The 101,035-nt window shown below is 37.4% G+C and overlaps 1 protein-coding gene across 2 annotated transcripts; it reads right to left on the reverse strand.

Annotated features, from left to right (window-relative positions):
* Positions 1 to 41,704: 41,704 nt before the first annotated feature.
* NSUN3 (NOP2/Sun RNA methyltransferase 3) lies at positions 41,705 to 96,301 on the reverse strand. Of its 2 annotated transcripts, XM_059164408.1 has the most exons (7): positions 96,130 to 96,301; positions 95,219 to 95,328; positions 83,613 to 83,956; positions 73,328 to 73,482; positions 72,472 to 72,593; positions 67,198 to 67,346; positions 41,949 to 42,082 (listed from the first exon to the last, which is right to left on the reverse strand). In XM_059164408.1, exons 1-6 carry the CDS (start codon positions 96,139 to 96,141, stop codon positions 67,214 to 67,216), a joined length of 876 nt encoding a protein of 291 aa, XP_059020391.1. In that variant the 5' UTR covers positions 96,142 to 96,301; the 3' UTR covers positions 41,949 to 42,082; positions 67,198 to 67,213. The 2 variants fall into 2 exon arrangements, with proteins under 2 accessions (XP_059020390.1, XP_059020391.1); XM_059164407.1 differs by lacking the exon at positions 67,198 to 67,346 and having other exon boundaries at positions 41,705 to 42,082; positions 96,130 to 96,297.
* Between the last annotated feature and the right edge of the window lie 4,734 nt (positions 96,302 to 101,035).

Here is a 101,035-nt window from a genome sequence, read left to right on the forward strand (position 1 = left end):
AAGCAAAATTCAGTCTGTATCAGCACAACAAAAAGGAGAGAAGTAGCTGTAGCGGTTGTACCCAACAGTGTCTTGTCATAATCAGAGCAAATATTGCTAAGTACAATACCCTGAAGAATGCTGCAGACCAGGGTTGAAACCAGGGCACCTGGGGCACAAAATTTAAGGAAGAATTGACCCTATACACTTGCAGGGTTCTGAGATTAAACATCTTCTTAAATTTTTTGTCCTACAAACATTGCCGGCTTTACCCTAGTCTTGGCCCTGCCTGTGGACAAGGTATAATAAGTTCAACAAATGCATTTATTTAATTTTAAGCTGTGATAGGAAACCTATTTTGCCAATAAAATCTCAACTGATTCTTGAAATTCTATGACTAGCAGTTCATTCCTTTGTGCAAAGCCTTACCTTCTCTCCATGATATATTCTTCTACATTCAAATACCCCTAAAGAGTTTAGTATACAATTACACTCTTGCCTTGTAACAGAAGAAGTACATTTTAGAATCAAACTGGTGTGTTATTTCCACATGACATCTGTGTTACTTTTCGGGTGCCTGAGGCAACTTCTCTGGGATCTCAGTGTGAGAGAGAATGTAACACTGAAGAATGGTGGCCAAAGGTTGGGACAAAATGTTGAACCTCAGCAGAGTGCCTTCAGAGCACAGTGATGGCTCCGTAAACTTTGGGGGAGAGCATGCGGGAAAGGAATGCAGTAGGAGGGCAAAGGGAATGGTCTGGTGAGCAGTTTGCTTTTGCTGCAGAACAAGGTATCACACAGCACAGAGGCTTAAAACGACAAACATTTATTATTGCTCTGGAACCCACGCATCAGCTGGGATATTCTGTAGATTTGGGAGATTAACTGGTATCTCTTCGGCTCACTTGTGTTGTTTGGAAAGAAGCTGCGTGGTCTGGAATAGTATCACTGTCAAGAGCCATGTGCCTTCTATCATTGGGCCAGCAAGCCCTGACTTTCTCATGTAGAGTTCTCTAGGTTTCAAGAATAAAGCAGCAAACACCAAAGTGCAAGTGCTTTTCAAGACCCTGCTTATGTCATTTGGCTCATGCCCCATTGGCCAAAGCAAACTGCACTGTCAGGTTAAGAAGTCTGTGGGAACTGTGGGGGATGGAAGTTAATACTATAGAGAGACAGGGTGTGAGTGTGTGTGTGTGTATGTTTGTATGTGTTTGCATGTGCATTTATGGCCACTTTTGGTATGCAATATAGGAAGGGCTCTTGTTTGGGAGCATACGCAAGGTATTTACTAAAGGATTCCAGAAATGGTTGGGAGGCTTGCCACAGTAGATGAACTAGAGGAAAATCTATTATGTAAAGAGTGTGTCATTCAGAGTAGTTGTTTCAAATAGAAACAGAAAAAAGCTGCCATGATGGGAAATACTGGCAGTATCCAGCCAAGTACTACCTAGGGGAGGAGGCTGCCAAGTGGACCTTCTTGTTTCCATGACTGTCCACTGAGGGGATGAAAGAATCAGTTTGCTTAAATCAAAACCACCTTTGCTCTACACTCCTCCGTTCATAAGGCAAACTCCCTTTGCTTTAACTTCTTACACATTTGGCCTCTAGAGGGAATAATACAGTAAAGACAATATGATGATCTGGTCTGCTTCATATTTATATTTCTTATGGAAAATCAATAAGTTAGAGTTCTTATTTATATATCTCACTATTTTATGAGATTTTATTTTATTTTATTTTATTTTTTAAGATTTTATTTATTTATTTGACACAGAGAGAGAGAGATCACAAGTAGGCAGAGAGGCAGTCAGAGGGGGAGGGGGAAGCAGGCTCCCCGCTGAGCAGAAAGCCCAATGCGGGGCTTGATCCCAGGACCCTGAGACAATGACCTGAGCCGAAGGCAGAGGATTATCCCACTGAGCCACCCAGGGGTCCCACATTTTATGAGATTTTAACAGGACCTAAGCCTTCATTTCAAAATAAATCACAAATCTTTTTAGATCATATTGGGACACAAAATACTGCTTGCAAAATAGCATTTATGTTATCACTACTTTCACTAGATCTTGTTATTTGAATTAATAAACAAGCAGAAATTACTACAGCACAATTTGTTTATAATTTTATAACTGTATTTTAACATAATTTGTTTCATTATCTGGCAAGTATCTTTTATTTTATGCCTTTAAAAAATTATTCTGAGATGAACCATTGGGCTCCATAATATTACAAAAGAAAAAGGGGCTTTAAAAGATTAATTACTCAGAAGTACTCACCTACTCTAAGAAAATCTAAAGCACTGACAAGTGTTATTGGACTTGCAAAGTCAAGAAGCAGATCCTAAACCAAGCCAAATCACCAACTCTAGGACACTCTCTGTTCTGTACTATTACATATATGTTCTGCCATACCTAAGAGTGAAATAGAAATGCTGAGGATGACCATTAAGGTGAGGATGTTGGACTGGGCAATCATTAAAAGCCACTTCAATCTAAAATTCTAGAATTTTATAACTCTATGACCTACCTTAAGCCCTGGATACAGTCCCTTCATAATTAAATGCAAAAACCCATATTCAGTCTTTCACAGTAAGCCTGTCAATTACCACCCACAGGGGCACTGTTTTCATCCTGCATGTGTGTTAAGAATATCTTCTCCATTTTAACTGATTGAAAAAATCAAAAGAAGCATCATATTTTGCGACACTTTATATTATATGAAGCTCAGATCGAATGCCAATCAATGATGCCATGTCTATTCATTTACATACTGTATATGGCTCCTTTTGTGCTACACCAGCGGAGTGAGGAGATGCACCAGAGACCTTGTAGCTTGCAGAGCCTCAAATATTTACTATTTGGCCCTTCCCTAAAAAGACTGTAAACCCCTATTCTGGAGGAAGAAAATCGAGTATCTGATCTTCCCCTTCTTCATTCCCTTTAACGTTTCATCCTTTCACTAAATGTTCCTCCCCAGATTAACCAGACCTCCAATAACTTGCTCTCTCCCCTACCTCTACTACTGTGTGCAGAGTAGAGGTAGGGAAGAGAGTTAGTGTGTGTTCCACTTCACAAGTAGCATGCCAGGCAAATCATGCATAGAATTCACATTTTAGATGAGTTAATTATTTAAGTGCTCAATCTTTTAGTCCGTCTATCAGCCAGCATTACAATGAGGAAATGAATAAACATGAGGGCCCTTCATACTCCTCCCCCCCATTCATTAAAAACATTTCAGAGACTCATTAGTCAGGAGCTTATGCAGCCTTTCTAGTAGGCTGATAAGATGCCACACATTACTCTCCAAACTACATGAGTATCACCTAAATGGAGGGAGTGAGATTCCTATCAGCTCAGTAGAAATTAACTGTGACTCAGCCTCTCACTGCCTTTCTATAGCTCTTCAGGAAAATCTAATTCCAACTCTGTGATTTATTTAAATTGCTGGAAAAAAATGGTTAAGCGAATAAAGCACTTAGATGCATAAAATGATGTGTCACTTGCATCCCATGGAGAGCTTTCTGTTCTAGCATTGCGAAATGAAAGAGTCAGAAAAAAATGGGCAGCCGTTAAAAGGATTTTAAATCAGAACCCTGCACGCCCCAACTCTCTCATGATTCCTAAAAGCCTGTTGTGTACTTTCTCCCTTTAATGGCGTTAAGATGGCAAAAGTACTCTCCTACTTGGAATTCACATAGCCACTCTCACACCACCACCTGGCCGGGCCTCTTGAGCACCTTGCATGGAAAGGCACAGAGTTTGCACGTCTTGGTCTCATCTGTTAGTTCTTACTCTGTCCTCACCATGTGTACACTGTAGCCTTATGGTGAGCAGCGACCTTAAGAAAAGCCCCTCGGGTCCTGCAGCTTTTGGTGGCATTTTATGATAATTGGTTTTTATGGCCTCATGCAGTTTTTCTGGTTGTTGCACTTATTTGGGGGCTTATTAAAAAGAGCACTGTATTTCAACAGCCCGGGTGGCTCAGGAGTTAAGCGTCTGTCTTTGGCTCAGGTCATGAGCGCAGGATTCTGGGATGGAGCCCCGCATCGGCTCCCTGCTCGGGGAGCCTGCTTCTCCCTCTCTCTCTGCTGCTTCCCCTGCCTGTGCTCTCTCTCTGTGTCAGATCTTGAAGTTTGGAAGGAAGGGAGGGAGGGAGGGAAAGAGAAGGAGAGCACTGTATTTCAATAAAGGAGACCTCACTCGAGAGGGGTAATGAGAAAGGGGTTTGTGCTTCCCTTTTTTTACAAAACGCCAAGGTCTGGTGAATTAAATAAAATAAGTGCCTTTTGAATGCTTGTAGTTTTCGCACTTACTCTTAATGCCACAAATCCCTGGTGTTCGGCCCATGTGCCGGATGCCAGCGTGGCATCTGTTAGTGAAGGCAGAACAGATTAATTTGTAGACTCCTGATAGTGGCTTCGAGTTCCAAGGATTGAAAATGTATGCCGGGTGGAGAGGAATGTTCGTTTGGGTAGAGAGGGGGCTAGGACAGCGTATCGGGGCCAATGTGAACAGAAAAGCATAATGGAGCCCTGTGCTGCCACTTAAAGTCTGCCCACCTCCTACAGAATGGCAGCACTTGGCAGGGAAACACTTCCACTGGAAGACAATGAGCTCTCTCATTAAAAAGTAATAATTTGTAAAGTAAAATTTCAAAGCATAATTAATGAGCTTGTGAAAAGTGCCAAGCAAACAGTAGCTTAAATGTCAGCATTGAGAGTTACACAAGTTCAATATGGCAAAGGATATTTGCTGGCAAGGTTTGAAGGCTTACTTAAAACCTCAAATTATCTTTTTCTTTTGTAAAAGTATTTTGCTACATTCTTTAAAACCTATTGTTAATTATATTCCCCTTGGATTTACACTCCAGTACATTATAATTAAAGCTTTTTTAAAAAATACATAGATCGTCATGTAAAAGCTATAAAAGTGGTCTGCTGTGAAAGCCAATCGCTGTGTGTCTTAGAGCAGAATGATGTAATTTTCCAATTCAGAACTTTGAACACATGGTCACTCAGTGGGATAGAATATTTAAAATCAGGATTATTCCAGAAAATTCAGAATGTTTGGCTACCATAATAAAAAGTTAAATATATAATATTGCAAATGACTTTATTCTTAGACACCATAGTACTCCATGGTAGCTACTGTGTTTGTTTGCTTAATATGCAAGGATCTCTTCCTCCTTTTATGTTGACAAATACAACCCAGCCCCCCAGCCGTGGCAAATAGAATAACCAAGGATTGGTTATGGGAACATTACCCTTCTGGCCTCCATTCACAATGGATTCACAATACCATTCTGGTCTCCATGGTTCATTCACTGGTCATTAAGTGACTAACCAAGGCCCAGAAGGGTCTTTTCTTCCTGGGATTGCAATACAGACTGGAGGAAAAAGGTTGGCTCTCCCATCTTAGAAGACACTTAGTTGGTATCCTACAGGCCTGAAGGTGCCAGCAAAGAAAAGCTGGAAAGCCAATAGGAGGGACTGAGACTAAAACAGAGAGAGAGAAACAGCTGAGTAGTAGAGAGAAAGAGAGCCTGGAAACATCACTTAAGTGCTGGTTCTGGTCTTACCTGGTGCCATTTTTTTCTTTTCTACCAGTTGGTGAATCAACTAATCAACTGCTTAGGCTAGTCTGAGTCAGGTTTCTGTCCTTATAACTTAAAGAGATCTGACAATCTGATAATAGGTAAAATAATCTCTCATAAAAAGTGCAAGGTCTAGCTATGATAGGGAAGTTAGTGAAACTGTATTTAATCAATTCCATAGCAACTGTATACCAGGGAATGATATAATTTGCCCTCTCCTAGTTAAAATAAAGAGGATCTTGAGCAGAAAGAAAGAAAATATTAATGATAGCTATTTTCAGAATAGAAGTGCCATAGGATAATGTGAAGATGTATAGAACACCTGAGACAGTCTACAGGATTCATATCAGATAAGGAGCTTGAAATGCTAAAACAGACAGTGACTGGCATAATAACTTTGTTGGATTTGCAGATCTTGGGGCCTTCTGTAACTTTTCACTGTTTGCTATTGCAGTGCTCCATTGATATTTCTCCCCATTGAGTAAAAGAAAAATTCTCTAAAAGTTCTCTGTCAGCATAGGATATGTGAAACCTGAGGATATATCCACAAAAGCAAAGCTGTATCTGGGGCTGGGCAATGAAAACTTAAAGAAAAAAATAAAAACTTTTAAAGTAATAATTTTAAGGTTGTACAATCTTCAAGTTTGCTATATATACATGTTGACAGTACACGTACTTCCTCAGCAGCATAGACCATAACTGAGCCTAGTTAGCAAGACAAATTAGTCAAAAAGAGGAAGCTGCCAGATGGTGCACATTGTTAATAACGCCCATCTGTGAATTATGAAGCTGATTTGCGGGTGCATTTGGTGCTTCTTTTCTTGGACAGCAAAGTTGCTCGTAACAGCTTTGTAGAGGTGCCTGGGTGCTCTCATGGCTTCACAGGTAACTTTAATTTATTCCCAGACTGGGATTTTGAGGAAAAGTTGCTACTTCTAGCCCAAAAGGACCAAAGGAGCAACTTGTGTCATCAATAATTGCAGGTTAACAGTGAACCCTCTTTCAAAAATCAGGAAATTAGTAAAATGAAAAATCCTTTAGCGTATTCATCTATAACCCAGATGATACAGATATGCAAAGTAACTCAAAGAAACCCATCCCCTAGAAAAAGAAGTTTAGGTTCAGCCAGGCACCAGAGAAAGAAAAGGCACGGGTCTCTCAGTCTGAACAGAGCCTAACTTTGACAATGTGCCAAAAGAGAGCCTTCCACACTTGAGCAGATTTCCACGAGTATTAGTCTCATCAGAAAGGCTGTGGGGAAATGGCATATGGAGGTTATAGGCAACAGATTTTGAATCTCCAGGTGGATACATAGACGTTTCAGGCTATCTTATCCTGATGTCATTAGACAGCTTGATTCTTCTGATACCTCTTACTCTGATTCTACCTTCACCATGCAAACTTCAGACTCCAAAGCTGGTCAGTCTCTACTGCAGAACTTTTTAACTATTTAAACCTCAAGTATCACTATGCATGTGATAATAAATTCAAATCTAATCAACAAAGTGGTTGATTATTATTGTTTTCCACATACTAAGTCAAATGTTATGAATTTGTTAATGAATCGCCTGTTTTTTTTTATCTATAAAACAATACTTCAATAGCTTGGCTACATGAAGAAAATGAATTAGTAATACAGACTTCAAAGGTTTTTGTCCACATGCCACTAAATTTATTTTACTAGCTAATCAACTGGTATTCCAGTGTCTACTTCAGAATAATCAGCTTTTTGGTTAAGACAACAATGTGAAACTGCCCCAGAATCCTGCAAAGTTAGAAATGAAAGGGACTAGATACCAAATAGTCCAATTCTCCGATTTTACAAATGAGTTATACTGAAGCCCAAACTGGCGAAGCAACTTGTTTGAAGGTGCAGAGCTTAGTAGAGTCAGAAGCAGGACTATTGTCTAGCTTCCAGTACAGTCATCTTTCTATCAAACTGTGTTGAATATACAATGTATAAGAAACGCAGATACTGGGGTGCCTAGGTGGCTCAGTGGGTTAAGCCTCTGCCTTTGGCTCAGGTCAGGGTCTTGGGGTCCTGGGATCGAGCCCCACATTGGGCTCTCTGCTCAGCGGGAGCTTGCTTCCCTCTCTCTCTCCATCTACCTCTCTGCCTACTTGTGATCTCTCTCTCTCTGTCAAATAAATAAATAAAATCCTTAAAAAAGAAAAAAAAAAAGAAACACAGATACGGGGGGGAAAACTGAACTAAAATACGGGAGACCAACGTCTTGTTTCAGCTCTTCCTTCAAGCTTTAACTCTTTATGCTTTTATGCCTATTAGCATTATAGGCACTGTTAAAGACACAATACTATTAAAACATATGTGATATGTTAGTCATAACTTAAATGTCTTTATTATAGAAAATTTGAAAAATGCACAGATGTATGCAAAATAAAGAATATTATCTATAATTCCACCCACAATCAGAAAAATCAATATCAACATCTGGCATATATTTTCCAGAACTTTTTCTAGGCATATATATGTTTTATGCTCTCCCCCACATGCAAACAGTGCCCAGCAAAGAAGAGGCAGAATCAGGTGGATTAAGGAAGCAGAGCAAAACTGTGGTCTGCTCTTGCCGACAATGTGATGTTAGCTAATTAATTGGAAACTTTTTCTTTCCTGAGGTCAAAATAGTCCTACTTCATAACAGACTTATAAAGATTTAATAATATTAATATTTGGAAATGCTTTGAATAGCACCTGGAATAAAATAAGTGCTATATAGGTACTTAATAAATATTTATGGAATTAATGAGTATATACATGTGTGCATAATTAAAACGGTAATAACTGAATATACAGCTTATACTCAGCTTGTTTCACTGAATATTGTTAGCATTACCTATGTTAATAAAATAAATCCTATTTCATCAGATTTTTACTTTCTACTGCAACATTCCCATTAGTTTACATGCTGCTATTTCCTCCAGATATCTGTATAGCTACCACCATTGCTAAGTCTTTGGTCATACTGCCTTCTCACTGAAACCTACTCTGGTCATTCTGCAGGCACCAAGCCCAACACCCACTACTTTCTCTACTATGTGATGCCTTATTGCACTTGTTCTCCTCTATCAGTATATAAATAATATTATACAAATATTTATTTATTGTATTTATATTTACTTTTACCTGCTGGACCATAAACTCCTTGAGAGCAGGAATCTATTTTGCTCACTGATATATCCCAAGCACCTAAAAACTACATGTAACAGAGCAGAGTTCAGTAAATATTTGCTAAATTGAAAGGGTCCTCCACTTTTTTTTCTTTTTTACTATTATAATGCTGTGAACATTTCTATATATAAAATTTTCTCACAACATCCATTTATATCTTTCTTACTCTAGAAGTGAAATTATTAGATCAAATGACAAGAGTATCTTTAAAGTTCCTACTATTTATTGCCATATAGTTTTCTAGCTCTCTCCTAGGGAAGATAAATTTACCAAGGTAGTGTGTGTGTGTGTGTGTGTGTGTGTGTGTGTGTGAGAGAGAGAGAGAAAGTGTGTGTGTGTGTGTGTGTATGTGGTGGGGGAAATAATAGCAACCAGACCTCCTCCATTCTTCTTCCAGACCCCCTCCCCAAGCAGTGAGGATTTGCTAATCTGATTGATCTAAATCCTGGACTTTGGGCAAAACATAGTAATACACAACTCTATATTAAAAGATGATGCATTTCCGTACTTTTCTAGCAAGTACTTTTCTCTCAAGTACTTTTCTACATTTGCACACCTTCAATAATCACAAGTACATACCTCCAGAAGCAGCCACTTATCTCCTTAATTCTTTTGATTCAGCCTATTTTCTTCAATGAATAGGTTCTGGTCCATAATTTGAAAACTTAACTAAAAATTTGAACCTTGTGGACATACCTCAACATATTAAAGGCCATATATTAAAAACCCACAACTAATGTCATCTTAAATGGGGAAAAACTGAGCGCTTTCCTCTACAGTCAGGAATAATGTCCACTCCTACCATTGTCATTTAACATAGTCCTAGAAGTCCCAGCCACAGCAATCAGATGACAAAAAGAAATAAAAGGCAAATTGGCAAGAGAAAAGTAAACCTTTCATTATTTGCAGATGGCATGATCTTATATATAGAAAACCCAAAAGATTCCACCAAAAATCTGCCAGAAGTGATAAATTCAGTAAAGTCACAGGATACAAAATCAATGTACAGAAATACGATGCATTTCTACATACCAATAATGAAGCAGCAGAAAGTGAAACTAAGGAATCAATACCATTTATAATTGCACCAAAAACAATAACATACCTAGGAATAAATCTAACCAAAAAGGGGAAAGATCTGTACTCCAAAAGTTGTAAAATATGGTTAAAAGAAACTAAAAATGACTCAGAAATGGAGAGATATTCCATGTTCATGGGTTGAAAGAACAAATGTTGTTATAGGTCTGTCCTACCAAAAGCAGTCTACACACTTAAGAGTAGTCCCTCTTAAAATACCAACAGCATTTTTCACACAGTTAGAACAAACAATCCTAAAATTTTTATGGAACCACAAAAGACTGTGAAGAGCCAAAGCAACCTTGAAAAAGAAAACCAAACCTGGAAGCACCACAACTCCAGACTTCAAGTTACATTACAAAGCTGTAGTGATCAGAACAGTATGGTATTGGCGCAAAAATAGGCACATAGATCAGTGGAACCCAGAAATGAACCTATAACAACGTGGTCAATTAATCTTCAATGAAGCAGGAAAGAATGAATATCCAATGGGTAAAAGACAGTCTCTTCAACAAATGGTATTGGTAAAACTGGACAACCACATACAAAGGAATGAAATTGGCCCACGTTCTTATACCAGACACAAAAGTAAATTCAAAGTGGATGAAAGACTTAAATGTGAGCTAGGAAACCATGAAAATCCTAGAAGAGAACACAGGTGGTAACTTCTTTGACATCAGCCATACCAACTTCTTACTAGATACATCTCCTGAGGCAAGGGAAACAAAACAAAATATGAACTATTGGGACTTCATCAAAATAAAATCTTTGGACAGTGAAAGAAACAATAAGCAAAACTCAAAGAAAACCTTCAGAATGGAAGAAGATATCTGCAAATAACATAGGTGATAAAGGGTTAGTATCCAAAATATATAAAGAACTTATGGCGGGAGGAGTCAAGATGGTGGAGAAGTAGCAGGCTGAGACTACTTCAGCTAGCAGGAGATAGCTTATCTAAAGATTGCAAACACCTGCAAATCCATCAGCAGATAGAAGAGAAGAAGAACAGCAATTCTAGAAATAGAAAAACAACCACTTTCTGAAAGGTAGTACTGGCAGAGAATTGAATCCAAAGTGACAGGAAGATAGACCCCGGGGGGAGGGGCTGACTCCTGGCAAGCGGCGGAGCAACGGAGCACAAAATCGGGACTTTTAAAAGTCTGTTCCGCTGAGGGACATCGCTCCAGAGGCTAAACCGGGGCGAAGTCCACACGGGATCAGCGTGGCCTCAGGTCCCGCAGGGTCACAGAAGGATCGGGGGAGTCTGAGTCTGGCAGAGCTTGCGGGTATTGGAACGGGAAAGCCGGCTACAGAGACAGAGCCGACAGTAAGCTCGCAGCTCAGGGTTACCTTGAACTGGTCTCAGGCTCGGTAAGCTTGGAGCGTGGCCGGAGGTCAGGCAGACGGGAGTTACTGGGCGCTGTTCTCTGAGGGTGCACTGAGGAGTGGGGCCCCGGGCTCTCGGCTCATCTGGGCCAGAGACCAGGAGGCCGCCATTTGTATTCCCGTCCTCTGGAACACTACGGAAAGCGCTCAGGGAACAAAAGCTTCTGAAGGCAAACACGAGCGAGCGGATTACTCAGCCCGGCCCCTGGTAAGCGTGGTGCAAATCCCCCTGGGGCAAAGACACTTGAGAACCACTACACCAGGCCCCTCTCCCATAAGATTAACAAGAAATCCAGCCAAGACCAACTTCACCTACCAAGGAGTGCAGTTTCAATACCAAGGAGAGCAGCAGAATTCCAGAGGAGGAGAAAGCAAAGCACGGAACTCATGGCTTTCTAACTGTGATTTTTTAGTCTTGCAGTTTAAGTAATTTTTTTCTTTTTCATTTTTTCTTTCTCTTCTTTTGCTAAAATTTTTTTAACTTTTACCCTTTTCCTTTTTAACCTTTTTTTAACTAGTTTAGCTAATATATATATATTTTCTTTTTTTTACATTTCTTTATTCGTTTTCTTCTTTTAATTCTTTTCTTTTTTTTTCCTTTCTTTCTTTTTGAACCTCTTTTTTACCCTTTCTCTCCCCCCCCCCAACGATTTGGGATCTCTTCTGATATGGTTAAAGCATGTTTTCCTGGGGTTGTTGCCACACTTTTAGTATTTTACTTGCTCCTTTATATATATACTCTTATCTGGACAAAATGACAAGGCGGAAAAATTCACCACAAAAAATAGAACAAGAGGGAGTACCAAAGGCTAGGGACCTAATCAATACAGACATTGGTAATATGTCAGATCTAGAGTTCAGAATGACAATTCTCAAGGTTCTAGCCGGGCTCGAAAAAGGCATGGAAGATATTAGAGAAACACTCTCGGGAGATATAAAAGCCCTTTCTGGAGAAATAAAAGAACTAAAATCTAACCAAGTTGAAATAAAAAAAAACTATTAATGAGGTGCAATCAAAAATGAAGGCTCTCACTGCTAGGATAAATGAGGAATAAGGAAGAATTAGTGATATAGAAGACCAAATGACAGAGAATAAAGAAGCTGAGCAAAAGAGGGACAAACAGCTACTGGACCACAAGGGGGGAATTTGAGAGATAAGTGACACCATAAGACAAAACAGCATAAGAATAATTGGGATTCCAGAAGAAGAAGAAAGAGAGAGGGGAGCAGAAGGTATACTGGAGAGAATTATTGGGGAGAATTTCCCCAATATGGCAAAGGGAATGAGCATCAAAATTCAGGAGGTTCAGAGAATGCCCCGCAAAATCAATAAGAATAGCCCCATACCCCGTCACCTAATAGTAAAATTTACAAGTCTTAGTGACAAAGAGAAAATCCTGAAAGAAGCCCGGGAAAAGAAGTCTGTAACATACAATGGTGAAAATATTAGATTGGCAGCTGACTTATCCACAGAGACCTGGCAGGTCAGAAAGAGCTGGCATGATATTTTCAGAGCACTAAATGAGAACAACATGCAGCCAAGAATACTATATCCAGCTAGGCTATCATTGAAAATAGAAGAAGAGATTAAAAGCTTACAGGACAAACAAAAACTGAAAGAATTTGCAAACACCAAACCAGCCCTACAGGTAATATTGAAAGGGGTCCTCTAAGCAAAGAGAGAGCCTACAAGTGGTAGATCAGAAAGGAACAGAGACCATATACAGTAACAGTCACCTTACAGGCAATACAATGGCACTAAATTCATATCTCTCAATAGTTACCCTGAATGTCAATGGGCTAAATGCACCTGTCAAAAGACACAGGGTATCAGAATGGATAAAAAAAACAAAACCCATCTATATGTTGCCTCCAAGAAACTCATTTTAAGCCCGAAGACACCTCCAGATTTAAAGTGAGGGGGTGGAAAAGAATTTACCATGCTAATGGACATCAGAAGAAAGCTGGAGTGGCAATCCTTATATCAGATCAATTAGATTTTAAGCCAAAGACTATAATAAGAGATGAGGAAGGACACTATATCATACTCAAAGGGTCTGTCCAACAAGAAGATTTAACAATTTTAAATATCTATGCCCCCAACGTGGGAGCAGCCAACTATATAAACCAATTAATAACAAAATCAAAGAAACACATCAACAGTAATACAATAATAGTAGGGGACTTTAACACTCCCCTCACTGAAATGGACAGATCATCCAAGCAAAAGATCAGCAAGGAAATAAAGGCCTTAAACGACACACTGGACCACATGGACATCACAGATATATTCAGAACATTTCATCCCAAAGGAACAGAATATACATTCTTCTCTAGTGCACATGGAACATTCTCCAGAATAGATCACATCCTCAGTCCTAAATCAGGACTCAGCCGGTATCAAAAGATTGGGATCATTCCCTGCATATTTTCAGACCACAATATTCTGAAGCTAGAACTCAACCACAAGAGGAAGTTTGGAAAGAACCCAAATACATGGAGACTAAACAACATCCTTCTAAAGAATGAATGGGTCAACTGGGAAATTAAAGAAGAATTGAAAATAAAATGGAAACAAATGATAATGAAAACACAATGGTTCAAAATCTGTGGGACACAACAAAGGCAGTCCTGAGAGGAAAATATATAGTGGTACAAGCCTTTCTCAAGAAACAAGAACGGGGGACGCCTGGGTGGCTCAGTTGGTTAAGCAGCTGCCTTCGGCTCAGGTCATGATCCCAACGTCCTGGGATCGAGTCCCACATCGGGCTCCTTGCTCGGCGGGGAGCCTGCTTCTCCCTCTGCCTCTGCCTGCCACTCTGTCTGCCTGTGCTTGCTCTCTCCACCTCTCTCTCTCTGATAAATAAATAAAATCTTTAAAAAAAAAAAAAAAAAAAAGAAACAAGAACGGTCTCAGATACACAACCTAACCCTACACCTAAAGGAGCTGGAGAAAGAACAAGAAAGAAACCCTAAGCCCAGCAGGAGAAGAGAAATCATAAAGATCAGAGCAGAAATCAATGAAATAGAAACCAAAAAAACAATAGAACAAATCAACGAAACTAGGAGATGGTTCTTTGAAAGAATTAATAAAATTGATAACCCCCTGGCCAGACTTATCAAAAAGAAAAGAGAAAGGACCCAAATAAAAAAATCATGAATGAAAGAGGAGAGATCACAACTAACACCAAAGAAATACAAACTATTATAAGAACATACTATAAGCAACTCTACGCCAACAAATTTGACAAACTGGAAGAAATGGATGCATTCCTAGAAACATATAAACTACCACAACTGAACCAGGAAGAAATAGAAAGCCTGAACAGACCCATAACCAGTAAGGAGATTGAAACAGTCATTAAAAATCTCCAAACAAACAAAAGCCCAGGGCCAGATGGCTTCCCGGGGGAATTCTACCAAACATTTAAAGAAGAACTAATTCCTATTCTCCTGAAACTTTTCTAAAAAATAGAAATGGAAGGAAAACTTCCAAACTCATTTTATGAGGCCAACATCACCTTGATCCCAAAACCAGACAAGCATCCCATCAAAAAAGAGAGCTATAGACCAATATCCTTGATGAACACAGATGCGAAAATTCTCACCAAAATACTAGCCAATAGGATTCAACAGTACATTAAAAGGATTATTCACCACGACCAAGTGGGATTTATTCCAGGGCTGCAAGGTTGGTTCAACATCCGCAAATCAGTCAATGTGATACAACACATCAATAAAAGAAAGAACAAGAACCATATGATACTCTCAATAGATGCTGAAAAAGCATTTGACAAAGTACAGCATCCCTTCCTGATCAAAACTCTTCAAAGTGTAGGGATAGTGGGCACATACCTCAATATCATCAAAGCTATCTATGAAAAACCCACTGCAAATATCATTCTCAATGGAGAAAAACTGAAGCTTTTCCACTAAGGTCAGGAACACGGCAGGGATGTCCATTATCACCATTGCTATTCAACATAGTACTAGAAGTCCTAGCCTCAGCAATCAGACAACAAAAGGAAATTAAAGGCATCCAAATCAGCAAAGAAGAAGTCAAATTATGACTCTTCACAGATGATGTGATACTATATGTGGAAAACCCAAAAGACTCCACTCCAAAACTGCTAGAACTTGTACAGGAATTCAGTAAAGTGTCAGGATATAAAATCAATGCACAGAAATCAGTTGCATTTATCTACACCAAAAACAAGACAGAAGAAAGAGAAATTAAGGAGTCAATCCCATTTACAATTGCACCCAAAACCATAATATACCTAGGAATTAACCTAACCAAAGAGGCACAGAATCTATCCTCAGAAAACTATAAAGTACTCATGAAAGAAATTGAGGAAGACACAAAGAAATGGAAAAATGTTCCATGCTCCTGGATTGGAAGAATAAATATTGTGAAAATGTCTATGCTACCTAAAGCAATCTACACATTTAATGCAATTTCTATCAAAGTACCACCCATTTTTTTCAAAGAAATGGGACAAATAATTCTAAAATTTATATGGAACCAGAAAATACCTCGAATAGCCAAAGGGATATTGAAAAAGAAAACCAAAGTTGGTGGCATAAGATTCTGGACTTCAAGCTCTATTACAAAGCTGTCATCATCAAGACAGCATGGTACTGGCACAAAAACAGACACATAGATCAATGGAACAGAATAGAAAGCCCAGAAATAGACCCTCAACTCTATGGTCAACTAATCTTCGACAAAGCAGGAAAGAATGTCCAATGGAAAAAAGACAGCCTCTTCAATAAATGGTGTTGGGAAAATTGGACAGCCACATGCAGAAAAATGAAATTGGACCATTTCCTTACACCACACACAAAAATAGACTCTAAATGGATGAAGGACCTCAATGTGAGAAAGGAATCCATCAAAATCCTTGAGGAGAACACAGGCAGCAACCTCTTCGACCTCAGCCGCAGCAACATCTTCCTAGGAACATCGCCAAAGGTAAGGGAAGCAAGGGCAAAAATGAACTATTGGGATTTCATCAAGATCAAAAGCGTTTGCACAGCAAAGGAAACAGTTAACAAAATAAAAAGACAACTGACAGAATGGGAGAAGATATTTGCAAATGATATATCAGATAAAGGACTAGTGTCCAAAATCTATAAAGAACTTAGCAAACTCAACACCCAAAGAACAAATAATCCAATCAAGAAATGGGCAGAGGACATGAACAGACATTTCTGCAAAGAAGACATCCAGATGGCCAACAGACACATGAAAAAGTGCTCCATATCACTGGGCATCAGGGAAATACAAATCAAAACCACAATGAGATATCACCTCACACCAGTCAGAATGGCTAAAATCAACAAGTCAGGAAATGACAGATGCTGGTGAGGATGTGGAGAAAGGGTAACCCTCCTACACTGTTGGTGGGAATGCAAGTTGGTGCAACCACTCTGGAAAACAGCTTGGAGGTTCCTCAAAATGTTGAAAATAGAACTGCCCTATGACCCAGGAATTGCACTACTGGGTATTTACCCTAAAGATACAAACGTCGTGATCCGAAGGGGCACGTGCACCCGAATGTTTATAGCAGCAATGTTCACAATAGCCAAACTATGGGAAGAACCTAGATGTCCATCAACAGATGAATGGATAAAGAAGAAGTGGTATATATACACAATGGAATACTATGCAGCCATCAAAAGAAATGAAATCTTGCCATTTGCGTCAGCATGGATGGAACTAGAGTGTATCATGCTTAGTGAAATAAGTCAAGCATAGAAAGACAACTATTATATGATCTCCCTGATATGAGGAAGTGGTGATGCAACATGGGGGCTTAAGTGGGTAGGAGAAGAATCAATGAAACAAGATGGGATTGGGAGGGAGACAAACCATAAGTGACTCTTAATCTCACAAAACAATCTGAGGGTTGCTGGGGGGAGGGGCGGTGGGAGAAGGGGGGTGGGGTTATGGACATTGGTGAGGGTATGTGCTTTGGTGAGTGCTGTGAAGTGTGTAAACCTGGCGATTCACAGACATGTACCCCTGGGGATAAAAATATATGTTATTAAAAAATAAAAAAATTAAAAAAAAAAGAACTTATAAAACTCAACAGCCTCCAAACTGTATAATAGAATTAAAAAATAAACAGAAGGTACAAATAGACATTTTTCCAAAGAAGGTATACAGATGGCCAATGGACACATGAAAAGATGCTCAACATTATGGATCATCAGGGAAATATGATTCAAAACTACAGAGAGATATCACCTCACACCTGTCAGAATGGCTAAAATTAAGAACAAAGGAAACAACAGTTGCTGGTGAGGATGTGGAAAAAGGGGACCTGTCTTGCATGGTTGGTGGGAATGCAGACTGGTACAGCCACTTGGAAAATGATATTGAAGGTCCTAAAAAAGTTAAAAATAGAACTACCCTCTGATCCAGCAATTGCACAACTAGCTATTTACCCAAAGAATAGAAAAATACCAATTCAAAGCAATATAGGCATCCCGATATTTATAGCATCATTATGGAAAGATCCCAGGTATCCACTCACTGATGAGTGGGTAAAGAAGATGTGTTACACACACACATACATACACACAGGAACATTAGCCATTTAAAAAAAAAAAAAAAGATTCTTGCTATTTGCAACAACATGGACGGAGCTAGAGAGTATTATGCTAAGCGAAATAAGTTAGAGAAAGACAAATACCATGTGATTTCACTCATACGTGGAATTTAAGAAATGAAACAAATAAGCAAAAGGAAAAAGAGAGAGAGTGTGGCAAACCAAGAAACAGACTCTTAACTATAAGGAACAAACGATGGTTACCAGAAGGGAGGTGAGGCGGATGGGTTAACTAGGAGATGGGGAGTAAGGCGAGCACTTGTGATGCGCACCGGCTACTGCACGGAAAGGCTTGAATGACTAAATTCTAACCTGAGGCTAATATTACACTGTATGTTAAGTGACATTTAAATAAAAAACTTAAAAAATATTAAAATAAATGAAACTATGAACCTTGAATCCACAGAGCTCATTAAATATTTGAATATGCCTCTCCGAAGACATAGATTTGAGAGCGCCAAATCCTAACCACTAGACCACCAGAGGTAGATTTGAAATAGACTAACATTTAAAATTTTCCTCTCTGAATATAGCTTCACTTGTTTGTATTCCTTTAACAATTTGATATTCAAAATAGAATACAATATCCCGACGTCTGAGCAGAATATAGTTACCACCTTCCTCATTCTAAATTGCGTTCTTCAATTAATGCCCATTAGCTTTATTGGCTGCCACAACACCCCTTGGGTTCATTAAGTTTTCTGCTGAATCCATCTCCCATTTGGCTATTTGTATGGATACTCAATCTCCTCTTTTCTATACTTACGTCCTTGTATTTCTGGAGTTAGATTCAGGGCCTTACATAGTGTTGGTGCCCATAGACAATAGTTTACCACATACCCATATCAACCATTTGTTCATTTCTAGATAGTTTCCCTAACTCCATTGTAATTTCATGTTTATAAGAAGTACTGTTCAAAAAGAAAATGAGAGATGGTATATTTGATGTGGGGTATATGCCATACACAATCAGCAAGGGATTTTTCAGCATTTTCTGCAGCAAAATTCTAAGCCAATTTTAAAGGATGCTGACTGTGGAAAACTGACACAGGAAATAAGTCAGCAAAAGAATTTAAAACACAAAGGACAATGGGAGAACTGAGCACAAAAATGGCAATATGAGGTGGTTTATATATTTGGGGAAATTAGACTGTCATCTTTAAGCACTCATCAGTTAGATTTTAAACTTGCACCTGTTTCACAGACATAAGCTTTGTGTCTTAATTTCATGTAAACATTTTAAACAATCAGAATATATAATTCACATTACTTTGCTGGGGTTCCACTGGGAGAATTACTTTAACTACATTTAACTCTATTTCAGACTGGTAGAGAGGAAATGTAATACAATAAGAGGAGTGGATGTGAATAAAGTTCAGGCCAGGGATTTCTTATATTCCTGTATATTTCTTATGTTCTCCCCTCCACCGTTGGGCATAGCCATTTTTAAGATGAAATACTAGAGCAGTGAACCCAGGAAAACAAGGGAAACTACTAATCACTTACTTTTTATACCTTTCTTTGAAGGCCAGACTTGGTGGATAATTTGTGAAATGACAGATTATTTACCACATTTCAAAACCATGCTTTTTGTGTATCTCTCCTTTCTCTCAATGTCATTATCCCTCAATCCCTAGTACCCTACTTCCTTCTCTTGTGTTTAATCCCATTGGGAATTGGCTAGCTGACTAGCTAGTTAATTAAGAACTTAGCATGAGGTACAGACTGTGACTATACAGAACCCATGCATGTATCTTAGAAGAATCGGGGAAGCTTTGAATAATTCCTGAAATTCAAAGTATCTAGGGACTCTAACCTTGTGCCTTAAAAGGAACGTTATTACTGAAAGTGGTCTGTGGTACCAAGTTCCCCATGTATTAAGTTCAGACACTGCCAGCAATAGCCTTATAGTCGAAAGATACTACTCAGAATAGAACACTGAACACTGGTTAAAATAAAGTCTGTTTTCAAATTCTAGCTCATCTACTCACTAGACGGGGGATGTAACCTCTCTGGGCCTCCATTTGCCCATCTGTGTAATGAGGATATAACTACAGGCTCAGAGGATCAGTATAAGAATGAAATCATATACTTGCTTGTATATGGAAGGCATTCAAGAAGTGCAGTTATGATTATATTAGCTATCTACTGCTGTGTAACAAACTACTTCAATGCTTAGTCGCTTAAAATAACAACAACAACAAAAACCCTTTTCATCTCATAGTTCTTATGGGTCAGGAGTTTGGGAGCAGCTTAACTGGATGGTTGTGGCTCAGGGTGTCTCATGAAAGTATAGACAAAATGTTGGCCAGAGCTGTAGTCCTGGCTAGGGATGGAGGATGCACTTCTAAGATGGTGTATTCACAGGGCTATCGGCAGACGGAGTCACTCCCTTAACATGTGATCTTCTCCAGAGAATTGCTTCAATGTCTTCATACCATGACACCAGGCCTCCCTCAAAGCAAATGATCCAAGAGAGAAAGGCTGAAGCTGCAGTGTTTTTTTAAGGCCTATGCTTGGACATTGCACATAATCATCTCCATAATATCTTATTGGTTGCACAGGTCATCCCTATTCAACATTGAAGAGTGCAAAAGATTGTGAATTCCAGGAGGCAAGGATCATAAGAGCCATCTTAGAGAGTAGCTCATGATGATGATGATGATGGTGGTGGTGGTGGTGGTGGTGGTGACACAGCCTCCAGGAATTCAAGAGCTCACAGAGGAAAATTTCATGTAATCAGACTTATGATTATTACTTAGTGAAGATAGACTAGATGATTTATAATTTTTAGTTTTGATACCCAAATAGCTTTATTACTAAAATAGCATGCCACTCTGGGGAGAGAAATCGGGAGAAGTGAATATATATTTCAAAAAGAATTTCTAAAAGCTAGTGGTCCTTGTGTCAATTTCCACTTGCTTGAGGTAAAGACCACTCTCTGGAGCATTAATAGACAAAGAGGGAAAGACAGAGCAGATAGCTATAGAAATCACAGTTCTAGGAACAAAAGGAACGGCCTAGATAAAACCACGAAATAGAGAGATGGCTCTCATTCCACAGGATTCTTTGGAGACTTCTGACAGTGGTCTAGTGGATGAGTGCCTGCCCAAGTTTTGAGCATGAACTTGTTCTTGCTGTATGATACTGGACAAGTGTACATGACATACAAAATTCATGCCAATGGCTTAAAAGTAAAAGAAGCCAATGTTAGTTTGCCAAAGAAATACAATTTCAACCTCAGCTTGCTCTTTATTTAAACATTATGTATTCCTACACATAAATCATAAGCCCACGAACCACAACCTCATAATTTGACACAAGTCTTTTCACTTGAGAGTCATTACTCATATTCTCATCTTTGCAAGAGAATGGTGACATTTTTGCTTAAAAAAGAACTCATTTTAATTTTAATTTCTACCCACCATGCATTTTAAATCAGGTGGCAGGAGCTGTGGAATGTTTGCCTCTGTCTCTGTCAGGCCCATGGAAGCCCGTTCAGGGAAAGGAAAAGGGAAGAAGGGAAACCGACCTTCAAGCTCACGAGAGTCCGAGGGTGCACAGGGTAGGCAGAGAGGCCTCCCTAATCAATATGAGTTGTTGACAGATGTCACATCACTGCTGTCCTCTCCCCTTTGCCAACTTTTAGCTCTTATCATATTCAAGAATTAAATTCTCACTTTGAAGAGGGAAAAAAAGAATGGAGACAATGTTTATACCCCATACTCTTAGCTGTGGTTTGCCAAGCTGATTTCTGAATATGTAAATACTTTGCACATGGATATGCAAAGACGGTCTTCTTGGTCTCGTTAAAGATAGGAATTAAGCCACAATGATTTCAGGGTAGGCTAGCAGAGAAGCCAGGGAGGTATACTCTACTTACATAGCTGCTTAAGCTAATTTATCTAGAAATTCTGACAAAGTAACTAAGTACTTTATGATCATTGCTTTATTTTTTATTTTATTTTATTTATTTATTTGACAGTGAGAGATCACAAGTAGGCAGAGAGGCGGGCAGAGAGAGAGGAAGGGAAGCAGGCTACCTGCTGAGCAGAGAGCCCGATGTGGGGCTTGATCCCAGGACCCTGAGATCATGACCTGAACCGAAGGCAGAGGCTTAACCCACTGAGCCACCCAGGCGCCCCTGATCACTGCTTTAAAATACAGGATGACCTAGTTGGGGGGATAGGGGTGGGGACCAAATAAAAGGCTTTAAGGATAAAAGTCAAGTTCCACTGTTGACAAGGCTTTTGTTCCACAGTAACTCACTAGTGAGGCAGCCTGCAAGCGTAATGCATAGGTCCTTGGGAGAAGCATGGGCATTTCCTTAGTGATAAGGGGCTCATCATGACACACTTGGGAGTCAGGCCTCTGAGGAATTTTAATGTCAGTGTCCACAAATTTGTAATATTAAATGTTACAAGCTGAAAACACATCACAAAGAAGAAAAAAAATATTCTTATAGTCCATGTGAAAGATATGATTAGTACTTGGCACATTTTTCAGAATAAGGCATATTTGTGCACCAAGTTTGGAAAAATGGTAAGTACGGGTAAGCCAGTTTTGATAGAGATCTTCCAAATAAGGCTGGTCTTTCCAGTATATCCATTTGCTCTCTTCCAGGCTGCATTTCAAAAGAAGCAAGAAGCCCAAATGGAGACTGGGTAGCAAAGAAATGTATAACCAAAATGTTAGAGGACCAGGATCAATGCATTCCAACCACACCCATGACCTCCTCAATTCCCCAGTTTTTATTCAGGGTTACTGACACTCAGAGAAGTAAATCTGTTAGCAATAATTCTGAGGGACAATTCAGATTTAATGCTTTGACTGGCACTACTCTTGTATTTACAGATGTGCCGAGGGCTATTTCTACTGGAACTGAGTCAGAAAAAACAGAGACAAGCTAGGTCAGGAGATTGAACCAAGTATGTTTTCTGAAGACAGTTTCCAGATGAGGTTTGCTCATTGAACATTTGCTCATTCCTTCCTTCGCTCATTTCTTTGCCCATTCATTCATTCAAGTTTATTGAGTATAAGCTGTGTTCCAGACATTGTTCTGGGATGCCACAGATAAAAGATAACTATGATAAAGTCCCTGCCTTTAAGAAGCTCACCAGCCTGTGGTGCTCCTCTCAAAGCTGTTGGGATTCTGCAAGTTATAAAGATTAAGTCAAAGAAAAATGAAACTATTGAAAGAGTTTATGGACAGAGTGACTGATCTTCTGTCATGTGTACTGATACAAAGGAATGGCTCTTTGGGCTCAATGAAAGTTAAAATATATGAATGTGTAAGATTTTCAATTTCCTATAAAATACCAATTGTGTGAGAGCCAAATTAGTGTGAAGAAAAATGCTTTGTAATAAAAACCACCACATGTATATACATATATAGATATACACGAACACACACAGGCAAGATATATGTAGCCTGTATATAGTCTTTTTAATCCTTGAACTAGTCATTGGAGGAGTATCTTGCTTCTGTACTAAAGGGGACTGTGGGACATCTACAAGCATCACTCAGACAGTACCTTTAGCTGAGTCTTTTGCTTGGACACCTAAAGCATAGCAGAAGTAGCACTAAATGGGGCTCTCAGTACTCATGTTCTAGTCTTAGCTCTGCCACTAACTCATCATTATCAGAACCTTAACTACTTTGGGCGTATCAGCATCCTTAATTGCAAAGCAAGAGGGATCAGAATACATGATCCGATTTAGCTCTGAAGTTCTGTGATTCTTTCAATTTTCTGTTCCTGGACTATGCAAGAACAGGTATAATTGAGAATAAAAAAGAAGTAATAAGATCCAGCGAGGCTATTGCCATTCCCCACTTAAATCCTTGAGACTTCTGTGCTCACCTCCCAGCTTGCAGTTCAACAGACACACTCACCAGCTTCGAACCTTCAAAATTGCCAAATCCAATCTGTTGTTACTGACCTTTCCCCTGACCTCTCTGTCACACGTGACTCTAGGGATCAACTGCTCCTTCCTAAAATTAGTTATTTACTCCTCAACTCTGGAGCTATCCTGCTTCTTTTCCATTTCAAACTCTTCCTACTGACTCAGCTTCCATCCTGACTAAGCATCTGTATTGTGATGGCATAGCCAGGGCTTTTCCTTACATGCATGGTGTGCATTCCCCAGGTTTCCATAATCCCTCATTGGCTTTTTCCTCCCTCCTCAAAGTCTTTCTGGAAGCCCCCATCCTATTTAGGGCTTAAAAATCACTTCTATATTGCTCTCACATATTTGTCTGAAATTCCAATCTTTTACCTCCAATTGCCTGAAAAACAGTTTCACTTGGTTGGGAAAAATCACCTCAAACCCTTAAACAGAATTATTTGTCCCCTCAAAGTAGCTCTCTTTTTCTTTTCCCATCAGCAGTAGCACAGGTTCACTATCCTGTATCTAACACCCTTGAGCTAGACAAAACTTGAAATTAGATATTTTCAAATATTTGAAGAGTAACATGTTACATATACATTTTTTTTAAACATTCCCAGGAGTATCGTTAATATTTAGGGAGTAAGAGATACCATTATTTACATAGTAAATAAAGATACAAATAACTTCTCAGTCAGTTCAGGTAAAGTTTTGCTATCAAAGGACTTCAGGTCAGGTTACTAAACATATTATCAAAAAGTTTTTAAAAAATCTTAGAGCTTTTTAAATTGGGGATTGTGAATCAAAGACTATTAATGATAATAATATTATAATAATAATTATTTATAGGAAACCAACAATCATTTCAGCAATATATTAGATATTTTAGGTATTTAACAATAATAATAGAGATGTCCAGTTTATTTTCCTCATTATACATATAGGAAAACTATAATATCATTTTTTAAAATTATCCAGACGAGAAATCCATAGTCATCTTCGGTTCCTCTATCTCTTCCATTCCACCCATATTAAATTATTAATTCTTCCTTCCTATTTATCCCTCCCTTTGAAAGCTCATTACTACATTATGACCTAATTCAGATCCTATGACTGCACAGGCCATGTCTCAACTCCTTAGTATAATACAGACCAGAACAATATTCTATTTCCCTCAATTCAACTCTCTTCTTAAAATAATATATTTATTAGGTACTCATTCATTCTTTCTACAAATGTTTATTCAATATTTACTCTGTGCAACATTCCTCTTCTGAAAAAGGTTCAGTGGGCTGCCATTGCCTATTTAATTAAGTCAAAATTCTTTGGAGTCCCACGTGAAGCTCCAAAGAACTACATTTTCAACTTTATCTCTTCCTATTCATTTAGTTGTGCTCTGGACTCCAGCCAGACTGCCAGTCCATTAATATCTTTCTTGTATGTGCATCTGCATTTCTGTTCATGCCACTCCACCTTCCCGAAATGTCCTCTTTCACTTTCCCCATCTGGTGACATCCTTCCCATCTCTATAGGTTTAGCTGTGGTCCCCCACTTCCCTTAGCTATCCTCAACACCTCCAGCTCATAATTATGGCCCTGTCATTTAACAATCACAATTCATTGGCTTAAAATTATATACTGCCTTCTACTGTGACTTAGTTCTTCATATTTGTGTCTTCCTTTGCAACAAGATTGAAAATTTGTTGACATAAAGGTAACTCCTTATTTCTTTGTACTCCCTAAAACATTGAATATAATTCATACAACTGAAACTTATAACAAATGTTCTGTTTAAACCACTTGATAAGGAGGGATATGAAAGAGAACCTATACCTTCCTAACTCAACACCCTTTCAATAGTTTTTGTCTCATCTGTTATCTCAAGGGGTCTGAGATGATAATAACAATAAGAAAAAGACAGTAGAGATTTTTCTTTATAGAAACAGGGTATTAAGTACAAATAGTATATAATCAAAGTTATCTTTAAAAAAATTTCTTAGGAAAGTGCTATATAGGAGATCTACTAGGTGTCAATAAATCTAACACAGCCAGTTTATCTTCCAATCTTAAAAAAAAAAATGTTGTTGGGGCACCTGGGTGGCTCAGTGGGTTAAAGCCTCTGCCTTCGGCTCAGGTCATGATCCCAGGGTCCTGGGATCGAGCCCTGCATTGGGTTCTCTGCTCAGCAGGGAGCCTGCTTTCTCCCTCCCTCTCTGTCTGCTTCTCTGCCTACTTGTGATCTCTGTCAAATAAATAAATAAAATCTTAAAAAAAAAATGTTGTGTCTTCCATTTACCCCAATTAAATAGTTAAGGGCCATGCTATATAATTAATTTATATACATAAATATATAATCATATTCAGAATGACAAAATGCGTATAGTAACAGAAGCCAGAAGTGAGGGAACATCAACCACAAGTTTCTCATACTTAATACAGTCCACACACTCACTGAATGTGGAATGGTGAAATGAAATGTGATTCTCTCTCTGTCTCTCTCTCTTTCTCTCTCTGTAGTGACTTGTTTCCTAAAACTTAAATGCCCATTCAGAGGGACTCTGAAATTACATCTCATGTTATGCAGAATGTGAAGATGGTCTCTAAGATTCCCACCATCCTATGACCCTCACCCTGTACAATACCCTCCTCCAGCATGTGAGTCATACTTATGGATATCATGAAATACCACTCCCAAGTCTGAGTTACTGATCAGTAGACTATGAGTTCATCAAAAGGTGGGGCTGATCTAATCACCAGAGTAGAGTACTCAAAGGGACTGAGAGCCTTTTCTGAAGGACGAAATTAAGAGGATTAAGAAATTCATAGAGTGAGAAGGCCTAGGGAGAGGGCCTTGTGACGAGGACCTGCCAGTGGCTTCTAGTTGCTGAGAGTGGTTCTAGCCAACAGAATCAAAATTGGACCAACAAATTGAGAGAGCTTGGAAACAGATCTCTCAATCATTTCTTGATAAGGGTACACTTGCCTTATGTCTTGGTTTTATCCCTTTGAAACCATAAACAGAGGGCCAAATTATACTGTCCTGGACTGCTGACCCATGAAAACAGTAAAACAATAAATTTTAAACTGGTAAGTTTGTGTTAATTTGTGACACAGCAAAAGAAAACCTAATACTATCTATCAGACTCCATGCTTAAATGTGATCTTTTAATTATCTTTACCACAGATTGAAGGGATCTGAAGTTTAAAGAGACTATACAATCTGCCCACATTTGAATAACTAGGAAGCAACAGAGAAAAGATTTTGTATCCAGATTTACCAAATGCCCATGTTCTTAACCACCACTGATAGGAAAACCAGGCATTCTAAGTTGGCTTTACTGCCTCAACTAACATTGTGAATATCAAATTCTCTCTGTGCTTTCATCAAACTCTGTGTGGCTATTTACTCCTTACTGAGAACTTCCTTACTTTACTGACATTGAGAAGAACCAGTTAGATTAATTTATTTCATTAAACATTTATGAAATATCTACTGTAGCAAAGCACTGAATGAAGTTCAAAGACTGGTAAGACAGACCCTGACCCTCAAGTTTCTTGCATACTAGTGGGAAGACAAACTCATGCATACATATCATAAAGGAATAAGTAAGGAAGGAGGGAGAACTACCTAGCCTTGAGATTCCAAGAGAAAACATTCATCTACAAATTCACCTGATAAAGGGATAGTTATAGGATAAGATGCAGAGACACATTTATATGCTCACCTTAGATAAGATTTTATATTTATGGGAGGTTACTGGTTCTGTAAGATGGGAAATAAATAATAAATAACTAATTGTATGTTTGCTTTGAAACTTTAGATGATATCACTAATAACTTCGTTTATTATCTATCCACTTTCTACAAGCTAAGCAATGTCCAAAGTACTAGCAAGTATTATCTCATTCAGCTCTCACAAAAAACCTATAAAATAGAAATTATTATTGTTATTCTAATTTTTCTGATGAGGAAACTAAGATACAAAGAGGTTAACACATTCTACAACATGACGATTTTATCTGAAAAGAAGAAAAGCCATGTAGAAAAGGAGGTAGGTGAAGGGAGACAGATATTTGCTGCAACTGATCACAGAATTTAGCTATGTTTCCCAGTACCCAAGGCAAAATGGGAAAATCTGGAAAAACCAGATTTATACTGTCTTCTTAATCTGAAAACATTCACTAAAATCTAAGAAAAATTCATAATTAGGGCCCCTACATGGGGGAGATTTTGAATACCATAGTATATACTATGTCTTATATAGGAAGTTTTAAAAGTGTCTGAAATTAACTTTTAAACCAACAGTAAAATAGAATATTGAAGTTCTGTGATGGCATGTAGAAATGAATTAATATAGTACTTTTACATAGCTTTTTATTTGACATAGTAGGAATGGCTGGCTAGCAGGTTTTTTGAACCACAGATCACAAATGAAATCAACCAAGTGGGTCACAGGCAGTTTTTTAAAAAAAAAATTATACAGACATATGGGGTGCCTGGGTGGGTTAGTCGGTTGAGCATCCAACTCTTGATTTTGGCTCAGGTCACAGTCTCAGGGTCCTGAGATCAAGCCCCATGCTGGGCTCCTCGATCTGTGGGGAATTTGCTGGAGATTCTCTCTCTCCCTCTGTCCTGCCCTTTGCTCCCTCTCTCTTTCTCAAATAAATAAATATGAATAAAATAAAAATTATACAGAAATATCTATATCTATATATGTATAGATGATATAGATATAGATAGCTATAAATATAGATATAGATGATAGATATGGGAGGCGGATACATCTCAAGTTCAAAAATACGTACAAGCATATCTGGGAGATATGTGTTTGGGTCCAGATCACTGAAATAAAAAAGAATAGCACAATAATGAGTCAGATGAATTTTTTGGTTTCTCAGTGCATATAAAAGTTATGTTTATACTCTACCATAGTCAATTAAGTGTGCAACAGTATTATATTTTTTAAAAATGTAATATGTGATATATATTATATAATATATATAATACACACATACACACAGTGAAATATTTTTAGATATTAAAAAAAGAATGAACTCTTGCCCTCTGTGAAGATATGGATGGGACAAAACAAAATAAGTCAGAGAAAGACAAATACCTATGATTTCACTCATATGTGGAATTTAAGAAACAAACGAACAAAGGGAAAAAAGAGAGAGAGAGAGGCTAACCAAGAAACATACTCTTAATTATAGAGAACAAACTGATGGTTGTCAGAAGGAGGTGGGTGGAGGAATGGGGTAAAAAGAGTACACTTATCACAATGAACACTGAGTAAAGTATAAAATTGCTGAATCACTACATTATACACCTGAAACTAATATAGTGCTGCATGTTCACTATAATAGAATTAAAATAAAAAATAGTATACAAATGTGCATACCTTACAAAGTATTTTATTGCTAAACAATGCCAACTATCACCTGAGCTTTCAGCAAGTTGCTATTCTTGATCACAGATGACTATAACAAATATAATAATGAAAAACTGAAACATTAAGAGAATTCTGAAAATGTGACAGAGAAACATGAAGTGAGCAAATGCTGTTGGAAAAATGATGCCAATAGACAGTCGATGCAGGCTTGTAACAACCTTCAATTTGTTAAAAAAAAAAAAAACAACAACCCAGTATTTGTGAAATATAATAAAGTGCAAGAAAATTGTGGTATGTTTATGGGTTTATATGTATGTGTTATCTTATAAATATGACTCATTTTTTTTTTCCAAAAGCTTGAATGACACTCCTTAGTTTATACTATTCGTCTTGACTATCAGTTATCTCAGCCAGGATCTTGTCAAAGCTTCATAAAAAACTGTATCAGATTGAAGTCTTTAGAAAGTGTTTGGAGTGTAGCATTTTGTCTAAAAGGAGATCCTCATTGAATATCCTTCTCAATGCAGAAGAACTGAGAGCTTTCTGCTAAGGTCAGGAACACGGCAGGGATGTCCATTATCACCACTGCTATACAACATAGTACTAGAAGTCCTAGCCTCAGCAGTCAGACACCAAAAAGAAATTAAAGGCATCCGAATTGGCAAAGAAGAAGTCAAACTCCCTTTGTGTAGATAATACAATACTTTATGTGGAAAACCCAAAAGGCTCCACTCCAAAATTGCTGGAACTCATACAGGAATTCAGTAAAGTGTCAGGATATAAAGCCAATGCACAGAAATCAGTTGCATTTCTATACACCAGCAACAAAACAGAAGAAAGAGAAATTAAGGAGTCGATCCCATTTACAATTACACCCAAAACCATAAGATACCTAGGAATAAACCTAACCAAAGAGGCAAAGAATCTGTACTCAGAAAACTATAAAGTATTCATGAAAGAAATTGAGGAAGACACAAAGAAATGGAAAAACGTTCCATGCTCATGGATTGGAAGCACAAATATTATGAAAATGTCTATGCTATCTAAAACAATCTACACATTTAATGCAATCCCTATCAAAATACCATCGACTTTTTTCAAAGAAGTGGAACAAATAATCCTTAAATTTATATGGAACCAGAAAAGACCCTGAATAGCCAGAGGAACATTGAAAAAGAAAACCAAAGTTGGCAGCATCACAATTACAGACTTCAAGCTCCATTACAAAGCTGTAATCATCAAGACAGTATGGTACAGACACAAAAACAGACACACAGATCAATGGGACAGAATAGAAAGCTCAGAAATGGACCCTCAACTCTATGGTCAACTAATCTTCAACAATGCAAAAAAGAATGGAAAAAAGAAAGGAAAAAAGTCTCTTCAACAAATGGCGTTGGGAAAATTGAACAGCCACATGCAGAGAAATGAAACTGGACCATTTCCTTACACCACACACAAAAAGAGACTCAAAGTGGATGAAAGACCTCAACATGAGACAGGAATCCATCAAAATCCTTGAGGAGAACACAGGTAGCAACCCCTTAGACCTCAGGCACAGCTACTTCTTCTTATAAACATCACCAAATGCAAGGGAAGCAAGGGCAAAAATGAACTATTGGGACTTCAACAAGATCAAAAGCTTTTGCACAACAAAGGAAACAGTCAACAAAACCAAAAGACAACTGACAGAATGGGAGAAGATATTTGTAAATGACATATCAGATAAAGGGCTAGTATCCAAAATCTATAAAGAACTTATCAAACTCAACACCCAAAGAACAAACAACCCAATCAAGAAATGGGCAGAAGATATGAGCAGACATTTCTGAAAAAAAATCCAAATGTCCAACAGACACTTGAAAAAGTACTTGACATCACTTAGCATCAGGGAACTACAAATCAAAACCACAGTGAGATACCACCTCACACCAGTCAGAATGGCTAAAATTAACAAGTTGGGAAATAACAGGTGTTGGCAAGGATGTGGAGAAAGGGGAAGCCTCCTACACTGTTGGTGGGAACGCAAGCCAGTGCAGCCACTCTGGAAAACAGTATGCAGGTTCCTCAAAAAGTTGAAAATAGAACTACCCTACAACCCAGCAATCATACTACTGGGTATTTGCCCTAAAATACCCAGTATACAGTACAATACAAATGTAGTGATCCAAAGGGGCACGTGCACCTGAATGTTTATAGCAGCAATGTCCATAATAGCCAACCTATGGAAATAGCCCAGATGTTCATCAACAGATGAATGGATAAAGAAAATGTGGTATATGTGTACAATGGAATATTATGGCCATCAAAAAATGAAATCTTTCCATTTGCAATGATGTGGATGGAACTAGAAGTTATTATGCTAAACAAAATAAGTCAATAAGAGAAAGAAAATTATATGACCTCACTGATACGAGGAATTTGAAAAACAAGACAGAGGATCATAGGGGAAGGGAGGGAAAAATGAAACAAGACAAAACCAGAGAGGAAGACAAACCATAAGAGACTCTTAATCTCAGGAAACAAACTGAGGGTTGCTGGAGGTAGGTGGGGAAGGATGACATGGCTGTGTTATGGACTTTGGGGAGGGTATGTGCTCTGGCGAGTGCTGTGAATTGTGTAAGACTGATAATTCACAGACCTGTACCCTGAAACAAATAATACATTATATGTTTATTTAAAAATAAATAAATAAATAAATAAATAAAAGGAGATCCTCAAACTTTAGATTTTAGGCAAAGAAGTGGAAGTCATTGTTTAATTAAAAAGGTTCTTATTTGTGCTGAGATGGAAGAAATCTCATTTCTTGCAGAGATGGGGGACTGCAGAAAAGTGTACTGGAGGATGAAAAGTTTTTCTCATGAAGCCCGAGATATATTTGATCTTTTCAAATGCATGAGCGTCCCCCTCATCCTGCCCCATGCACGTGTAAGTGGCCCAAAGGCATCCATGATAGTTCTGGTTTCATCAGGTGTCCTGCTAAAATTCTTAATAGCTTATTCTTCCACTCTCAAAAATGTCCTCGATGGATGACAAGTTACGTGACCACCCTTTCCATAAGGAAGGACAAATGTCCCTGACTTGGAAATGTTTGTAGAGATGAACTGTGTACCAGAGATATTCTATCCTTTTACTCAAATTATGATTTCTACATGCTTCTCTTTCTCTATAAACCCTCTGAGACATACTCCTTGTCAGAGGACATTCCATGTTTTCCTATTCAGAAGTGTAATAAAAACCAGAAAAGTATTTCTCAGACCAATTCACTGAAGCTATTCTGAATTTTTAAAATAAATAAATAAATAAAAATAAAAATAAAAATAAAAATTTCAGGGGCACCTGGGTGGCTCAGTCAGTCAAGGCTCTGATTCTTGATTTCAGCTCCTGTTATGATCTAGGGTCATGAGACAGAGCCCTGTGTAGGATTCTGTACTCAGTGGAGAGTCTGCTGGAGAGTCTTTAAAAATATAGATCTCCTCTCCCACAAAGAGGACACATGAATATTTGGTGAGCAAGTAGCAAGTAGCCACCTGGGACTCCTGGGTGGCTCTGGTCTGCCGGCTAAGCATCTGTCTTTGACTCAGTTCACGATCTCAGGGTCCTGGGATTGGCCCACATGCATTGGGCTCCCTGCTCAGTGGAGAAGCCGTTTCTTCCTCTCCTTCTCTCTCACTATCTTTGTCTCTCTCTCTCTCTCACAAATAAACAAATAATCTTAAAAAAAAAAAAAAAGTAGCCACCTTCAAGTCTAAAAAATAGTCCTCAGAAAGAAATTTACGTTGGGGGCACCTGGGTGGCTCAGTTGGTTAAGGGTCTGCCTTCGGCTCAGGTCATAATCCCAGGGTCCTGGGATTGAGTTCCGTGTTGGGCTCCCTGCTTCTCCCTTTGCCTCTTTCTCTCTCTCTCTGTCATGAATAAACAAAATCTAAAAAAATAAATAAAGAAAGAAAAAGAAAGAAAGAAACCTATTTTGGGGCACCTGGCTGGCTCAGGCAGTACTGTGAGCAACTCTTGATCTTGGGGTTCTGAGTTTGAGTTCTACTTTGGGTTTAGAGATTACTTAAACATAAAAGCTTAAAAAAAATAGAGCATAGGCGTACTCTGCATTATCTGAATGGTCACAATAAGACTGTAGTGCTTAAGGTATAATATCTGTGGTGTAACTTAAGAATCCTAAAGGTGTTATTAATATATAAATTCTGTATTCATGAAAAGTTGGAGACAAAACGGCATCATAGAACACACAAAAATGAGAGTTTTATTTAGTACAACTAGAGAAAATTGGTGGAAGAACTGAGAAATTAATTGATGCATGATAGCCAAGATAGGCTGAACTCCAAAGTCCTACACCTTAACAGTTAATACCACACTCAGATCTCAAGTGGCAATACAATTTCAACAGAACAGTGTCATCTGTGATGTTAATGCCATTTGTTTCAACGCTATTTTTCAATTTTTTAAATCTTTATAGGGTTTGTAGATTTTAGAGTTGTGTAAAACGATATGTATAAAGAACTTTATACACTTCCTTTTTTAAAGATTTTATTTTTTATGAGAGAGAGCACAAGTGGGGAGAGGGGCAGAGGGATATGGAGAAGCAGACACCACCGCCACCCCTCTCCCTGCCTGGGGCTGAGCAGGGAGCCCAGTGTGGGGCTTGATCCCAGGACGCTGGGATCTTGACCTGAGCTGAAGGCAGACACTTAACCCATTGAGCCACCCAGACGCCCCTATATACTGTACTATTTTAAAATAAATAAGTTAACACTGGAGCCTCAGAAAATATTTTTGCTCTTAAAAAAGAGGTTCTCATATTTCAAAAGTTTGAAGATATATTAGAGTGGAAAATATGCTTTGGTTTTCAATGGAAAAGAAATAGAAACAAACAGGCTTTCTGGCATCTTAGCTTAACAGAAATGCCAATTTAGCAAAATGAATATAACTGCCAAAAATATGAATTAACATGGGCAGTTGTCCTCTTCAGCCAGGCTCCCCCGCTGGCGGCTCCCTTGTCAACACTCTGCCTACTCAGGTCTCACTCTTCTATTTATCAACTCCTCTTAGATTATACTGGTTCACTACCATCTATTTTCTCTCTTGACTTTAGTACACAATATTAGCCTTTTACCTCAATCTCAGTTTCAGGTCGGAGAACTTTATAACTAGACCAAATATAATAACAAGTATGTAAATACTTAGAACAATGCCTGCAATATTGTAATGGCTCAAAACACATTCACTTCCCTTAGAGATAATCTATTTTACTCTAAAAATCAGGCAACCAAGATTGACAAAGTAAGAGACCTATATAATGTCCCAGATAAAGTTAAAGGCAGAAGGAGCTCCAAATCATATTTAAAAAATAATAATAATAAATAAATAATAAAAAACACAACACTCTGGAGTAACTGGTAAGTTTATAGAGAATAAGATTTTTCTATAGTTTCTGCAAGTGCCACTTTAATAATCTATTTTTTGACTGTCCTTGATGTGCTGAAGTACAATTTCTTTTTCTATTTTAAGACACTCTCATCTGCTGTTCTGCCCTTGGATATTCCTTGTAGGTTTGAAGTATACTCTAGAAGACAATTATGGATTTATCCATTGGCATTCCAACCTTATTATTGAGCCTATTTCATTTTAAAATTTTCCCATACTGTATGCATGCCTAAGCATGCTCATAATATAGTGGATTCTCTATTTAATTTACATCTCTCAGTCCAATGCACAAGCTTTTAAAAATGATCTATTATTTCAATTCACTATGGAAAAACCAAGTATTGCAGCCTAAAATATGCCTTTATTGTTTTCAGATAAGAGCATACGAACAAGAAACTATATTCTTAAAAATCTAGATCACTTTGAAAAAAAAAAATCACGTTCTCTAGTACAATTCTAGCTAATTATAGAGTGGGGACACTGGCAAGTTATTTAAAGGATATCCCAAACAATAAGCTGGGACACTTCATATACATTGTGGTATTGGGATTCCTCAACATGAATATTCAAATTTTGGTAAAGTTAACCAGGATGTAATTGTGTGTGTGTGTGTATGTCTCTGTGTGTGTGTGTGTGTGTGTGTGTGTGTGTGAAAGAGAGTGAGAATGAGAGAGAGAGAGAGACAGATCTCAAAACAAAAGGACCTAGCATGAAATACTAAGGGCTCAGATTTTATCCTGTAGGCAATAGGGAGCCACTGAAGAATTTTTTTTTTAAAAGATTTTTATTTGAGAGAAAGAGGAAAAGAGAGAGAGAGCATGAGCAGGAGGGGCAGAGGGAGAGAGAGAATCTCAAGCAGACTCCATGCTGAGCACAGAGCCCAACTTAGGGTTCAATCTCACAACTCTGAGATCAGGACCTGAGCTGAAACCAGAGCTGGAAGCTTAACTGACTGTACCATCCAGGCACACCCTCTTCCTTTTTTTAAAGACCACCGAAGAATTTTAAGCAGGGTAATGGAATAGGCTTTTATTGTGGGAACAGTACTTCAGCAGCAATGTAGTGTGTGAATTGTGAAGTGTGAGGCAGGAGGTAGTAAGATGAATTGGGGAGAAAATTCAGCAGTACAGGTAGCCTTAACTAAGGCAACACCAATGGTATTAAAAGAAAACAATAAAAAAAGGTTAAGACTTGGTTATTATCTAGAGGTGAGAGTGAAAAACAGAAAAGAGAAATTTTGAATGTGGCTTCCAGCTGTCCAGCTTTTTAAGGCCAGATGGACGGTGTTGCTTCTAAATAAAATGAAGAGGAGTATGCATGAGGAAAGATGGAAGACATTCACTCTGATGGCCATAATTTTCTCAAGAAACTAAGAGACAGGAGCATCTTCTGACAGAAAAGAGGAGGGTGTTTATATAGGACAGTTGTAGAAAATTGTGGAGGTTTGGAAAAGTCACTAATGGGAATGGAGAAAAAAGCTGGCCAAAGAATGGCCAAAGTGATTGAGCAGTGTAAAAGTCTTACAGGAGGCAGGGGAACATAAATCTGCTGTGAAATCAACCTGCACAGATGTATGAATGTGTAGTGACATCAGTCCGCACTCCTATTTGGTTTTCTTTTTTTCCAAACAATGCTCAGCCATCCAGGTATGACAGAGGTAGATGCAGGAACTAGTAGGCTGATTTAAATGTTAGATGCCATAGAATCCAAAAGTATGAGGAGATAATATCAGTGTCAGAAAAAAAGTTTTAAGGCGTTCACCACAGGATTGAGGACAGATAAGGAAGAGACCGCAAGAGGAGTGGACAGCCTCCGAGGAAAGAAGGTTTAAAAACTACAGGTGTCAAGATCGGACTGCAGTGTTAATGAGTAAGAGACCTGAAAGGATAGAAGATACTGAGATTAACTTTTCCTAAGTAGAGAAATTCTAGATCTGTGCTATCTGATATGGTAGCCAAAAGCGACTGGTGGCTATTTATAGTTAAATTAATTAAAATATAAATTATGTTCCTCTGTTACACTAGCCACATTTAAAGTGCTAAGTAGCCAAACATGGCTAGCATATTCTTCATATTGCACATGGCAGATAAAACACTGCCATCATGTAGAAAGCTCGTGCTTCTAGCTAACACCAAGTTCTAGGAAATGTCCAAGAATGTGGGATACTGTATACAGTGAAGACAAAAGCCATTGAGAGAGTCAGTAAAAGAATTAGAAGGGTAGGATATTGGATGGGCTTTCCAGAAAAGTGTTGAATCCAGCCTTTGTCAGGAGTTCCAATGGAGAAAATATGAGCTAGACACTGAAGTCCTCAGTGAATGCAGAGGGTGTGACCAGATAGACGAACACATAAACTGATGTGCTTCCTGGCAGTGTATCCTGCAGCCCTTTAGGCCTACTGGAGTGTCCTTTACTTGCAAACATGTTTGACTGACTCAATCTGGACCTTACCCCAGAGTGATATTCCAGATCCTACTTAAACCTCTTCCGAACCATTCTCCTGGTTCACAATCACCTCTTGTGAAACTCCATCAACTTGCTTCACCCAACTCGATACTGTGGGGTATGAAGGGAATCTGGTTAACTCTGTATGGCCAGGTTAACAAGGCAGTTGAAAATAACATGGGCACAGCTATAGCGTCATACAGAATATTTAACAGAGATTATCTGTGCTAGAATATATGACAAAAGCAAACATTTCTTTTAATAAAACATGGGTAGTTTATATAGTCTGCTCTGTTTATTAAACACATTTATTATAATTAAGGACTTAAGCTGAGGTATTTTTATAATCAAGTCAAGAAGGATATCTACCTGTGGAAATGTGGTATGACTAGTTGGCTATTCATGGCTATGTCATATGGAACAATTTCCAGTAGCATTAGAGCTTATTGCCACCATCATGTCCCCTTTTCCTTTTTCTTAAGAGTTGCAGTTATGGGGCACTTGGTGGCTCAGTTAGCTGAGTGTCTGCTTTCATCTCAGGTCATGATCTCACGGTCCTGGGATGGAGTCCTACATTGGGCTCCCTACTTTGCGAAGAGCATGCTTTTCCCTTTTCTTCTGCCTGCTGCCGCCCCCTCCCCCCCGGCTTGTGTGATCTCTTATGCTATCAAGTAGATGAATATTTAAAAAAAAAAAAGACTACTGTTTTTAAAAAAAGAGTTGCAGTTATGAACTACAAGCTCACACTATAACTTAGTAATTAAAAGCTGGAATATTCAGTCCCCTTTTCTATCACCAGTGCTAAGCCCTCTTAACTCTGTCCATTCTTATTAATACCTTCAATTGTACTCCTATATGTTTTTAAGAACTAGGAAGAAGCTGGGTCCTTCTTCTTATTTTCCAATAAGCTATGTTTTTAATCTCTGTTGATTCTGCTAGGTTATGCAGTTATTTGTGTGTAATAGGCTCTTCCATAGCAACATGCAGCAGAAAATCCCTTTGACAAGCCACAGCAAGCTTAATTGAGTCATGACGTATGCCATCAAATAGCTTCCAGTGAGGAAAAAAGTCCTTTTTCTAAGGTAGCATATGCTTTTACCCAGTTTCAACATGACTACATGATCTCACATGACTAAGGAAATAAATTACTTTCTTCATTTGTGAAAAGTTATAGAAAGGTATGGAGTTAATATTTGATTGAGCTAATTAAATTTTAAAGAAGTATATGCTTTGCCCAGCTTTCTTCCTCCTTAGATTTAGTGAAACCTATTTTTTAAAAATCTGAGCATTGAATTATAGGTCAATTTTTAAAATTTGTTTTTGTTTTCATTCTATTATTTAATCATTCCCTAATGAGAATCCCAAATCAATTCTTGTTAAATTTTTATCTTATTTTAAATGTCACACAATAAGTAATATTAATAGAAACTATTCTGTTAAGGTAGTATTTCTGATTCTCTCTCGTGACTTTGCAGCATGAAGCCATTCCAAATACTGACATGACTTTTAATGTTTTCAGGACAGATGCCGTTAGGGCTTTCAGCACAAGTAGTAGGTTATCAGCAGACATTAGTTAATTTGTGAACCTTCATTTGAATATCCTTCAGATACCCATGGGATCTGGATGATATTGTAACCCAATGTCAGCCTGAAAAGTAACATCAGTAATGGGTACCATCCTTACTCCCCAGTGCAGCAATAAGGCAAGGAAAGGGAGATTGTAAACCATTGATTTGAACCATATAAATGGGTTGTGCTATCTGTTATATTTGTCCCCAAAGTCAAATTTACCTAACACATAATACAAGTAGTTCCATTCAACTGCATCAAAGGACTTCTTTGCATCTAATAAAACTGTTGCTATTGGTTCCAATTTTCTCTTTGTATTCCAAACAAGTTGCATCAGCCTATGCAGATCATCTGATGCTTATCTTCCAGGTATAAGGCCTTCTTGGATGAGGGCCCATTACATTTGTGATTACTTTACTTAGTCATGTAGCAAGTGTTCTGGTACCTATTATTTTATACCTACTCACATTGTATAAAAGGATATTTTTCACAACACTGCTAAGGGAGTAACATGCAATCTTGGATATGAGGCTATACGGATACATATAATAGGATAAAGGACTATAGGCCACCTTGATTTCAAACCACAGATAATATCAAATGCTTTAAAAATTCAGTATAAACCATTTAAATGCATTACATTTATTCATAGTCTATTTCTGAAACCAGTGGCTATTCAGCGCGCTGAAGGGAGAGAGAAGTTAATGTGTTGGTAAGCAACCTAAATTTTTATAAAGCTATTTTGAAAGTAACTCAATGCCACAGAAAGTAATATCAATTACTCTTTGCTTTTCAATTGACATTGCAAGGCTGCTCCAAATTTCTATTCTTCAGTTCAAAATCTGCAAAGAACAGGAAGGCACAGAGCACCTCCATGGGAGATTTCTGGGTATTGCACAAGAAATAGTTTAGAACACACTCTGAAATCCTGCAGTCCCCCCCCCCCCAAGTGTTGATTAGCCCTTTGATGCTCTGTGACTAAAGAATTGCATACAAGTGAAAACCTGAGGGATGGAGAATAAGGACCAGCTGTAATCTTGGGGGTTCCTATAATCTCCATTTTGTGAGACAGCACAGTCTACGGAGAAGGTCCTGGACTGACTCCAGTTAGTTTTAATCTCAGCTCCACCCTTTACTTCCCAGTGTAGCCCTGGCAAGCTACAAACAGCACTGAGCTAGGGTTTTCTCATTCACAAAAGGCAGTTATAATACTCAAGTTGTTTTAAAGATCAAGAAAGACAACATATATATAAAGAAATTAACCAAATACTTAAGGCTCCATAAATGCCAGCTGTTTCATTATAATTAATGTCAACAATAAAGTAAGCTATATATGTATCTATATTTGCACTTTTCCGTAATCATAGGAAGGTCAAATCCAATGGCACATTGAGTATTCAGATTAGACTTCATGGCAGCACGTTGGAAAAATAATGACATTCAACAAAGTGCACTGTGAAAATTTACTTTGTGATTAACCTACACAGAATAAATGCACTTTTTAACTACAGTATCTGAAGACAAGGTTTTATTTATTTTTATTTTTTTTAGAGATTCTATTTATTTATTTGAAAGAGAGAGGGAGAGAGAGAGAGAGATAGTGAGAAGACAGCATGAGCAGGGAAAAGAGGGAGAAGCAAGCATCCACTAAGCAGAGAGCCTGACATGGGACTTGATCCCAGGACCCTGGGATCATGACCTGAGCTGGAAGCAGATAACTTAACCCACTGAGCCACCCAGGTGTCCCATGAAGGCAAGGTTTTTCAACTGAATAAATAAGCCAACAAATACAAACTTAAAGTAAATTAAAAAATACATTTTCCAGAATCTTTAATTTTCTGTCTTAATCCAAAATATTTCATTGAGTCCAAGAGATCCAGCTTTTTCTTTCCCAACTATAAGAAACTGGCTATATATGCTTGGGGGGGGGGTGTAAAAAAAAACAGTCCAGGAGATAAGAGTCTCTAGTTTAAATATGCAGAATATAGTAAACAAATTCAAAAGGATTCAGCTTCAGCAGAATTTTCTATTTCTTTAGTTTTTTTTTTAAGTTAATTTTCAAATAGATAACTATTTTTTGAAGTGTGCTGCATAATTTTTCTTAATAGTTGGTAAAGTACCTTTGGACTCTAAGTGAAGCAATTTCTAGAGGAAAAAACATGATCCAAACCTGAAGCTAAAACCCTAAGTACATAAACAAAAATGTACACAATATTCCAGGATATATGTAAACAGGGAGAGCCATACAGTAAATGGTATTGGGTTTTGGTAATAGTATAATCCACTCTCATTAGGCATCTCCCTCTTGTGCATTAATACGTGACATCATACTCTCATATAACATTTCATAACGGAGTGAAATAAAAAGCCCCTCCAGATTGCAACTGTAAGATAATCAGATTCTGTAGTGCTCATTATGACTGCAATTATGTAACAAAACTCTCCAAATATAGTTCAGTTATTGCAGTTATTAATCATTCTGGTTTTGTTTCAAGTACTTGCTTTATAGCCTGCTGGATAGACTCCATTATTCTACAAGCTGAATGTCGAAAGTCAAACTTGTGCATGTGAATCTGCTGTTCTAACAGCCTTTCAACATAATTTACCCTTTCAATTTGTATTTGTGAATACAAAAAAAAGTGGAGAAATAAAGCTGGTGTCAATAGAGTCACTGACCTTTGCAGTAAACAGAAGATAGTCCTTAGTGGAAAACAATGTGGCAAATAAGAAACCTATTTTCTAGAACTCAAAATAGTGCCGCTTAAGAAGTTAGTCTCAGAATATTAATCAGTTCTTACAGAAAAATGTGGGGGGTGGATTCTGAAAGAATCCGTATATTTGATAAGGAGAAAAATTATAACAGGGACAGCCAAATGTGCATTTTTAAAGGTTCAAAACACCAACATCATGGATACAATGTATCCCTAAACATAGTATGCATAAAACCACATATTCTGATTAATTTAACTACAAAATGCCAACTAAAGGCAGATTTATTATTCAGAACAAACACCATCTGCAACACCTGAAAACAGTGCTATAGATACACTTCTAGGAAAAAAAATACAACTGGAAAATCCTCAAGCCTAGATTCTGAGATGCCAAGTATTAAGTAAACAGGATTCCAAACAGACCCAGGGAAAATGACTCCACATTTATTTAAATGTTAACACCTCAAGAACCCAGAAATATAAATATAATAATACACTGTCATGACTTACAAAATGCATATCACCAATTTCATGTAGTCCATGATTTCTTCAATTTGGCTACATACATTGGGCCCCAGGCTTTACCCTTGTCTGGAATCACTAAGAGTCCACAGTCCTGGCCAGTGGGAACAAATGTGAAGTCTTGGGAGCAAGTCCTTGCCATTTCCTTAATGTCCACAGGCATGATGTTCGTGTAGGAGTTTAAAATTTCACTGATGACATCTTGATTTTCTGCCTTGGAAAGTGTGCATGTAGAGTACACAAGCAACCCTCCAGGGCGTAAGGCCTTAATTGCAGACCTGTGTGTAATCAGAAAAATGGAGAAGTTTGGTTAGATGTAGGAAAAGGAAAATATGAGGTCAGAGGGCAAGGAAGCTTATACTTGAAAATAACTTTACTGTGACTTAGGCTGCAATAACTGTGGGTGTTTTCTAGCCTTACAACTATTTCTTTCTAATGTGACTTGAAACAATCAACATTGAAGTCAACAATGACTTCAATCAACATGGGAAAAACAGAGAATGTGTTTGGCTGGTTCTTTTTTGTTTGTTTGTTAAGGCTAGGAGGATGAGGGTGGAACATGATTAATGGGTTTGTCTTTGAATATACTGAGTGGTCCTAATGAGTAGGTGGGAAGAACACCTGAACTTCAGGAAAGCAGCTAAGGTTCAGTGATAGCTAAAGTCATGGGCGTAAATAGGATTTCCCTGGAAAAGAGCAAGGAAATAGTGGACTAAAGGAAGACACTAAGAGAATACCTACATTTAAAAGGAGACAAAACTCAGGAAGTAATGAGGGCTTCACCTGATGAAAGTGTAGCTTTAGGAAAAGATGGAAAGAAAGGTATTTTTGTTTGTCTGTTTTGGCTTTTTTGTTGTTGTTGTTGTTTTGTTTTGTTTTTGTTTTTGAGGAAGACTTGAACATATTTGTAAATGCAGATCCAGGAGAAGAACAGATCTAGGACTTTAGACAGCAAATGGAAGAGTGAGCTTCATAACAGATGGGGTTCCAGCACTTCATCTGAAACAACATGGAAGCATGAAGAGGGAACTAGGATGTTTTAAGGTAAATAAAGTTCATGATAGAAAGAAAGCCTTGATAATAAGAGTGGAGTGGGAGACAAGGTAATCTACTGAGAGAAAAAACAATAAGTTTTAGTCCTGCTGGTGTGGTGATAACCCCTAAACAATTACTACTCAAGGTTTTTGTTTAAAGAGTCCATATTCTAAAACCTCTACTGGACTTAAGTATACAGCCAATCCCATGTCTCATCTTTGTATTTTAACAATCTAGAGCACATGCCAGTAACAGATATTTATAATGAAGATACACATTATCAAAATAAGTTCAAATTCTATTCCCTATGTCCAATTACGAAAGGATTGAGGAATCCTAATTTAAGACAAACAAACTGACAAAAAAAAAAGAGACAAACCGATGAAAAACTTTTTGTTCCTCAAATATCCTCAGACACCCTGAAACACAAGATGAAAAATACATACATATATTTTTAAGTATCAACTCAAAATAAAAAGTAAATAGGATAGACTTATTAACTGATAACAGATTTCAACATATTTCTGAAAGATAATATGCAGATGGAGGAGTAGTAGCAGATCAAGAGAGAGGAGAGAGCCTCTCATGGCAAGGACAACAGCCACAGGGAGCATAATTTGACCTGGGGACTACAGAGTTTGGGAACTGGAAATGCCAGCTATAATGTGATGGGAGTAAAAAGTGAAAACAAGGATATTAATTCAGAGCATATATAAGAAACCATGGATTCCATACACCCATGTATGGCAAGTCAGGCAGCCAGGTAAAAAGTCTGGAAGCTTTTTATCTAAGAAAGTTGAATAAATTATCTGAGGAGACCTAAGTCAGCCAATGCCAGCATTTGCCCCTGAAACCAAAGTCCTCCACATTCTCCCTTCAAAGGAGCCTCTGGGGTAACTGCCAGCTCATCATAAAGTGACATCATTGGGCAAAAAAATCCCACCTTTAAACTTCTAAAATAAAACTCCTAGTATTTTACTGCCCCATTAAATAAAAATGTACAACCAAGGACTGCCAGATAATTTTGGGTGATAAATGCTTAAGAAATGTATAACAGTAAAAACAAACAAAAAAATCTTTAAAAACAACACAACAACAAAAACTCCTTGCCATCATGAAGCTACCATTCTAGCTCGGGGACAGAGAATATATAAAATAATAATAATAATAATAGTAATGACAGTAAGTTAGTCATGAGCTAAATTGTGTCCCTTCCCTCCAAATTCATTTGCTGAAATCCTAACCCCCAAGAGTTCAAAATCTAATAGTATTTGGAAAATAGATCTCTAAAGAGGCAATTAAGTTAAAACAGGCTGGGTCCTACTCTAACATAACTGGTGTGTCCTTATAAGAAGAGGAAATTTGGTCACGGAGTTATAGAGGGAAGACCATAAGACGACGCAGGGAGACGACAGATATCTACCAGCCAATCAGAGAGGCCTGAAGAAACCAACCCTGGTGATCTTGCTCACAGACTTCTAACCTCCAGAACTGTGAGAAAATAACTTCTGTCATTTAAGCCACTCTGTCTATGGCAATTTATGGTAGTCCTAGAAAACTAGTACAAAGTATATATACACCAAAGGACAACTTGTGTGTGTGTGTAAACACATACATAATACACACACGTATGTATGTATGTTTGTATATTTTTCCCCTAGCAGACAATCCTCCCCTCAATTCTCTGAAAACACTGACTGCAAGTCCAACAATTTACCTCAATTCTGATGCTATTCACCTGGAGTTAGTATCAGATTCCAAGGTTAAGGGCTAAGGCTGCCCTTCAGATGCCAACTGGAAGTCTAGGCCTCTGGTACTTCCTGACTGACCTGCCATAAATTAAGGGTTCCCACAACCCCTGTCCTTGGTTTCAGCAATTTTCTAAAATGGCTCAAAGAACTCAGGAAAAGAGTTTACTTATTAGATTACTAATACAATTCAGGATTAGCCAGATGGAATGCATAAAACAAAGTATGGGAAAAGGGGTGCAGACCTGCTGTGTCCTTTCCGGGCATGCCACCCTCCCAGTACCTCCTCACCAGCACCTCCTCGCCAACCTGGGAGCCCTCCATATCCCTTCAGTGAGGGTTTTTTATGGAGGCTTCATTAAGTAGGCATAATGATTAAAACATAAGCCATTGGTGTTTTCACTCAATCTCTCTGAAGGGGGTTCTGAAAGCTCTAATCCTCTAGTCATATGGTTGGTTCCCTTGACACCCTTAGAGGCTTTCCAAAAGCCATCTCACTGACATAAACTAAAGTGTGGTTGACAAAAGCTTTTATCAATAACAAACGCTGCTCCTTTCATACTAACAAAAAGCAAGTATTATAATAAAACATGTTTCCATCCCTCTTACCACTTATGAAATTATTAGGGTTTTAGGACCTCTGGCCTGGATCCAGTAACAAAGACCAAATATATCTTTATAATATCATAGTTTACATATTTTTTATTTACTAATAGGTTTATGAAGAAAATTAAATCAAGATAACAGGATTAGAAGATCTTGGATGGGAGCAGGAGAAAGATTACAATTTTACATGGGGTAGTTTGAATAGGATGACATTCAGGAAGTGACATTTGAACAAAGACCTGGGGAGGTAAGGAAGTGGCCATGCAGATATTGGAGGCAAGAGCATTCCACACAAAAGAAATAACCAGTGCAATAACCCTGAGGCACATTCGAGGAAAAAAGAGCCAGTGTGTCTGGAGCAAAGTGAGCAACGGGGTGGAAGAATGAGATGAGATCAGAAAGTTAAAAGGAAGGGGTATAGAAGGTCTCATATTAACACTGTAAACATGTCAATTTTATTATGAATGAAAAACATCCATACTTAGATACATTATTATTAAACCTTAGAACTTCAAGAACCAAAGATGCTAAAAGCCTTCGGAAAGAAAAATGGGTCACCAATAAGGCTCCAGGAAACAGACTGGCATCAACGGCATAGCTCACTTGAAATCCTGGGAAAAAGGCAATTTAAAGTTGATGCTATTTACTGCCAAACTGTCAAATAAATATATAGGAGAAATACGGAAACGTTCAGATATCTGATGACTCAGAAATGTTACCTCTAGCAAAATGAGGAGGTAAATCAAGAAAGGGGAGAAATGTGATACTGAATTTCGTAAATGCAACATAGGAAAGCAGTGGAGGGAGTGAAATCCCAGAATGATAACTACTCAGGAGCCCCAGAGGGTAACTACTCCAGGTTAGAATGAGGGAGATATTTAGAAGGAAGTGAGAAGGGACAGAAGAGATGAAATGACTGAAAAGTGAGAAAACCTTGAAGATTTGGTATATGCAACTGGGCTGGGGCTGGGGGAAGGGAGAAAAAGAGGAGAGAAAGGGATTTTCCCACCAAATGTGACTGTACGAACATTTTCCTTCTAGCACTCGATCGTTAACACTGAACCAATAGAAAAGGAAATGCAATTCTAAGGTTATCCGTCCATTCTGCAGCGAACAGTATTTACAGATTTAAATATATACTCATTATTGGTCTTCAGTGTTCAGAAACATTCCACCAGACTGACCTTAGTAATGCTTCAGAACATATCTGTACATCTCAGAAAGAAAACTGTGGACCAGACAGGAGAGGTGCAGTTGTCAATCACCGGGAAGTGGGGAGGGAGAAATGGAAGGCGGGGTGGGCCTACAGATATTCTTACATCACAAAAAGAGAAACTAAGAGATAGTGGCCTCACTATTTCAAAAAGAATAAAGTCGGAAATGTGTTCAGAGACCCTTCCACTAACAGAATAAGAAGTGTAAATCTAAGCATGCAATGCTAAATCTCTGAACTGAATGAGGGAGAGACTGAGAACAGGGTACTAAGAACTCAGGATGCAGAGTGAGGTGAGGAGGTTAAGGGTGGCCTAGGTGAGAGAAGCCCAGGAAGAAGTCAATGTCTAAAGTTGATAAATTAAAAAAAAAAAAAAAAACAAGATAAACATACTAAGTTAGAAGTTTGGGAGCAACAGGCAGAATAGGTAAAGAACAAATAATTAGAAGTGGTTACCTATGAGAAATAAGACTAGGGAAAGAGTGGGGAGTGGTAGGAGTAAATCTCTTTTAACTCAAAGTTCATTTATATTTTCACTTTTTTCCCATATGATGTATTTCTATGATAACACAAATTAAAGAGGAGCCATGACAGTAGGATAAATATCAAAAATGTTCCCACAGACACTGTTGTTAACTTTTGGGTTTTTTTTACACTTAAGGGATTAACTCTCTAGAAAACTTATTGCCTGAGGTTCCAAATGACTAAAATTTAAAGGTATTCAGAATTTCTCATGTATTCATTTATTGTAAAAAATATTTGGGGAAGTGCCTACCACCAAAAGCCGACTTAACCTTCAGTGTTTGTTGGCAATCTCTAAAAAAATGTTTATATGTATCTTACTTTTCACCGTTCCCTAAATATTGCCCCACAAAAAGAAAAAAAGGCTCCTATCTAAACAGCAGAGATGTGAACCATTCATGGGTTCACATTTGTGACTAGCCTGTAGTAGGAAGAATAATGGCCCCCCAAATTTGGCCATATCCTGATCCCCAGTACCTTTAAACATGTCACATTACATGGCAAAAGGGTATTTGAAGAAGTGATTAAATTAAGGAACCTGAGATAGGAACACTAAATTGGATTATCTGAGTATGCCCAATATAACCCCAAAGATCCCTACTTACAAATCAAAAAGTGAGACAGGAGAGTCAGAGAAAGAGGTGATGACTGAAGCTAAGGCAAGAGTGACAGGACTGTTGGCCAAAGACCAAAGGCAAGGAATGTGAACTGCTTCTGAAAACCAGTTTAGGTAAGGAAACAATTCTCCATCTTAATCCCTTTGGGCTGCTATAACAAAAACACCATGGACTGAGGGGCATGAACAATAAACATTTATTTCTCACAGTTCTGAAGGCTGGAAAGTCCAAGATCAAGGTACCAGCAGGTTTGGTGCCTGGTGAGGACCCGCTGCCTGGTCCACTGATGGCCTTTGTGTCCCCACATGGCAGAAGGGGTGAGGGAACTCTCTGGGTTTTCTTTTATAAGGGCACTAATTCCATTCATGAGGACTCAACCCTAATCACCTAATCACCCCCAAAGGCCTACCACCTAAAACCATCATCTTTGCAAAGAGGATTTTAACATAAATTTTGGGAGGATACAAATATTCAGTCTATAGCCCCCATCTAGAGCATCCAGAAGGAACTGCGCTCTCCCAGGACCTTAATTTTGAACTTAGAACCTCCAGAAGTGTAAGATAAATAAACTTGTGCTACGTTAAGCCACTAACTTTGTTGTAACTTATTATAGCAGCAATAGGAAATTAATACACAACTGGGATGGTTTTTTTATTTACACCTAACATACTAAGGCATCAGAAGATTTTGCTAAAATTGTGTAAATTACAACTACACTCATTTCGGATTATAGCAATGGGTACAAAATATTCTTTTTTTTTTTTTTTAAAGATTTTATTTACTTATTTGACAGAGATCACAAGTAGGCAGAAAGGCAGGCAGAGAGTGAGAGGGGGAAGCGGGCTCCCCGCTGAGCAGAGAGCCCGATGCGAGGCTAGATCCCAAGACCCAGAGATCATGACCTGAACCGAAGGTAGAGGCTTTTTTTTTTTTTTTAAGATTTTATTTATTTATTTGACAGATAGAGATCAGAAGTAGGCAGAGAGGCAGGTAGAGAGAGGAGGGGAGGAAGCAGGCTCCCTGCTGAGCAGAGAGCCAGATGCGGGGCTTGATCCCAGGACCCTGAGTTCATGACCTGAGCCTAAGGCAGAGGCTTTAACCCACTGAGCCACCCAGGCGCCCCCCGAAGGTAGAGGCTTTAACCCACTGAGCCACCCAGGCATCCGGGTACAGAATATTCCTTGAAAAACTGTGATTACTGTGTAGGGGATGTATGCAGTTTGAATACAGCTTTTTTAAATCCCCGCTAAAAGGACTTATTTTGCTCTTACTTCCACAGGTAGCAAAGCCAATACCTAATCAAATAAGTACGATTCTTTCCTATTACAGTTACACAAAAGTACACAGAAGGCTCATCATTTACAAACAATATGTTCCTGGCTTGATGGAAATTAAATTAATTTTTATGTTTTGGATAATTCTCCTGGTTTGTTTTTATTCCAACATTCATAATTTATGTTTCTAAAATTAGGTTGGTATAACTTAACTGGTCACATTAATTTCTAAACAAGAAAATTGTATGTGGCAACACAAAGGCTTTGTTACTCACTGGGTTAATCTCAACACCCTAGCACAAAAATGTTAGGGATTCCTAACAAATGGTGGTTGTTTGCTGCTGGTGATTGTTGTTTAAACACCATTTTTTTTGTCCTTTTGCTTATAGCAGTTATAGATTTGAAAAATACTATAATTTGGGGGCACCTGGGTGGCTCAGATAGTTGGGCATCTGCCTTTGGCTCAGGTCAAAAGCTCCAGGTCCTGGGATTGAGCCCCACATCGGGCTCTCAGTTCAGCAGGGAGTTTGCTTCTCCTCCTCCCTCTGCCTGTGCTCTCTCTCTCAAATGAATGAATAAATTCTTTAAAAAATAAATACCAAAATTTTGTATTCATAGATCAAGGAAAACAGGCATGTGAAGTACTCCTAGGGTTCTGAGAATTATTAGAAAGTATAAAGATATCTTTCTAATTATCTTTTATCAATGCATATAATAGTTTCTTTAGTTTTGACACATAAATGGCAACAGGTAACTTAGTTTTAGTTAAGGCTAGAGTGTTTATAGATTAGTTCAATGATTTAAAAACCAATACTTCTAGCATTGGCATTCCAATAAAGTAAAAGATAATTTAGTATGTGTTTTATAATATTAAGTGAAAATTAATACATTTCTAAAATATAAGTACATAAATATACACTACTTTACCTACTAGTAGTAGGTAAACTACTAGACACTACTAGTAGTGTCTAGGATAAATCATCTGCTTCTATAATTCATGCATACTTTGAAACAGCCCATAAGAATGAAGTAATTATTATTTCATCTGAATCACAAAAAGACTGTATATATATATAATATGTAATATAATATGAATATATATATATATATATATTTTAGAACAGTTAGGTAGGAGGATGTGAGAAGGGTGTGATGCTTCAGGACAGAAGTGATTATAAAGATTTTATTTATTTATTTGACAGAGAGAAATTACAAGTAAGCAGAGAGGCAGGCAGAGAGAGGAGGGAGCAGGCTCCCTGCTGAGCAGAGAGCCCGATGCGGGACTCGATCCCAGGACCCTGAGATCATGACCTGAGCCGAAGGCAGCGGCTTAACCCACTGAGCCACCCAGGCGCCCGACAGAAGTGATTATAATCAGAATAAAGATACCACTTAATAGGTCTTAACAAGCCCAGTAAGAAATTTAAAATTCTGGAAAGGGAAAAAAAAATTAGAAGCCAGAGAGACTTGAATAATACAAAGGAAGGTGGAAAAGTTGTGGTATTGACCATATAAAAATATAAGTCGGGATTAGAAAAGAAAAATAAGATGCAATGGATCTGAGGTCTGGTAGAAGGCAAAAAGGGTTCTCTTTATATTTATGTAAATTTCTCTATTATGCAAATTTCTTCTTTTTTTTTTTTAATAGGAAAGAAAACTACATAACTAAGCAACATCCATTTGGCATAATGGTATCCTCTGCTAACTTTCTCCAAATGACTTGGAGAAAGTCATTGGCTTCTCAATAACTATAAATTTCATAGTTTAACAAGAACCTGAGTTATAGGATTATTTTCACCTATGCTATAACCTACCTATACTACATGAAATTACTACAAACCAAGTTGTATTAAGACTGGCATTATTTGTCACTGAATTGTAACAGATGCTAGAGAGATGGTCAGTCAGCAAAGCATTCTAATCATACTTGCCAGCAGAAGGCAGAAAAAGATGTCACGACTAACTACAATAGATAGAGCAAAAGTATTCATTTGATCAGATTAGGTGGTAATACCTTAAACTGAAGTAGAAACTATTAGACATTATCTTGTATTTTATATATAATATATATATTTTATTTATTATTGAATTCACTATAACGCAGAACCAGGGGAAGTACTTCTATAAAGGAGGCAGATTTGTCACTTAACACCATCCTTGTATCATTAACTGAAACATATATTCCCCTCAGAAACCCCTTACCCAAGTCGGAGGATTAACCCTACTTTAAATTTGAAATAAGATTCTATCTCACAACATGCTGTAGGAAATAAAGCTGGTATTGATTAGCAGTACAGCATAAAATAAAGTGGGAAATGCTTTTACCTCAAGGATTCCTAACAGAAAAAGAATGATGACTTTCTTTGCCACAGAACTTACACTGGATAGCCTGTTGCTTTATGGTAGAAACTGGCCATACAAATTTCTCCAAATCTTTGGTTGTCTTTCAGTGTTATTATAGAATAGGCTGAAATGCATTTTGTGCTTGAACCACCTTAAACACAAAATAAACATATTCTATTTTTTTAAAAGATTTTATTTACTTACGAGAGATGGTAAGAGAGGGAACATAAGCTCGGGGGAGCTGGAGAGGGAGAAGCAGGCTCCCAGCTGAGCAGGAAGCCTGATGAGGGGCTGGATCCCAAGACGCTGGGATAATGACCTGAGCTGAAGTCAGTCGCTTAATGACTGAATCACCCAGGTACCCCAATTAAACATACTCTTAAAAAAGAAACCATTAAATAGAATAAATTAAAATTTCCCATTTACAAACAGAAAACCTTAGTGGATTTCGGACAGTTCACAGAGTCGACTGCAATAAGACTTCAGTTCTATTATCTCTTACATGTCTTTGTAAAATCCAAAAGCTCTGCAACCTAGTTTTTTTTTTTCTTAAGTCTGTGGCAGACTCACTGGCCTCAAAATCTGACCTAAATTGATGTGAGGTTATTTATGGTCAAGACTTAGCCCATGTGAGGTAACTATTCAGAGGTTGAAATGACAGAGGTTGGATGACAGGTTGCTGCCTCAGACCCTACTGGGGGAAGTATACCAAATATCTACTACAGTACCTTTAAGAAAAAAGAAAAAAAAAAAAACTGAAACATATCTGGCCTCAAACATTCTGAATAAGATTATGGACTGGTATTTTAGCTTCAAATGAGTTACAGTGCAAACGACATAAACTTGATCTTGTCTTGTATCTACATGATAAACTAGTCACATAATTAACTGATGAAAGCTTAATTACTTTTAAAAGTAAACCATTTAAATCTTAACTTTAAAAAGCACCAGATAGGTAAATCCGCAGTCTGTTTGCAGGAGTCCGTCAGGGTACTCCTATTCTAGTACAAAGTCAGCAAAAAATACTGGATTATTTTGTGTTCTTTCAATGGACCGAGGATTCCACCTTCTTCCCCCCAAAAAGTGTTTTGAGACTCGTATGTTTGTATTTTTAATTTTATTTATTTTGTATGTGTTAAAGAATATTTTGTATAATCAATAATAAAGCCTCTTTTTAAAGGAGTGTGTCATTCTGTTCAGTGCTTTTCCCTGAATTGCTCCACCCTTAAAAGATCTGCTCAAAGAAAAACAAAGAATTAAGCCCCAAGAGCCATTTAAGGTACCAGCTTAGAAATAAGAAGTTGCTGGCACTCCCAGCACAAGAAGGGAGACCACCTTTCCATGTCCAACCTGGTCCACATAGTTTACCAGCTATCAATAAGTAAAGTATAATCGTTGAGGGGGAAAAAAATGATTACCTGGCCTTAATACCTTGAAGGATAAAAGTATTACCACCTTAATGAAAACAAGTTCAAGGACTTTAAAAAACTAGAAAAAGGAAAAAAAAAAAAAAACCCTAAAACTAAAACTAAAACTAAAACATCTTGAAACCCTGGTAGCTATCAAGGTTCCAAACTAAAGGTATTTCAAACTTAACCAAAATTGATAACATGATGCAGGGTGTCCTGTTGTTCCTAAGGTAAATCTCTGAATCTCAGAAAATGTTATTTAAATAGCTTCTAAAACAACCTAACACATTCTAAAAATATAAATTCCATTTTTCTGGTATATTCTTCTGATCCTTGATTAGTAATGTGGCATTCTGTTGGGAGGGTCAGTGTTAATTAGATCACTAATTTTAACTGTTTTCTATATTTAAAAAGATTGAACAAAACTGCAAAAGAAAACAATCAGCACAGCAATAGTGCCATCTTTTGACCAAAACAGAAAGTGATTCTTTCCCCCTTTAATTCCTCATGATTTACTTACATATCAGGAGATAAATAACATCTTTTTTTTTTTAACTTTTTTAAAGATTTTATTTATTTCACAGACAGAGATCACAGGTCAGACAGAGATCACAAATAGCCAGAAAGGCAGGCAGAGAGAGAGGGGGAAGCAGGCTCCCTGCCGAGCAGAGAGCCCGATGAGGGGCTCGATCCCAGGACCCTTGGATCATGACCTGAGCTGAAGGCAGAGGCTTTAACCCACTGAGCCACCTAGGCATCCCTAAACAACATCTTTTTATGTCTTCCTTGTAACATGTTTGAAGTTACAGTCACTGCCCCTCCTACAACAATTTCTGGTGCAGAAGTAAAGCAATCATAGATGTCTACACTTTTGAAAAATTAAGATTACAGCTAACTATCACTTGTTAGTGATTAATATATTTATTCTTCATCTTTCCTAAAGTCCCTTCTAGCAACATTAAAGCATTAAGGCAATAGCTTCCTTTTCTTCAGATGTAAATATGGAGAAGCAATCAAGTGAAACAGACTTAAAGATTCCTTCATTGCCACAGTATTCTCAATCTTGTTCCCTTCATCTTAGAAACTCTAGTATTAAACATTTTTTTAAAAGCCAACTGAGACTATAGTAACATGAAAAAATTTAAAGTGGGCAGAAAAGCATCAATCCTGCAATTGGTCCCTTGTAACCATTTAATATTCAATTAGTATTTCAAAGGTTTTATATATAAGGCTACTTCATAAGGTTACTTTCAAGTTACATAGAAAAGAAAAACATTTCTATAATTAATGTGAAAGACGTATGAAAAGTACTGGCAGTCTTTGTATCTTAACTACTCAAATGACAAACTAAATCCCCAAATGAAAAGGTTAAATGCCTCCGGAGAACACTGCACACACAGCACATGTTCTCCCAGGAAGAAATTTTTACTTTTTCTTTCAAATAAAATAGAAGACTCCTGTTTCAACAGGAATATGGATTTGGTCCAGGAATCAAATGAGATGCGATTCCTATATTAGCCAGGTGAAGGACAAGCTATCAGTCTAATTAGTCATATTATCTTATGTTTATTTGGTACTTAATTTAAAGAGCACCTCACACATGGAGTCTTAATAAAACCTTATGAGGTGAAGAGGGTAAATAGTCTGACCCAATTTATCAAATGGACGGTGGTCACAAAGACTCAGTGACTTACTCAAAGTTACAAAGCTAATTAATGCAGCTTTGTATACCAGGAAAAGGACTGCAAGCTTTACCACTGCTATATATCCTGAAGCAATGTTACCACTGCTAAAATAGGTATGGAATTTAGGCCAAGAATAAAGAGGATGCCACATGCATACATTTAATCATCCCAACTGTCCCAAACACGGAAGGTATGGAGTAACTATATACTTACAGGCTCTTTTAACGTAAAGAAACTGAAGAATTACTAGGTCTGACACTATGACCTGAGAATCTTGGCTACCTGCTCCCTTTATGGCATACACAATCTTCATCTGTTCCAATGATAGAGCATTTATGATGAGGTAAATGAAAGCAAATACCCCATGCTGAGACATAATTTGAACCTCTTCACCACAGACTGACATCTAAATCATAGTTTTAAAGAATTTAAACAAACTACACTTGACTGTTAGAACCTCTGAGAACCTCCATTAAAATTCCAAATAATTTGGAGTAATTTGGTAATTATTCCAAACTCCAAATCATCTGGCAATTCATTTAACCGAATTCTGAGTATTGTTTGAGTAAAATGAGTATAAAACCAGCCCAAAAGTTTCATTTTCAGCCCTCATCTAACTATACTATTTGATTCTTTCATCCTCAACCTCAAGAAACATTCTCCCACTGTGGTTTCTGGACACTACTCTTCCTTTGTTCACACCTCCTTCTCTGAAGTTCCCCTTTAGCCTCCTTAACCACCTTTCCTCTTCCTCCTATCCATTAAATATCAGTCTATCAGTCTTCCCAAGAATTTTATCCTTAGGGTTTTTTTTTTTTTTCCTTTAAGATTTTATTTTTAGGGGCACCTGGGTGGCTCAGTGGGTTAAAGCCGCTGCCTTCGGCTCAGGTCATGATTCCAGGGTCCTGGGATCAAGCCCCGCATAGGGCTCTCTGCTCAGCAGGGAGCCTGCTTCCTCCTCTCTCTCTGCCTGCCTCTCTGCCTACTTGTGATTTCTGTCAAATAAATAAATAAATAAATCTCTTTAAAAAATTTATTTTTAAGTAATCTCTCCACCCAACATGGAACTCAAATCTACAACTCTGAGCTCAAGAGTTGTATGCTACACCAAATGAGCCAGCTAGGTCCCCTCCTTGGTTTATTTTTTCTTCCTAAAGTTGGGTGTTTTACATGTTATCTCACTCAAGTTTTCAATTAAGTTTTCAAACATTAGTTATTATTCCCACTTTGCAGATGAGAAAACCAAGGCAAGAGAGTTAAGCAACTACTACAAGGCCACTCAGGAAATATACAAACCAAGAATCAAATTCAGACAGTAGAGCTCTACAGCTCATGCTGTTATTCAAGGTGTTATCCTTGACACTTTCTTCTCCTTCCCACTCCAGAGCAAATACATCACCAAGTTCTACTAATTCCCCATTGAAATTATCTTGCCAATCTAACCACATGTCCTTATTTCCCTAACATTTATTTCCTTAATGCCTTTGTTACCTAATCTTGACTATTGTAAAATTTTTCAAATTGGTTTTCTTGCTAAAGGATTTTCTTGTAAATCTCCTTTGCATCTTCCAGTGTTATCCGATCAAGGGATTTCCAATTTTTGATAAACACTTCTAATTTTTCCTCAATACCAGTTCTCAATTCCTTCTGTAGTAATGTGATTTTTAATGGTATATAGCTAAGGCTAATTTCCTAAATTGCCTTTCACCAAAGGTAGTCATATAACTAAGTCTAACCATGAGATGTGAGTGGAAGTAATATAAGGTATGTTCTTTTGTCCCTTCCTACTAGTTGCAATGCAGAATAAACACAAGAGCTGGAATAGCCACCCTGGACCATGAGGTGGAAGAAAGTTGGGGACTGGGTCCCTGATGATTGTGGAGTCTGGCAATCAAATGGTTGCCAGAACCCTGAGAAACCTAGTCAGGCTTTTACTTATTTAAGTCACTATTTTGAGTCTATTTCTTTCTATTATATTAGAACAAAAATTATCTTCACTTAAACTGAATTGGCACCAAATGTGGACTTGCTTTAGCAGAATCTAAAATGTGGAACTGGCTTAGTAAGCCGGCAATGGAGAGAATATTCAAACAAATCACTACTGGCTACAAAGCCCAAGTGTTAATTTTATGTGTCAACTTGACTCGGCGGTTATGCCTAGATATTTGGTTAAGCAATATTCTGGATGTTTCTTTGGTGGTATTTTTGGATAAAATTAAATTTAAATCAGTGAACTTTGAGTAAAGCAGAATGCACTCCATAACGTGTTTGGGTCTCATCCAGTCAGTCACAGCTGAAGGCCTGAATAGAAGACTGACCTCCCTTGAACAGAATTCTATCAGCTGGTATTATTCAAACTTGAACCACAGCATCAAATCTTCTCTGGATCTCCAGTGTGCTCACTCATCCTACAGAATTTGAATTTGCCAGCCTCCATAATCGTGTGAGCCAATTTCTTTAAAAAATAAAAAAAATTAAAATTAAAAAAAAATCCCTCTTTCTGTATATATGCACACATCCTATGTTTTTCTGGAGAACCCAGATTAATATAGCCAGTAACCCTTATTATGGCATGGGATATAATTTAATAAAATCATTGTTTTATGATATCTTGGAAGACAGACCACATGCTACCCAAAGCTTATATAACTCAAAGGTGACCAGAAGAAAATCTCACAATGTTAGTGCGTGTTAATGTGAGAAGGCTCAGAAAAGATCTTTGGATTTGGAAGACAAGATGGAAGGAATACAAGTCTGCTAAAGAAGGCCCTCAACCTGTGGATTATAATCTAAATCAACCAAAAATTCAGTAATTTGAGCCTTGTTAGGGTTGAAAAAGTCAAGATTCTGATAAAAAGGTTTCCCTGAGGAGGCTGCTCTAACAGAGATAAGACAGTGGCCTCAAGGCTTCTTCAAGCACTTCTGAGTAAATGTTCTTATCCAGAGAGCAAGATTTAGTCCCAAAATAATGATTTCTTTCACACCTCATGAATACATTTCAAAAATGTTATGCTGAGAGAAAAAGTTCCATATAAAGAAAGAATGCATGTTGTTTGATTACATTTTCATAGTTTGAGAACAGGCAAAGCTAATCTATAGTGAGAGAAGTCAGAACAGTGGTTGCCTTTGATGAGGGAAGCTAATGGATTCTAAGGAAGCATCAGAAATCTTCCTGGCATGATAGAAATGTTCTATATTTTGATAGGGTTATGGGTTACACATGCCTCTGTAACTGTCAAAATTCCCTGAAATGAACATATCACCTCGTGTACAGCCATGTCGTTGTAGATCCAGTGGCTCAACTTGTAGGTGGGGTGGGATAGCTCCTCCAGCAATCATGGGATCTTCCCTCAGCTTCTCTGAATTCTAGACCACGTTCCTATGCAGCTCCATCTCCAAACGTGCCAGCTATTCTGCAGACCATCCACATCATTAAGATCAGATGCTTGGGGTGACCGGAGACCTTTACAGTTTCTGGTGATAGAAAGATGTGGTTCTTCTGTCCTTCTGGGTTGTGGTGTGTCTTTGTTCTCCCCTACCTTGTATGCTAGTTACTAGTCCTGGCAAACTTCAGGTCCCACACCAGAAGTAGGGGCACAATTACATACAACTTTTATAGACTGTTTAACTGCTCCCATGATTCAGTGAGATCTAATTCCTATAAGATCCCTACATCACTTACAGAGATTCTTCCCTGATCAAATGCTGTCAATCAGTAATACCTCTCTCTGCTCCTTATAGAATGAGACAATGTGTGTAATTAACTCTCAAGTCAAGGAGTTAAAATTCTTTCTTGGCAAGTTCCAATGCTTACATAATTATTTTCTCGTTTTCTTTTGATCAAACTTCCATTTATCCTTCTAGACCTACTTCAAAGTTTATATAATCTCTAAAACTTTCACTGACTCCCCATGGAATTCCTTCCTGTTTTTCCCAAGCAATAAATTTTCAGCTGCTTGAAAACATGGTTTATATTACATTCATTTTGTTTATATATAGCACAACTAGAAAGTATGTTCTCAAAATATATTAAAAATAGTGAATGAATGAATGCTACCTTAATTAAAAGGTAGGTCAAGCAAAGAACTTTTCAGTGTAAAAAAGCTCATTGCAACTAACATTCAAAAATTCTGGTGGGATGGCTCAGTCAGTTGTGTCCGACTCTTGGTTTCAACTCAGGTCATGATCTCAGGGTCATGGGATGGAGCCTTACATTGGGCTCCCCGCACAGTGGGGAGTCCACCTGAGATTCTCTCTCTCCCTTTCTTCCTCCCCCAATTCATCCTTTCTCTCTCTAAAATAAATAAATAATTTTTTTTTTTTTTTAAATTCTGGATAACGAACAGCTCAAGCAACCTACAACTCTCATATGTTAGAACAGATGGAAATGTTAGAGGCCAGAGGCTTTATTTGGAAAAAAAAAATAATAAACTTTTTGCCAACAATTTATAAATATGAGAAAGGTTTTTTTCCCTTGTTAGAAGGGTTGTAGATAAACTCCTAAAGAAGGAAAAATAATCTGTTAATGAAGGTTACTACACAGCAATTGTGGTCTCACAGGGCTCCAAAAACTTTGAGATTTCCTAAGAGATGAGAGTAACAAAGGCATCTTTTGTTACACGAATGAGGTGGACTTTTGAACAACTACTAAGGGTGGGCACTGATTTCCAGAGGAACCAACATGTGACCAGAAGGTTAGAACTTTTAGTCTCACCCTCTAAACCTCTAGGGAGGTATGAGGGGCTGAAGATTTAACAACTGCCAATAGCCAACAATTTAATCAAGCATGTCTATATAATAAAGCCTCCATAAAAATCCAGAAGGATAGGTCAGAGAGTTTCTGGATTGGTGAACACATAGAGAAGATGGGAGAGAGTGACATGCCCACAGAGTGCATGGAGGTTCTGTGCCCTTTTCCCATATACCTTGCATCTTTTCCATCTGGATATTCATCTGTATCCTTTAACATATTCTTTAATAGAATTGGTAAATGCAAGTATATGTTTCTCTGAGTTCTGTGAGCTGCTCTAGCAAATCAAAACCAATAAGTGCATCATGGGAACCTCTTACATTTCATTGATTAGAAGCAAGGTGACAAACATGGACTTGTAATTGGCTTCTGAAGTGTGGTGAGGGCAGTCTTGTGGGCCTAAACTCAACCTGTACGAAGTGACACCACTGTAGAGAGTTTGAGAAGAGTTAAACTGTAGCTACACACCCAGTGGTATCACAGAGTAACACTTGGTAGTTCACTGGAATTGGTACCACAACCCTTTTAGGCACCAAAAAGGTCATTAAGACATATTTAAAAATGAAGGTTATCCCTGACACTGTCTTTCTGGTAACATAAGGGAAATCTAAAAGATAAAGTTAGTGTGGAATGCAGGCAATCTGATTTAAAAGGAAGGAAATATATTCACTCTTTTAAAAAAAATTAGCCTAATTTGATATACCAATAGAAATATTTTAGTTACTACAAGATAAATTAACAAATGATAAAACCACAACTTTAGCCAATTGTCACGAGCTCACAAAGCTTATATGTTTAAGTTGTTCCTTTTTGTCTCCCCCATAATCCTAAATGTTTAATTCCTCTACATTTTGTCTTTTTTTCCTAAATGTTTCAGGTGTTTCTGTTTCATTTATTTTTCCTTACTATTCCACATTTTTTTCCATGTTACATTGTTGAGTTCTAGTATTCATTTCCAATTTTTCTATTTTTGTTCCTTTTTAACAGTTCCTGTTTCTTTCATTTTTCCGTGACCTGTTTGTTTGTTTGTTATCACTTCACTCTGTTTGTATCCATTTACTGTTTCTACTGGTAAGCAGCAGACTGGGCAAGGAAGCAAATACCACTATTATGCATTATGACCAAAGAAAACATTAAGGTGAAAAGTTGAAGCTCATGTACAATCTATCAAATAAATGCAGATTCAAAATTAAATTTCAGGTACCGTAAGAATCTAAAACACAGATATTTCCAGGCTGATAGTTACACAGTGCTATCATCAGTTTGTGAAGTATTATTTTCCCAAGCCTTGAGGGTCCCCTTCACTATGCTCACAGTAAGTAATCAAATATCTAGATATCAAACTGTTTATTATCAAAGAAGTTCCATAAATTCAAGATAAAAAAACATGACCAAGTTTGCTATTTTCAGAGATGCCATACCCAGCAGCTATTCCTTTGTCAGCTTAACAAACAAAAACAATGCTGATAATTATCTTCTCTCCACTGGCAGTAAGTTTTTACCTTGAAGAAGGAATATTTTTTATATAGCACTTTTTTATATATGGTAGCAGAGTAATAAATGATGCTAGCTATTCCTGAAATAGATTATAAATGGCAAGTTTTAACATATTTATTACCCATTTCTACCTGGAAATCTTATGTTTAGTATACTTTCCCCTTAGCTCTCTGCAAGAGAATATAAGGAAAGCAGATTTGTGTTGCTTAAGTTAGTAAGAGTGACAACAAAGTACATTAGGCCTGCTTTTTACATAGGGTCTTTAATCTACTACTAAATATTGTCTCTTCACTCATATAAAGAAAAAGAACTTTCAAGAAAGAAAAAAGCTTTCAAGAAAACCACCAGAATTGACTTAATTTTGACCCTTAGCAAATGTGCTTATAAATGAAGAGAGATTGCTTACTGCTGATTTAAATGATTTTTTTAAGATTTTCAAACTTCTTTTTATTCTTTTTTTAATGACAAATTTTCTTCAAGTGACATCCTACAACTTTAACCATATGAAGATATCATCCCTCTAGCTGGATCTGCTGGGATGAACTGTAAGGTTCTCCTGGTCATTCCTCTCCCTTCCCTTAAGATGGCTCCTACAACAATGCTACAAAATCCTTATGTCTTTACAGAGCAAAGTTTAAAAGCCATAGTTATTAATAATTATTTAGAGGTAAACAACAGGCTGATATAGCATATGTTCTCTGATCAAAATACAAATTAAAAAGGAGTAAGATAATTATATATATATATATATGTATGTGTGTATATATATATATATATATATACACACACACACACATTCCCATGTTTGGAAACAGGAAACGAACTAAAAAAAAAAATATGAACAAAGTTAAATACTGGATCCTAAAAAGACTTAAAAATTTGACAAACCTCAGGCGAAACTGATTAACAAAAATAACACAGGAGACATTATTATAAATCCTACAGACACTAAAAAGATAATAAGATGATACTATATATAACTTCATGTTAATAAGTGTGTAGATTTGGGTGTATTGGCTGAATAACTTAAAAAAAAAAAAAAAAACACTTAAACTGATTAAAAAAAAAAGAGAACTGTTAAGAGTCCTGTGACTGGGCACCTGGGTGGCTCAGTGGGTTAAAGCCTCTGCCTTCGGCTCAGGTCACGATCCCAGGGTCCTGGGATCGAGGCCCGCGTCGGGCTCTCTACTCAGCTGGGAGCCTGCTTCCTCCTCTCTCTCTGCCTGCTTCTCTGCCTACTTGTGATCTCTGTCTGTTAAATAAATCTTTAAATTAAAAAAAAAAAAAAAAAAAGAGTCCTGTGACTGTGGGTGCCTACATGCTCAGTTGGTTAAGCATCTGCCTTCTGCTTCAGTTGTGATCCCAGGGTCCTGGGATTGAACCCCACATCAGGCTCCCTTATCAGTGGGGAACCTGCTTCTCCCCCTCCCTTTGCCTGTTGCCCCCCCCCCCGCCTGTGCTCACTCTCTGTCAAACAAATAAATAAAATCTTAACAACAACAAAAAAAAACCTCCTGTAACCATTAAACAAGTAAATTAGCAATCAAAAATTTTCCCACAGAGCTCCAGGCCCATTATGGCTTCAACTGCAGTTTCTACCAAATATTCAAGGGAAAAAGATAACTGCAATTTTCCATACACTGTTCCAGAGAATATAAAATAGAGAACCCACTCCTCAATTCATTTTATGAAGTCAGTATAACCTTAATTCCAAACTCTAATAAGGCTATTTCAAAAATGAAAAATTACAGGCCAGTTTCATTTATGAACACACATGAAAAAGTCCTAAGCAAAATACCATACAGAATCCAGAAAAAATTACCTACATATTTCTACAGATTACAGAATTATGAGGGGTTTTGTTAAAAATCCAAAAGAATTTATAAATTTTTAAACTTTAAAAAATTTATCAATATTGTGAAATAGCAGGAAAATGTCAAAGCTCTCTAAATTGATAGATTTAATGTAATTCCAGTCAAAATCCCTACAATTTTATATGAAACTTGAGAAGCCGATTCTAAAATGTAAAGATGCAAAGGAATCGAAAATAGCCAAGATACTCTTAACAAAACCAAATGAAACAAACAAAAGGAATATTTGCACATACACATTATGATATTAATGCTATGGTAATTAAGCTCGTGTAATACTAGCTGGAGTATCTATAAACAAAGCAACTGAATCAACAGAAATCAGACTGATGTTAATGTGGACATCTGATTTACGATAGAAGTAGCACTACAGAGTACTGGTAAATCGACAGACTTCAATAAATGCTGTTGGGGACGCTAGGTGCTTCAGTTGGTTAAATCTATGACTCTTGACCTGCTAGGTCATTATCTCAGGATTGTGAGACTGAACCCTTTCCTTTGCAGGGCTTCATGCTCAGTGCAGAGTCAACTGGAGATTCTCTCTCTTTCTCTCCTTCTGCCCCCATGTGCTTTCTCTCTCTCTCTCTCTAAAAATAATAAAATCTTTTAAAAAATAAACTAAAAGCTGTTGGGACAATGAGGTATCCATGCGCAAGGTTAAAGAAAGTAAGGAAAAGGAAAAGGAAGAAAAGAAAATAGATCCCTACCTCACGCTACTAAACAAAAATTAGCTGAGGTGTATTATAGATCTAAACGTTAAAGTTAAAAAATAAAGCTTCCAGGGGCGCCTCGGTGGCTCAGTTGGTGAGCGGCTGCCTTCGGCTCAGGTCATGATCCCGGACTTCCAGATCAAGTCCCGCATCACGCTCCCAGCTCGTTGGGGAGTCTGCTTCTCCCTCTGACCCTCTCCTCTCTCATGCTCTCTCTCACTCATTCTCTCTCAAATAAATAAATAAAATCTTTAAATAAATAAATAAAGCTTCCAGAAAATAAAATGAGAGATTATCTAAGGTATGGAAAGATTTCTTAAACAGGACACACAAAAGAGCATTCATCCTAAAGGAAGATACAGATAAAAAGCAACAGCCTCTCTTTGTAGAAACAAAATAAACCCAAAACACTGAGAAGAGTAAAGGGTAAGCCACCAAACCACAATATGGAGAAGGTATTTGTACCACAAAGTCAAAAACTTTGAAGGGACTTATATTTATCCTGCTTGCAAGCTAAAAAGGTAGCATGCCAGTTGCAGGGATGCTAAGGGAAGTCATGAAACTCCTAAATCAGTAATGATGGATGGTTAATTACTTAGAAAATAATGGCAGCCAACTCAAAGAAGATTTGAATCTGCCCTGTTTTACCACTGGTCCCCAGAAGACAAAAGGCACTCAATAAACACTTAGACTACAATAAGCAGAATATACAGGGGAGAACTGTCACCATCCTTGCATTCTGTTTCTAAGAAAAAGGAGATTCACCTTCCTCCACCCACAAGGCAGGGATAGGCATGTTGCTGGAGTAAACAATTCAAGATTCCTTCCACCTCTTTGCTGTACTCAAGGACAGAAGTAGCTAATACAGTCAATAAACAGCATACATTGTTATTATTTTTACTAAAGAGTAGAGCCAAAATGGAAAAATTAGTATTCATGGAACATCACAAACTCTTATTCTCCTGGAACTGCCTAACTCTGGTACAACCAGTCATACTGTTTCACCTTTTTAATCATGTTTCCATGCACAGGATATAAAGGGAGAAGACTCTTATTTTCTGCCTAAGAGCTATGTGAATTAGCAGATTGAATTTCAAGATTTAGATGTGGGACTGGAGTAAGAGGTTTCCTCAGAGGTCCCTGGATGGGGTTCAGGGACAAGTTAACACAAAGGACTGGATTGTCAAATCAGTCTCACAAGCCAGATATCGTAGCCACTATCAAACTTTACTAATAATTTCAAGTATACAAGCAATCAAATGGCATACAGGAGGCAGGGACATCTGATGTGGCTACCTCAGGCCTGCTTATAGTTCAGAATGTTTTCTAGCTCAGATAACAGATGAGTTCTCTAAGCAAAGTTCGCAGGTCACCTCACACAATGGGGAGCATTTAGGATATGTCACATCTCCAATATATCTTAGGGAGCTGAATAGCTTGTATGACATTCTACAGGAAGCTGTGCCTCATAAATCTAGATTCTAGGTTGTGTTTACCATGGCAATTCTAACTAGGGATATTCTGCTCAAAGCATACTACAAGTAAGAGTTCTCTCAGCAAAATTCATTAGTCTATTTACCAAGGAGGTCAGTTATCAACATGTTTAACAGGGTCACCTGCCTTTTTTTCCGGGGGAATGCCTCCCTAGGAATCAAAAGAGAAATGGATCACAGGCCAGCTGCTAACTCCTTCCCCAAAGAGTTATCAAGCTGTTGCCTGGATCATTGAAAAGGCTGATGTTTTACTCTCCACTAGGATGTGTTTGTACCTATTTCTTGCATGAATGAGATCCTATCATTAGAAAGTCTTTAATACTCCTAGGTACCTGAATACATGAAGGAATGAATGGAGCGATTTATTATGATGTAGCCATTTCAAAAGTGTATTTTCAAATACTATTTGGTTAACATATTCAAAACAAATTAAATAGAAAAAGATATCAAGTTATATATCACTATGATTTCTATTGTTATGATTACTATATGCAAAGGAAGTCAATATAAATTTCTTTCAATGGATGCCTTATTTTCTTCTTTATATTTCTTTTCATATTTCAAATGCTATATGAGCCTATATTACTTCCAGGTTATGAAAAATGATGAGAACACCTTTAGTTTAAATATTTACCTGTTGTTTATTTTGTAAAATAGAACTTGTTTAACCTGACCAAAGCTGGGTATCCCTCCTCTTGCTACCTCTGTACTCTACTCTGTTACCACGTCGTTGCCCCATGTTATGACAACTGCCCTGTGGACCTTGAGAACAAGGAGCATTTCACATATATTTTTGTATCTGCAGTGCCTAGCAAAGTTCTGATACAAGATACAAGATACAAGCTGTGCCTCATAAATCTAGATTCTAGGTTGTGTTTACCATGGCAATCCTAACTAGGGATATTCTGCTCAAAGCATACTACAAGTAAGAGTTCTCTCAGCAAAATTCATTAGTCTATTTACCAAGGAGGTAAATAGTGGGTTTTTTTTTTTAAGATTTTACTTATTTATTTATTTGACAGAGATCACAAATAGGCAGAGAGGAAGGCAGAGAGAGAGGGGAAAGCAGGCTCCCCGTTGAGCAGAGAGCCTGATGTGGGGTTCAATCCCAGGATCCCAAGATCAGGACCTGAGCCAAAGGCAGAGGCTCAACCCACTGAGGCACCCAGGTGCCCCATTCATAAGTATTGATAAAATCTCCTTTTCAAAATTTTATTTCATATTGTCAATCTATACTTGAGATATTTTTAATGTTGAAAATATAGTAGCTACAAACCACAGATGTCCCCTCAACCTTTTACAATTTCATTTAATGTGGAATATTTTGATCTGCAGACTCTTATTTTAAAAAGTGTGTACTTTGCCCAAATTACATATTTTTAATTGGAGAACCTCTGACTCCTGCCATTTAACTTAAAGAAAAAAAGAAGAAAAAAGAGAAAGTAAAGTAGTAGTAGTAGCAAGAGTATTAGTATTAATAGTGGTTTGCTTTTGTTTTCTGGGTTTCAAACATATGACTAAGCATATAATGACAGCATGCAAAGCTAAGTGAATTAGTTGATCTTTAAGAAGAAATTATATACCACCAAAATTATTTCCACCACCAAAAGAGTGGTGGAAATCTTCCATTCTAATAGAACTGTATATCCAAATATTATTTTTCCAACATGAACACATCAATATTTTGGTCACTATGTTGATGAATGATGAAGACTCATGCTCTATAATCACTAGGTATTCCTTATCTCAGCTCGAAAGCATGACAGAGGAGTTGTTGGGGATTTTTTTTTTTTTTTTTACGTTTCTTTTAAAACACAATTCTTGCTGTCAGAATACTACTTTTTAAGGATAGTTATCTGGACAATTTATACAAATTTTCAGAATGTTACTGAATAATCTAAGCTTCCTTTTCAATGAGTTCACAAATTGGATTTTACTTGTCAACTAGTGAGAAAAGAAAACCGGAAGGGGTCAGTATTTTAAATGTGATTGATTTTCTCTGAGGAAATGGATGACATGATACAGTACTGCAATAACATACCAATATTTTTGTTATAAATCATACTCTTCGGTTCATGCTTTCCCTCCTAAAAATCATGTAAATGCCTTTTGCACAAACACCATGCCACCTTCTTCTTTTTTTTTTTTTTTTTAATAAATATTTAATTTATTTGACAGAGAGATATCACAGGTAGGCAGAGAGGCAGGCAGAGAGAGAGATAGAGGGAAGCAGGCTCCCCGCCGAGCAGAAAGCCTGACGCGGGACTCGATCCCAGGACCCTGAGATCATGACCTGAGCTGAAGGCAGAGGCTCAACCCACTGAGCCACCCAGGCGCCCACCATGCCACTTTCTAAAGAGACTATGTGTATATTATTTTCAGTATATTTTCCCAAATAAAAATGAAGCAAGAGAATCTGACTTTGTAGTATGTACATACATAGTATGGAACAGAAATGAGTGGTCTCAGAAATTATTCTAAGTAATAATAAAGTTATACTTTCAAGTGGTACTCCATTAATAAAACTGGCTTATATTCAATTACTCTTTATAATGTTGTCCCACATTCTTATCTTCTTAAATGGTTCAGGGGAAGATGTATGAGTTGTATACAACTTTACCTTCATGTTTTATAAATTAAATAGAAGATTCTAATTTTTCCATTTCTGTATGGATAAATGAAAGAGTCCTCAATAAGTGTGCAATGAACTCATGTGCTTTGGGATCTCTAGCTCCTGTCACCATTGTGTCTTCCAGTATGCTTTCCATGCTAAAACGAAAAATCAAGTTAGGTTACTATTTTCATGATTATAAACATACATTAATTTTTAAAAGAATTTTAAAAGACTTAGATATCTACTAACATTACTCTTAAAAAAAAAGTAACGTCCAGAAACTTCTATTAAATAAAGTGTTGGGATGCCTGGGTGGCTCAAATGGTTAAGTATCTGCCTTTGGCTCAGGTCATGATGCCTGGTTCCAGGGGTCTAGCTCCACACAGGGCTCCCTGCTCAGCAGGAAATTTGCTTCTCCTTCTCCCTCTGCCCCTCCCCCTGCTCTGCATGCAATCTCTGTCTCTCAAATAAATAGATAAAATATTTAATAGTAATAAGCAAAATTTCTATTTTAAGTATCACATTCATAAAAATATGTTAAGAGTAGTATTTGCTTGTACAGTATTGTGTTCTCAAAAGTTAAAACTGTGAACACCATGCAGACGCCTAATTAATATAAATATGAATAATTTCTGGTGAGGCAAATGAATGTACAGCCACAGAGGGCATAACGTATCTCTGAGTACCATATCGGTCAGCTGACAAATGCAAATACTAGTCTCCAACAAAAGAGTACAAAAAGTTTTCTTGCGTTGGTGGTATAGTGGTGAGCATAGCTGCCTTCCAAAAAGTTTTCTTTATTTGCCTCTCAGTTATCCGTTCCACTCATTTTCTCCCTTCTGAGTGTCATCTTCTGTCCACAATATCAGGTTAGGCAATATTTGCTTTCTTGCTTTCTAATTGCTCTTTGCAAATGCAAATAAGGATCTACAGTCAATCCTTTATACTTGTGACTAAAACTCATACATCAATATATTTACTTTCCTGTCTATGTTTGCATTTGAAACCCTTTGTTTCTTATTGTGGAATAAGAGGATTACCTTTTATTAAAGGAAGGTAAGGCAATAACCAGGTGAGAAAGATTTCAAAGAAATTCAGAAATTTCTTTGTATGTGGTATAGTGATAGAGCTATCCCCAATGAGAAAATTACTATTAATATATATTTCATTTTTGGTCAAGGACAGGAGGTAAAAGAGAAATTGTGACTGGAATTATCATTTTTCCCTTCATCTTTTCAACCCCCAAACTTGTAGATGTCATGGAATAAGAACCATTATCTGTGCCTATAGTTTGGGTGTCCCACTCTTTCCCCATTATCATCATAACTACACAGTCAAGGGACCCAGAGTTTCAACTATTTTATTTAGGTGGCCCCCAAATCTCTCACACAGACCAGGCATCAGAGATAGGCAATGGAGTGTAGCTGCTCAAGGAAAAGAATAAGAGATGGGAGGGGTGACATCTAACTACATAAAAATCTATACCTGTAGTGATTGAGAGGACAGTTTTACACCTTGTTTATATATGCTACTAAAATGACATAATGCTAAAGTCATTCTTTTTGGGAAATAAGATGATGGGAGAGAGGAGTGGCCACTAAGGAAGGGCAGTAGTTGTTAGGGCGTAAGTAGGTGCCTATGTGAGGTTTATATAAATGTGTGACCTTCACAACAATGACTGAAATGCTAAATGAAGTTAAGAGAAGTGTATCCAATGGAAGGAAAAAAACTAAACTGACACTAAAACCATGCTTTGGTTACATAAAAGCAATACTAATCAAAATAAATTACAGAAATGCTTTATATTTATGCCTAATTACTATGCCGCACAATAGTGATTATATCATTTTTGGCAGATTAACTTTGCTATAAATTTAATTACACATTTAAATTCTAAATACTCAGCCCTTGTAATTTAGTATTTTTAAATAGTTATTTGCTGACCTTCTACATAGCAGACACCAAATTATGTATTAGCAGTAAAAACAGTAAGACTACCCCTGTTCCCATTGGGCTTGTAACAGTCTTGTTGAAGAAAGAGATAAGTACTAAGCAAATGTTAAGCAAAGGAACTGACAATATATTTTTAAATTAAAGTAAGGACAAGAAGGGAATATCAATCCTAGTCCTAGACAGTCAGATACGGTTTCAATAAGAAGAGATCAGAGCTAATTTCTAAAGAACCCAGATTTAGCCAAGAGAAAAGAGAGGATGAGTAATAACTCTCAACCAAAAGGAAAAGAAACACCCTGGCCTCAGAAAGAACACTGTAAGGTGAGTTAGAAGAACTGCTCTGGTGGAATACAAAGTAAGAGAGGTCCTAAGACAATGAGGCAAATGAAGTAAGAAGACATATCCAAAGACAGTTTGAATATTATACTAAGGAATTTGAATTCTTTTTTTTTTTTTTTTTTCCCACCAGAACTTAATATCTTAATGGTAATGGGAACCACTTCAGGATTTTAAAAAAGAGAATGACACAATCAGATTCACATTTCGGATCGGATTTGCTTTACTGAAGAGTGGAGTGAAGCTCACACCTGGAGACCGGCAGGGCATTTAGGAGCCAGCTGCAGTGAATTCAGATGACAAAATGCTGGTGGCTCAGGTTAGGCTATTCAGGATGGATAGAATTGGATGGACTTGAAAAACATGTAACAGGTACAACTGAAACATCATAGCGATTGACTTGAGTACAACAGAAAGGGGGCTGGAGATGGATTTCTGACTTTAGCAAATGTATGATGGTATAGAAATTACTGAGATACAGAATAGAGAAAAAAGAGGTAGATTAGTGGTGTTTCTATTTGATTTTTTATTTTGTTGATGGGGGGCAGAAAAGCATTAGAAACTATGAGTTCTCCTCTTGACAAATTCAGTTTTATGTTTCTAAGGGGCTTCCAAATAGAGATTATGTCATAGATAACTGAATACATAGGTCTGAGGCTAGGGAGATGAGCTGACACCCACACTTGAGCGACAGCATCTTATATCAGTTGAAGCCATCAGATAAATAGAGAGCCAACCTTAGCAGCCTAAGGAAACCGAGTAACTATGCAATGAGTAATAAATGCGATGGTTAAGGGTAGGTTAAAAAAAAGTAAGTAGGAATAAAACCAGGAAAGCGTATCATCACAAAAATCAAGGGAAGAGAATACTATAAGAGGGAACAAGCAGAGATGCCTGAGTGACACAGCTGGTTAAGTCTCCGATTCTTGATTTCAGCTCAGGCTATGATCTCAAGGTCGTGAGATCAAGCTGCGCAGGGCTCCATGCTTAGTGCAGGGCTCCATGGTTAGCGCAGAGTCTGCTTTAAGACCCTCTTTCTCGCTCTCCCTCTGTCCCTATCAAAAATAAATAAATCTTAAAAAAAAAAAAAAAAAGAAGAAGAAGAAGAAGAGGGAACATGCAGTAAATAGGGTCAAATGCAATAGAAATAGAAATGAAATAGAAAGTATAAACTGGTATAGCTATTTTATTTATTTTTAAAGATTTTATTTATTTGTCAGAGAGGGAGAGCACAAGCAGGGAGAGCAGCAGGCAGGAGGAGAAGCAGGGTCCCCACTGAGCAAGGAGCCTGATGCTGTACTTGATCCCAGAACCTAAGCCTAAGGTAGACGTGTCCCTGACAGCCACTCAGGAGTCCCTGGTATAGCTATTTTAGAGAACAATTCAATACATCTAAAATGTTTGATCCTTGTTTCTACTTTTTTGATATTTAATCAAGAAAAATGCTAGTATCATGTCCAATGAGACAAAATAAAGGATGGTTTGTTTAAGTAAAAAAAAGCGGGGTGGGGGGAGAATAAATGTATCCAAAAAATAGAGGATTAAATAGAATATAATAGACTGATCTTATTTAACATTTCACAAAAGTGGAAGAGAACAAAGCAGATCTGTAAGGAAAAAACTAAGAAAAATCAAGTATAAGTTTCAGAACAATATATACACAATGATAGCAGTTATTTTTAAAACGTATTTCTCCATGCACATATAACTGTAAAAACAACTAGAGGAAAAATCTGGAAGAGTACACCAAACTAGTGCAATAGTTAGCTCAGTAAAGGAAGCTGGTAGTTGGTTGGGTCCATGGCCAAGGGGCCTTTTGCTTCATTTTCATTATTTGAGTTCTTTACAATGAAAATGTTTCCATGTAACAGCTATATAATAAGATACATTTTTAAAATACTATTAAGAGATCAAGTAAAGTTAAAACTGAAAAATATTTGTAAATTTAATGTATCTTTAGTAGCCTTAACAAGCATAAATTTGGAAGAATAAGGGGAACAGAAAACAGATTACAATGAACTGAGCATAGATGGGAGGAAAAGCAATAGAATATAAAACACAAAAAGCTTGGTAATGTACAGGAAGAAAAAGAAGTGAAGAGATGATTCTTCATGAAAGAGAAGGAAAAATGATATTTTCAGAAAGCTTGGTTCCTTAATCACAGTTTAAAAAAAAAAATCAGAGGTCACAACGCTATAAAGCAGTCATAAAACTTACTGTTATAAGGTATAAGGTATAACAATGGCAAGGCCCAGAGTTGACGGAATAATTAAGAAGCCAAATCAAGAAAGTTCAGGTGAGAAAGAAATCATAGCAGGATCTATGCAACATGCAAAAGTTAATAATCCAAGTGGTATTACGTCATTAAATTATATTTTAAATATTCCAGAGAATTTTTGTTCTGCATTGAATAGGAATTACCTGCAAGTAGGGTATAACTAGAAAACTCTTTTGAAACCAGTACGAATGTCCCCAAAAGCCTCTATTTGGAAGAAAACCAAGTATCTTTTGGTGGACACATGCTTCTAGAAAATTCTTCAAGGGACGGTAAATGTCAACAATAAACCACAACTTCCTAGGAGGCTGACTCATCCAGAACAATGTATCTGTTATAAAAAAAAAATACATCCTAGTCCAAAGCTACTATTATGGGGGGCTGTTCCGGTTCTGGTGAAAGAATAGTGTGCTGACCCCTAGGTTTGAGATGGTCCTGATTTGCAAACAACTTTAAACCACAATAAAATCATACGTGGCCTTTAAAAAACAATGCATAGCAATATTACATTTCACTGAGGGGGTGGGGGGGCAATGGCGCCTTACAGCATGAGAGCTGGAAGGAAAAAGGTTAAGAATTTTCTGAATACAGCCTTTGGAGGAATAATTACCAACAATTCCCCAATTTCCATTTGGGGAATCCTCTGTGTCATGATTTTTCATGCCAACTTAAATTACATTAGAAACCAGAATAACTTTTGTTTTAATACCCCTCACCTTAATAGTTCTAGCTGCAGAATGGGCAAATTCCTCCTTTGGCTTATCCTCCAGGTTGCCTTCTGAGAATCAGAAGAGAACAACCAACTTCGATCATTTGAACAGGGAGCATCAACTAACACCTAGAGAAAAAAAGGATATATAATGCACACATGCATTGAGAATATAGTCAAAATACATGGAGAATCTATGTAAAATATGACAAAAAACAGCTAACAAAGACATTTCTTTTAAAACCAAAAATATATTATGGTAAATTCTTTATGACATTTCTTCACTAGTACTTTACAGGAAAATTTCTCGTGTCCTTTCAGTGTTTGTTTTTGCTTTGGTGGGGAGAGGGAATAGGAGGACTAAAAGTCTACTATTATCTACTCGTATTTCATATTCTTGATGGCTATAGCAATAACTTTTACAAGTTACTTGTTTTAAACAAACATTACTATATTTCTGAATTCTCAGCATTTATTTTTGAGAACTAATATTTCAGTTTTGATTTGATGAAATGTTTTTCTTCAATTGTCATACTCTGATATGAAATGTTACCAAATTAAAGCAATATAGCGTACAGGTTTGTGCACTGACCCAAATAATATCTGATCTTTTCCTGAGTATCTTTGAGGCACCTGGAAATAAAAACATTCAATAATCCCCAAGCCCAGTGTTACCACTTCCTTTGAACCATGCTGACCATCAAATGAAAACTGCTTCCTTGTTCACTTTATCAAAATTTCCCAGAGTACTGAGAAATTCTATCAGGCTATGTCTGGAAGCAAATGGAAAACAACAACAACAAAGCAAAATAACAGTGGTATCACTGGGAGCACATCGGTTTGTCACAATGTAATAACTGTACCTTGTCAAACATTTCAGGCTGGGCATCTCCCATTTCTCTGCCATCCAATTCAGACACTTTAATTACATTTACCAAAGGCTGTGGGATGAAAGATTCTAATGTCTGCCTCAGCCACCTCAATCTCAGACTATCATGTTCATTACAGTGAAGATAACCTAAATACAAAGGGTTAAAAAGTTTTAAAATGAATGCAATGGAATTGTTAAATTCCTACTATTAATCAAATAAATTTCAGAATGATATCAATTCATCATAATTATGCAGATATAGGGCACAGAGGTAAATACTATGATTGTCTAAGGTTTTAAAAACAGCAATATACACACATACAAAACATTCACAATAGTCCTGTCTACACAGCCTGTTAGCAGCGCTGACCATTTACTCATTCAGATTTAATTATGGATTCCTAAAGATATGCTATACAATCAATACCTCAAATACAGTTCTCTCTAAAGCTCTTAAGAGTAAATGATATATTCTGTTATATATCCATATCTATCTATCATCTATCTATCTATCTATCTATCTATATCCAAATATATGTCTTTCCAGGACAGAAAACTTTCATTTTAAATAAAAGTTATGCAATATATGGAAGAAAGCATGTAGAGCTACTAGCTCTATGGTAAGACACGGGCTCAAATTATGAACTATCAGATTCTGGGGAAGTTACTCAGCTTTCCTTGAGAGTCTGTTTCCCAAACTGAGGGTTGCTGAAGGGGACAGAGGTGGGGATGGGGTAAAAAGGTGGTGGGCATTAAAGAGGGTACATGATATAATGAGTACTAGGTGTTGATGAAATCACTGAACTCCACCTTTGTCACTAATAATACACTATATGTTAATTGAATTTAAATTTAAAAAAATGTTCATGACCTCATTAAAAAAAGTCTCAGTTCCCTTATTTGTAAAATGGAGATTGTACTAGTGAAAGGATTCAGAACATGCCTCTCCAAAATATGCCACTTTGGCATGTTGATTATTTTGAATTCAAGGCACTTGAATAATAGCATAGCAGGAAGGGCATTTTTACCTCCCTTTTTCTTCCTAAAAGGAGATGAAATCCCATACGAAAAATATTCTCTCTATATCAGAAGGGAAGAACTATTCTTATCACCAGAGTTGGGGCATCTGGGCCAAAAGAAATCTGTACAGATCTTGCTAAAAAATCCTTCCTGTCTTCTCCCTCCCAACGTTTTCCAAAACTGGCACTCTGTGTTCAACCTACTGCATAAGCACTTATGATTAGCCACTTTCATGGATCTTCCATTTTCCTATGGCAACACCCATGTACATGTAAAATTTTATTAAATAAAATTTGTATGCCTTACTTCTACAAACCTTTTTTGTCAGTCCCAATGAAAAATCCTAGAGGATGGAAGAGAAACTTTATCTCCCCTACACTGGCTACCTCCCCTATACTGCTTCTCAGTACAAAGACACCTAGCAAAATGGTTCATTCCCTAATGAAAGTTATTTTGTCTTTCCTTTATTTAAGTATATGTGTATATTTTTATAAATATTTATATGTATTTATTATATAATATAAATTATATAATATATAAATACAAGCACAGTTTTGGGGATGCCTGTGTGGCTCAGTTGGTTAAGCCGCTGCCGTCGGCTCAGGTCATGATCCCAGGGTCCTGGGATGGAGTCCCACATCAGGCTCCTTGCTCAGCAGGGAGCCTACTTCTCTCTCTGCCTCTGCCTGCCACTCTGCCTGCTTGTGCTCTCTGACAAACAAATAAATAAAATCTTTAATAAATAAATAAATACAAGCATATTTTTGAATGCACAGAAGTATAAAGATCAAAAACTACCTCAAACCCAGTGTTCAGATAGCCATTTAATAATCATACCATATCACATCTCTTTTTTGTATACCCATATAAAACTGATAAGTGAAATTATATAATATTTTCATATTGTCATTTTTTTCGTCACATTCTTCATCTACCCTCTCCATCAACTGCCCAACTACCCCAACAAAAGGAACTTATATTATCAACCCACACATTTATATATATGACTTCTCTATGTATGCCAATACTTTAAAAAAAAAAACCACCAAGTCAACTGGTAGGAATATAAATAATTTTAAAGGCTGCTAAATAGTATATGAAATAGATATATCATCCTTTATTTATCCATTACCAATCATGGGGCATTCACATTGTTATCACTAGTAAAATTCAATAAACAAAAAAAATTAATAATAAAATTTAATAAACATCCTTCTACAGTTGTCCTTTCAAAATTTTTATTTTTATGAGACAGTTCCAGAGGTGTGGAAAGGTTAGGGAAGGGGAATTTTTACTTTTAGTAAATATCACCCTGTCCCTCCACCAAACTCCCCCAAGAAGTGTTAATGGGATGTGATGTTGTAGTATAATTTTTTCATTTTCTATTTGCCATTTGGTTTTGCTTTTCTGTAAATGCCTATCTTTTTTTTTTTTTTTTACGATTTTATTTATTTATTTGACAGAGAGATCACAAGTAGGCAGAGAGGCAGGCGGGGTCGGGGGGGGGGGGAAGTAGGCTCCCTGCTGAGCAGAGAGCCCAATACCGGACTCAGTCCCAGGACTCTGGGATCATGACCTGAGCTGAAGGCAGAGGCTTAACCCACTGAGCCACCCAGGCGTCCCTGTAAGTGCCTATTCTTATCCTTCGTTTTTTGTTTTTTTCCTGCTCCACTATTTATATTTTTCTTACTAACAGGTAAGACATATTTTCATTATACAGATATTATCTCTTTCTCTGCCTTCTGATCTGCAAATGTTTCTTATATTGTCTTCTGAATTTATGTTTTTTATTTCTTCAGTTTCACAATTTTTTAAAAGTCAAACATACCACTTTTATAATTTCTAGGTTTTTCTGGTCTTATTTAAGGTAGTCTTTCAACCATTAGATTTTCAAGTCTGATTCAGCTCAACATTTATGCAGGCCATGTTCAGCATCATCCCACAAAGGACAGAAACCACAGCTTGCCAAGAGGGCAGAGTAAGACATTCCTCTTTCACGAAGACCTTGTACTTTGGTAAGCTGGTAATTTAGTGCAAGAAGAAAAGATTTATATTGGTGTAGGAGCTGTCCTGGCTTAAAAGCTGCATATGCCACAGGAGACAACATCTCTTCTAACTACTCCAGGGGCACAGCTTCCAGGATCCCCATGAGGGATGCTCAGTTACAAGAGGACTGCCCAGTAACAAGCATCAATGCACTCAGAGAGACCCAATCAGGGAATCCCTATCGGGTCTCTGGGACTTATTTATTCTTTCCCCCAGGGCACTTGCATTTTACCCATCAGGGTCTCCCTCTCTCTCTTTTTTTTTTTTTTTAAGATTTTATTTATTTGACAGAGAGAGATCACAAGTAGGCAGAGAGGCAAGCAGAGAGAGAGAGGAGGAAGGCTCCCTGCCGAGCAGAGAGCCCGATGCGAGACTGGATCCCAGAACCCTGAGATCATGACCTGAGTGGAAGGCAGAGGCTTAACCCACTGAGCCACCCAGGCGCCCCAGGGTCTTTTTTTTTTTTTTATCATGAATATTGCCTGGAAATGTAGTAACAATCTGTTAGGTTCCAGGGAAACAAAGCTAGAAAACTACATGAAAGTGAAATTCTAATGTAGAGGCGGAAATATTTTTGAGACCCTATATCTCTCTATATGTGTATCTATACATAGAGTTGTTCTGATTGTCACACCATGATTAAAAACATTTAAAGATTTCCCATCATCCATTAAAGTTCAAACTACTGATTTATTTCAAGGTCTGTGATAATGAGACCTTAAGACAACCTTTTAATTTTAACCTCCCACTGTTTTACCAACATACTCTGTGCTCCACCAAATTTGACTGACTTTCCACTTCTCATACATACTTCAAACCTCTTCCATAGTACTTAACCATATTTTGCCTCATGAGTGGTGTTCGCTTGCACTGCTTACCCTTTCTACTACCACCACACCGCAATTTCTATACGGAAAGTGCTCAGGAGACGGCATCAATTTTGTTAGTGGGGAGAAAGGAGTAAGAAATCACCTTAAAGTTGCATTTATACAGGTAGTATACTCTTTTTAAATTTAGTTTACATGTTTATTTCAGGGACTTCTGGAGGATCTGCTAATGTAGGTTATGGACAATTGTCTAAAAGCCAGAGATCACTAGAAAATGACTGAAGGCAAAAGTTAATGTTTTGGAGGGGCTACAACCACAGGGAAACTAGAGTGAAAGAAAAAAGGAAATCATACAAAGACAAAGCATAAATATAAAAGAGTTTGTAATCAAGCGGGCTACAGCACTGGTCCATCTCTCATCTGAAATTGATGAGCCTTAGAAGAAACTATGGGGTTTAGTGGAATAAGGAGGGAGAACAATTAATCTGCTGTCATCTTCCTGTCTTCTGCTTCTTGTTGGTCAAAGTCCATTCCAAGAGTTGGTAACTCCCACACACTTCAGGATTGTGCTATCTGGCCCCTACAAACAAGCCAGAGAGTCTCAAGGCCAGTTATAGCAACCACTCAGGTGTGGTGATTTTTGCTTGTCAGCAGGCAGCCATCTGGAGGCTGCTCAATTTGTGACAGCAGTTAACCCTATTAGCGTAAAACTGCAGGAACAGCATGGATCTTTTTTAGGGTTTCTCCAGTCTGGAAACAATTCAAAGGTCTCAAGCCTTTAAGTAAGGAATGGGAGTAAAGGTGAAGCCAAAGACATCTGTGGTGGAACATAAACTGGGGCCAAGAGACCTCCCCAAAGTCACACCTTGTCCCCATCAGATACTAGGAAAGACCCATGTCTTAATTATTTTTCACTCTACTTCTCCCTTTTTCTGGTTTAAATATTATATTCCATTTCCACTATTTTACTGGTAAACTTAAAAATTTTAACATGCATGCTTATGTAAAAAAAAAATATAAAGTTAGTCAATCTGTTTTTCCTAAAAGATGTAATAATCTTTTAATTCTCCCTCCCAAACTAGATGCTGTTACTATATATTTGGGTTTTATTTGGGCTTACATTTTTTAACTACACAAAATATTATCATCATTGTCTTCTCTAGTCAATGACTTATAGATTTTACCTATATATTGCCCATCTTTTTTGTTCTTCATTTCTTCTTATTACCTTATCATCCATCTACAATGGCTTTCCTTTTTCCTGAAGCACATCTTTCAGAATCATTGGTGACAAACTTATACTCTATCTCTCTAAAAAAAAATGTCATTTCACTTTTGTTCTTCAGGGATATTTTGGTGAATATATTTCTGGATTTATAGTCCTCTTTTCTCAGGACATTGTTCCTCTGAATGCTAGTTTCCATTGTTACTTTCAAAGGTCAATCCTCAGTCTGCTGTCTTTTGAAGGTAAACCATCTGTCCTCTCGGGCTGCTATTAAGATCTCTTTTTCAATGTTCTGCAACTTCACCATAATGGTCTACACTGGCTTAGCTGTGCTTACACAATTTTGGAGGTTATTTCTATTCCTCCTCCATTATCAAAGTTGAAAACAGACAGTTTCCTTTTTCAGTCCCTTGGGATAGGACAATTTCTTCTTAGTTTACCTTACATGGAAGGTATACCATTTTGGAATCTCAGCTTTCTGTAAGTTAACCTCCTAGCAGATGTTCTCTTGGGCAAGCTCTGGCTTTGTCTTTTATTTGCATATTTTCATGAAGCAATGAATATCAACATTCAACTTTTTCAGGTTAAGCAAATGCTCCATAAGTGAAAAGCTAGCTTTGATGCTCAACTGATCTTCTGGGTTCCCATTATCTCTTAGATTTTGGTCAGTGAGTATTTGGAGATCACCAATGCATTTAAAAAGATTGTTTTTAATACTATATGCTACATTTGTTAGTTGTTTTCAGCAAGAGTTGTTTTCACCAGGAGTTGGTTAAAAGAGCTAGTCTGTCATTCTATAAGAATCCAAAGTCTTAGTTATTTATGCATTTTTCACAGCTCCATACCTACGATCCAAAGCCTTGCACACATAGTATGTGCTCTCTAATGTGGCTGAGTTGATCTGAAACACGGCATCATAAGAATATTTAAACTATTAAAAGTGAAAATCAAGTCAGCTTTTCATTAAATTTAGTCAAGATTTTTAACTTCAGTCTAGATTCTTAATTCAGCATTTTATTTTTTTTATTTTTTTTAAAGATTTTATTTCTTTATTTGACAGACAGAGATCACAAGCAGGTAGAGAGGCAGGCAGAGAGAGAGAGAGGAGGAAGCAGGCTCCCCACTGAGCAGAGAGCCCGATGTGGGACTCGATCCCAGGACTCTGAGATCATGACCTGAGCCGAAGGCAGAGGCTTAACCCTCTGAGCCACCCAGGTGCCCCTTAATTCAGCATTTTAAAAGAACTCTCTTACTTAAAACATAGCTTTATGTTACATTGTTTGCCCTAGATGTAGATTTTATTTGAAATTGTCTTAGATTAGTTAAACTTTTTAAAATATGTAATATAAGACATCACAACTCAAGTTTCATATATATACTAAGACTTTCTACATTGAAACAGAATTAACTTCATGTTTAAATTGTCAAAGATAAGCCAAATCTTGGTATTTTATTCATCTAGACAGGAAAGGGGATGAATTAAAAAAAAAAAAAAATACTTAAGTCATTGAGGCTTTACATCCATCTGTTTAAGGCAGCCTTTGGTCCATGGAAAGAAACTGGGCTGCTAGTTTCATTCATTAATTTACTCTGATGCAACTAACTTGGAAAAAAAAATTATGCCTATTTTCAGTTCTGTTAATTATTCCTTGGAGCCATAAGCCATAATCCTGATTATCAGAGGAATTATATGTCCCTCTCAATGTAAAAACTAGAGTAATGGTATTGTCCATATATTAGAAGTGATACGAAAGCTAATTGTAAGGTTCTTCGGATGTCTGGAAGCAATGTTACAACTTCACAACAAACTTAACAACAAATTTGTTAGAACATGTTTGACAACAGATTAAAATACACTTGAGAATACAACCACTTCAAGATTCTGGTTTACTAAGTACTTGTTATAGACTGGGCATGGTGCTTGTCACCCCTATTCTCAAGAAGCTGTCTAACGGAGCGGTTGCTGGAAAAGTCAGCAGTTGAGTAACATTAGGAGACCTCAAAACAGAGTCAAGTGCACATGCCTGAAAACCTGAGTTGAGATCCCACCTCTGCTACTTGATTTCATCTTTAAAGTGGGCATAATAATGCCCAACTAAATGGTGCTGCAGAGTTAAAGAAGATCTATACACCATGTTACTCACACTGTGTTCTTCAGAGCCCTAGGACTTCAGAAACATGTATATATAGAAATACAGCATAAGACGCTGGAAGCAAAGACTACTAAAAAATGTTTGAAAACACAGATTTACTCAATGTGATTAATACAGTCTCTGGCACATATTAGGCTAACAAAGGCCGTATTGACAAAAACAAAAACAAAAACAAAAAAATGGATAATCTGTCACTGTGTCAACAGGTGGGAGCAGCTGGACCAAAAGAGAAATAAACTAATTTAATCATCCTAAAATATGAGCTTTTTAATCATTTAAAGCTGTGAGCCTCTTGGCCCAGAATAAAGGCCAGTAGTAATCTAAAGAAATTTGTTGTATAAATGCACATTTAGTTGCAGCCATCATTTTAGGTTTTGTTTTTAAAAGCTTATTTTAGTATTGCTTCCGCATTCCAAATTCAAGCAGTGTAGCTAACCTAATTTGGGCTTTGAGCATCAGCATGAAGGCATCTGTACTTCTTACCAAACCATTATCATCAGTACTACTTAATGAAAAGCTTCTTTATTTGGAACAGTGCCTATAGTTCATTGCCCTTGATGTAAGAACAGTAAGATTCTTCTCCAATTCAAACTCCTAGGATATATCAGTTTGCATTTGTATTCCTAATCAAATCAGCTTCCCTATCATAAGCATGTGAAATACAGCCTATTAATAAGGATAATTTAGAATTAAAATGCTCTCTTTAACATGGTACCCAAATTTCATATTTCTCTTCCATTTTTTACAATACTAAAAATTCTCTATTCAAAATTGATAACAGACAATAAGAATACTGCCAAAGAACACAAAAAAAGAAAGTAAAAATACTCCTTATCACATGATTCCATAAATCTTCAGCTCAAATATAAAAATAATAAAAATAACCTTATAAAATTACCTTTTGTTCTGATTTCTTACATTAAAAAATACAGCAAGCTTCAATAACAGAGTTTTAATAACAACTCTAAAACACACATTATGTTTCCTCCTAAATACGTAGTTAACGGATATATTTGTACCAACGCCTAATACTACTGGATTCACAGCTGTCAAAAAAGTTTATGAAATCTATTTCAACAGGGAGTGCTCTCAAAGGAAGATATAAATTAGCAGTCTTCAAACTGGGCTTTGCATGCCCTAGGGATACTAACAACTTTCTAAGGGATAATAAGCAAAGTTGGATAGTTTTAGAAAAATCAATGTTCAGATCACTTCCTAAAGCACACCTCCGGTCAGGGCATCTCCTTTCACAATGACACGTCACCAACCTTATAACTGAGAAGCATGCTTCCCACTTATCCAGAATCTTTTTACAGCAAATTGTGCCAGGGTACAGAAATTTACAAAGGACCAAACAAAGGCAATTAAACACATGGCTACCTTGGCTAAGAAAGTGAATGAATTAAACATCTAGGCAAAGTAGCCTTTAGTAACAGAGATGGTTTGTAACCATTTCCCTTCAAAAAATCAAAAGCTGGTGCTTACTTAGCAGATCATTAAAATAATGCTTGAAGAAAAATATTTATGGACATTTGGGGTGATAATTCAAGACTTAAAGAGCTTGGTGAAACCACTATAACATAATTCCCATCATTTCCATCACAATCTATAATAAAAAACAGCATCTGCATTCATAAAAACCATCAGACAAAAATCAGACATAACTGATGCTGAACCCTATCTTACCAAGCAATAAGTAATACTTATCCAGGGAAATCTGAAGTAATTTATTAAAAAGTCCTATTATCTAATTAGGAAAATAATTTATGCTATTGCTTGACTCATTACTTTTAACAAATATAAAAATGTACATTTACATACATTTCATCATTTTTATACTAATAATGGTAAAGGTAAGTTACTTCCAAAAAACGTATCAAAGTCTTTTAGAATTGCATTGTGCAGGGAATCCTGGATGGCTCAGTCAGTTAAGCATCTGCCTCTGGCTCAGGTCATGATCCCAGGGTCGGTCAAGCCCCACTCTGGGCTCCCTCCTCAGCAGGGAGCCTGTTTCTCCCTTTGCCTGCTGCTCCCCCTCCTTATGCTCTTCTCTGTCAATAAATAAATAAAATCTTAAAAAAAAAAAAAAGGAATTGCATTGTCTAATATCATACGCATTTGCTACATGTGGCTATGAGCACTTAAAAGGCAGCTAGCCCAAACTGAAATGTGCCGTATAATACGTACCCCTTTTGAAGACTTTGTAAGAAAATAAGAACGCAAAATGTCTCTTTAATAACTTTTATTTTGATTACATGTTGAAATATTTTGGATGTACTGGGTCACAATGTTATTACTAAAATTAAGCTCAACCGTTTCTACTTTTTTTAACAAGTAATTAAAAATTTTAAATTTTATATGTACTTCACATTATATTTCTATTAGACAAAACTGCCTTACAACCTTATGGTCTAATGATACAAAAAATGACTTTGAGGGCGCCTGGGTGGCTCAGTGGGTTAAGCCGCTGCCTTTGGCTCAGGTCATGATCTCAGGGTCCTGGGATCGAGTCCCGCATCGGGCTCTCTGCTCAGCAGGGAGCCTGCTTCCTCCTCTCTCTCTCTCTGCCTGCCTCTCTGCCTACTTGTGATCTCTCTCTGTCAAATAAATAAATAAAATCTTTAAAAAAAAAAAAAATGACTTTGAATGTGCATATTTTGTTGCCTAGAAGTATGATGACATATCATACAAGACTCTCAAGTATAAAAGTCAACAATAAAATAAAAAATCTTTGTTATTGGCATATCAGGATTCATTTTACCTAACAGATTTATGTTTACAAAATGTGATTGTTTTGTTCAAAATTACCTGCAAATACATAGCTGAAAATAAAAAAAAAAATTACACTGATTCCTCAGCTAAAACTTCCATTCTACATACTGTCCTGGTTTTCAGATTTTCAAAGTCTGCAAACTCAGTCTTACACTTCTTCCCATATACTTTGAAAGTACTTTGAAATACATGGGTATTTAAAAGTTGTCAATTACTGAAAGAAAAGCACACTACCTGGATAAGCACACTGAAGCAGAGCTATCGATTTGCCTCCAGGAGCAGCACAGAGATCCAGAACCTTCTCGCCATCCCTTAATTCCAGAGCCAATACTGGGAGAAGAGAGGCAGCATTCAGGAGATAATATTTTTTTAGATTTCCAATTTGGTGTCTTTCTGAAGGCATTCTATCTGGAGTTCTGCTAAGGTAACACCTCATTGATTTAGGATAGTAGGGTAAAGATCCTTGAAAGAGTGTGTGATAGCCCTTTAAATGTAAATCTTTTTCCAGTTCAAAGGAATAATTGAATCGGTTAAGAAGGATAGCATACTGCCAGCATGATGGTGATATTAGTATATCCCTAGAAGCAGAAAAAGAAAAAAAATATAGTATTAATATTATATATACAAACACAATTTTATATTACTAATCAATTGAAACGGGGTTCTAGTTTCACACTTACCTGTGATTTTTTTCAGAGTCAAGGTAAGTATCACTGACTTTGCCCTTTTGTCAAAGGTTCCAATATGGTTCAACCTACCACAGACATGATCCTGACTTTATTTAAAACTTTGGTATTTTATTCATCATGGATTTTCTTTCTTTTGTATCAACTGTACCCGTTAAAGTATTACTTGATTATTGAGTTTTAGGGGTCCCTTAAATTCTGCACCAGAGAGGAATGCCTTACCTGCCTCAGCCTAGTACCTTCCTGCAGAACATCTTGCCAAAAACACATGGTCTTTTCATACCTCTGAATACATCGAAATAGACTGTCCATCATTCTTTGCACAAGTGTTTTTCATAAAGACAAAATTTAAAATCTGAGACTATTACTATTGGAGGGAAAAGTACTATCATTAGTACTAAATGCCTCTAAAGGGCATTTAGAGGAGTGAGTGTTAAAGTCTTCCTCTCAGGAAACAAAAGTATGGAAAACGAACTACAGTGAATTCTACAGTAAGAGAGTTAGTGAGGCACTCAGTGGTTCAGATGATACAAAACCAAGGATGGTTTAAAAATCACTTATGGATTGACAGTACCACCCACCCACCACCCTCCCGCCTTCACCAGAAGATTCTCTTTCCTAAATTTTTATTTAGTCCAACAGTTAGAGCTCTTAACAGTCACAAGCTCACATCAATTGACGTATGATACAGCAGGAAATATTTAATTTATTTACAAGCTGATCTTTCTAGCTGAGTTATTTGGGAGCCTCATTAACCATGGTCAATTAAATAAATTCCAGCTGCTACTCACCCCGGAGGTGACTATGTGAGAAATGGCTGGATTGAAATGTAACACCTGCGACTGGAACTGTGCCAGGTGAATTTCAACTGACACTAACACGTGAAGCTGCTTTCTCATTTACTGCCTCTTACTATGATGGTCCACCATCATGGGAGCCCAGTTTGTCTGTTTCAGGAATTCTGGAAGATGACAACCTCTTTTTTTAAGAATGTACTCTGCAAACTTTAGCATGCATCAAGTGTCTATAAGAGACTGCTAAGTCCTACTCCAGGATTTTCTGATACAGTAGGTTGGAAGCAGGAACTGAGAATTAGCATTTCTAGCAAGTTCTCCAGTGATAATGGTTCTGCTAATCCTCCCAACCACACTTTGGGAACCACAACATTAAAATGGACCCAAAGGGAAGATCTGCAAATGTCACGGTTGTAACTTTTATTTCAGTCCATCCTAAGCTTCCCCTCTTAACAGGATGAAAATTTACCCAGGGTTCTGACTCATATAACAGAGAAGTAATAGTAAGAAACATAATTTAATTCATACAGATTAGAGTGGCTTGTCCCGTTAGCTACAATGGTAGGGTACTTTCAATTGGTTAATATTTGACAGAACAAATCTGTTTTTTTTTTTTCTTCAGAATTTCCAAAGCTATTTTAGAATGTTTATTCTTTCAGATGAACGTTAGCATCAGTTGGGTCAGTTAAAATAATTTATAAAATATTTGTGTAGATAGATAGACAGACATCTTGGCTAGGATTATATTAAATGCAGTAAATTTGGGGAGAATTAGCATCCTTATTGTATTTAGTCTTTCCAACCCTAACTACAATGTTTCTCCATTTAGTCATATTTTCTTTTTGATCCCTTAGTACAGGTTATTATTCTTGCATATTTCCTTTTAATCTTATTGTATATAAAAGGATTGTTAGTTTAGGAACATTGTTTCTTATACAATATGTTAAATCTTGAATGATAAGGAGAAATACCATAGGACAAAATGAGAAGGGAAGTTGAAGGACAAAGGCAATAGCACAGGCAGACGTATGAAGGACAGTGCATTTGGGTAATTAAAAGTAATCTGGGGCACCTGGGTGGCTTAGTCGGTTAAGCATCTGACTTCCACTCAGGTTATGATCCCAGGTCCTGGAATTGAGCCCCGCATTGAGCTCCCTACTTGGCAGGAAGCCTCTTTCTCCCTCTCCCACTCCCCCTGCTTGTGTTCCCTTTCTTGCTGTCTCTCTCTTTCTGTGTCAAATAAATAAATAAAATCTTAAAAAAAAAAATCTGGGGCTCGTGGCAGATTATATGGGTCAAGTATAATGTGATAAAGTTCACTGAAGGACCCTAGGGAAGAAAGCCTCATTGGATTTAAAAACATATACCTATTGGGGCCCCTAGGTGGCTCAGTCAGCTCAGGTCATGATCTCAGGGTCCTAAGATCAAGCCCCACGTGGGAAGCTGCTAAAGCTTCTCTCTCCCTCTTCCTCTGCCCTTGCTTTCTCTCAAATAAATAATCTTTAAAATACACACACACACACACACACAAAACACATACATACACATACTTCTGGCAGATTGAGTCAGCAATCTTCAGAAATTATTCTCATTCTCTAACAACTGGATGAAATAAGACCTTGCTTTAAAAAGATTTTCTGACTCCTCCTAACCGGTACGCAACCTTACTGAGTCCTTGCACTTCCTGGAATAAGTTTTCTTTAGCCTTTACCAGTCTCAGGATAAACTGCTCCCTCTGCCTATAATGACCTTTCCGCTGACCTACAATGGCCCACCTAAAACCTAGCTGACTCCCCTACTCTCTGCTGAGGGGCCAGTTTAGGCTTTATCTCCTCAGAGAAACTTGTCTACCTATAACCTAATCCAGCCACCCCACCTCACCCTAATAATAAAAATTACTAATCATAAGTTTACAATATGCGGGGCGCCTGGGTGGCTCAGTGGGTTAAAGCCTCTGCCTTCAGCTCAGGTCATGATCCCAGGGTCCTGGGATCAAGCCCCACATCGGGCTCTCTGCTCGGCGGGGAGCCTGCTTCTCCCTCTCTCCCTCTGCCTGCCTCTCTGCCTACTTGTGATCTCCGTCCGATAAATAAAAGGTTTTAAAAAAATAAATAAATGAATAAAATAAGTTTACAATATGCATTTTTCATACCTAGCTTATTTAACCATCACTACCGTGAAGGACAGCTATTACCCCCATATTAGAAGTTAGGTAACTGAAGCTTCTCGAAGTCTGGCAACTCACCCAAGGTTCTATCACTATTAAGCAGAAGTACCTGATTCAAAATCTGGCTGACTTTAAAGTCTAAAGTGTGAGACCTTTGTACTGTAGCACTAGCAGCATACCACAGGGAGAGACAGAATTTTCACCCCAACCTTGGACTAGTGTCAGTGCCCTGGCCTCCCACTGCTCCTAACAATCAGAATAGCCTGATACATGCTGCCTGGAGCACCTGCAGTGGGACCACTTGATGAAGGGACTGCTCAGGATGCTGCTTCCTACCCCTAAGAAAGTAAAACTGCATATTAATGTGGGTCTCAGCACCACACCCACAGCCGTCCCACCCAACTACCAGTGACCTCCCCTCTTCCTAGCACATGCGCACAAAGACGCACACACTCACACTCCAGTGCATTGGTAGGATGATGCCCCTGGGCCTCCCAGGCCAATGGTTACTCAAGTCCAAAGCTCTAACTGGATAGACAAGTAGCCCAGCAGATAATACAGGGAGTGTACATCAGAGGGCTTAAGAAGACACTCACCAGACACCACACTACGGCACTCCTCTCAAGATTCATGAGGAGTCTGAAGCTGTTCCACTTACTGGTTTTCAATGACAGAAGTTCAAGTACCTCAGCAGCCAGGAGAACTGGGACCCACAAGACCAGTAACCTACAGATGTTTGCTCGTACCTCCACAGGTATCATTTTGAAAAAAACTATGTACCCTCTGGCATGTTTTAAGTTGACATCAAAATCTTCACCATAGACTTAAGAATGTAATTTCCAGCATGCTATAAAAATTGTCATTTTCAAATATAAATTATACCACTTTTTAAAATGCATCCAGTGGAACCTAAATACGAGTGATTTTGAAACCCATCACTGTCCATTTAAAAATTCATGGACTGAATCTTCTTGAACAGGTGAAAATTTTAGTTCCTTTTTCTATTTACATACTATGTCCCCCACATAACTTTATTTTAATACATTTTTGTGCTCAAAATCTTTTATTACCCTATCATACTTCTCTGCCATAAACACCACACACACACACACACACACACACACACATATATATATATATATATATATATATATATATATATATATATATACTAAATCTGTTTTCACTGTGGCCTAAATCTCTAAGTGTTAAAATGGTAACTTCTGGATTCAGTTATCAGTAAAATTTTTACTATAAAATTGATCAAAATACTTATCATAGATTTGAAAATTAATAAACATAAAAAGGAAGTGTTAGGAAATGGATCTCAATGAAATAACTTCCCTTCCCACCACTCCCCCGCCAACCCTGGTCTCCATATATCCAGAGATGAATATTACCGAGGGCTATACTGAGTCAGGGTTAAAATCAACTACATTCCTGTTTTGTATTTTTACAAGAGCTGAGAAAAACCTTCACTTAAATAAGTGGGTAATAATTAAATATACTTCACTGTAGCAATGTCTCTCTTTTTTACTTCTATTTCCTTCTGAGTTATATTCCCAAATCACTTAATCATCTATCTTCAAAAATATTTTAAATGATCTGCTAGTTGACAACTCAACTGAAGCTCCTTTACTTTTGCTAAAAGCAAAACTTGGAAACCACTTGACCTGTCAAAGTATTTGTTGTCATTAGTCATTTATTTTTTCGACCCTTACAATGACATTCCAACAGTCTCTGAACCTGCAGAAGTGTTATCACCCTGGAGAACTGCAATGTGGAAGAGTCAAGATAGTGAAAGTATGTCCTCTTTTTGTAAAGTGGGAGAAAGATCAAAGAAAGCTAGTTGATAAAGGAAAATACTCCCTTTGGCACATAAGGATCAGAGTACTTTTGTGAAAGAGAATATATGAAAACTGAAAATCTGGAAGTTGATTGCTATAACTTGCCTGTGCACACATATCCTTTGAAAAAATTGTATAATGTATTATTTGGACAATGTTATTTGATGTTATTATTTTCATTCAACTTTTCTGTGACTTTATTCTTTTCTCTTAGTACTTATTCTACTCTCTAGTCTACCTTCCTATCAAATGATGAGGATAAAAAATCATTTTATCTAGGAATTGCTAAGCACAATTGGTATAAATCTTGTTGATTACAAAACCAATTAAATTTTTATGGTCATAAAAATAAAAATCCGTTTTACTGCTATTGGTATCCACTAGAGGGTGCTCATTCAATCATTTTAAAAGTCTGGTTTAGCAATGAATCCATCAGTTCATGGAAGTACACCTAAGTATGTTTATAAGACTTTCATTTTTATTCCTCAGAGATTCTAATGATGAACTGACTGCCTCCTACTCTTTTTTGGCATTGTTTCTTTAGTGCTTATAGAAGGCAATCTACGTCCATATTTGTTATTCACAGTAGCTCAACTAGAAGTCCTAAGTGATGGTTTGCGTTTCTGGTAGAGACCAACCTAAGGTGAAAATACTGCATACAAGGAATCCCTTGTATCAGGAGACATGTGCATACACTCCCAGGGGTGGGACTCCACACCCTGCACAGCAGCACACTTGGTAGAGGACCAAGATGGATTTTAGTATCACAGGCCTAGATTGGCCAGTAAAATTGGTACTTTCTAACTTATGACTTTCAAAGGGGCCAAAAGTTACTACTTCATAGGGATTTGCACAGAGTAAGGTTGAATATTTGTGTAAAGCTAACATAAGGGACAAACAGAAATAGAGAGCTCATTTCTGTTTTCCCCAACCATCCTACTCCATCTCATTCACAGATTCTGCTAATGCAATCTGACTGTATTTTTTCCCCTCTATACATGAACTACGTGATCTCTGGAGAAAAGTGTCTAATAAAGATTTCCAATTAATCTTCCCCTCATATACAACAGAGGGCAGAATATATATAATCCATCTTTGTATACCCAGTACTTAGAACAGTACTTGGTTTATAAACACTAAAATTTTGAATAAGTAGATGACTTGCTCAAGTCTTAAGATATTGGTTCTTCAAGACCCTCCCTTGTCAGAAAAGACAACTTAATGAAATTATGACAACACAATCTCGAAAGAATTACAATAGCTGTTATCAACAAAATGCAATGGAAACACATTGTCTAGGATATATGGGTCAGGTTGATGGAGAATTGGTTAAAAACAGTTAACAGTAATAAAAATAATGCTAACACATATTGAGGGCTTACTATATATCAAACAATATTCTAAAATTTGCACATATATAAAATCATTGTAATAATTATATGAATTAGATCCTATTTTACACATAAAGATAGTGAGGGGCTGAGATGTTAAGTAACCTACCTAGGTCATATGCTACCAGATGCAAAGGTGGGATCTAAATGCATATTTTAACCACTGTACAGAGGGGAAAAGGAGAGGGTCATTCCTGGCAGAGGGAATAGCACACACAATCCCAAAGGGAGGAAAGATCCTGTCTAGTCATGCTAAGATATTTAGTCCAAACATAATACTGCAGACACTGGGGGGCAGAGGAGGCTTCTACTCCAGGAGTGGCACAATGGAATACGATGGTACTGAAAAGCAGCAGGACAGAGGGTAAGACAAACTCCCAAAGCTCCTCCAAATGTGAGCTCTGTTCCATTAGGCAAGTTAATTATCCCCCATATGCTCAGTTTTCCTATCTGTAAAGTGTAAATAGTAACAACTATCTTAGAAGGCTGTACAGAGGATTAGGTTAGTATTCATAAAGTGATTAGAACACTGCCGGACAGACAGTGTCATAAAAGTGGTTACATATAAGCCATCAAATAAATACTAAAGGCAGGAGACTATGTAAAGGGACTACTGCAATATGCCAAGTAAGTAATGATGCAAGCTTAACTAAACAGTAATAAAGCAGGTAGAAATGAAATCCAAACGAAGAAATGTCTCAGGAAGAAGCAAAAGCATCTGGTGGGCGTTGAGATTATGATGGAGGCAGAGTAGTAGTGTATGGCAGCCCATAGTTTGGGAGCTGCCAAAATATCAAGGTCAGTCAAGGTAAGAGATACATAGTGCAGAGTACAGGAAGTTCAAAGCATGAAGCTTCCACATGTGCTTTCCAGTGGAATCACGGGCAAGCACAACTTTTTCCTGCAACAGTGTATGACCACATGCGTAAGAATACCGCCAAGTAGGAAGGCTCACCAAAAGCTTGGTGTCTAGATTTTATTGGGGGCCGGTCACATAAATACAATCAACTGGCTAATCTTTAGTTTCCAACTCCTCTGGAGGTCAGAGGTGGGAAGCCAAGCTGATACCATGGCCCACAGTCCCCGCCATAAATCACAGTTAGACTTTCCAGTGTGGCCTAACCCCCCAAGTAAACAAGGACACTCTTGGGCAGGACATTCCAAGGGCTTAGAGATAACCTCCCAGGAGCTGAGGGCAAATATCAGACTTATTTTTGATTAAGGTTCATTCCTTACCTTGAAGGTCTGGAGGAGAAAAGAGGAAACATATTGATGGTGATAACTTCAACAAGTGAGAAAAAATATGCAAGTGGCAAATGACAACATAGGTTTAGAAGGGAAAATAACATGCTTCTGAGATTGCCTAGTATCAAACTAAGTGAAGTTACCAGAAAACACTGAGAAGTATGGAACAGAGCTTAGAGAAGACTGCACAGCTTGAGATGACAGCATAGTGAGGGAAGTAATGCCATGAAAGGGCATCATTGAAAGATAAATAGGCAATGAGAGGAGCAAAACTTAAACTCATTGTAAACAACTTTAAAGAGCTAGTCAGAGGGTGACTTGTAAAAAAGGTTATTACAAAAAAATAAAATTTAAGTAAATACCAAATCTTCCCCATTATCTACATCTCTTAGATAAGAAAGGACACTAAAAGTAAGCAAATCACTTTCCAGGTAGAAGACAAAAATGCACTCACCTTTCTCTGGAAGTAAATACACTCTGCAAGCATGACATTCCAAATAAAAGTTAAAAAATATATATATAGACTTGTTCTTACTTCCCCATGCCATCTTCCATGTTCAGGCTACTTTTTGAGCTCAGCCTTTATTTTGCCCATGGTAAATTTAGCACATTTATGCAAAACTTAAATCATCATAAAACACAACAAAAAGGTAGATGAAGCAGAAGGCACAGCTAATTAAATGGATCTGAGGTTCACTGCTCATTTAATTTAGGGTCAAACAATAACTTATAAATCTGTCTGAGCACATTAAATAGAAAAATAACTCATTACAGGGTATGGGTAGTCAGACTACTATAAAATCTGAAGACACGATCCCTTTAAAAAATTTTTTTTAAAAATTATCCATGAATGTCTAATTACACCCAGGTGTGAGATTAGGAGTTAGGCAGTGGAAGTTCTTTAACCAGAAAGCCTAGATACAGATCCCTGCTCTGGCACTTACGTAAACTTGGGAATTTACTTAAACGCCATGTGGTTTCATCATGTGAAAAATGGGAAACAAACCTCAGAGCTTTGTTCTGAGGATCACATAAAGCCAATACTATCTGGTACATAATAAGCATGCAGTAGATGTGTGGTAGTCTGGCTACTCTATGTGAGTAACTTTACATACTAAAAACATAATGAATTTATTACACTCCACTATCATTCTTCTTTTTTCTCCGTGACAGAAGCTTCCCATTTTAAAATCCAGTTTGGGGGGCGCCTGGGTGACTCAGTTGTTAAGGGTCTGTCTTTGGCTCAGGTCATGATCCCAGGGTCCTGGGATAGAGCCCTGCACTGGGCTCCCTGCTCAGCGGGAAGCCAGCTTCTCCCTCTCCCGCTCTTCTTGCTTGTGTTCCCTCTCTTGCTGTGTCTCTGTCAAATAAATCTTTTAAAAAATAAATAAATAAAACCTAAAAATCTAGTTTCGAAATAAAAACCACAACCACGAACTATTTTTTCATATTACAGTATTTACAAGTTTCTAAAACAGTATAATTTGTCCTAAAAATTATCTCAGAACCTCAGACTTCATTATCAGTCAATATTTCATTTGTTTAAAAAAAAATAAATGCTTAAAGTTGTCCTTTAAGTGAGAAAGCGTTACTGAGTTTATCCAAAAAGAGATTAGTAAAACAACAATATGACTGAATCCATTGTCTATAGCTACATAACCTTTTTTTTTCCTGAGCAGTATGTACTGGGCTTTTGTCCCTTGCTTCAGAAGCAGTGCTCCCTCTTCTTTCCGCCTAAATTATCTAATTCTTTTTGCTAAGATAACTCCTGTTAAGGGCTGGCTTCTCCTCAGGTCTTTGCTGGCACCCTCCGTCTTTGTTAAATAAGACAAGGTTCTCCTGTCGATTTCTATCAGGATATTTATGGAATTAATAGTTCATATAGTTTTAAAACCAGCGTCCTTATCCCCCATGAACACCAGACTGCAGGCAAACTGGACATGGGGACTGTCTTGCTCTTTATATTCCACAGGGCATGGAATATACTATTTAACAACTCAATGTAGGCAAGGGAAACAAAAGAAAAAAATGAACTATTAGAATTTCATCAAGACAAAAAGCTTCTGAACAGCCAAGGAAATAATCAATGAAACTAAAAGGCAACCTTCAGAATGGGAGAAAATATTTGCCAATGACGTATCTGATAAAAAGTCCAAAATATGTATAGAACTTATCAAACTCAACACCCAAAAAACATTTAACCCAATTAGGAAATGCAGAAGATATGAATAGACATTTTTCCAAAGACATACAGATGGCCAACAGGCACATGGAAAGATGCTCAACATCATTCAGCATCAGAGAAACATAAATCAAAACCACGAGATACCACCTTACACCTGCCAGAGAGGCTATAATCAACAACTCAGGAAACAAGAGATACTGGTAAGGATGCAGAGAAAGGGGAACCGTCTTGCAGTGTTGTTAGGAACACAAACTGGGACAGCCACTCTGGGAAACAGCATGAAGGTTCCTCAAAAAGTTAAAAATAGAATTACCCTATGATCCAGCAATTGCGCTACTTTAGGAATTTAACCAAAGGATACAAACATACTGATCTGAAGGGGCATGTGCACCTTGATGTTTATAACAGCATTATCAACAATAGCCAAACTATGGAAAGAGTCCAACTGTCCACCGACTGATGAATAAAGAACATGTGGGGTGTGTGTGTGTGTGTACACTTATATACATACGTAATATCAGTCATCAAAAAGAATGAAATCTTGCCATTTGCAGTAATGGAACTGGAATGTATTATGCTTAGCAAAGTCAGCCAGCCAGAGAAAGATAAACACCATATAATTTCACTTGTATGTGGAATTTAAGAAACAAAATAGATGACACAGGGAAGGGAAAAAAAAAAAGAGAGAGAGGAAAGCAAACCATTAAGACTCTTAACTATAGAGAACAGACTGAGGGTTGCTGGAAAGGAGGTGAATGGGGGAGAAGCTAAATGGGTCATGGGCATTAGAAAGGGCACTTGTGCTGAGCACTGGTTTTTATATGCAGGTGATGAACCACTAAATTCTACTCCCGAAACGAGTATGACAGTATATGTTAACTAATTAGAATTTAAATAAAAACTGGAAAAGAAAAAAAAAAAAAACACCTCAATGTAAAGAACCCATGGAATAACATTCTGACCAAAGGCAAAAGTCACTAAGCATAGAAATCAAACTTACCTCACTTACTTCTATGCATGAAAGATGTTTTCAATAATAATTTCAAAGAATTTGTGTGTGTATGTGTGTGTGTACATGTGTTCAAAACACAGCCTGCCAAAAACACAGGGAAGAAATATAACCAAATAAAATGACTCTAGATAAGACAGAGCTGTGCCAGCTTTAAAGACTAATTATCTTCTGAATTTTCGGAAACTAGTCAAATACCCTCAAAAGTTTTAAGGTTTTCCTGTTACAGTATAATTAATTTTGTCAATTGGTGGGCATTCCTGTTTCAAGGATTAAAACAACTGCTCAAAGCAAGGCTCTAACATTTTTTTTCCTTACTAGTACTACAAAGTTTTCTTTCTCCCCTTTTCATTTTCCTACGATTCCATCTATTTCTTCAGTTCTTCTCTTTAGTCTCTGTAGGAAAAGGGCACCCAGATTTACATTCCTTTATTTTTCATCCTCAAGCACCACTCTCCCCAAAAAGGGTTTATTTCCTGTTCTATCAAAAAGCATCAAGAGATGAATTATACTAACCTTACTGTATTCCAGGCATCTCCAAGTTCTTTGGAATACTGGTTCTCAAAATGATCCAATACAACTCTGCAAATCTGTTTTGCAAGCTTCCCCTCTGATTTTGCTTTCAGCTATGATGATAAGAAAATGTTGCTGACCCAATCTGATAATACAAATTTATTGAACTTCAAACTAGCTTTTGTCTTAAGAACATGTTTTATGATTATTATTAGTCCTTTCAAGGAAGCATTACCTCAAATATAACAACACTGTAGTTATGAAAAAAGAGGGTTTCTTCAAATAATTATTGCTCCTATGTAAAGCAAAGGTTAAAAGGCTTTGTGGCGTTAAAAAAAAAAAAAGTTAGTGGCCTTGACAGAAGCTGCGTCAAAGAAACAAAATTAAGCGACTCTAGGTACTAACATTTGGGGAAACTGAGTGAAAAGCCTATAGAGATTAGTATTATCTTTGCAACTTTCTTGTAAATGTAAAAATTATTCTAAAAGTAAAAGGCTACTTCGGGGGGGGGGGGGGAAAGTCGCTCGCTTGCTGTGTAAACTTCCTTGCAATTCTATTTCATTTACTCATCCAGTTTAGCGAGGTATTACCACGTAATACTGTCCCAGGGTCCCAGGATAGAGCAGTGAGTCTCATACCCTGAGGAGCTTGCATTCTGCTCAAAGCTGAACGGAGCAGTATTCAGCTCGGCAGGCTGGACTGCAACCAAGTGACGAGGGGGCACAGGGGAGTCTTGGGAGAAAACCGCAGAGAGCGCTCAGAGAAAGCGTTCGAGCGTTCCGCACTGCAGCCTCGAACTGTGCAGCCAGGGAAGCCAACAGCTCGCGAAGTTCCCCCCTCCCGACCCCCTCCCTCGCCACCTCGGCCCGCACAGGGATTCAGTCAGCGGCTCCCAGCTGAGTGCCAGCCCTCACCCGGGTCAACATTATCCCGCCGCGAGATGCCAGACAAGAGATCTACAGGACCCAGCACCTCCAGGAAACCAAAAGCACAGCCTCACACGCGAGGTTCACCCGCTCGCACTTCTATCCCTCGCTTTTCCGGTTCAACTTCCCGCGAGATACTGCTTTGCCCTCCTTGTCGAAATCTCGCCAAAAGTCGTGTAGGTCTCGCGAGAGGTACGAGAGCGCAAAGTTACTTCTGCCGCCGGCTGGTGGGGGCGGTGCTTACTATCGAGGGCGTAGCTTGACCCTTGGGCGGAGCCTTGCGTGGCTGGCAGCTTCAAGTGAAGCGTTTCACTGAACCGAAGCTGCTGTGTGCTTGTGGCTCAGTAAAAAAAAATGTTAATTTGTATTAGGTTTTGTATAATGACCGTTGTTGTAAAATGTTCTCAGAGGCTAAGCTAGTTACGGAATTAATCCATCAAATTGGATATCCCCCCCCCCCCCTTTAGCTCAGATATTCAGAACTAAGGGTAATAGGGATGATATGATGAAGAAATAAGACATGTATTTCCTAGAGATGGACAATGGGGATAATCTCTCTTTTAACGGAGAGGGTTAAATGTTTAATTGAAATACAGTAAAGCACTTAGCACAAAGGGTAGGAAACAGTAAACGCCTGAATGTTGGCTGCTGCTGTGTATTATTTTTACTATCATGATCTTCAAGATTATGATCATCACGTTCTGATACCAAATGCCTGAAGACCAGAATGACCCTACACAGTAGCCTCCCACCCACCTTTATTAAGGGCAGTGTTACATGTGCTGAGGAAAATATTACACCCATTCTAATAGGAACAGCACTTTATTTTCTCTTTTAGTGTTACTTTTTAATTCCTCCCTTGTAATAGCAATCAACAATTCATCAAGAAATCAGTGTTTGATATGGTCCCTGATATTTAGTGAAAATCATCATTTTGAGACCTTTGATGCTCAAAATATCAGTATAGGCATATACCATAGGTACAAATCTTAGAACCACGTAAAAAGAAAAATATCACCAATAATGTGATTTGAAGCTTAATACATTTACTTACACAACTTCCCTAGTAATCTAAAAATAAATTTAGATTTGGTGCAAAAGAAAATAAAGTATTAAGGACTGAAGTGATTAAATGCATGCAGTTTGTTGGTTGTTTAGAGAAAAGTCATTAGTCTACCTTTCAGCCTCTATACATGAGATTATATTTTTTTCTGTGTTCATTTCAGAATGTTGCATTTATTGAATTAATATGGTAGTATATTTGCAAAGTAGACATTTAAAAGACTTTTAAGGAGATAGTAGAAATCATATATACTATATTTCTTTTAGGGAAAGGGGATGTGTAATGCTTGGAAAGAGGTCATATTGGTTCTATTATATAATTTTTGAATTTTCTATTTTCCAATGTTTCTATTTTCCAATTTTAAATAAGCTAATGAATACTGATGAAAATGGAAAAAAGCCTATGAGAATGAAAATTAAAGATAATGCCACTAGAGATTGTATTGACATCTTGATGTATTCCTCTAGTTTTATGCATTTTCAAGTTTGATCAAACAGTACATATAATGTATCCTGCTATTATAAGCATTTTCTTATGTTAAAAATTCTTCATAGATAACTTTCTAAAAGTTGCATAGTATTCTAAGGTATGGAGGTTACTATACTAACTTACCTTCTTACTATTGATAAACATGTTTGCTCATCGTTCTTTCCATGTCTGATAATCTTACAATTTTTATTATATTCTTAGTTTCAATAGGTTTCAAATCATACTATTTGTTTCTTTTATAAATTACCACCTCATGTCCACTTATCTGTAGATGTCTTAGTGCTATTTTTATTTATATTAGAGATGTTAACCATATAACATTTTCAAGTACCTTCCCATTTTTTTCTTACAACTCTTTAAATGTAAAAATATCTTAAAATTTTATGCAGTAAATTTTTTTTATTTTGTAATTGATTCCATTGCTTTTTGGCTTGGAAATTGCTTCGCACAGAGGCAAGCAATTATGTTTCTTTCTCCCTTTTTTTTCTCTTTACAGCTTGATCTTTAATACTTAACCCATTAATCTATATAGAATCAATATAAATGTATCATGAGAATGTTAGTGGACTTCCCCTACCAAATACCTACTAAAGAATAAACAAAGGTCCACACTTCATTTTAAAAATAGAAACTAGGGCGCCTGGGTGGCTCAGTGGGTTAAGCCGCTGCCTTCGGCTCAGGTCGTGATCTCAGGGTCTTGGGATCGAGGCCAGCATCGGGCTCTCTGCTCAGCAGGGAGCCTGCTTCCCTCTCTCTCTCTGCCTGCCTCTCCATCTACTTGTGATTTCTCTCTGTCAAATAAATAAAAATAAAATCTTTAAAAAAATAAATAAATAAATAAAAATAAAAATAGAAACTATTACCAGACTTGTTTTAAACCATGGCAGATATAAATCAAACTGACACCAACACCAGAAACTGTATTTTATTATTATTATTACTACTGCATTAAAGAATAAAGCAACTTAATATGTACTTAAACTGGGCAGGAAAAGAATTTTAAATAAACCTAAGCAATTTTATTGTGAATTTATTTGTTATAAGAAGTGTTTCAAGATAAGAATACTTTATAGACTTCTATGCATTTTATGAATTTTCATATTTACATAAAACATAAAACATTCATATTCATGTAGAGGTTTCTGTGCCAAAAAGATAAAGACAGGCTTTACAGTAAAACAATCCACCATCAAGAGACCACTCACTCCTTAAAATGAATGGCAAAAAACACAACAGAGAAATTCACCATCAAAGCAAGAGAATAAAGCCTAGTTTACAGGCAATCTTGAACTATCATTTCAGGAGAATAGCTTATTAGCTGAGGCTCTCATTTTATTATTTTAGTCCTCCAAAGTGGTGTGTACAAACTCTATCATAGAATCCAATGGGATTGGGAAGTAAATATAACTTGTTTTTTATTTAATTTTATCAAATCTTTGGAAAAAAAAACAAAAACCTTAGGGGGAAGTATATACACAAAGTGCAATAGAATATGTATGTTAATTATGAGCTGAAACTTATCCCCTCAAAATTCACATACTGAAGCCTTAAGTCCTAATACCTGAGAATATGACTGTATTTAGAAAGTCTTTCCAGAGGTGATTAAATTAAAAAGGACCTTAAGGGTGGGTCCTAATCTAATCTGACTAGTATCCTTATAAAAAGAGGAAATTTAAACCCTCAGACACTAGGGATAAACACATACAGTGGAAAGACCACACGAGGAAACAGGGAGAAGCAGGCCATCTATAAGCCAAGGAGAGGAATTTCAGAAGAAACCAGTCCTGGCAATAAGGTTCCAGGTTGATCCTGGACTTCCAGACTTCAGGAATGTGAGAAAATTAATTCCCGTTGTTTGATCCACCCAGTCTTTGGTAGTATCGTGTGGCAGATCTACCAAACTAATATAATAACTTAAATATTACTGGAAAAGATATATTATAAAAATCAGGAGACCATTGATTCATTTACCTAGGTCATAAATTCTGTTTACTAATTAGCACACAGAATTTACAACTCGGGCTCTAAACAAGCAAATAATTTTCTTCCTATTTTTCCTTCAATTATAAGCTGATTCCCTTCATCAAAGAAAATTCATTTCTGATTTCCTATTTCTTTCCCCCCAAAAACAGGTTTCCATTATTGTTTCCACGAAGCTAATGGATTATTATTTTGATAGTTTATAATCACATATATATATATATATTTAGATTTTACTTATTTACTTATTTACTTATTTGAGAGAGAGAAAGCAAGAGAGATCACAGAGGGAGAGGGAGAAGCAAACTCACCACTGACTGAGTGGAGGTCCTATGTGGGGCTCAATCCCAGGATCCTGAGATCATGACCTGAGCCAAAGGCAAACTGAGCTGAAGGCAGATGCTTAACTTAGCCACCAAGGTGCCCCTCTAATCATACTTTAATGTAAGTCTTCAAATATCTAAATTTGTTCTTTGGATCAGCTGGAATATATTTGTTGATAAATAGTATTAGCAGAATCTCAGTTGCAAAGTCTACTCCACTTAGACAAAAACTTAAGTATTAAAGCCAAAGATAATAAAGTTTATAAGCTACAGCTTTATTTGTATAAGCAGTTTCACTTTTGATAAGGTTTTGACACCAAAAAGCATTTTCTTCAGTGCAGAATGGGAAAAATTCAGTAACATGAATAGCATACCATATAGAAACAAGTAGCAAATAAAATAAATTATCACAATAAACAAATACTTGGAGATCAGCTACAAAAAAAAAAGGCATATTCTACAGATAATTTATTTATGGGCTATTCAGAATACATTTTACAGGAGTCCCTGGGTGGCTCCGTTAGTTGAGAGTCTGACTCTTGGTTTTGGCTCAGGTCATGATCTCATGGCTCCTGCGACTTAACCCAGTGAAGGGCTCTGTACTCAACGCAAGGAGTCTATTTCATCCTTCTCCCACTCCCTCTCCCTCTGCCCTCCAGATCTGCTCATGTGCATGTTCTCTCTCAAATAAATAAAATCTTAAAAAAAAAAAAAAAGTTTTACATATTAAGTCCTTTGTTTCACACTGAAAAGACCGTTCAATTTTAAGCTTGCAGAAAGCATAGCACTTAATTCAAACATAATCAAACAAAATTATGTTTGATTCTCCCATCATAAAAGCAGCAAAATTTGGGGGCACCTGGGTGGCTCAGTTGGTTAAGCATCTGCCTTCGTCTCAAGTCATAATCCCAGGACCCTGGACCCTGGATCCTGGGATCAAGCCCCATGTCAGGCTCCCTGCTCAGCAGAGTCTGCTTCTCCCTCTCCCTCTGCCTGCCATCCTCCCTGCTTGTGCCTTCTCTGTGTTGCAAATAAATAA

This window comes from Mustela lutreola, chromosome 2 (assembly GCF_030435805.1).
Source record: "Mustela lutreola isolate mMusLut2 chromosome 2, mMusLut2.pri, whole genome shotgun sequence".
In the NCBI taxonomy this organism is placed as follows: Eukaryota; Metazoa; Chordata; class Mammalia; order Carnivora; family Mustelidae; genus Mustela; species Mustela lutreola.

What these genes read in the sequence shown, in the direction of transcription:
- NSUN3 (XM_059164407.1), bottom strand. An exon ending in GCTTCAGTGTGCTTATCCAG is followed by an intron (nt 73,483 to 83,612) that starts GTAGTGTGCTTT and finishes CTTTGTATTTAG; the next exon opens with GTTATCTTCACTGTAATGAA. An exon ending in CTGCAGCTAGAACTATTAAG is followed by an intron (nt 42,083 to 72,471) that starts GTGAGGGGTATT and finishes GATTACACACAG; the next exon opens with GTCTGCAATTAAGGCCTTAC.